Source organism: Medicago sativa, chromosome 1, assembly GCF_051527215.1.
Source record: "Medicago sativa cultivar Bolivia chromosome 1, Bolivia_mono, whole genome shotgun sequence".
In the NCBI taxonomy this organism is placed as follows: domain Eukaryota; kingdom Viridiplantae; phylum Streptophyta; class Magnoliopsida; order Fabales; family Fabaceae; genus Medicago; species Medicago sativa.
In genome coordinates this window covers 59,368,543-59,493,085 of record NC_140749.1, presented here as the reverse complement: position 1 = coordinate 59,493,085, position 124,543 = coordinate 59,368,543, and the positions used below count along the sequence as shown (strand labels likewise).

General features: G+C 34.8%; 8 protein-coding genes, 2 long non-coding RNA genes, 1 other non-coding gene and 3 pseudogenes across 15 annotated transcripts; 10 read left to right on the top strand and 4 right to left on the bottom strand.

Annotated features, from left to right (window-relative positions):
• Nucleotides 1-27,724: 27,724 nt before the first annotated feature.
• On the top strand, nucleotides 27,725-29,002 carry LOC146955901 (thaumatin-like protein 1b). The gene is made up of 2 exons (XM_085724720.1): nucleotides 27,725-27,883; nucleotides 28,163-29,002. Exons 1-2 carry the CDS (start codon nucleotides 27,832-27,834, stop codon nucleotides 28,894-28,896), a joined length of 786 nt encoding a protein of 261 aa, XP_085580846.1. The 5' UTR covers nucleotides 27,725-27,831; the 3' UTR covers nucleotides 28,897-29,002.
• A 788-nt stretch (nucleotides 29,003-29,790) lies between these two features.
• Nucleotides 29,791-37,938, bottom strand: LOC146955900 (protein fluG-like). Of its 3 annotated transcripts, none has more exons than XM_085724704.1 (18): nucleotides 37,759-37,938; nucleotides 35,640-35,967; nucleotides 35,471-35,537; nucleotides 35,245-35,361; nucleotides 35,062-35,167; nucleotides 34,726-34,882; nucleotides 34,535-34,630; nucleotides 34,280-34,328; nucleotides 33,860-34,122; nucleotides 33,582-33,754; nucleotides 33,299-33,419; nucleotides 33,017-33,069; nucleotides 32,801-32,930; nucleotides 32,040-32,185; nucleotides 31,319-31,507; nucleotides 30,862-31,094; nucleotides 30,545-30,681; nucleotides 29,791-30,015 (listed from the first exon to the last, which is right to left on the bottom strand). In XM_085724704.1, exons 1-18 carry the CDS (start codon nucleotides 37,818-37,820, stop codon nucleotides 29,953-29,955), a joined length of 2,490 nt encoding a protein of 829 aa, XP_085580830.1. In that variant the 5' UTR covers nucleotides 37,821-37,938; the 3' UTR covers nucleotides 29,791-29,952. The 3 variants fall into 3 exon arrangements, with proteins under 3 accessions (XP_085580830.1, XP_085580835.1, XP_085580823.1); XM_085724709.1 differs by having other exon boundaries at nucleotides 35,245-35,372; nucleotides 35,457-35,537; nucleotides 35,640-35,891; XM_085724697.1 differs by having other exon boundaries at nucleotides 35,640-35,891.
• A 757-nt stretch (nucleotides 37,939-38,695) lies between these two features.
• LOC146955899 (uncharacterized) lies at nucleotides 38,696-39,794 on the top strand (annotated as a pseudogene).
• A 619-nt stretch (nucleotides 39,795-40,413) lies between these two features.
• LOC146955898 (uncharacterized) lies at nucleotides 40,414-40,728 on the top strand. The gene has a single exon (XM_085748981.1). The coding sequence runs from the start codon at nucleotides 40,414-40,416 to the stop codon at nucleotides 40,726-40,728; it is 315 nt and encodes a 104-aa protein (XP_085605107.1).
• A 10,941-nt stretch (nucleotides 40,729-51,669) lies between these two features.
• LOC146955897 (uncharacterized) lies at nucleotides 51,670-52,512 on the top strand. The gene has a single exon (XM_085748980.1). The coding sequence runs from the start codon at nucleotides 51,670-51,672 to the stop codon at nucleotides 52,510-52,512; it is 843 nt and encodes a 280-aa protein (XP_085605106.1).
• A 4,846-nt stretch (nucleotides 52,513-57,358) lies between these two features.
• On the top strand, nucleotides 57,359-57,465 carry LOC146955896 (small nucleolar RNA R71). The gene has a single exon (XR_015025254.1). It is a non-coding gene; the product is annotated as a small nucleolar RNA R71 (small nucleolar RNA).
• A 1,850-nt stretch (nucleotides 57,466-59,315) lies between these two features.
• On the top strand, nucleotides 59,316-61,826 carry LOC146955895 (uncharacterized; annotated as a pseudogene).
• Nucleotides 61,827-62,709: 883 nt separating this feature from the next.
• LOC146955894 (thaumatin-like protein 1b) lies at nucleotides 62,710-64,695 on the top strand. The gene is made up of 2 exons (XM_085724673.1): nucleotides 62,710-62,808; nucleotides 63,802-64,695. The coding sequence occupies exons 1-2, from the start codon at nucleotides 62,757-62,759 to the stop codon at nucleotides 64,476-64,478; spliced, it is 729 nt and encodes a 242-aa protein (XP_085580799.1). The 5' UTR covers nucleotides 62,710-62,756; the 3' UTR covers nucleotides 64,479-64,695.
• Nucleotides 64,696-70,992: 6,297 nt separating this feature from the next.
• On the bottom strand, nucleotides 70,993-80,255 carry LOC146955893 (uncharacterized). 2 transcript variants are annotated; one of them, XM_085724615.1, is made up of 7 exons: nucleotides 80,132-80,255; nucleotides 79,825-80,022; nucleotides 78,596-78,919; nucleotides 75,467-75,628; nucleotides 74,740-74,823; nucleotides 74,517-74,658; nucleotides 70,993-71,282 (listed from the first exon to the last, which is right to left on the bottom strand). In XM_085724615.1, exons 1-6 carry the CDS (start codon nucleotides 80,159-80,161, stop codon nucleotides 74,551-74,553), a joined length of 906 nt encoding a protein of 301 aa, XP_085580741.1. In that variant the 5' UTR covers nucleotides 80,162-80,255; the 3' UTR covers nucleotides 70,993-71,282; nucleotides 74,517-74,550. The 2 variants fall into 2 exon arrangements, with proteins under 2 accessions (XP_085580741.1, XP_085580734.1); XM_085724608.1 differs by lacking the exon at nucleotides 70,993-71,282 and having other exon boundaries at nucleotides 74,130-74,658.
• Nucleotides 80,256-92,625: 12,370 nt separating this feature from the next.
• Nucleotides 92,626-105,210, bottom strand: LOC146955892 (uncharacterized). The gene is made up of 3 exons (XR_015012404.1): nucleotides 104,556-105,210; nucleotides 97,422-97,789; nucleotides 92,626-92,834 (listed from the first exon to the last, which is right to left on the bottom strand). It is a non-coding gene; the product is annotated as an uncharacterized LOC146955892 (long non-coding RNA).
• Nucleotides 105,211-106,320: 1,110 nt separating this feature from the next.
• LOC146955891 (uncharacterized) lies at nucleotides 106,321-111,756 on the top strand (annotated as a pseudogene). The gene is made up of 10 exons (XR_015018146.1): nucleotides 106,321-106,542; nucleotides 106,656-106,828; nucleotides 106,932-107,054; nucleotides 108,633-108,676; nucleotides 108,760-108,889; nucleotides 108,990-109,141; nucleotides 110,111-110,299; nucleotides 110,645-110,874; nucleotides 111,110-111,246; nucleotides 111,372-111,756. The product of XR_015018146.1 is annotated as an uncharacterized LOC146955891 (transcript).
• Nucleotides 111,757-112,587: 831 nt separating this feature from the next.
• LOC146955890 (uncharacterized) lies at nucleotides 112,588-113,989 on the bottom strand. The gene is made up of 2 exons (XR_015018145.1): nucleotides 113,152-113,989; nucleotides 112,588-113,065 (listed from the first exon to the last, which is right to left on the bottom strand). It is a non-coding gene; the product is annotated as an uncharacterized LOC146955890 (long non-coding RNA).
• Nucleotides 113,990-118,331: 4,342 nt separating this feature from the next.
• Nucleotides 118,332-120,017, top strand: LOC146955889 (thaumatin-like protein 1b). The gene is made up of 2 exons (XM_085715183.1): nucleotides 118,332-118,489; nucleotides 119,241-120,017. The coding sequence occupies exons 1-2, from the start codon at nucleotides 118,435-118,437 to the stop codon at nucleotides 119,918-119,920; spliced, it is 735 nt and encodes a 244-aa protein (XP_085571309.1). The 5' UTR covers nucleotides 118,332-118,434; the 3' UTR covers nucleotides 119,921-120,017.
• Nucleotides 120,018-121,941: 1,924 nt separating this feature from the next.
• On the top strand, nucleotides 121,942-122,346 carry LOC146955888 (uncharacterized). The gene has a single exon (XM_085748979.1). It carries the CDS (start codon nucleotides 121,942-121,944, stop codon nucleotides 122,344-122,346), a length of 405 nt encoding a protein of 134 aa, XP_085605105.1.
• Nucleotides 122,347-124,543: the final 2,197 nt, after the last annotated feature.

The following is a 124,543-nucleotide window of genomic DNA, read 5'->3' as shown; positions in this document are numbered from 1 at the left end:
CCATCTATCCCGTTGTCTACTGTGGCTACCGATGCTCGGTTTGTTATGCCCAACGGCCGTCCTTATGGACTCTCAGCTTACTATTCTCCTAATACTGCTGCTGGTGTCTCTGGTTTTGCTGGTCAAGGACAGATTCCCGTATCCACCGCTATGCCCCAGGTGACTACTGTCGTCACCGATCCTATTGTCCACACTGTGCAACAAGTGATTGATGTTGATACTCCGCGTGGACAAGATCCCGCAATGGAAGCTATGAAAAGGCAGTTAAAGGAGTTGGCTGGAGAACTCCGTGAGGTCAAGGCTAGCCGGGGAAGCAATGGTGCTCCTGCTAAAGCTCGTGATCTATGCTTGGTGTCCCGATTCGAGGTTCCTAAGAAATTCAAAGAGCCAGAATTTGACAAATACAACGGAACTTCTTGTCCACACAACCATGTCATCCGGTACGTCCGAAAGATGGCTAATTACGCCGATAATGATGCACTGATTATCCACTGCTTTCAGAGTAGCTTGCCAGATGATGCAGCAGATTGGTACACTAGTTTGAGCAAAGATAACATCCATACTTTTGAGGAACTCGCTACTGCTTTTGAAAGCCATTATGAATTTAATACCCGTCTGAAGCCGAATAGGGACTCTCTTAAGGCTCTGTCTCAGAAGTCAGATGAAACCTTCCGTGAATATGCCCAGAGGTGGAGAGGGGCAGCTGCCCGTGTCTCTCCCCGACTTGATGAGGAAGAATTAACACAGACATTCCTGAAGACTCTGAAGAAGGAATATAAGGAGAGAATGATAGTCTCTGCTCCAAATAATTTCTCCGACATGGTTACTATGGGAACTCGTCTAGAGGAGGCTGTCAGAGAGGGTATTATTGTCCTTGAGAAGGGTGAATCTTCAGCCAGTGCACCGAAGAAGTATGGTAATGGTCACCATAAGAGGAAAGAATCCGAAGTAGGGATGGTATCTGGTAACCCATCTGCAGCTGCTACACAATTACCTCTGCCTTATCAATACATGCAGTACTCTCAACATCCTTTCTTCCCGCCATTCTATCAGCAATATCCTCTGCCACCGGGTCAACCACCAGTGCCCGTCAATGCTATTGCACAACAAGTACAACAACAGCCTCCTGCTCAACAGCAAGGGCAACAACAATAGGGTCCCCGACCCAAGCCTTCCTTTCCACCAATACCAATGCGGTATGGTGAGCTGCTCCCAACTCTACTGGCTAAGGGACACTGCGTCACCAGACCAGGCAAACCTCCGCCTAATCCATTGCCTCCCAGGTTCCGTCAGGACCTAACATGTGAATTCCACCAGGGTGCTCAAGGTCATGATGTTGAAGGTTGCTTTGCTCTGAAATATATTGTGAAAGACCTGATAGAAAAGGGACGGTTGACTTTTGAGAATAGTGTTCCTCATGTTTTAGACAACCCGCTTCCAAACCATGCTGCTGTTAACATGATCGAGGCCTTCGAAGGAGTCCCTGTTCCTCAGGAAGAGCCCATATTGGATGTCCGCAATGTTGTCACTCCTTTGGTGCCATTACATGTCAAACTCTGCCAGGCTTCTCTTTTCAAACATGATCATACTTCTTGTTCAGAATGTCTTCGAAATCCTATGGGCTGTTGTGTTGTGCAAGATGATATCCAGAGGCTGATGGATGACAAACACTTGATCGCCAGTGATGTATGTGTGATTGTGCCAGTGTTCCATGACTCTCCTGTTAAAAGTGTATCTCAGACTAGGGATGTTGAGCCTTTGGTGATCAGGTTACCTGGTCCGGTATCATATACCTCTACCAAAGCAATTCCTTACAAATACAATGCAACCATGCTCGAGAATGGAGTGGAAGTGCCTCTGGTATCCCCAGCTACAGTTGATAATGTTGCTAGTGAAATTACAGCTCTGAGAAGTGGGAAAGTCCGTCCACCCTTGTTTCAAAAGCAGGTGGTCACACCTATTACCACGGTAACTCCACCAGTTGCTCCTCCTATTGACAAAAGCCCCGGCCCAACAGGCCAATCTATTGAAGAGTCCAATCTGGATGAGATTCTGAGACTTATTAAGAAGAGTGACTACAAGATCGTTGACTAGCTGCTGCAGACCCCGTCAAAGATATCCATCCTGTCTCTGCTCATGAGCTCAGAGGCTCACAGGAAGGTGTTAATGAAGATACTGGAGCAAGCTTATGTTGACCACGAAGTCTCTGTGGATCAGTTTGATGGGATAGTGAGTAGTATTACTGCCTGCAACAACTTGGGGTTTGGTGACGATGAACTCCCCGAAGCAGGGAAACACCACAACTTGGCTCTGCATATCTCAGTACATTGTAAATCTGACATGATATCCAATGTGTTGGTGGACACTGGATCGTCTCTGAATGTAATGCCTGAGTCCACACTAAGGCAATTGAGTCATCATGGAATTTCTCTGAGGGGTAGCAGCTATCTGGTTAAAGCTTTTGATGGATCCCGCAAGGATGTTCTCGGGGAGGTAGACTTGCCAATTACTATTGGTCCCGAGACATTTCAGATTACTTTCCAAGTCATGGACATCAACGCTTCTTACAGCTGTCTCCTCGGAAGACCATGGATTCATGACGCTGGAGCAGTCACTTCTACTTTGCATCAGAAGCTCAAGTTCATGAGGAACGGTAAGATTGTCACTGTACATGGTGAAGAGGCATATCTGGTTAGCCAAGTGTCATCTTTCTCTTGTGTTGAAGCAGGGTCCGTTGAAGGGACGTCGTTTCAAGGCTTGACCGTTGAGGGTGCAGAACCCCGGAGGGCTGGTACTAGCATGGCTTCACTAAAGGACGCCCAGAAGGCTGTTCAAGCAGGGCAAGCTACCGGCTGGGGCAAAGTGATTCAAATTTTGGAAAACAAGCGTAAAGAGGGCCTTGGATTCTCCCCGACCTCCGGTGTTTCAAAGGGAACTTTCTACAGTGCTGGGTTTATCAATGCTATTGCTGAAGATGCTGCTGAAAGTAGTTACGTGCCTACATTTGTTGTACCAGGAGGCACTGTGAGAAATTGGGAGGCCATTGATGTTCCTTTAGTCATGCATGCTTCCATGTAATGTGTCTTGTTGCTCATGTTTTTCTTTGTTTTCAAAATAACAATCATTTCGCTCTGCCCAAGGCGAAAGTGATATCATTGTAAGGGCATGTTTGTTTCGGCATTGCCGTTATCAATAAAAGTTGTCGTCTTTTTCCGCGACTCTTTGTTTTTTTACTTTTTAATGCCTTTTTCTTGGAAATAATGGTAATGCCAGAAAAAACCAAAACATTTGTTATTTTCTTATTAATTTCAAAAATCTGCATAGAAAACATTTTTCTAAAATCATCCCAATCATATTATGCAGATTGAACCATAATAAACCCGTTGAACACAGTGACCCTGTGGTTCCTCCAAATTTTGAATTCCCTGTATATGAAGCTGAAGATGAGGAGGATAATGAAGAGATACCGTATGAGATCACTCGACTGCTTGAGCAAGAAAGAAGGGCCATTCAGCCTCACCAGGAAGAGATTGAGCTTATCAACCTGGGTACCGAAGAGAACAAGCGTGAGATTAAGATTGGTGCTGCACTTGAGCCAGAAGTGAAAAAGAAGATTATTCAGCTCCTCCATGATTATCCAGATGTCTTTGCATGGTCTTATGAAGATATGCCGGGTCTAGATCCCAAGATTGTGGAACATCGGATACCGACAAGGCCTGAATGTCCGCCTGTCAAACAGAAATTGAGAAGGTCTCGTCCAGACATGGCTCTTAAGATCAAGGCTGAGGTGCAAAAGCAAATTGATGCGGGTTTCCTCATGACAGCTGAATATCCTGAGTGGATTGCCAACATTGTACCAGTACCAAAGAAAGATGGCAAAGTTTGAATGTGTGTTGATTACAGAGATCTGAATAAAGCCAGTCCAAAAGATAACTTCCCATTGCCTCATATTGATGTGCTTGTTGACAGTACTGCTCAATCCAAAGTGTTCTCCTTTATGGATGGTTTCTCTGGTTATAATCAGATACGAATGTCACCTGAAGATAGAGAAAAGACGTCCTTCATCACTCCGTGGGGGACGTTCTGTTATAAAGTGATGCCGTTTGGCTTGATAAATGCCGGTGCTACCTATCAAAGGGGTATGACCACTCTGTTTCATGATATGATTCACAAAGAGATTGAAGTATATGTTGATGATATGATTGTGAACTCAAGTGATGAAGAGCAGCATGTTGTGTATTTGAAAAAGATGTTTGAAAGACTGAGAAAGTACAAGCTGCGGTTGAATCCTAACAAGTACACATTTGGTGTAAGATCTGGAAAGTTGCTAGGCTTCATTGTCAGTCAAAGAGGCATTGAAGTTGATCCTGACAAATTCCGAGCCATCAGAGAGATGCCGGCCCCTCAAACTGAAAAGCAAGTCAGAGGTTTCCTCGGACGTCTGAATTATATTTCAAGGTTTATATCTCACATGACTACTACCTGTGGACCAATTTTCAAATTGCTCAGAAAAAATCAGCCTGTTGTATGGAATGATGAATGTCAGGAAGCTTTTGATAGCATTAAAGAATACCTGTTGGAACCACCTATCCTTGTCCCACCAGTGGAAGGAAGGCCTTTGATTATGTATTTGTCAGTGTTGTATGATTCTGTGGGTTGTGTTCTCGGTCAACAAGATGAGACTGGTAAGAAAGAGCATGTTATCTACTATCTGAGCAAGAAGTTCACCGACTGTGAGACTCGGTACACAATGCTTGAAAAGACTTGTTGTGCTTTAGCGTGGGCTGCCAAACGCCTGCGTCATTATATGGTGAATCACACAACTTGGTTGATATCCCGAATGGATCCAATCAAGTACATCTTTGAAAAGCCTGCTGTTACTGGAAAGATTGCACGCTGGCAAATGTTGTTGTCTGAATATGATATCGTGTACAAAGCTCAGAAAGCAATCAAAGGGAGTGTCGTTGCTGAGCATCTTGCTTGTCAACCTCTTGATGATTACCAGCCGATTAAGTTTGATTTCCCTGATGAAGAGATCATGTATTTGAAAGCGAAAGACTGTGAAGAACCACTGATCAATGAAGGGCCGGACCCCAATAGCAAGTGGGGATTGGTGTTTGATGGTGCCGTTAATGCTTATGGTAAAGGAATTGGGGCCATCATTGTAACTCCGCAGGGGCACCACATTCCTTTCACCGCTAGAATAACTTTTGAATGCACAAACAACATAGCTGAATATGAAGCATGCATCTTGGGCATTGAAGAAGCCCTTGACCTGAGAATCAAACACCTTGACATCTATGGAGATTCTGCACTTGTTATTAACCAGATAAAGGGTGAATGGGAGACTCATCATGAGAAGCTGATCCCATACCGTGACTATGCAAGACGTCTGTTGACATACTTTACCAAGGTTGAGCTGCACCACATCCCTCGGGATGAAAATCAGATGGCTGACGCTCTTGCTACTCTGTCTTCCATGTTTCGTGTGAATCACTGGAATGATGTGCCTGTGATCAAGGTGCAGCGTCTTGATAGACCCGCTCATGTGTTTACTATTGAAAATATGCCAGATCAAGCTGATAGAGATGTGAATGATAAAAAGCCTTGGTATTACAACATCAAACAATTCTTGCAGAATCGTGAATATCCACCTGGTGCTTCCAACAGGGATAAAAATACTTTGAGAAGATGGGCTAGCAGATTCTTTCTGGACGGAGAAATCCTATACAAGAGGAACTATGACATGGTCTTGTTGAGATGTGTTGACAAACAAGAAGCTGAGAAATTGATGCATGAGGTACATGATGGCACTTTCGGGACCGATGCTTCGGGCCACACTATGTCGAGGAAACTGTTAAGAGCCGGCTATTACTGGATAACTATGGAGCGTGACTGCCACAAACATGCCAAGAGATGCCACAAATGTCAAATTTATGCTGACAAGATTCATGTGCCTCCACATGCCCTCAATGTTATATCTTCCCCATGGCCCTTCTCTATGTGGGGCATCGACATGATCGGGAGAATTGAACCAAAGGCTTCCAATGGACACCGTTTCATCCTAGTGGCAATTGACTATTTCACCAAATGGGTTGAAGCTGCTTCCTATGCAAATGTGACCAAGCAAGTGGTAGTAAAGTTTATCAAGAATAACATCATCTGTCGATATGGTGTTCCCAACAAGATCATCACTGACAATGGTTCCAATCTGAACAATAGCATGATGCAAGCTTTATGTGAAGAATTCAAAATTGAACATCACAACTCTTCTCCTTATAGACCCCAGATGAATGGTGCAGTTGAGGCCGCTAACAAGAACATCAAGAAGATTGTTCAGAAGATGGTCACTACTTACAAAGACTGGCATGAAATGCTACCTTTCGCCTTGCATGGTTACCGTACTACAGTGCGCAGTTCAACCGGGGCAACTCCTTTCTCTCTGGTGTATGGTATGGAAGCAGTTCTCCCTCTGGAAGTGGAGATTCCATCTCTTCGAGTAATCATGGAAGCAAAATTAACTGAGGTTGAATGGTGTCAAAGTCGGTATGATCAATTGAATCTGATTGAAGAGAAACGTATGGATGCTATGACTTATGGACAGTTGTATCAAGTGCGAATGAAGAATGCTTTTGACAAGAAAGTCCGACCTAGAGAATTCAAAGAAGGCGAACTTGTATTGAAAAGGAGGATAAGTCAGCAACCCGACCCAAGGGGCAAGTGGACACCTAACTATGAAGGTCCTTATGTTGTCAAGAAGGCTTTCTCTGGTGGTGCTTTGATCCTTACACACATGGATGGTGTCGAACTCCCAAATCCTGTCAATGCCGATATAGTCAAGAAATACTTTGTCTAAAAAGAAAAGAACAGCGTGGTAGGTCAAAAACCCGAAAGGGCGGCCTAGGCAAAAATGCGCTTCCCGGTGGATCGAAAACCCGAAAGGGCGATCCAGGCAAAAGTTAGGGACAAAAAAAATGAATATGAAAAAGCTCGCTGAGATTGTACGCAACTCAGGCAAGAATGAGCGCCTCGATGAGCCGAAAACCCGAAAGGGCGGTTCATGCAAAAATGAGGTTGACAATAAAAGACAAGTAACTATATCTGGCAAATCACCATCACCCCTTGGGGCATCTACAACTGTCAATGGTCTTCTCCATCAGAAGCTTCTGTACTTGTGAATTCAAAATTTCTATGAAATATAGCGGTCATCGTGTTCAATGTATCACCAACCAATAAAATTACCATTTTCCAAGCTTTGTAAATCCGTGGAGTCACGCCTTTGGCTGACTCTCACTCTTCTACATCAATTTGAGCCTGTGCTATTGTTTGAAACTCTATTTTTCTTTCTACTTTCAATGCTATATACAAAATATTTCCTTTCTATTTGATGATGTCAATGTCTGAAACAAACATTTTTGAAAATTGAAAAATCTTTTTCTGTCTATTTTGAAAGCAAACCTGAGCAATAGGGTACATTTCAATGAAACATGCATGAATGAATGAATGTCAATGTCCATTTCAATACATATTACAAGCAGGTTACTCCCCAGGGTGATCTGTGGTCAATGGCAAGAATGGAAAAAACAGAATGAAAATGAAAAAAAAATTGAAAAAATATACAAATGAAAAGCTCGCTAAGTCGAAAACTCGAAAGGGCGGCTTAGGCAAAAATGAGCACCCCGCTGATTGATAACCTATGAAGGCAATTCAGGCAAAAATGGGGCAATGAAAAAGAACTTTATTCCCCGGTGAACCGAAAACCTGAAAGGGTGGTTCAGGCAAAAATGAGATTGAAAAATGGAAAATTGAAAAGTGAAAATGAAATAAAAGCATTGACCACAGATGCGAACATCCAATGTTTACCCAGCACTGACACGCCTAGCAACGGCGACCTGTATTCAAAAACTTTCCAAGGACCCCTCCTTTACAAGTTTTATTGTCCTCAGCCATGGTTTTGATACGTCTCTCAACGACGGTCTCTCCAAAGAGGTTTTCCCCTGTGAATATGTTGCAGCACGAGCCACTACGTGCCCAATCTTCCAATGCTTTGTTTGCCTTTGTGAAATTTCTCTGTCAAGTTACAAACCAATCATGCGTTTTAAGCATTCATACATGCATAATCATGCATTTTATGTGCTCACGCAATTCAATAATCTTGTTATGCCATACATACGTGCTGCATTTCCAATTTCAACTTTCAATCCAACTCAGTTCCCAATTCCAACTCAATCCAAATTGCAACTGTCAAACTCAATTTCAATTTCAATTTCAATTCCAACTGTCAAATTCAATTTCAATTGTCAAATTCGATGCAATCTCAACTCTCCAATCTCAATTTCAATTTCAATTTCAATTGTCAAATTCGAAGCAATCTCAATTTCAATTTCAATTTCAATTGTCAAATTCGAAGCAATCTCAATTTCAATTTCAATTTCAATTGTCAAATTCGAAGCAATCTCAATTCAAATTCAATGTCAAATTCGAAGCAATCTCAATTTCAATTTCAATGTCAATCTCCAATTTCAATCCAATCTCAATGTCAATGTCAATATCCAATCTCAATGTCAATGTCAACGTCAATATCCAATGTCAATGTCAATTTCAACTTTCAATTCAATTCCAATCCAATCTCAATGTCAATTGCAACTCTCCAATCCAATGTCTATGTCTCTGCTCAATCTCAACTTTCAATCCCTCTGCCAATGTCAACTTTCAATTCAATTCAAATCAATGTCAATTCACTCTCAATTTGCTTTTGGGCCAACAAAAATGGTCATGTCTATCGTCAAATCAAGTCAATGACAATTTACCCTCAATTGGTATCTTGTTAAACCAGACTTTCAATTTGTATCTTGTTACTGGTCAAGTGCCAGGTTCGATCCAAAAAGAACCACTTGTACCTGCTTATATGCCTATGCTTCCGGACAAACGACAAGTTCGATCTGAAGAACAGTTTGTACCCAGCTTATGTTTTGTTATCGATCAAACGGCAAGTTCGATCTAAAAGAACAGTTTGCACCTACCCACATGACGTGGTGATAATCCAACAAGCAAGTTCGATCCAAAGAACAGTTTGTATCTACCCCTTTGTCCATATTTCCAGCCAAACGGCCAGTTCGATTCCAAAAGAACAGTTTGTGTCTGCCTATCTGTTTGTATCTTCAATCAAGTGTTAAGTTCGATCCAAAGAACAGCTCGTATCTGCCTATATGTCTATGTTTCCGGTCAAGTACCAAGTTCGATCCCAAGAACAACTTATACCTATCTCTTGTTTTGTATTCCTTGGTCAAGTGGCCAGTTCGACCCAAAGAACAACTTGCACCTTATTTTCTACTCCCTGGTTTGTCTACCCTGTCAATATCCACCTGAATCCCCAGTGACATGACAGGTTCCATGAACTCCAGTTGTTTGTCTCGCATTCATAATCAAAGTATTGCATGGCATTCATATTTTTGAAAATCTGAAAGCGTATTTTTATGTCCAAAAGCAGTGCAAATGTTAATATTTAAGTATCTTCGTCCCGTCAACTCTAAGACTTCGTCTCTTGACTCTCCGGACAAAGAAACTTAAATAGGGGCAGCTGTTATACCCTAATTTTGGACCTAAAAATACTTGGTCAATTCTTCTTTTCTTGCATTATAAGCCATTTGAACTGTCTCTGATCAATTGCATCTTTCCCTGCATTTTATTTCAATATTATTTGCAAAATTCACATGCAAGGGTATTTTAGTCATTTCCTATGTCAAAATTTCTTCCGGTCTTTTAAAATTTTGTTTGAGTCCTTTCAAGTAGTTTGAATAGGTCCTTATTTCAATTCTATGTCAAAATCCATTTCTAAAAATTGCATAAGAAGTCATTTTGAGTCAGTTTTGCCCCTAGGGGCATTTTAGTCTTTTCAAGTGTCAAAGCTCTGTTCAAATCTTAAAAATTGCCTCTGAGTCTTTCAAGTTGGTTTAAATAAACTTTGTTTCAATTTCTTGTTAAAAATCCATTTTAAAATTTGTATCTGAGTCATTTTCAGTCGTTTTAGCCCCAGGGGCATTTTGGTCATTTCACACGAAATTTCGGCAGAGAGAGGTTACTTTAAAGTACCTCATTTAAGCCATTGGTTCGTTTTAGTCCGTTTTGTCAATTTTAATTGTCTCACTTTACGTTATTTTCCATTTTACCAATTTTAATCCAATTTTATTTTAAATTTCATTCTAAGTCCTAAAAATTCTAAAATTTGCATTTTTGGCCCTTTTGTCATTTTATTTTAAGTCTTTGATTAATTTTAGGTCAATTTTCGTTTAAAGTTCTCTTTTTTAGTCAATTACATTTTGGTCCCCAAAGTTCCAAATATTGCAAAATGGTCTTTTTTTGTCCAGGTCATCTTTTTGTTAGTTCTCTTATTTTGCAGATCAGTCCCTTAAGTTCTCAAAATTGCAAAGAGGTCCAAATGTCCAAAATAGGTCAAGGTCGAATCAGTTAGAGTCCAATCCAGGTGTCACAGGTCCATTGGTCAAGGCAATACACATGTCAGCTATAAATACAACACATCATCATCACAGAGCCATACACTCATTGCCAACTCACCAAAATACAGTCACAACCCTTTTCACGCGCCCTACGCGCCACCCTAACAGAATCTTTCAGCCATTGAAACCACTGTAACAAACACCAAATTACACCAATTCGCCACAAATTCGAATCAAAACGATCACAAATTCACCAATTCATTGCCAAATCCACGAAAATCAACACAAGTTTTCAAGAATCGAAATCAAAAGCTTGCAATTCATCAAAATATTCTCGGATTCAACAAACTCTCAGGGATTACATTGCATAATCATCATCATCGAGCTTGTTCCCTGCAATTCGAGCATGAATTTGTCACTGGAGTGACAAATCATACGATCACAGGGATTTGGGGAAGAGAAGAAGAGGATCGAAGCAAGATCAAATCAGTTCGAAGAAGAAGAAGATCAAAACACCGATTTATTTTCGGTCTCAAAGCATACCAGAAGAAGCCGAAGCTTGCTCAAGGATCTTTCGTTCTAAACCTCCAAACAAATCCAGGTATATTCAAGAAAAACCTTCTCGTTTTTGCTCATAATCATCATCGAAGGCTTGAAATCAAGAATAAACGGTGAATCGAAGAATGATTTTGAAAAAGATTCGAAGAAATTCGAACGAAACCCTAGAAATGTGAATCGTCCAAGAATTCACCGTTTATTTCATAAATTGAGGTTCAAATCCATAATCAGTGAAGAAAGTAGTTCGAATTAGGGTTTTGCTTCAGAAAAATTCGAAAAGAAAGTTGAAACCCTAAAAAACCGTAAAGATCCAAAATCAAACCTGTGTAAAACACGTAGATCGAAACGTTTTGAGCATCCTTCTTCAAAGAACACATAGATCGAAACGTTTCGAACTCTTTCTCTTCAAAAATGTCAAGATCGAACGGTTTGAACGACTTTCTTCAGAAAATAGCAAAGATCGAAGTGTTTCATGTTCATTCTATGTTTGATTTGAGTGTTGATTCATAGTTTATAGTCCAAAAATCATGTTTGATGTGTGAAAATCATGAAAGAGGCCATGAGAGAACGAGAGAGAACGAGAGAGTCTGAAGAGAAGAAAGAGAAACCTAGGTTTGGAACGAAGGTGGACCGGTCTCCACGTTTTTATAAGAGAGTGAACCAGACCGGTTCACCTGAACCAGTCTGGTTCACTTCTAGACCGGTCTCCCTTTCGTTTTACAACGTTAGATGCATGCAGTGATGACGTGGACGGTCTGGATGTTTTGTTATAGTGGTCTTGTTTGTCTTGTTGTGTGCCATACGTTTCCAGCCCTTAGATCTAGGTTTGTGATGGACTTGGATCAATCCAACGCCTCTGAGGCATCTGGATAGTCCAAGATCCATCAAGAACCTTGGGCCTGGGTCACTTTTTACTGGATCCCTCGTTTTTGCTCATTTCTTGCTATGCGCACCCCTGGACTTTACTTCCTGCACCTCCTGTGTATCAAAATCTTTTGCAAAAATTCCCAAGCTTTTTTCCATGTTTTCTTGATGTTTTTTGGTGTTTTGCTAATACTTTTACACTGGAAAATTTGATAAAAGATATATAGACAATTTTAGTGTTATTTCTTGAATTTTATGTTAAAAAATTGGTAAAAAATTGGTTCAACTTTGCTTCTTATCTTTGATGCACACTTGTGATACATGATATGTGTTTCTATAACTTTTTAGCCACTGTTTGAACATGATTTTGATACTTGTGTGTGAAGTTTAGTTAGTTGCTTGGCTTGCAAGTCACATTTGTGAATAATTTGTGTAAATATGTCTAAATTCACTTAAGAATGTAAGGCTCATCATGTGGTTTCAATTCTCACTCTTTGAAATAGAATGTATACTTTTAAAAATGTACGAGACTATGAGAGTTGTGAGCTCTATGATGCTTGCATCTTATGAGTGAATTCTTAGTCATATTTTGCACTTGGTTTGGTTTATTTTGTGTTAGATTCCATGCTTTTATTATAGTACCTTTCTTGCCTTATTTTTTTCTCCATATTATTATGTGCTACTAACCATTTTCTTGTGTTTCATGCCTCATACATCATAAGCATACTCCCTATCACACTTTTTCATCCCATTTCTTTACATTTCTTTTGCCTTTAATTCATTTGTGTGGGATTAAGTTCTCACAAGGAAGTAGTGTGTAGCTAGGCCAAATGATGTAATAAGGACAATGGACTCTAATGATGTACACCGACACAAGCACCGACACATGCACACACCCCACTATAGCTAGAATATTCATGTTTAGATGTATGTTTAGGATTGTATGTTTAGATGAATGTTTAGGCTTTATACTTAGAAAAAATCAATTTTCCAAACAAATGTGAACAACATCACTCAAACCATTTTCAAAATAAACCTTGGGATCAAAATCCCATTGTATTCTCCCTTTTGTTTTCTTAATCAAATTTCAATGAACTTTAATCATACTTTGACTTTCTTTTGCAAATAACTAATTCCACCTCACAATTTCTAAATCTCATGCCCTTGAGGCCTCTTTCTATTCTTCAAAATCCCATTTTTCAAACTTAAAATCAACCAACAAAAACAAAAACATTTTTGAAAGAGAACTACGGTGGATTTGATCCCTTAAACGGGTACGTAGGCAAGGAACAAAATTCCTTCAATTCAAATAAAATAAAAATCCAAAAACATTCTTCTCCCTCCAATTCTTCACTTAGAACATTCTTAGGTTTAATAAACACTTTCAAAATAGCATTTAAAAATAAAGCGCGCGCGTAGAAATTAAAGACGGTTCCTATAGGATACTATAGTCGTTATGGGTGCCTAACACCTTCCCGTAGCGAAAACAACTCCCGGACCTCGATTCTCAAGGGTTTTGCTTACTTTTTTTCCCTTCCCAAGAAAAAATAAGATATCACCGGTTTAAAAGGTTCAAACGTAATCAATGTTTGACACCCGAAAAACCAAGATAAAACACTTAGGAATTGAATGACTACTAGCCCTAGCTTTTAATCCTGAAATAATAATTCTGTTTAACTCAACACTAGGAACCTAGAGATAGGAAATTGAGAGTTATGACATATAAATTGACGTTCTGATGTTGCTTCCACAGTTATTCAATCTAGTTAAGAGATTAATAGGGTTATAACTTAGGAAAGGGTTTTGAGTCAAGAGATTGATCTAAACCACTTAGTTAATTTGTCGTAAAGAATGAATAGTAATTGAGAGTAAAGAGAGGTAAACTAATCATATAGAGCAATAGCAGATTCATCGGCTTAATCATTCATCTTCCATATAATCTCCAACCATTTTTATTTACTTGCAATTTATTATTTTTAGCATTTAATCCAACTGCCTAGGGCAACCATTATAATCTTTACACATCCTTAATTTTAACATCTTTGCCAAGTAGAAATTGAAACAGTCCCTGTGGATACGAACTTATAAATTTTATTACTTCGTTATATTTTTGGTACACTTGCCAGATTTTTATCAAGTTTTTGGCGCCGTTGCCGGGGACTGTTGAATCATTTCAACTTGGTAATTTAGTTATTATTTAGGATTTCTGTCATTTATATTTTTGTTTATATTGAAAAAAAAAATGAAAAAAAAATATTATTTATGCTCTTCACTTCTATTTCTTTGTGCTTTGCTACTGAAGAGTTTATCCTAGTTTTGCAGCTATGATGGACAGGGTACTCCTCTATGACACCGAAGAGATTGCTAAGTTGCAGTATGAAAAATATATGTTATATTTTAAGATCAAAATTTTGGACAACAAAATCTCGAGTTGTGGTCATTATGAGGCGAATCAACCAGGTAGTGATGGTGAAGGGAAGAAAGAGGTGATCAACATCGATTACAATACTCAACTGCAAAATATTTTAGATGAATTCTTGGTGTCAAATCAAGTTTCATTTGTGAAGTTTGATGTTCAGTGTGGTGATCTTGTTGAGAAAGCACATGAGTCGCAAAGGAAGTTGGTTAAGATGGAGACTGAGTGTCACGAGGTTGTGTTGGAAGAAAATCCAAAAGTAAGGAGTGTGGATATTTTCTCAAAGTCTGAACCAACAGGGGTTAATGAAATCACTTGTGTGCAATTGGATACATGTCTTTCTCTACGGTGGGAGAGCTTAAATTCCAAAGGTTTAACTGTGAGCGCATGGGAGCATCTACTTCTTTGTTACAAATTCATGGAATTCCTACCAAAGAAGAGGAAGAAGAAGGATGATGTGTTCTTGCTGACATATTTGCCACCCTAACAGTGGTTGAAGCGTCAAGCTCAATGACGTAAAAGAAAACGCTTGGTGGGAGGCAACCCATCCTTTTCATTATGTCTTTATTTTCAGTATTTTATTTCTATTCTTGAGTCAAACAATTTGTCTTTAATTTTCATTCTGGTTTAACTCGGTTATACCCCCCGTTGATGTAATTGTTCTTGAATTTGTTTATTATTGATGAATTTGCTTGTTTGTTGATTTTTTACAGTTTAGTAACAAATATTTGTTCAAGTGGTATTCCAAGAGTTCAAAAGGAGGAGTGACTTGTGATTTCAAAGGCGAAGTGTACGGCAGTTAAAGATAGGTAGTCACAACTCCCAGATATCATAACTGCAAGGTTCATGGCCAAATTTTCTTTTTCAATTTACTTATATAGAGTGTTCCATGCTTTTACATTTCTAGAACTTGCATTGTTTCTCTACTGTCGATTGATCTTTGTCATTAGCACACTGAGGCAAAAGTGTTTGGTCCTGTGAGCCTTTTTGAAGCCTACCCTGTTTATATTTGAATAATTATCCTTTCTTTAGCCAAATTGAGCCGGTAGGTTTAGATCTTTTTGTTCGGTGACAAACTGCATTACAAGCTTAGAGACTTTTAGGACTTGTCCCATATTGTTTTTCTGAGTTAGGCATTGTAGAATGTTGCTAAATATTAAGTTTGGGGTTGCTTATGGAATTAGCAACCAACTAAGTTGGGGGTGGGGGGTACTAGAGAACAAAGAAAGAACATATCATGAAAAATACACTGGAAAATGGTGTATATACACTCAAAAATGGTGTATCAAAAAAAAAAAAGAATGAAAAAGGGACAAAACATTGAAAATCTGAGTAACTTTAAACTCGATTGTCCCAACAAGTTACAAATGTTCTCTAGTACCTTTACAAATTGTTGTTTCAAAGGGTGAATGAGGGATTGAATCTATGCTTTAATATCCGTAGGAGTGCCTAACTCAAATTTTGTGTAGCCTACTTATCCAAATATTATCCCACCTTCACCTAAGCCTCGTTATAACCCTTAAAGACCTCAAAGTGTGCATTGACATTGATTTTGATTGACGTTTAGAAACTTTTCAAGCTTATGGTAATATGTAGATTGCATGTCGACTGTGTGTGAACCCTTTTCATATTGTTGCGTGGAGTTGTGAATTGGTGGTTGCTAACAAGTCAAACTAGCTCATCTTTAGCTAGTAAGATGTTGAACTTTTGGGTACTATCGCTTGATCAGGTAATTGTTATTTTACTGTCGATCGTCAATATTGCAAGTAGATTCCTTGAGGACAAGGAATGGTTCAAGTTGGGGGTTGTGATGACAGTACGTCATTACTAGTTTTTTAGTCATATTTGTGTCCTTTTTGTAATGTTTAGAGAGTCAACTGCTTGTAATTCATGGTGAAATCAGATTAAAACAGGAAAAAGAGCCCAAAGGAAGAAGTTGAGAAAAAGAGGAAAAAATGTGAAGAATCGTGCCACGTTTGCTCTAATCGTGGCACGTTGCAAGAATGTGGAATTCACTGATGCGTTCTGGAAATTTCGTGGCACGATGAACCACGAAACGTGCCACGATGATTAAATATAGTTGCTGTCACGTATGAATTAATTTGGGTGGTGTGAATAATAGAAAGATTAGGAAAGGAATTGGGCTTTGACCTAATGGTGGGTGTTGACCCGAAAAGAAAAACAAGAAGAAAAGTCACTTGGAAAGAAAGAAAGGAAAACGGCACATGACATGGTATATAAAGGAAGCATCACACTTTGGCCATTGATTCACGTTTCTTGGTAGCCATTCAGGTTTCGGCGAATCACGTTTTTGGAAGGAGAGAAGCCGCAAGCAACACGAGACAAAAGGAGGAGGAGAAAAGCTCATGGAATTTGGAATATGCAACAGTACTGATTAAATAGAGCAAAGCCGGTAGCACCATAATTCGATCGGTTTATTTCTTTTAATATGTTGTTTATTTCTTTGATCATGTGTAGCTAATTTCCTTTGATTAAGCCATGATGAACCTATTGTAATATATGAATCAGTAGTTGAACTCTCTTTATTACCAATGTTATTCAGTCTTTATTCAGAATTGTTTGTGTTCATTGCTTTTTATATGATTGTTTGTATGACTATTAACCCTAGCTTCTTGCAATCAAATAAATTGATCTTAGGAATTGAATGACTACTAGCCCTAGCTTTTAATCCTGAAATAATAATTCTGTTTAACTCAACACTAGGAACCTAGAGATAGGAAATTGAGAGTTATGACATATAAATTGACGTTCTGATGTTGCTTCCACAGTTATTCAATCTAGTTAAGAGATTAATAGGGTTATAACTTAGGAAAGGGTTTTGAGTCAAGAGATTGATCTAAACCACTTAGTTAATTTGTCGTAAAGAATGAATAGTAATTGAGAGTAAAGAGAGGTAAACTAATCATATAGAGCAATAGCAGATTCATCGGCTTAATCATTCATCTTCCATATAATCTCCAACCATTTTTATTTACTTGCAATTTATTATTTTTAGCATTTAATCCAACTGCCTAGGGCAACCATTATAATCTTTACACATCCTTAATTTTAACATCTTTGCCAAGTAGAAATTGAAACAGTCCCTGTGGATACGAACTTATAAATTTTATTACTTCGATATATTTTTGGTACACTTGCCAGATTTTTATCAGTAGTAACAACAAAGAATTGAATTCGCACAATAACTTTATTTTTCTTTCATCATGATATAGGGATGCCCTTTTATAGAACTACCGAGAGGAAGAGTTTGTCGATGAATTTCTAAGAATGATAGACGAGGAAACCTTTAGGACCATTAAGAATTTAGGAACCCTCGTTTAATAGTCTTTGTTTCGATTACCTCTCAGAGAACAAGGACCCCTCGCACATCTATGTGCAAAGGTGCATCCCCATATAGAACTGATGACCCTAAGCATTGACTCACATAGAAACTCCGGTAAGGTTGCAACTCGACAACTGGAGGGGAATAAACCCAGACCTCTGAGTGAGTAAGGCCCCACACATATAAACCCAGTAAGATCAGTGGGTGCAACTCCACAACTGATAGGAAATAAAATCCCATGAACTCATCACTTAAAAGAAGACATAAACTCAATATCTGAATAATGCTTGCACTATTAATTAATTCCAACAGATGAATTGAGAAACCGCCATTAACCTTATGCAATCAAACCAGGTTATTTCTAAACTCTCGCTCTGAGCAAACAGATCAAATTGCAAAAGCTCCCCCTTTATCTTTGATTTTGTTGTTTTAATTTATTGTATTCTTTTCTCAAATGAGTAACATGAATTGACTAGTTGGAACGACAATCACTACTAGAAAAAGCAAAATTAGAGAGGGAAATTAGTGACGGAAAAAATAAAATTCCTCACAAATTCTTTGGTCGCAAAATTTAGTGACGGAATTAGAGAGGGATTTCATGTTTTCCCTCTCAAAATTTCCCTCACTAATTTTTGCTTTTTTAGTAGTGAATCCATGTGGATACGATACTCTACTAACACTTTATTACATGGTAAACGATTTGGTACACTAGCGTAAATCCGACCATCAATCTCCTAGATGAAAAATTTATTTCTAAGGCCAAGAAATCTAATGGGAAATGGCGTATGTCTGTTGATTATACTGATATTAATAGGCTCTTCCCTAAAGGCACATACCCTCTCCTTAAACTACTAGAAAACTCCTGTAGTGTTAAACTACTATCGTTTATGGATGAATACTCTGAATATAATCAAATACCGATGGCTAATATCAACAAAGAAAAAGAAGCTTTCATGGCCGAATTAGGGAGCTATTACTACAACGTAATGTCCTTTATTCTTTAAAACACAGGTGCAAACTACCAAAGAATGATGAACAAAGTTTTAAAAGACTATATAAGAAGTATGCTCAAAGTTTATATGGATTATATGATCGTTAATTTCGAAGAAGAGGTTGATCATACCATTTACCTTAAAAAAAGGTATTTGAGCAAGCACAAAAATACAACATGTGATTAAACCCAAAAAACATATACTTTTTGGGTTTGAGTAGGAAAATTCATAAGTTTTTACTTGACGGAGCAAGGATTTGAAGCAAACCCAGACAATGTCAAGCATTTAATTTGAAGTGTGTCAGACTCCAACCTCGACGAAAATGATGGATCACAGAGCATTATATGACATTTTTGGCTATGTTTTTAATACTTTTCTTTGAATTTGAAAGCAAATAAGATGAGAGATAGAGGAGTTGTCAATGATTTGAGGAACATATTGTATTGTTTTCACTCAAATCGTTGTAATTCACTTTTATCTTATATCATGCAACTCCATAGGCGTTTTGAGTGTTTTCTACTGAGAAATCATGTAAATCGACAAATCAAGCAATCACGTGAAGGATCAAGGATATGGAGATTGAGATCAATGGTTGTTATAAGGTTTTTGAAGACAATACAAAGTGAAGAAAATTCATTTCAAGTTCCTAGGAGTTTCCAGACTGAAGAACGATCGTAAACATGATGAAAACGCAAGATTTTGCACCTCAAAGGCTGCCTTAGGTGCTATTTGCGCATGAGAAAGTGTTGCTACTTACCTAGGCACCATTTGCGCCCTATAGGCGCCATTTGCGCACGACTACGGGGAGAAATTTCCTACAGCTTGTTTTCCAAGCTGGATCGGTGCAAAAAAACCCATTTTTATTCTTTTAACCTCTAAGTAATCATTTGCTATAAATAGAGACCTTTGCACTCATTATTTTTCATTCAGAAAGGTGACGGTTCAAGGCAAGGGTCAAGCATCAGAGTTTCAAGGCAGGGTTTCTTCCTCTTATTGTTCTCTCTAAGGTATGTTTTTCTATTGTTATGTTATGATGTCTGTTGTCATGAGAAACTAAACCTCTTGGTTAGGGTTCCAAGATTAATCCTTCTTATTTGTTGGATTTTACTAATAAATTTTTCATTCAGTTATGCTTTTCATGTGGCCGATTTAAATTAGTCCTTGCATGTTCTTAATACTTTTTCAAAAGAGATCTACGCATCGTAATCTTGAAAATTGATTCGTAGATTAAAAGTAGGATTGACATCCCGAAATTATTATTCATTCATGGTTGTTCAAATTACTTATTTCATAATTAAGTTAATGAAATTCAAGTTTGAAACCTAACCATTTCTACTCTCTTCTTTGAACAACGCTGCAACATATCATAGATTAGTGTGACGTATAAGTTGTTCTGAGAAGCTTTGTATGAATTTTTAACCGTTAATTCAATAAATCATAAGTTGGCACCACATAGTTGTTTGTTTCCTAAGTTAATTCCAACAAAGACGGATGGGAGATTCAAGGATTCCCTAATCATCATTAATAATCTGAATCACAAACTTAATCTCGCATTGGGCATGACAATTAAACCATGCAACTTTTCATTATTCTTTTAAATTTCACCCTTTAAAATAAGTTTTACCAATTGCTAAGTTAAACGGATTCGATGGTGTATTGGTAAGTATTGATTATTATTTTTTATTATTTTTAGATTTTATTTTCAGTTTCGGTGGTGCACTTATAGTATATTTTTATTTTTTAAGAAATTGTTTACAATTTTATGATATATTTTTTATATTAGTGTGATATAATTTGGTTAGTTTTTTTTGTTTTGTTTATAGAATTTGATTAGAATTTTCTGAATTTGAAAGGTCGCACTGACACCAACACTTAATAAACTGAAAGTGATTGAATGTAATGATATGTGTCGATTTACGCTGACAATTGTCGGACACTAGTACTTGTGCATTTGAGCTGAAGTAAGGAGACGTGTGTCGTAGAATATGGTTCAACTGCTATTCTGTCATGTTTTTCCTCTCTTCATATGTGATCTTTGGATACCTCCAATGGTGGGATACGTACGGTGGGGAATAATTCAGTAAAATAAATACGAATTATTCAATTACGTAAAATTGGTGGTGGATCACTCGGTAAAATATCTCCAGTATAAAAATGGTACCATATGCATGTAGAGTCGTGTCTAGAGCATTACATGCTCTGAAGCTCAAATATTTCAAAATGGATGACGTATTGTATCCCCTGCGTATCCTGCACCGATATCTGCCTGATACTTCCCGATACGTATCAGGAGAGTATCCAAAGATTAAATTTTATTTTTTCAAAAATAATTATCCAATACTTCCCGATACGTATTAGGAGAGTGTCTGAAGATTAAATTTTAATTTTATTTTTTGGATATAGTGCTTCTTTTTTGGATCGATATAGTATAGCACTAACAATGTTCCTTTTGGATATAGTATAACACTGATGGTGCTCTTTTAGGGATATATTGTGTATGTAATTGACTAATCATCACTCTCTTAATCGTCAATATTATTTATATTTATGTTGATGTGTTATGAGCCTATGACTGGTTTCTTGTGTTTGTTAATATATTTGCATATTAAAAAAATGGTTATAATTATATTGTACATTTAATTATATAATTTTTTTATTAACGTATCCCAGCCGTATCGTATCTTAATTTTTGAAATTTTTCCGTATCGGTGTAGTATCGTATCCGTATTGTATCTTGTATCCAAACTTCATAGATTACATGCATATGAATTATGTGAAATGTCTCATACTTGATTATGTGACTTTAGTAAATTATGCGAATATTTGTGAAGATGTGTACATAATTATGTTTGTTTTGGTGATACTTGTACATTTGTGGTAATGGTGAGAATGATGTAAGAACATCTTGGTGATTTAATTTGATGATGACTATTTTGGTGATGGTGATAATGTGTAAATCATATGTATTTAACTTGGTGATTCCTTTGATGATGATGACTTTTTTGTCTATACTCTTGAGATAATGACTGCATTTATTTAAAATATTTAGACGAGAATATATGTGAACATTGTATGTTCTGATGAATACGTGTAATTGAATATAACAGAATTTGATTTGTGATGGAAAATTGTCATGTTTTTTCACTGTGACAGTTTCTGTTATATATACAAAGGCATGACCAAATACAAGGTCAAACTTTCCAAACATAAATGCCTATGATTATGCCTATACAATGACAGCATATCTTTACATTAAGTTACAATATGTCAACATATCTTTACATTAATTCACAGTATATCAGACAAGACATTAGCCTAAGACCCCTCCTCAAGTTGGAGCATGCAGATTGTGGATGCCCAACTTGTTTAAAAAATAGTCAAACTGTTGTTTGCCCAAGGCTTTTGTGAAAATGTCAGCTAGCTGGATTTTTGTAGACACATGATGAGTTGAAATGTTGCCTTTGAGGAGTTCGTCACGTAAGAAATGACAGTCAACTTCAATGTGTTTTGTGCGCTCATGGAAAACAGGATTGGCAGCTATATGCAATGCCGACTGGCTGTCACAATAAATTTGCATGGGTTGAGTGTGAGAGACACCAAGTGAGTGAAGAAGTGCTTTCATCCATTTGAGCTCACATGTGGTAGTGGCCATGGATCGATATTCTGCCTCAGCAGAGGAGCGAGACACAACATGTTGCTTCTTAGTTTTCCAAGATATAGGGGAGTTGCCAAGAAAAACAATCCATCCAGTAAGAGAGCGCCTAGTCAAAGGACACCCGGCCCAATCCGAATCACACCAAGCATAAAGTTGAAGATCACAAGAAGATTGGAGAAAAATACCTTGACCAGGATTTCCTTTGAGATAACGAACGACACGAATAGCAGCGTTCCAGTGTTCTTCTAAAGGCTTCTGCATGAATTGAGCCAACATATGGACAGAATAAGAAAGTTCGGGTCTAGTGACAGTTAAATAGACCAGACGGCCGACTAGTCTGCGATAGCGATCTGGATTAACAAGAGAAGTTCCATCAGCCAAGGGGAGATGATGATTCTGGTCTAGTGGAAAGCCAACTGGCTTAGATCCTAACAATCCAACTTCGGTAATAATGTCAAGAGTATATTTCCGTTGACACAAGAAGATACCATCAGAATTGCGAGCCACCTCAATGCCTAGAAAGTATTTTAAAGAACCAAGATCTTTCATGTGAAAACATGTGCTCAAGTAGGTTTTGAATGACTCAATGGACTTTTGATTATTTCCAGAGATGATGAGGTCATCCACATAGACTAGCACATACAATTCAAAAGAATCTCGACGTAGAGTGAAAAGTGAGTAATCAGAGTGGGACTGTGTAAAACCATACTGTAAAAGAGCACTTTTGAGTTTGGCAAACCAACATCTAGGTGCTTGTTTTAAGCCGTATAGAGACTTGCGCAGATGACATGCTTGATTTGGTACTGAAGAACTGAAACCGGGAGGTAATTTCATATACACTTCTTCATCAAGGTCGCCGTGTAAAAAAGCGTTGTGAACATCCATTTGATGAAGTTCCCAATGCTTGGCAGCAGCAACTGCAAGAAATGTACGCACAGTCACCATTTTCACAACTGGAGCAAAAGTTTCATGATAATCAACCCCCTCGACTTGATTGTTCCCCAAAATAACGAGTCTTGCCTTGTAACGTTCAATGGTTCCATCTGAATGATATTTAATTCGATACACCCATTTGCTCCCAATAGCCTTTTTATTTGGAGGAAGTGTTTCCACTGTCCAGGTTCCATTATTTTCAAGGGCCTCAATTTCAAGTTGCATAGCATTTCGCCATCTGACATCTTTGACAGCTTCAGCAAAAGTCTGAGGTTCTGCTGATGCAGTAATTGCAGCCAAAAATTGCCTGTGTCATGTGGAAAAATTAGCAGAACTCACATAATGTGATATGGGGTAGGGCGTACCTGGAGGATGCGTTGAAGCAGTAGAACAATGAGAGGGGCATATCTTAGAGATGGTGTTGGTCACGTAATCCCGCAACTTGACAGATGGAATTTTATTGCGATGACCGCGTCCCAAATCATCAATATTGTGATTGAGATGTGGTTCTTCTATTGCTTCAGTTGCTGGCAGATTATTATGTAATATATCAGGTTGCAATATATCGGTGTGAGGTTCATCATGAGATTCAGCCGAAGGGTGACCTTCCAACTCATTATGATTATCAGTCGCCATGTGGTTTTGAGCAGGTTCGTGTATATTAGGCACATCTTGAAAAGAATCATCTTCAACAACATTATGAAAAAGAGATGAAGTTTGTGCATCAGAGACTTGATTAGAGGGTAGCCTTGATGGTGTAATGGGTGCAGCAAAAGGAAATTCATGTTCACAGAAAACAACATCTCTAGAATTGAAGAAAGTGCCCAGCTCTAAGTCATACATGCGCCATCCTTTGGTACCGTATGGGTAGCCAACAAAGACACACTTGCGACTTCGAGATGCAAATTTGTCACCCTTATGTTGTTGGTTGTGAGCATAAGCCAAACAACCGATAACACGAAGATGCTCAAGAGAGGGAGGCTGCCCATACAAGAGTTCATATGGAGTTTTGGCATCCAAAATCTTTGAAGGAGTTCGATTGATCAGGTAACATGCAGCGAGAGCGCACTCTCCCCAAAACTGAATTGGAAAGTGGGCTTGAAACCGCAAAGCACGGGCAACGTTAAGGATGTGGCGATGCTTCCGCTCCACTCTTCCATTCTGTTGTGGTGTCCCAACACATGATGATTCATGAATTATACCATGATCACGAAAGTATGCTTTCATGCAAGTAAATTTGGTTCCATTGTCACTCCGAATTATCCGTACTTGTGTGTTAAATTGCCTCTCAACCATTGCTAAAAATTGACGAAGATGTTTAGAGACTTCAGTTTTATCGACGAGAAGATAAATCCACACTGCTCTCGAATAATCATCAACAATGGTCAAAAAATATTTAGCGCCACAAAAAGTAGTGTTGCGATAAGGCCCTCATAAATCACAATGAATTAAATGAAACGCAACAGTTGCTTTATTTTCACTAATGGGAAAATTGTCTCGTGATTGTTTTGCTCTAAGGCATATGTCACAAGTCTGAGTACATAGATTATTGCTTCTGCTAGACCTAACATTTGGAAGCATTTGCAGAGCTTTCAAAGATGCATGTCCTAGTCTTTGATGCAACATACTAAAAGAAACTTCTTTATTAGTCTTCACTGCAGCTGTCGTGACCATTCCTCTAAGATAGTATAGCCCCTCTCTTTGTTCACCCACTCCAATCGGCATCCTCGAAGTGGGGTCCTGTAAGAGACAAAGTTTGTCAGTAAAATGGACCATGTAATTAGTATTTTCAAGCAATTGAGACACTGAAATCAGATTGCACTGTAAACTTGGCACATATAGAACATTTGTTAGATGCAGCCTTTTATTGAGCACCACATTCCCTTCTTTGGTGGCCACTGTTTCTTCACCATTTGGAAGACCAACAGGGCACTCCAATATCTTTTGTACATTGGTGAGACACTCTAGTTGACCTGTCATATGATGTGAGGCGCCTGTATCGATAATCCATGGTAAAAAGGAACACTTACCATTGAGCTTCTCAGTCGCACCTAGCTTCACGTTGTTCAAAAGATTGACCAGTGTTTGCAATTGATCATTGGTAAAGTTGATATGCCTATACAATGACAGGTACTGATAGTTTCTGCAGATCCCTTTGCTTGTGCCACGTGAGCCTTAGCAGTGTTTCCACGCATTTTGTTATTTCCCACTTCTGGCTTTCCACGTTGGGATCCCTTCGTCGGTCCGCGTTGTCGATCTCCCCACCAATCAGGGTATCCTATAACCTTAAAACAGGTCTCTGAATCATGCCCTGCTCGATTACAGTGACTGCACAGTCCTCCTTTTTCTTTACGTTTGTGTTGCACTGCAAATGCCATCACTTCACTACGTTCTTCTGCCGCACGAGTCACCGTGCGCAATCTTTCTTCTTGGACCAGTGTCGCGTAAGCTTTGTTCAATGTAGGAAGAGGATCCTGAGCAAGAAGATTGGATCGGACTGTTCCATAGAGAGAATCATCCAATCCCATGAGAAATTGATGGAGTTTCTCCTCCTCACGTTTCTTCGTCAATGTGGAACTGAGATTACAAGTACAAAGGCCACACTTGCACGTGGGGATCTTGTCGTAATTTGTTAACTCTTCCCACAACTTCTTTAGTTTTCCATAGTATGTCACCATGGTCAAACCTTTCTGCTTGCATTCAACAAGTTCAGCTTTGAGTTGTTGAACACGAGGTCCATTCACAATGGAGAACCGCTCCTCGATGTCGTTCCACAGATCCTTTGCCACCTCCATGTGCGACATGGTTGATCGCAATGAAGGTTCAATGGTGTTCATGATCCAAGAAACTAACAAAGAGTTGTTTGTCCACCAATCCTCGAGATCTGAAGATCCCTCATCAGGCATGTTGATTGTGCCGTCAACAAAACCGAATTTCTTTCTTGCTCGAAGGGCCGTTCTAAGTGAACGAGACCATTCATCATAGTTATCTCCCTTTAGCTGCACCTGAGTTATCAAGCTTCCGGGGTTGTCATTGGAAGTGATATCGTACAGGGAGATGGTTTTCCTGATGACAGATCCAGCACCATGATTGACTGAGGACCCTTCCTTTTTTTCCTTCTTAGGAGGTGTAGAAGGAGGCGTCTTGTCAGACATGTTTCAAACTTTGTATGTTGTTTCTGTTATATATTTCCAGCTCTTGATACCATAACAGAATTTGATTTGTGATGGAAAATTGTCATGTTTTTTCACTGTGACAGTTTCTGATATATATACAAAGACATGACCAAATACAAGGTCAAACTTTCCAAACATAAATGCCTATGATTATGCCTATACAATGACAGCATATCTTTACATTAAGTTACAATATGTCAACAGTATATCAGACAAGACATTAGCCTAAGAGAATATGTAAAAAGGCGATGATATGTTATTTGATGAGAAAAGATGTGATGGTGTATTTATGTGGAATATGTGCTTTATGTGAATATAAGTGGAGATGAGTATATGGTTATATTTGAATTATATGCATTATGAGGAATATGTGTTTTATGTGAATATGTGAATTGATGTGACGTTGTGAACTCGATCATTCTCAGCCCTATACTCATTTTGATCCATGTTTTTAATCAAGGTTTGTCCCTCCTGGTCAGTTTTAACTCTCATACTACCTCCGGCCGTGGCATCTAACAACATCTTAATATTTGCTTTCAGCCCTTCAGTAAAAATATGTTTGTGTTACCTCATCTCTACCATGTGTTGGGCACCTTTTCATCATTAATTTAAACCTCTCTCATGCATCGTAGAGAGATTCAAGTTCATCCTTTAAAAATTAGTAATTGGATGCTTGTTTTCCCAAACTTTGACGTATGAAAAAAATCTTTGAAGAAAATTCTGCTCTAACTCATCCCATGTCTGAATGGTCCCACTAGGTAATGCTAACAACTAGACCTTAGCTCGCCAGGTTAAAGTGAAAGCGAAAATAGCTATGATAAATCTCTTTCGACTCACAACCCTCTTTTAAGGTTAAAAATGGTCCAAAAATTATATGAGGGACCGAAATTATTAAAATAAAAGTTAAATAGGGAGAACAAATTCGGTTTTCAAAATGAGGGACCAAAACTTAAATTTCTTAAAATATGAACACCAAAAATGTATTTAAACATTTTTTGCAACATATCAGTTAAACCGTTCAAACTAGTATTTTATCTTGTGTTAACCATAGTGTTGTCAAGAAAAGAGGACTCTAAATATCCTCAAAAAGCAAGTAAAGTATGAACAAGAAATTTCTATCAAACAATTTTTTTTTAAGGACCCTCAAACAATTTTCATCAATAGTAAAATGCACTCAAATTATCAATTATGATTTGAGACTTTTTCAACACCATGCTGACTATTTTTGTTTTGGAAACACATGAAGTCAACATATAAACTTCCTAGAATTGTTCCATACGTTCCAAAGAAATAATGATCTTACGTACTTCATTGACTGAATCAAAATATTGCTCGTTGAAGACTCAACCCTTAAAGCTAATAAATTGGCAAGAAGCATAAAGCAATTTTCATCAGCTACAAAACTGCAGTCCAAAAAGATAAACCAATAACAAGAATATGGAGATTACTCGTGTTGCTCTCTGCCTTAGCTTTGCATTCCTCTTCTATGGTATATTTCATTTCCACTACATTTTCAATAAGCTTATATATATGAATTCATTTAGCTCAGTTTTACTTCCTTTTCATATGGTTAAAAACAATATTTTGCTTATAACATTGGTGAGGTAGGACACAAACAACAGTTGTTTTGGAGAAACACCACCCAATCAGGTGTTTTTGTGATTTCTGATAAGATATATCTAGCAAGCACAACATTTGCCATTTTGTGTTAAATCAAAATAACCTTAGTGTTTGAATACGTGCGTGAATATTTCAATTTTGTATGCAGTGGTTGGAGGAGCCAAGGTGACATTCACGAATAGATGTGGATATACTGTATGGCCAGGAACTGTAATCACAGATCCAGAGCCTCAACTATCAACAACAGGTTTTGAGTTGGGACAAGGAGCAACGTACTCAGTGAACCTTCCTTCTTCATGGTCTGGTCGATTTTGGGCAAGAACCGGATGCTCAATCAACAACGAAAAGTTTAGTTGTGCCACAGCCGATTGTGGGTCTGGTCAAGTTGCATGCAATGGTGCTCGTCCAATTCCACCAGCAACTTTGGTTGAAATTACCATGGCATCAAATGGAGGACGAGATTTCTACGATGTGAGCAACGTTGATGGGTTCAACCTGCCAATGTCTGTAACTCCGCAAGGTGGGAATGGCGATTGCAAAGCCGCTAGTTGTCCAGCAAATATCAACACTGTGTGTCCCGCAGAACTTCAAGTAAAAGGTTCTGATGGGAGTGTCGTTGCTTGTAAGAGTGCTTGCGTGGCTTTTGATACCGATCAATATTGTTGTCATGGAACTTACAATACCGAGGCGACATGTCCACCTACAAATTACTCCGAGATATTTGAGAACCAATGTCCTGATGCCTATAGCTATGCTTTTGATAATACGAGCAGCACTTTCTCTTGCTCTGGTGGTCCTGACTATGCAATCATCTTTTGTCCATCGCAACATCTTGTATACCCGTCGATAACAATTGATGGTTCACACTTTTTTAAATGTTAGTAATGTTGCTAGCGTATTAGTTTTTTAATTTTACTTGTTTAATATTACCTCACTCGTGATTAAAATATAATACCTTGTCCTTAATTATAAGGTGTTATGGTGATTTTACACACGGTTTAAGAAATATAATTAATTTTATATAGGAAAGAAAAACTATGATTTATTTTATCAAATTATATTCTTTAAAGCATGGTAGCAACGAAAACTTCTTGGAATATAAACAAGTGCTTCATCACGAACAAAAAGATAAAACCACTGCAACGTAGCACCAATTCTAATGCCATCAATTCCAAAATTTAGTATATTAATATTAGCATAAACAAGCAAGGAAATAGAACCACCTTCCAACCAAAAAGTTTCAGTTTTTTTTTTTGCCAAACATCAAAGGACCTTCCAACATCTCAATGCCCCTACTTTTCAGTTTTAGCACACAAATTGCGGATAACTTCAGAATTCCCTATTGACATTTCAACAAAACAGTACAACGAAATATAGAAAATTACAAGTTAGCAGTTAAGAAAATGCAATCCATTTCTTAGATCGTAAGCAGCAATAGTAAGATAGAATCCAAGTACAATTACTGGATGTAGAAAAGTAGAGAATAAACAGATTTCTAAGAGGGAGAGAGAGTACAAATAATGCAAATTCTTCACAGTTCATTGCCAATCATTGCTTCCTTTTATAGAGGTTCAAATAATATTTTTTAGTTTAGCTTTATTTATGAATATTGGATCATGTGACACATATTCCTTTTCTCTAACCAATTTGTTGACTCTATTTTGATGACTTTGCATTTTCTCTGTTAGTACTAAGAACTTTTTATTGATAATCGATGACAATAAGTTGTCCGTAAAGAGAGAATGTCGTCAGTAATAAGATATAACTCCAGCCAAATGAGATACAATTATTCTTAATTTAATTAGAACTATTAAACTCAGAAGTGTAAATGCAAGCTATGAAAATGTTTAATGTGAAGAATTCTCCATAATCTAAATCATGCGCTGACCAGTCATTACTCGTTACACACGGAAAAAAAGAAAAAAAAAGACAGCTAGCCTAATAACGGTGTATGAGTTGCTTGTATGCATCCTTGTTCTCCGAGTAATGATCAATTTCAGCCTGGCATCACAAGTCACATTAAGAATCAAAATCAGTAGCTTGGTTGAGAATCACATATTTACTAGATACGCTCTAGATGTTTTCTACTTTTTTTCTGAATTACTTATTTACTAGATATTTTTCAAGAATAAGTAAGCTGAAGCTTTGTACTAAAAGCTATTTATAAATATTATTAAGAAACATAAAGGCTCTATTTGGATAAACAACATAATTAAGCATTTATCATATTCATGTCACTGCATATGTATCAGCTATTTTGTTAGGTAGGAAACACATATTTTATGCAGCCAACCAAGAAATCAGATTCCCTACAGGCAGTAGAAACACTCGATCTTAATCGTTGGATGAGCATCAGATGACTCGTGTTCTGACTTAACTATGTAGTCTTAAATACAACTTAAAATGAGTTGTCTGATCTTTCATCCTACGACCAAGATTCGCTACAGCATGAAAGTACCCAAAAAGCTACCAAGTGTTGAAAATCTTTTTAGGAATTGTAAATTTGAAAGCATCTAAGTCAAACACATACCTTCCGAATTGCTTTTATGGCAGTGAGCAACTTATCACCAATAAATTCCTCAAGGAAGTCTGCCTTGTGCAGAGCTTCCAAAGATTTGGAAAGTGATTTTGGCAATCTCTGAAGGTTTTCTGGATTTGGATCTGTATCTGTTTCATATAGATGACATAAGAAGTTTATTATCCAACGAAGAATTTTTTGCAATTGCTGAAAATTATATAAACCGAAACAATAGTATATAACCATCATGCACAACAGAAAAAGGAGCATCAAACAAGTACTATTCGTGATGCATGCTGTTATACACGGTATAATTTGTATTCTCTTACCAATTGGTTCAGGAAGAGAAAGATGCCGACGAAGCCCATCAATGCCAGCAGAAACTATAGCAGCTAAGCCCAAGTATGGATTTGCAGAACCATCAAATGATTTAACCTCAAAGTTACTCGTTAGACCACCGGGAGTTCCGGGCGGCGATGTAGCGCGCAAAGGAGCCTCCTTATTTTCATTTCCCCAGAACAAGTATGCACCACTCCATGTGTTGGGCTGTAACCGATCGTAACTGCAATGAAATTGACTAATGATGTAAGAAAACATAGAAGGGCCACATTTCTAAGGTAGTCCGCTTTAGGCTTTGTGTAAGCCCTCATCGTTACATAACTCAAGATTAAGATATATATATAAAGTATATATAACATCACAGATATGTTTACTATATTGCTTTTTAGACATAAAAATATAAAATCCAAGATCTTAGGAGAATGAGTCATTATAGATAACAGACACCTTGAAGGAAGTGGTGCAACAAATGGCAAAATGGAAGGAAGATGATAAAGAACTCCAGCCATAAATTCTTTCCCCAAAGTCGATATTCCATACTTTGATGATCCATCAGATGCCATAAATACATTTTTACCATTCTGCCACAAACTTAGATGAACATGGCTTCCAGAACCCAAATCATCTAATGCGTACCTTCAATATCACAAGAAAACACTGTTATACACTTTAAAATGTTTATTTTTTCCTATATAAGCTAGACTCCATACAGCTAAATCTGATTTGTATTTTGTGCCTCAAGTAAGAAACAACATCAGCATTTTTTTCCATAGATGGATATGTTTTTATACTTTGTGATATGTTCATAATGCGTTTTCAACTGATTTTTATAAACCCTCCAAAAAATTATACAAAACCTATATAGAGTTTACCTACGTAAACACTAATTGTGTTAAAGCACCATATCCATAAGCACTTATACACTAAGAATTTAGTTACGTTGTTTATCCAAACACCCTCGAGTCTTTAAATACTATTAAAATAACAGCTCCAAATCATTAGGGTATTTCAGTCTACTTGCACAACCATGTTTTTTCACTTAGTTTGGGAATAAAAAAGAATGCATTTACCACGTCATAGACACTTATTCAAGATCTTATATTCAAAATCTAAACCACGCGGATATATAATATGTCATACTTACAAGGAACATATTATTCCCACTTACTTTGGAATAAAAGTAGCCAGCAAGCCATGTTTTCTAGCAATTGCCCTAACAGTTTCACGTGTATAAACTAAGTTGTCTGCGGATTTAGTACAAATGGTATGTCCCAAAACCAGCTCAAATTGACCTTTTCCAGCTTCTGCGTGTACCTGCAATATTTTATCACAAACAAAAAAAAAAATACATGTTCCAGAGACAATGGGATACGTGTGTTAGAAATCAGACGGTTCCACAGCTCCAAATCATATTAACAAGAGAGATAGACTATTGATACTCATGAGATTGCACAATGAACAACATATTGAATTGATTGAAAAAGATAAGTATGTCATAAAAACCAGTAACTACCTAAGGGTTATGTAACTAACTCTTAAGAGAGTTGTAATTAACTCACTAATTTATATATCTGTTAATATGTGACTTGTGGAAAGGAAGCTTCTGAATACCTTGTAAAAGGCCAGAAAAGTTCTATTTAAGCATGCTCCTTTTAGGGACTTAGTTTATGCATAAAAACCTAAAATGATTCATGTTTGTGGCGGCATTCAATGCTTACTTTAAGTTCTACGAATATTATGTTTCTGAAGTGTCCCGGTAATGATCATAAATTCTGGTTCAAAGATTGTAATTAGTTTGCCATGAAAGTAAATTTGCTTACTTTTTGTGAAAACAGTTTTGTTTGGAGAAATTAAATCCAATGAAAATCAAACAAAACCATAATCATATCTTTCATATATAATTGATCAAGTTAAAAAACTCATTTTTACCTGTTCTACAGGAATGCCAATGGAATGTAAAGCAGAAGCAACTTCACGAAGTATTGGGGAAGCAGCATCAAATGCTGATGAGGAACAGTAAGGACTCGAGTCAAATGCTATCCATTCTTCATTCCCTTCCCTGAATGGTTTTTTTCTTCATGTTTATAACTAATTTGCATAGAAAATGACACTAATCAAATCACAAAATAATATTGTATGCCATACCTTGTTATGCTCTTCAAGAGAAAAAACTCATTCTCAAAACCTGCATTCATTACCTATAAGCGGACTATAAGTTACGAGACTATTGTCATTTGAATATGATAAATTTGACACCGTACACAAATACACCCAACGTCACTGTTTAGCGAAAAAAATAAAAATAAAAAATAAAACACAAAACCAAGTCATTATACAGTATTAGACAACTTTTTTGTTTTCAAAATATCATTTCTTATGAATTAAACAACATAGGGCATAAAAAATGAGACTAGCTATGCAACATACCAAGTCAAATTCATCTTTGAGAATTTTGGAAACTCTTCTTAAGGCCTCTCTTGGGCAATACTCCCATGCTTGGCCGGGTTTAACATTCAGATCACCTAAAACCATTTCATCTTCCTTGCTCCTATAATGGATGGATCAAAATTGCATCAGGTGAATAAAATAGTGATACTCACATTTAACAAAAAAAAAAGAAAAAAAAACAGAACTAAAATTATTTGAAGTTAGAACTTAAGGAAAAAGATAAACAAGCTCAGAACATCCTCGTAAGAAAGAACTTTTGTACCAAGGAATCCTCCTTTTAGTAGACAAATCAGGCGTTAATCTTGTTTCTCCAACAGCACCTAAACCAGACCCAGCTGCAGGTCCATCCAAAAAAGATGTCATTCCCATAGTCGCAAAAGCTAAACCAACGCCGTTCTTCGAAACAACATCATTGAAACGCTTTCTAGGAACAGCCTGAAACAAAATTTGACAGCACCTCATAACATATATAAATATAAAAAAAATCTCTAAATGAATGAATGACTAATGAAGTGACAGAAACAGGATAGAGGAACTCACACGACATCTGTGCTGTCCCGAATTATCAACCCATATTATACGAACAAATGAAACATCAGTCTCTAAATCATCATCAATCACATTTAGTTGTAAATTATTATCTGAACTAATAACACTGTTAGCAAAATTAATCTTATAGAAATGAATTGAATTTCTTGCAAGGATGTCTTTTGCAGCTTCCACAGCCTCGGGAACAGTGAGATCACCATCAAGGCATGAATCACGCAGAACGGAGAAAACAACTTCGCGAGACTTCTTTGCACCTGCGAAAGCGGAACCAATTATGGTTAACAAGTGAATATTCACACTTACATGACAACAAAGATGGAAATTTTTAAAGACATGTGGAAATCAACAAAAACTGATTGTGGCACTCAAGTATAATCTTCACTTTCAGTGTCATGGTAGATGTTAACCAACCTAAGTAGAAGGTTTCTGGAAATATACATCCATCGGTACTAAACATCACCTGCAATGCAATGTGACACTCAACAGTATCAATTTGTATGGAAATTGGAGAACTCAGATCTTATACATGACTAAACTTACATTAAAATTTCAATCTCAGTAATAATTATACATATAATTTTCTACAAGGCTTCAATATTTGGATTAAATTAAAAATATGTATATATATTCTTTTGGTTATTATGCAAGTTACACTTATAATGTCACCTTATTTATTGGAGCCAGCTCTAAAAGCTCTTTCAATGATGAAATCATTCCATGTACACTCAGCTTTGGAATTGCCAAACCAAAATCAAGGTAAACCTGAATGAGAAGATTGTGTTATCACCTACCAGTGAACATGTAATCCATATTCAAATCTACTAATGCAACAAGTCACGGAGTTATGAAATGTTTGCCTGAGGGTACACAGATGCTAGATATGATGCTTCCCTTGAGAATGGATAGGATGCATGTAAAAGAACAATCCGCGATTTTGAGTATCTCTTGTCCTCGAAAACTGAACGGAGATGAAGAGGATTTGCGAGTCGCATATCCAAATCTTTATCCCCAAACCTAATTACCGAAAGGGAAATTTAGTATTTAGGTAAAAGTAGAGTTACAAGTAAAAGGAAAATCATGGTATCTATCTCAGACATCAAACACACACTACTAACACTGGTAATAATTTTAGAAAATAGAAATGGTCGTATGTAACAACATGTGTATCAGACAATTTAAAACCATTTCATTACCCTGTGTGTATCTGCATTGGCAAGTCATAGGATTGAGCAACATCCAGAGTTTGCAAGAAGATGTAGTCGATAAGATTCTTGTTTGCAATACGGACAGGCTTCCGAGCTGAAATTGTAGAACAATGAGTATGAAAAGTACCTTCAAACAGAACATTTTAAAACCAATATGCATATTCTACTCACCAAGTAACACCTGTCCGAGACCTTCCTCGGCATCTTGTCTAGTGACATTCGTATTGATTTCTAGGCCACTGCGGTATGCAGCTATACTTTTCAATCCATAGATCTCACCAGCAACTGTTAACCTGATGCTAAGGAACATGGCTATGTGGTTGAATATTTTTGTAAAGATAAGAGCTTTTGTTGTGTGTGTAAAGAGAGAGATATAGTAATACATGTGAAGGATATGATTTCAACTTAGAGACGAATGCTTTAGTGAATGAATCCAAAGTCCAGCAAGATGCATCAGGCAAATCCTTCAGGGGGTTCACATATTATGAATACAATTGCAAGTAGAAGGATGGGATAAAGCATAGTCAGAAAATAAAAAATGAATGTCTAAAAAGAGCATATCTCACTTGATCGAGGATTTTTTCAGCCACTCTTTCAATTCTTAAGATTCTACCAACAAGAGGTACAAAACTTTTATGCCATTCTATATCATACATTTTGTCCAATTCAAACCCATCATCGATGAGTATAGCAGATATTCTTGCAGCTTTGAAACATGTTGAACATGACAATTCCAATCCAGAGACTTTTCGGTGTTCTTCAACACCTTGCAAAGATAACTCACATCCATATAGCTCAGCCAAATCCCTTAGATTTCTCTGAACATTGCATATATAATACACTATCATAATAAGATTCCATATTTTAAAGTTCCACCAAAAAAATAAGGTTGAACTGTAAACTAAAACACACATAAGTATGGTTATCAAGATCTTACAATACAGATACAAAACTGAACTGAATCAATATGAATTTCTAGTGTGTATCTGGTATGAACATGAATCTTATCTTGAAACTTGATTCATTACGATGAACCCTGATTTACTATGATGAACCTTGACTCATTCTATTGAACCACTGCCTAAACATAGTATAGTCAGCCATGTTTGTTTTCAACTTTGTCTAGCAAGCCTCTTTCTTATGTCAATTAATTTATGACATCCAAAGTAGTTTATGAACGACTACCAGAATTTTGCTCCAACTGCTATACTATTGGGCATTCTGTGGCCCACTGTAATAAATTGCATCCAAAGTCTATGGACGACAAGCCCAAAGCGGAAAAACACAAAAAGAAGGGGGGTTCTTCTAAGCAGCCCATCACCATTCATGATGATTAGCCTCCCCGTGATCCTCCCAAGATACAGAGATGCTATCAGCAAATGTACTTAAGGATGTTACTACAGAGCATAACACAAACAAACAATCAGAGGAAGTGCCTATGCAGTTACCAAATTCTGCTCCTGCTATTGATGATGATGCGCAGGACAGCAGGAAAGTTATGGAAGATGATTCTCATACCAGTAATGATACTGAGGTCCCTGAAGCTAATGATGATTTTGAACATCACCAAGAGGATCATGCTTCTCCTGATAGCACAAATTCGGAAACGGTATCATCAACACAAGTTCCTCAAGTGCATTCCTCGGGCCCTATTTTGAAGAAGGTTGTAACGGATGATATTGAGAAAATTAAAAAGGCTTGGGAAGAAGGTGACGGCTCAACTTCTAATGATAAAGAGGATGGGTTTACTCCTATGGTAACAAAGAAAGGTAAGAAAACATAGGTAAAATTAGCTCGTGCGGCAGGTACACATACCACCCGTTCTAGGGGTCCAATTCCATCAAAGTTCCCATTGAAGTTCGTTTTCTGGAATCTTCGGTGATAACAAGTTGCTGCCTTGGGTCTTGACTGTCATGATTTTTCGTGGTGGGATACCATCCCACAGGTTCTTGATGGGAGCTTTTATAGGGATTATTGTAATCTCTCGAATTTATGTTTTGGTTGATTTTTTTTTCCTATCCTTTTTATTTTTGGGGTAACGGCCTAGTCCCTCCTTTTTTCATAATATATATGAGTGTTTGGCATAGGATTAGAGGTTTTGAGGAATGTCAACCTAATTGGGATGTCTCACAACCTCGCTCATGTTTTTAAGCTCTTGATTCAGCAAAAAAAAAAAAATAACTATTCAGAAAATATTTTTGACTATACATGATTTGAATCTCAAATTGATAACCAAGCACATGAGCAATATTTTGGAATTCCCAGTCCTAGAGCCAAAACATCAACAGAGTGTGATGCTACCATAAACTGAGTGAACAGTAAAGTTTCAAAGATGACACTGACACTGCCAAAATCAGAATTATTATTTGAAGCAAAATAACAGTAAAGTTTCCAAGCGTTGACTTGTAGTCTTTATACCATATGAGTAATATATCAGATATCAGAAATGTTTTTAGTACAGATACTATAATTTGACACCAGAAATGTTTTTCTAGATACTAGAATTTCACAACAACAACATATTCTGACCACATTCTATTTTAGTTTATGATTTTATACATATTAATATCCGACCAAACAAAATTGTGTCCAAATATCAGTGTCCTTAACATGCATGTGTCCATATATTTATGTTCAAATAGCATAAAACAATAAAAATGAAGCAAATAGTGCAAGAGAAAGAACCTTGAAGGATAGAGAGTGTTGTGAAGAAGCAATAGCATCACCTTGAGCTTCAGAAAAGGCATGGATAAAAGGCAAGTTGGATTGAAGAGAGACTATGTTGTGGGCATGACCATCCACAAGTTCAACTTTTTCCACCGCTTTTCTTAACTCACTCAAATCCATTCTATCACACCTTTGACTGAAGTGCTTAGAGACAAAATCCTTTTTTTTCTATCTTTGTGCTTGGTTGTTGGCAGAATATTTTAACAGTTTTTCTTTTAAGGAAATTTTCTATACATATATATATATATATATATATATATATCTATATATATATATATATATACACACATATATATATATATATATACACACACATACATATATATATATATATATATATATATATATATTAGATTTTATATTTTCAAGTAATTATAATTGTCAATATAACTTAAATATAAGACTATGTGCAATGGTTGTGTTGAATCTGACATTCAACAAGTAAAAGCAGTCCAATGGTGTGTTGAAGCAGTGTTGAATGGTGTGCTGGACGAGAGAGATGATGAACCGGTTCAACACAATTTAATCTGCCATCTGATGCCACATGGTGGCGTTCCATTGGACCGAACTGGCGCGTGCAGCACACGCGCAGACAGAGGCGTGTGAGCTGCAGAACGATGAGAGAGGAATTGCTTTTTTGGATGAGGTTGCAGACGTGTCGCGTTCTGATTGGTCACGCAGATTCTTATCATTTTAATTATTTAAATCAAGTATTTCGTTGAAAAATAATTTAAAAAAAAAATACCAAAATTCATGATTTTTTTTCCTCTACAAATAGAGACTTGGTTCATTTGATTTGGACACAGAAAAAAAAACCAAGTTTTTCACTATCTTCATCTTATTACTATCTTTCTATTAGCAAACTAAGTGAAGTTTTAATCTTCTTTTTAGTGAAATGGATCCCAATAACAAGCCTTTCAACAGCCAAAATTATTCTAATTTCCCATTTAACTACGAAAATCCCAACAATTATCCAAATCCAAATCAATTTTTCAACCAACGTCCTCAAAACATACCTCAAAACGTACCTAATTTTGGTTTTACACCAAATTTCAACCAGTCATCATCTGTTCCAAACTTTCATCCATATTATGGATCTATGATGAGATATCCATCTCAAACACCCCCGTTTAATGGTTATATGCCAATGGAGAATGAAAATTTTCTCAGTGGTGGTGCATCTCAATATCCTGAATTTTCAACACAAATAACTCCTGGTGGCATGGCAGTTGCTAATGAAGACACTCCAGAAGATTCAACTCCTAAGAGCAGGAAAAGTAAGGAACCAGCATGGAACACTCAACAAAATTTGGTGCTAATTAGTGCATGGATTAAATATGGAACAAGCAGTGTTGCCGGAAGAAACCAGAGAGGAGTATTGGGGTAATATTGCTGAGTATTGTAATGAGTATTGCTCGTTCGATTCTCCCCGCGATCTAGTTGCATGCCGAAACCGTTTTAATTATATGAGCAAAGTAATAAATAAATGGATTGGTGCTTATGAAAGCGCTAAGCGTCAGCAAGGAAGCGGTTGGTCGGAAAATGATGTCTTGGCAAGAGCGCAAGAATTATTTGCATGTGGGAAGAATGTTCAATTTACTTTAATGAAAGAATGGCACGCTCTCCGTGATCAACCACGTTATAGTAGTCAAATGGGAGGAAACGTTAGCTCAGGAAGTAGTGGATCTAAGAGATCTCACGAGGACTCTGTAGGATCCAGTGCTCGTCCAATGGGTAGGGAGGCAGCTAAAAAAAAAGGAAAAAAGAAAAGCAAGGACACTGATGTCGTGGAGGAGGTGGAAAAGGAGTGGGTTCAATTCAAAGAACTCAAGGTGCAAGAGATTGAACGAATGAAAGAGTACACCGCAGTGCAACAGGAGAAAAACAAATTGAAGAAAATGAAAATGTACATAAAGTTAAGTTCCGAAGAGCATCTCGATGACCGGAAAAAAGATCTGTTGGAAAACTTGGTGCGTGAGCTGTTTGGAAATTAATTTCACTGTAATATTTGTTTGTATTTGGTCAAAATTGTCAGTGATTACTTTAATAATTGTCAGTGTTGTCTAGTCCCCAATGTTTACTTTAATAATTGTCAGTGTTGTCTAGTCCTCAGTGATAGTCCCTAGTGTTGTCTAGTCCCCCGTGACTTATTTCACCAACTATTTGCTTTAATAATTATGCCCACTGTGTGCCACTTATTTCACCTACTATTTGTGAAATGATACTATCACAATGCCCACTTGCTTTAATAAAATGATACTATCCGTGACTTTAATAATTGTTCCAAACTGTGTGCCACTTATTTCACCTACTATTCGTGAAATGATACTATCACAATGCCCACTTGCTTTAATAATTATCCCCACTGTTTGCTTTAATACAATACAATAACTTATTTCGAATCCGTCAATGTCCACCACACAATGTACTTATATATAGGGACTCATATCTACTTCTAATATCACAAATCTCATTCATATCTACTTCTATTATCACAAATTTCAATCATATCTACTTCCAATATCACAAATCTCATTCATATCTACTTCCAATATCACAAATCTCATTCATATCTACTTCTATTATCACAAATTTCATTCATATCTACTTCCAATGGATCCTTTTGATATGGAAGCCTACTTCAAAAGACGTGATGTTGAAGACACTTATTTGGTCAACCAATTTATCCAGCGTCGAAAACAAGCAGAGGAAGGTAGTGGATCTCGTAGTAGAAAATATTTAAATAGAGATCATGCAGCGGCAAACCAAAAACTCATTGATGACTACTTTGCCAATGAGCCTACATATGACGATGCAATGTTTCGTCGTCGGTACCGAATGCAAAAACATGTTTTCCTTCGAATCGTTGGAGACCTTTCAAGTACTGATAACTACTTCACCCAGCGAGTTGATGCCTCCAACAAATAAGGTATACCACCCTTAGCAAAATGTACCACAACAATGCGAATGTTAGCATATGGTGTGGCAGCAGATGCGGTCGATGAATACATCAAAATAGGAGGTAGTATAGCATTGGAGTGCTTACATAGATTCTGTAAAGGAATCATACGATTATATGAGCAAGTGTACCTGAGAGCACCAACCCAAGATGACCTTCAAAGAATACTACATGTTAGTGAAATGTGGGGGTTCCCAGGGATGATCGGGAGTATTGACTGCATGCATTGGGAGTGGAAAAATTGTCCTAAAGCATGGGAAGGTCAATTTACCAGGGAGATAAGGGAACCACCACAGTTATTCTTGAAGCAGTTGCATCTCATGATCTATGGATCTGGCATGCCTTTTTTGGATGTCCAGGAACGTTGAACGATATAAACGTTCTAGACCGGTCACCGGTGTTTGATGATGTGGAACAGGGAAAGACTCCAAGGGTGAATTACTTTGTGAATCAACGTCCCTATAATATGACATACTATCTAGCTAATGGTATCTACCCTTCTTATCCAACTTTCGTCAAATCAATTAGACTTCCTCAAAGTGAACCCGATAAGTTATTTGCAAAACATCAGGAGGGATGTCGGAAGGACATCGAACGTGCTTTTGGAGTGCTTCAAACTCGATTTAAAATCATCCGTGAACCAGCTCGCTTGTGGGACATAGCCGATTTGGGTATCATCATGAGGTCATGCATCATATTACATAATATGATTGTTGAGGATGAACGAGATACATATGCTCAACGTTGGACCGATTTTGAGCAATCTGAGAGAAGTGGATCTAGTACACCGCAACCATACTCAACCGAGGTGTTACCCACTTTTGCAAATCATGTGCGTGCTAGATCCGAGTTGCGTGATCCAAATGTTCATCACGAATTGCAAGCAGATCTAGTGAAACACATATGGACAAAGTTTGGAATGTTTCATGATTGAAGATGATTTGTATCGTACTAAATAAATTACTTGTGTGTTGTGTGCTTTTTTTTTTTCTTGCATTTTAAGCTATTTGTGTGTTGCGTGCTTAGTTTGTTGTATTGCATTTTAAGTTAAGAAAATAAAAATAAATTATTTAAATAAATTTTGTTTTTACAAACAAAAAAAAATTGTTAAGTGTTTCTTTATTTTAATTTAATTATAATTGATAATTGTAATTTTATGTAATTATAAAAACAAAAATATAAAATTAAATAAGAATAAGAAATAAAAGGTGGTGGGGTAGAGTGTTGAATGAAAAAAACCATTGGAGAGGTAAAAGTTGAATGAGTGTTGAATTAAGAGAGAGAAAATGATGTGGAGTGTTGGGAATTGAAAAAGTGGGTGTTTAAGGGTGTTGAATGTGGTTAACCATTGCAAATGGTCTAAGATGAAACACTTATTTCAACCACTTCACTCTTTCATATCTTGTGTTTGGGTTACGGATATCAATATGAATATTCAGATTCTACGATCTAAAATGAGTTTTACCATGTTTTAGGATCTAAAATGAGTTTTACCATGTTTTAGGATCAAAAATGAGTTGTTAACCAATTTGGATTTTATATTCCGAATACCCAAAAAATAAGACACATTCCTTGTTTTATAATGATTATAAAATTCAAACACCTTTAAACACACTTATTCAAGAGAAATGATATTTTGACAACCATTTTTTGACAACTTTTGGACAACTTTGTCTCTCATACTCACATGATGTTGTTATCCTCTCTCTTCGTTTTTCTCTCTCCATTGTTTTCTCCTTATTCAAGGGTAGGGATGGCAATTGGACCTAGACCTTGTGGGTACCCGCAAAAAATACCCACAATGGGTAGGACAAAACCCCTCGTTCATGGGTTTGGGCCCGGGTCCGGGTAATACCCACAAATTTTAATGGGTATGGGCACGTGTAAGGGTACTATACTGCCCAGTCCCGCAACCCCGCATATACATATTTATATAATATCACAAATAATTTATTTATTTTTTGTGTATAATTAATTAATTTATTTAGCTATTTAAATTAAACCTAAACATAAACCAATAAACTACTTAATACAATAACAACTACATCCTGCCGATGTACAATTTTTTAGAGATATTTAGGATGTTTTTTATTTGACCAAATACTACGATTCGTACTATTTTATGAGTTAATTTTAAAAAATTTGGATCATAGTTTTATTTCAACTATGATGTTTTTATTGTCTTTTCATATTTGAAGTGCGGGTAATTGGTGCGGGTATGGACACTTAGGTACCCATAAGGTATGGGGAAGGACACTAAAGTTGTTGCCTACGAGGGTACGGGCACGGGTACGGGTATTTTTTACAAATGCGGGTATGGAGAAAGGCACTGTAGTACCCTACCCATAGGGTACCCATTGCCATCCCTACTCAAGGGACAAAAAGTTCGGATTATATAATCTGAATTGTATCTTCATAAATTATGAGTATGTTTATTATGTGGATAGCTAGTTTAAGGAACATATTAATCTTCCTAACTCCTATAAATTATTTTTATGAGCCTGTTAATTGTTCCCGGTCGAAAATCCAGTTTTCGGGCTACTTAATCATATTGGTCTGAAACTTTCCCAGAAAATCATAAGAAATCAAGACTCATCTAGAAGTAACTTCTTACGGGACTCCGGCTCTCAAAATCTAAAATTTCATCGTTTAAACCCATTTTTCATTTTTGCATTTTTCATATGATTAGATTGGTGGTATTTTTATATTTTTTTTAATTTTATTTGACATGTTTTATCAGTTTTACTTTGTTTTTTGTTGTTGTTTTCAAAAGTGAAATTCGCAACTGTTGAAATGAGAGAAATTCTGATTGCTGCTCATATATAATCTGAAACCTCATGGACATTTTTGCAAAATAGATAGGGTGGGAAAAGTAATCCAAACTTCCTACGCATTTTAAGGCCCATATATGGCCCATCTTTTGGGCATGGTCCTTGGATGAATGGGGGGGTGCTCGTGGTCAAGATTTAGGCGTCTGTTTGATTTATGTGTTAACAATAGCTTTACAGTTGCCAAGATGAGGAGGCAAGGGTGGTGGGTAGATTGACATGGGTGGCGGTGGAGAAGGTATTTGTTGCTTGAGAGGAAAAGCAGTTGAGTTGAATAAGTGTGTTTTCTTTTAGATGATATTTTTTGTAGGGTAATAGCATAGATAAATGGATTTGGTTTCATAACTCTTTTAAGGGCTATACGATTAAAGATTATCATCAAATCTTCATCCAAACTTAGAAACCTCATGATAACGCTCATTCCATATTAATCTAGAACAAAACTATGAATGTGAAAGTGTCATTATTCACTTAGAGAATGTTTTAAAAAAGGATTCCGACAATAATTTTTTGTCATGGTGTATTCTCTGGAGTTTTGTTATTATGTTCTGGAGGTTGTGGGATGAAAGAATCGATTAATCATCTTTTTCTTGGATGTGATTTCTACAGCGGTATTTGGAATTTTCTTCTCAGCTATTTCGGAATTTCAATGGTACGTACCCATATAAAATTTGGGTCCATGCTTTACAATTTGGGTCCATGCTTTACAATTTGGTGCCTTGGATTTGTTCAGGAAGGATATCGAGTTTTTTCTTCGGGTAATATGGCTGGCGTGTGTTTGGAGTAGTTGGAAAGAGCGCAACACACGTATTTTTAACGATAAGGAATTACCGGTCATCCGATTACTAGATCACATTAAGTTTCATTCGTGGTTGTGGTTGAAGGTGCACATAAAAAAAAAAATCTTCGACTTTAATTCATAGTGATCTAGTTTATTGGTTTGTATGAGTAATATTACTCTGTAATTTTCTTTTTGTTTTTCGGTTGCTCACTTTAGCTTGTTTGTAGTAATGTGTACTGAATTTATTCCCTTCTAAGCACACTTTGGGCTTCAAATCAGTGTTTTTAAATCTATTTTGTCTTTGACCTCGTAAAAAAAAAATTAACAATAATTTGCGTAAAATAAAGAGTTGTATTTCGACTTTTATATTCTAAGGAGTATCATTTCATAAGATAAAACTTCGGTCCATTGTTTATAAGAATCTTTTTTGTTAACCCTCTGATTCTCATCATGAATTGTTTCAAGAATCGTTAAGAATCAATTGAGTCTTGTAAAGTAAATAAAGTCTGACAAAGAATTGTTCCACTCAAACATTGAAATCAAGATTTAACTAATGAATCTATTTTTGACGGGAGGATATATTGCATTGCTTTACAAATTAATTACATACATGCATGAAAAAACTGGCGGCGATAATTAAATTGCCCTTAACACCTGAATGGATGGATTACGGTGTCGGTGCACAAAATTATTTATTCTCTTTCTTTGAATTCCACATCATTGAGGTGTATGAATTGATGATATAGTGGAGAAAAGTTTGTACATGTGCGTGTACGTGGTACCAAAGGCAGTGAGGCCCCAAATGCTCTGAATTTATTAAGTACATATACTAAATTTGTGGTGGGAAAAGAGTCTTCTTCAATCTATGTTCTGAGTCCATGGTAAACTATAGAAATTAATTTGTATTGAGACGTGCCGTGAGGGTTGGATATGTTTGATGTACCCTAGTACCAGTCAGATTTGTCCTCTTAGGACTCAAGTCCTTTAATTACTCCTTAATTTGCATATTTGAATATAAAAGTAAGAGGTTACTATTCTCTTGCGTGTAACTCATGTAATAATAACCTTCAATTTGAATCCGTCAAAAAAGAAAAATAGGAACCTTTAATTTAGAACATTTTCAAAAAGTTAGGCATAGAAGGAGAATTTGTGTTTGGATGGTTTCATAGTTGGTTTTTACTGACCTTAATCTTTGAAATACGGAAGAAATGGAAGGTAACATAACATGTAGTAGTAGATTTCACATATGTGTTGTGTGTTTGTATGTACTTTTTTTTTTTTAAGAAACAAACAAAATAAATTAAAAAGTCATTCGAGCGCAATTAAGGAGTGTCTAGAATGATAAAATACTAAAATACAAGTAGAACCAAAGCAAAGGTAAACAAATTAACCAAAAATGCCGATAGAATATATCATCAAAGACTTGACTCAATAAATATCTCCTATTGGAATATTGTATTATTCAATTATAGGATTGGATATGATTTTGGTCCCTACAAAAGTGGTTCCTTTTAAGTTTAATCCTCGCTTAATTTTAATATTTTTTTAGTCCCTATAAAAAATTCTGCACTCAATAGTAATCCTTACACAATCTAAATTTGTTTAATTTATACTTAAACTCTTAATTTTTTCAATAATTTTTTGTAGACGTGTTAAGAACATTATTTTTGTTACTTTTATCCTGAATTTTTTTCGTTTAAAAAAAATTAATAGTTAATTTATTTCAAGTTAAAAAATTCTGGATTTTTGTAAATGAACCTTTCATATTATTCTAAACTAGTCTAAAAAAATCGTTAAATTTCTTTTAGAGTTTAAAGATAAATAAACAAACTTTGTTTTAGCAGGGACTAAAATTATAAGTTTTTTTTTTTGTAAGGATTAAAAAAGCTATTAAAATTAAGTAAGGAGTAAACTTAAAAGTTCTCAATTTTATAGGGACAAAAACATATTTAACCCTTAATTATATTTCAATGTCATTACGTGGATAAATACTTTTATAATAATTATATTAGTTATTTATTAATTTGAAGTCTTAATCGGTTAATGATCAATTTAAGTAATAAGACTTATTAGATTTCTATTTAGATAATTAATTAATAGAAATTTTTAACGGGTGCCCCTGGAAATTTGTTTTATAAGGACCAAGAAAATAAGCTCTAAGAAATGCATTTATCAACCAATTCGCTCCTTCATTCCTTCCTTTATTATCACTTGAAGATAGAATGTCATTAAAGTCGCCTAAAATGCACCATGAAAAGTTAGAGACATGTGACATTTGTCTTAAAAATTGTCAAGCATCTTTTCTTCTACTATGTTCCGAAAAACCATAATAACCAATTAAGCACCATTTTCCTTTGTTAATATATGTCACTTCACCATTAATGTGATTATTATAATAATTTGTGTTTAAACAAATAACTAGATTTCTGAGACAAAGCAAGACCACTACTACGACTTTGTTAATTAACGGTAAAGAAAAAATCAAAGCCTAAAATATATCACAATTCCTCATAGGACAAAGACACCAAAAAAAAAAAACAAAGACACTCGAACAAATCTTTTAGCAGTATGAATGGAATTGCACATAGCACAACAAAAGCTTATTGAAAAACTTATTTACTGTCACTGAAACAAAATCAATTAGATTGAAAACTATCAATCGAGACAACCTGACTCCCACTGTAGGACAAAATTAAGAAGGGACCTTAGGAGAGAACTCAATATTATGGATATCAATAGACAAATAGAAATTGAAAATGAAGAAATTTCATCGAACAATTTGGAGACAAATATGAAAAACAGACAAACCGAAAAAAGATTCACGACATTATTAGGAAATTGTATATTTTAATCATTATTTATAATTAAAAAAAGAAAAATATTAAAATTATTTATTGATTGACAGTGGATATTTTTGGGATAAAAAATAATAACAACTACTTTGCATGCATTCATTAGTGCGTAACGATTTAACAATTTATTTCTTTTTCTCTCAAAAAAAAACAATTTATTTCTTTTAAAAAGAACATGAGAAAGTACTAATAAAAAATGAATAATAATTCAATAAACTTTTCTCCAACCCAGTTGGGTTATCTTGTTGATATTGTCTCAGGACTTTGGTTGCATCTCACATTATTGTTGCAACCTCAATCGAAACCAATGGTTTCTTCTTTCTCAAAATCTGATTCTTTTTCCATTTGCTTAATGAAAATGCTCAAAAATATTCATTTCACTCCGTTGCCGGTGGACCGATGTGAGACCGCGAAAGGGGAAAGCGCAGGTACAGGACGACAGACAACAGGACAGGCTTCAGGAGGATCAACAGCGCGGAAGAGCAAGGGATCGATGACAAAGACAGTCTAGGGTTAGAGGTGGATTTGGGTCTGCAAATCGGTATTACTCAGAGGAAGATTTTGGATATGGTTCTCAGGAGCTAGGGCACGACGGAAGGGTGATTGTTCAATATGACAAACTTGTTAGGGTTAAGGAACGTGATGCACTGTCTTATGAGGTTCCTTATGTGCTGGATCGTCGCCAGTCTCCTTCGTTAATCTGTGACAAGGATGCGGGCACAAACACTGCTGCAGGTCGCGTTAATCAACAACAGCCGCAGCTTAGGTCAGCTTCAAGGCACTCCGCACATGTTCAACGTAATCATCCAATCCCGGTGAATTCGAATTTTGTTTCATTTTACTTTACAAATGTGCCATATGATATTTCCTATATTTCATTGAGACAAGGTTTTGAGGTTTGCGGTGTTATGGAGGATGTATATTTAGCCCGTAAACGCAATGTTAATGGTGGGGCTTTTGGGTTTGTTTGGTATAGTAATGTTAAAGATGTTGACAAATTATTGAAGGCGGTGAATAATGTGTGTTTTGGTGATTGGAGGGTGGTTGCGAAGGTGGCCACTTTTGATAGGTTTTGTAACAAAAAGGAGGTGGGTAGAGTGCGTGGAGAGGGAAATAAAAATAGGGAGGAAGTAATAAGAAAGGCTGGTGGGAGGAAAGGTTATGAGGGAGAAAAAATTCATGTTAAAGAGGGAGAAAAAAGGAAGGATGTGGAGTACGCTCAAGTGGTTCGGGGTGGTGGTAGTGATAATGAGGTGAATGAGGTGGAGAATGCAGGCAACATGCTTGTTCCCAAGTATTTTTCAAAGGCACAGGACGTGTTTTGGGCTCGTCAGGGTTTGATGGTTACTGTTTTAAATGGTGAGGCTATACCGGTGCTTCAACGTAGAATATTTGATGCTGGTTTCGAAAAGTTGGATATTATACCATTGGGGGCAGAGAAGGTGTTGTTGCGTATGGAAGATAATAGTGATGTCTGTTGTGTCTTAAAGGAAGCAGCAGAATTTTTTAATAAATTCTTTGTTAACCCTGTCAGTTGGAAGAATGATTTGGTGGTTCGCGAAAGATGTGCGTGGGTTAGAATCTACGGGGTTCCGTTGCATGCGTGGAACCAAGAATTTTTTAAATTATGTGTCTATGATTGTGGTCGTCTTTTGAAAGTGGATGATTTTACGGTGGACAAAGTTCGGTTTGATTACGCACATGTTCTTATTTCAACTTCGTCTTCGGAAATAGTAAACACGGATGCAAAAATTCTGGTGGATGGTGAGATTTTTGACTTTAAAATTATCGAGGACTGGGGGATTGCTTTAGGGGAGGATGCATGTTTAGATGAAAATACAGTACAACAAGGGGAGAATGGACCGATGTGAGATCGCGAAAGGGGAAAGCGCAGGTACAGGACGACAGACAACGGGACAGGATTCAGGAGGATCAACAGCGCGGAAGAGCAAGGGATCGATGGCAACGACAGTCTAGGGTTAGAGGTGGATTTGGGTCTGCAAATCGGTATTACTCAGAGGAAGATTTTGGATATGGTTCTCAGGAGCTAGGGCACGACGGAAGGGTGATTGTTCAATATGACAAACTTGTTAGGGTTAAGGAACGTGATGCACTGTCTTATGAGGTTCCTTATGTGCTGGATCGTCGCCAATCTCCTTCGTTAATCTGTGACAAGGATGCAGGCACAAACACTGCTGCAGGTCGCGTTAATCAACAACAACCGCAGCTTAGGTCAGCTTCAAGGCACTCCGCACATGTTCAACGTAATCATCCAATCCCGGTGAATTCGAATTTTGTTTCATTTTACTTTACAAATGTGCCATATGATATTTCCTATATTTCATTGAGACAAGGTTTTGAGGTTTGCGGTGTTATGGAGGATGTATATTTAGCCCGTAAACGCAATGTTAATGGTGGGGCTTTTGGGTTTGTTCGGTATAGTAATGTTAAAGATGTTGACAAATTATTGAAGGCGGTGAATAATGTGTGGTTTGGTGATTGGAGGGTGGTTGCGAAGGTGGCCACTTTTGATAGGTTTTGTAACAAAAAGGAGGTGGGTAGAGTGCGTGGAGAGGGAGATAAAAATAGGGAGGAAGTAATAAGAAAGGCTGGTGGGAGGAAAGGTTATGAGGGAGAAAAAATTCATGTTAAAGAGGGAGAAAAAAGGAAGGATGTGGAGTACGCTCAAGTGGTTCGGGGTGGTGGTAGTGATAATGAGGTGAATGAGGTGGAGAATGCAGGCAACATGCTTGTTCCCAAGTATTTTTCAAAGGCACAGGACGTGTTATGGGCTCGTCAGGGTTTGATGGTTACTGTTTTAAATGGTGAGGCTATACCGGTGCTTCAACGTAGAATATTTGATGCTGGTTTCGAAAAGTTGGATATTATACCATTGGGGGCAGACAAGGTGTTGTTGTGTATGGAAGATAATAGTGATGTCTGTTGTGTCTTAAAGGAAGCAGCAGAATTTTTTAATAAATTCTTTGTTAACCCTATCAGTTGGAAGAAGGATTTGGTGGTTCGCGAAAGAGGTGCGTGGGTTAGAATCTACGGGGTTCCGTTGCATGCGTGGAACCAAGAATTTTTTAAATTATGTGTCTATGATTGTGGTCGTCTTTTGAAAGTGGATGATTTTACGGTGGACAAGGTTCGGTTTGATTACGCACGTGTTCTTATTTCAACTTCGTCTTCGGAAATAGTAAACACGGATGCAAAAATTCTGGTGGATGGTGAGATTTTTGACTTTAAAATTATCGAGGACTGGGGGTTTGCTTTAGGGGAGGATGCATGTTTAGATTAAAATACAGTACAACAAGTAGATGATGAATTGCATTCTGAAGGTATTCCTGAAGACATGGTTGCTAGTGGGGATGTGGATGCTTTGTTGCATCATCTCTCGGAGGAATGGCAGAAGGAAGGTTCTGCAGGCAGCACTTGCAAGTCTACTCGTTCTCATGCAAGGGATGCGGATGCAGCACCACCAGTTGTGAAACAGGCTGCAACATCGGTGGACAATCATGCTCAGAATTCTATTGATATACATGGTTCTGGTCCAGCAAAACAGCAAGCAATTGTGACATCAGCATGTCACGTGAACCCATCTGTAGGCCAGCATTTCGAATCCAGCAAAATGAACATGAACCCAGCAACCAATCAGCCGGTTAGAAGTGAAAATGCTCTACAGTCACGTCATGCATCTAGTGAAAAACAAGGGCCAGCAAAACGCACATCTTCTTGTCCTCCGGGGCGACCACATTCAGTAACAGCTGGTCCGTGGAGTTTGGAATGGGTTAATAGGTGCAAGAGTTTTTTTGATGCTGAGAACAGAACTCAAAAAATAAATGGTAACAGATGAAACTCGACTGGTGTGCCTCGAGTTTCTAAAAAGAAAGGCAGTGGGTATCTACGTCATTGTGCACATAATTTGAAACGAATTGCGAGACTCTCAGATAAAGATCGAAAGGAAGTGCTTCGCGCTCTACAAAAGACTCGCAGACGACGTAAAGGTATTTCTGCTGTTACTAAAGATAAGGTATCTGTTTATGTAAGTTATTCACTTAGTGGGTCACAAGCTTCAGTTAGTAATGATTGGAAGCATTGGTTGGTTTTGCATGGTAGTGATAAGCATAAGTCAGATGATGTTAGGGGGATCAGGAAGAAGGTGGGTTTGAATTTTAAGGGAGATCCAAATAATAAGTTTGATGTGTTGTCCGGGGTGGGTAGAAAAAATTCAGAGGGCAATGGGAAGGCAGGGTAGGCGTTGTGGTTGGTGTGTGGTGGTGGGGGTGTGTGTTTTTTGTGATGAAGATTATTTCTTGGAACGTTAGGGGGTTAGGAGGGTTTGAAAAAAGAAGGGAGGTGAGTCAATTGGTGCGGGAGAAAAAGCCGTTTATTCTATGTATACAAGAAACAAAGTTATCTGTTTTTGATGGGTTTGTTTGTAAATCTATGTGGGGTGATACTTGTGTTGAATTTTCTTTCCAATCTTCGAGGGGTGCCTCTGGTGGTTTGGTAACGCTTTGGGATGTTCGAGAAGTTGAGGTTTGGTCATCTTTTCAGCTTGAGCACGTGTTAGGGATCCAGGGTCGGTTTGTGAAATCTGGTGAAGAATTTGTTTTGTTCAATGTTTATGCTCCTTGTGATATTTCTCGTCAAAAAACACTTTGGCATAATATTTCTCTGCGGCTTGCAACTTTTTCTGACCGTAATGTCTGTGTATGTGGAGATTTTAATTCTATTCGTGGTATTGAAGAACGAAGAAGTGTGGGTAACTCAAAGATGCATGTAGGGAGCGCATATTTCAAACAGTTTATTGGTGGGAATTGTTTGATTGACTTACCTCTCCGGGGCCGAAGTTTTACGTGTTTTCGAGGCGATGGGAAGCCTATGAGTCGGATTGATCATTTTTTATTATCGGAAAAATGGTGCTTGACGTGGCCTAATTGTTTTCAGTTGGCATCAGCGCGTGGTCTTTCAGACCATTGTCCAATTCAGTTGAGTATAGATGAAGAGAATTGGGGCCCTAAACCTTTGCGTATGTTAAAATGTTGGGAGACTTTTTCAGGCTACAAGGATTTTGTTCGTGAAAAGTGGAGTAGCTTTCATATATATGGGTGGGGCGGCTTTGTTTTGAAAGAAAAATTAAAGCTAATTAAATTTTCTTTGAAAGAATGGCATCAACGTCACTCAAAAAATTTACCGGCTAAGATATCAGATTTGAAGGCTCGTATTACAGACATTGAAATGAAGGCCGAATCAGTTGCCTTGTCAGATGAGGAAATTGATGAGTAAAACAGCAAGTGCACGGTTTACCGAAGTAGTAATAAAAGATATTGTTCCGACAGGGAGTTATGAATTCAATTAACTTTCAATAAGGATTAGAGAAGAGTTTAAAAGGTAGAAAGTTTGGATTTTTAATGAAAAGAAAATAATAAAAATAAAAGAGCCTTGGGATTATTGGTTCATCATAACAACGAATCCTTCACAAACAAACCCTAAACTTCTAATTTTATATTTGATCTATTTTCTAAAGACAAGTTTCTCTTTAGCATATCAAAGCTTCTCTCGAAGTCAGTGAGTGTATTCCTCCAACAACCACACCTATTCTCATGGGTGATTGCCTTTGGAACCCTTGAAGATCGAAACTTTATGTGTCTCAAGGTTTGCTAGACTATTCTCATGTTTCGAATATCAAAGCTCCGTGTTCGCTTTATGAATTGATATTTGAGATAATGAATTAACAATTATCAAACCCTCCGCGTTCGCTTCCACAGTTTGATAATGGTTAATTCATGTTAAAGCGGTGAATTTAGATCAGAAAGTAGATTTATATAAAATTAGGATTTATGGTTCGGTTTGATTAGGATTGCGTCATTAGACTTATCCAACAATCCCAAGACAAGAAGAGTCTACTCACTAACGTTCATTGTAGACATAGAAGAGAGAAAGAAGAAGAAGAATATAAAAGTAAATAAAATAAAGTGAACTTTTATTCCAAGAACAAAAGATGAATATTTGTGATGGAGAGCTACTCTATTTATAGCTTTACAATTGACTTAAAATCTAAGCAACTACAAGGGCATTCCGGTAAAACTAAAACAGAGTAACTTGGGCTTCAAGCAAAAGCAGCAAAAGTTGTCCTGAGAGGTGGCACGGCCGTGCCAATGTTGGCACTGCCCGTGCCAAGCTTCTGGCTTGGGGGAGACTTATTTTGTCTCCGAATCTTCGTATTTTCGCTCCAAATCAGCTCCAGACTCCTTTCTTTTGCTCCAAGACACCTTCGATCCAATATTTGTTCATGAAATATAAAATATGCAATTGAAGTAAAATAGTTCAAAAAGGAAATAATATTTAAATAAAATAAAACTAAATCTAATTAAAACGAAACTAAATAATGCATAAAAATAGACTAAATATTGACTCGTCAAACTCTCCCACGCTTGAATCTTTGCTTGTCCTCAAGCAAATAGCAATAGACATAGCAGCAACAAGAAAGATTAAACTTGGCAACATAAGGTTTTGTTTCAAGTACACTAATCATGACTTCAAGTATTCCTTGTGAACCTATTCAACCCAACAACAAGTCTCAAGTGAGTGTGTGTGTGTGCAGTCCAACCCTTTTCTTGCTCCTGTATAAGACAGATATTATGAGGAACATGTTCTATCTCTAATACTAAAGTAACCGAGAAAAGTCCTTTCTTCATTTCATATAAGAGTGATGGGAATTTAGTTAAGATTAAATTAGATTAACAATTTAAGCACAAGGGGCTGCAGATTGCTTAGGGGCTATCTATCTTCATAGGAAGTCTTTATGGATGAGTTGTCCTTTCCCCCTAGATTCAAAATCACCCTAAGTAGTGCTGTAAAATTTTTATTCATCTCCGCGTAGGAAGTCTTTTTGGATGAGTTGTCCTTTCCCCCTAGCTTTGATGAATTTATTTCCTCATTTGAGGGATTTGGAACTTAAGTTCAATTAGGGAGTCACCACCACAATTAGGAAGTTAGGGATTGTCCTTTCCCCCACATGTTGGTGTCATTCTCCCGCCCCATTTAACTTTAACAATTTATAAAAGATAAAACAATTAAGCACATTGATTATTTCCCACACAAACTTATGCTACTTTTACTCTAAAGACTTTTAAGGGTCTAAGTTACCATTAAAGATAGAACGTGCTCCTTAAAATACCTACTCATACACTTACTCAAAGATTGCAATTGGGTGCTTTTCTCATTGGAGAATTTTTCACAATAAAACATGATGTGGGTATAGCAAGAACACTTAAAAACACAAGAAATTACTTTCATGCATAAGAAACAACTTTTTTTTTATGAGAAGACAACAAAAAATTTTATGCCATGATTTCCATTAAAAACAAGCTACTTAATCATGCCTTTCGCTATAAAAACAATACAAAAGAATAAAGTTCAAGGGAGTTTGGAAACACTGCGACTCTAGACATTTTATTAGGCTCCCCCCACACTTAGGAGAAACATTGTCCTCAAAAAAAGAAGAAGAAGAAGAAGAAGAAGAAGAAGAAGAAGAAGAAGAAGAAGAAGAAGAAGAAGAAGAAGAAGAAGAAGAAGAAGAGGAAAGCTCACAATTTTATTGAGGTTCATAAAGTAGACCTTGGAGGTGAAGGTGTTGTATCATGTTCAGTACCATTTTCTTCATTTATTCGATTGCCCCTTTGGACATTGTTTCTTAGACCGACCATTTCAACACCTTGTTTTTGTTGCTTGGTGCTTATTCTTTGAACCTTGGTTTGCATCCATGCCCAACGTTCATCATTGTAGCTTCCACCGGCTTCTTGTTCATGGCGCAAGTTTGCACATACCTCCTCTTCATCACCACCATCATCACCATCATTATGTACCTGTGGGTTAGTACCAACATAAAGCAAATTTTCCACCACCTCCGGATTAGTTATGTCCGGATTAGATAGAATAATCAAACAAATTCTCCATTCATATTGGTAATTGTGAGTAAGGTCATGGGTTCTAAGGAAGGACAAAGTAGTGAGAGTATAAGTCTAGATAATAGTTCCCCTCTATCCTCTTGATCCCTTGATTCATACTCACCCCAAACCTCCTAGCATTAAAAGTGATGATTCCACCTACCACTATATCACCTGTATCATCCAGCTTCTTTTTATCAATTGAAACAAGATAATCAAGCAAATAATAGCAAATGTTAACATGGTGGTTATAAAGCATAGCCCATAACATAAACAACTCAACAATCCTCATCATTCCCTACCTTTTTACTACCCTATATGGTGCAAGCCATAACCCCTTTGAAGGTACCTAAGCACAGGGTTGTGTTATTCAACAACCTAATCACATGTTCATCTATTTCTAGTCTATCCATAACATTAACATAAGGGTACCTCAAGGAGAGATAGTTCTAGAGATTAGAGAATTGTACCTATTTCTTTGCTCGGAATCCATGAGTTGGATCCCATGACTGCGGTCTGTTGATTGCTTCTTGCTTGCACCGCTTCCGAAGGCTTCAATCTCTTATCTTTCCTCTTTGATTCCATTTGACCTTAGTTTTGGTTTTTGGTTGTTTTGGGTGAAAGTTAGGTTTTGGTATGGTTTTGTGTGGGAAGTGTTTGGTTTAGTGATGGGGTTTGGGTTTAAGTGAGGTTTATGAGTTGAATGGTGGAAATTGGTGAAGAAGTTTTGATTTTTGGGTTATGGTGTATGAATTTGGTGTTTGGATGGATGAAGGAGATTATTTTGAATAAGGAAAAAAAATAATTTTTTTTTTTGAACTGAAGGGTTGGCACTGCCCGTGCCAAGCTTCTGGTCATGGCTTAAATTTTTTTTTTTTTTGGTTTGGTTTCTGGTCAACGACTTCAACTTTCTCTCACTTTTTTGCATCATATTTGGACAAATACCTACAAAACAAATTAAAATACAAAACAAACAAAATAAAAGCAATAAAATTCATGGGTTGCCTCCCACGAAGAGCTCATTTAGAGTCATTAGCTTGACAGTACCCAATCTTTCAGAAAGGGACAATGGCATCAAACAAACATTCTCTCCCAAATCACACATGGTTTTCTCAAAGGTTTTAGATCCTATGACACAAGGTATGGAAAAGCTTTCTAGATTCTTAAGTTTAGGTGGTAATTTGGTTGGAAGTATTTCAATAAAATTCCTAAACTGGTCCTTTAACTTGGATTTAACAAAACCTTGTGTTAATGGAATTTTAGGCTCATGAGATGGTGAAATAAATGACTTATCATTCTCTCCTATGGCTTTCTCACCTTGAGGCTCATCACTCCCTATCTCTCCTTTATTGTTCCTAACTTTCACAACAGTGTCCTCTAAATGTTTACCATCCCTAAGAGTAATAGCACTTATATGGTCTTTGGGGTTGGTTTCGGTATGGCCTAGAAGGACTTCGGAGGTTTGAGAGGAAGTAGCCGCTTGTTGGGCTACTTGAGAGATTTGAGTCTCTAGAAAATTTTGGTGAGTAGAAATGGAGTCCACTTTAGATGTAAGCTTGACAACAGAGTCGTTTAAAAATCCAATTTGATTTTTAAGTTCTTGAAATTGCTTGGATTGATCCATAACACATTTTTCTAGTAAAATTTCCAAGCTGGATTTTTGAGGGACTCCTTGGTTGTTTGCATAATCGGGTGGTGCTGTTTGTTGTCCAAAGGGATTTTGAGGTGTTTTGTTGTAAAAAATTTGATTTGGCCTCATCCCTTGATTATATTTATAATAGTTTAATTGCTCGGGACTTTCAACAGTACTACCTAGTTTGCATTCAACACTAGTATGACCAAGTATTCCACAAAATTCACATGGTGGTGAAACAGGAGTAGGTGTGACAACACTTACACTTAATTTATCAAATTTTTGAAAAAGTGTGTCCACCTTAGCAGATAGATGATCAAGGGTAGAAATTTTATACATACCTACCTCCGTTTTAGAGGGTGAAGGAGCAACATTAGTGATGTCCCTTCCGTAGGTCCACTGATAGTGGTTTTGTGCCATGTCCTCGATCAAAGCATAAGCTCCTGTGTATGTTTTGTTCATCAAAGCTCCACCTGCAGCTGCATCAACATAAATTTTTGTGGTACACAAAAGGCAATTATAAAAAGTGTGAATAATAAGCCAATTCTCCAAACCATGATGGGGAAAAGCCTAAGCATTTCTTTGAAACGCTCCCACGCATTGTAAAGAGATTCTCCGTCTTTTTGAGTGAATTGTATGATTTGTTTCCTTAAGTGAACAATTTTAGAATGAGGAAAGAATCGGGCAAGAAAAGCTTGCTTCATTTGATGCCATGAAGTGATAGAACCAAGTTCCAATGAATGAAACCAAGCACTAGCTCTTCCCCTAAGGAAAAAGGAAAGTAGTGCAGCCTTACTACCTCTTGGTTTGCATTCACGGTTCCACTGAGTCTTAAAAAGGTTGAAACATGAAAATTCGGATCCTCAGTGGGTGATCCGAAAAATTGATTTTGCTGCACTACGTGAACAAGTGCAGGTTCTATTTCAAAATTGTCCTCAACCGTTGGGTACACAATAGCATCGTATGACTCATTTGAAGATTGGATTGCATACTCTTTGAGAGAGCGTTCCTTAGCCATATCGTTATTATCTTCCCAAGAAGTTAAAGGCAAAAGAAGAAATAGAAAAAGAAAGAGAAAATAAAATAAAATAAAATAAAATAAAAAAAATAAAATAAAGGAAAAGATTTTTTTTTTCAGTCTAATCCTAAAAAAAAAATTAATCAAATTGCAATAACTCCCCGGCAACGGCGCCAAAAACTTGATGAGTAAAACCGCAAGTGCACGGTTTACCGAAGTAGTAATAAAAGATATCGTTCCGACAGGGAGTTATGAATTCAATTAACTTTCAATAAGGATTAGAGAAGAGTTTAAAAGGTAGAAAGTTTGGATTTTTAATGAAAAGAAAATAATAAAAATAAAAGAGCCTTGGGATTATTGGTTCATCATAACAACGAATCCTTCACAAACAAACCCTAAACTTCTAATTTTATATTTGATCTATTTTCTAAAGACAAGTTTCTCTTTAGCATATCAAAGCTTCTCTCGAAGTCAGTGAGTGTATTCCTCCAACAACCACACCTATTCTCATGGGTGATTGCCTTTGGAACCCTTGAAGATCGAAACTTTATGTGTCTTAAGGTTTGCTAGACTATTCTCAGTTTCGCAATCCTTGTCTAAATTCCCTTGTTCGAATATCAAAGCTCCGCGTTCGCTTTATGAATTGATATTTGAGATAATGAATTAACAATTATCAAACCCTCTGCGTTCGCTTCCACAGTTTGATAATGGTTAATTCATGTTAAAGCGGTGAATTTAGATTAGAAAGTAGATTTATATAAAATTAGGATTTATGGTTTGGTTTGATTAGGATTGCGTCATTAGACTTATCCAACAATCCCAAGACAAGAAGAGTCTACTCACTAACGTTCATTGTAGACATAGAAGAGAGGAAGAAGAAGAAGAATATAAAAGTAAATAAAATAAAGTGAACTTTTATTCCAAGAACAAAAGATGAATATTTGTGATGGAGAGCTACTCTATTTATAGCTTTACAATTGACTTAAAATCTAAGCAACTACAAGGGCATTCCGGTAAAACTAAAACAGAGTAACTTGGGCTTCAAGCAAAAGCAGCAAAAGTTGTCCTGAGAGGTGGCACGGCCGTGCCAATGTTGGCACTGCCCGTGCCAAGCTTCTGGCTTGGGGGAGACTTATTTTTGTCTCTGAATCTTCGTATTTTCACTCCAAATCAGCTCCAGACTCCTTTCTTTTGCTCCAAGACACCTTCCATCCAATATTTGTTCCTGAAATATAAAATATGCAATTGAAGTAAAATAGTTCAAAAAGGAAATAATATTTAAATAAAATAAAACTAAATCTAATTAAAATGAAACTAAATAATGCATAAAAATAGACTAAATATTGACTCATCAGAAATACAAGATCTTCATGTGAACGTTGAAGAGTTATTCTCATTATCGAGGGTTAATTCTACCATTTGTTGGCAGCAAGCACGGATGCACTGGCTTTGCGAAGGGGATGCAAATACTAAATTCTTTCATAGTATCATGTCGAGTAGGAGTCGCAGGAACCCCATTCATTTTATTATGGTGGATGGTGTGTTGGTTGAAGGGGTGGACAACGTCCGAGCGGCTGTGTTCTCTCATTTTTCAAGTCAGTTTCAAGCCCGTAGTTCTAGCCGCCCAAGTTTGGAGGCCTTGAAATTTAGGTCTTTATCTTGCGGTGAAGCGACTGGTCTTATTAAGCCTTTTTCGTTGGATGAGGTAAAGGAGGCGGTGTGGGACTGTGATAGTTATAAATGACCAGGTCCTGATGGTATTTCTTTTGGTTTTGTGAAGGATTTTTGGGATGTGTTAAAGGACGATGTGATGCGTTTTTTGTTGGAATTTCATAGGAATGGAAAATTGACTAAAGGAATTAATAGCACGTTCATTGCGCTTATTCCTAAGGTTGATAGTCTGCAGCGTCTTAATGATTTTCGCCCAATTTCTTTGATGAGTAGTATGTACAAAATTTTGGCAAAGATTTTAACAAACAGGCTCAGAGAGGTGCTTCATTCGGTAATTTTTGATACTCAGTCGGCTTTTATTAAAGGTCGACAAATTCTTGATGGGATTTTGGTGGCCAATGAGATTGTTGATGATGCAAGAAAGAGCAACAAGGAGTTGATTCTTTTTAAGGTAGATTTTGAGAAAACATACGACTCTATTGATTGGAGTTATTTGGATGAGGTGATGTTGAAAATGGGTTTCCCGACTCTCTGGCGTAAATGGATAAAAGAGTGTATTGGGACAGCCACAACTTCGGTATTGGTGAACGGGTCTCCAACATACGAATTTTCTCTGGGTTTCCATGTTGTGATGAATGCTTTGTCTGTCAACAATTTATTTACTGGTTACAAAGTGGGTAGCGGTGATCCGGTTACGGTGTCTCATCTTCAATTTGCGGATGATACGTTAATTTTGGGTGAAAAATCGTGGGCCAATATCCGTGCTTTGCGAGCTATTCTTATTCTTTTTCAAGATATGTCTGATCTTAAGGTGAATTTTTTGAAGAGTCTTTTAGTCGGTGTGAATGTCCCTAGTTCTTGGTTAACTGAAGCAGCTATGGTTTTAAATTGTAAGGTTGGCTCGATTCCGTTTATGTATCTTGGGCTGTCTATTGGTGGTAATGCGTGTCGGTTGGCTTTTTGTGATCCTTTTATTCATCGCATAAACTCTAGACTGTCGGGGTGGAGTTCGAGATACTTGTATTTGGGTGGTCAGCTGATTTTGTTGAAGTATGTCCTGTCGTCGTTGCCTGTTTATGCTCTTTCTTTTTTCAAAGCTCCATCAGGTATCATTTCCTCTATCGAATCTATTTTTAATAATTTTTTTGGGGGGGGGGGGGGGGGGGAGTGTAGATCATAGGAAAATTACTTGGATAGATTGGCAAACTATTTGTCGGAGTCAGAGGTTGGTGGTTTGGGGGTAAGGAGACTTTGGGATTTCAATAGGGCATTGTTAGGAAAGTGGTGTTGAAGGTTGTTGGTAGAAAGGGATAGTTTGTGGTATAGGGTGTTGGCAGCTCGGTACGGTGTGGAGGATGGTCGTATTTGTGTGGGTAGTCGCGCGGCATCTAGTTGGTGGAGGGATATTGTCGCATTTCGGTCAGAGGACTGGTTCCTTAGTAATGTCAGTCGGTTTGTGGGAGATGGTAGAAATTCTTTATTTTGGACAGATGTGTGGTTGGGAGGTATGCCTTTTAGAGATAGATTTCCTAGACTTTTTGAGTTGTCATTACTCAAAGGGGAGTCTATTTTTGGCATGCATGAGTTAGGGTGGGGGGTGGAGGGAGAGGCTTGGCGGTGGAGACGGAGGTTATTTGCGTGGGAAGAGGAGTTAGCGGGGGAACTTAGGATTTTACTTTATAATGTCTCTTTGCAGGTTGACAGAAGTGATAAAATGTTGTGGAGATTGGAAACATCTTCCGTGTACACAGTGCGAAGTGCTTATAATTTTCAGAATGCAAATTCTTCTGTTGATATTTCGGTGCCCGCGTCCTCTTTGTGGCACAAGGACGTTCCTTTGAAGGTGGTGTTATTTGCTTGGCGTTTGTTTCGTGATAGGCTTCCTACGAAGGATAACCTTCTCCGTCGATAGGTTATAGACATCGATGCTCAAGCTTGCGTTGGTGAATGTGGGGAAATGGAAACATCTTCTCACTTGTTTTTACATTGTGATATTTTTGGGTCTGTTTGGTTCTTTATTCTCAGGTGGCTTGGTATTTATTCTGTTATGCCCTCTGATGTATCAAGTCACTTTAATCAATTCAGTTTTATTGGTGGTGCTTGCAGGTCCAAGAGATCTATTTTACATGTTATTTGGTATGCAACGGTGTGGGAAATTTGGAAAGAAAGAAATAACAGAGTCTTCAATGATAAAAAATGCTCTATTCAGCATGTGGTTGACAAGATTAAGTCCTTAACTTTCAGGTGGTTGAAGGGGAAATATGTTAACCTTCCTCTCAATTATCATGGGTGGTGGCTTAATCCGTTCACCATTCTAGGCATTGGTTAATTGTTATTTTTTTCTATTTTTGTCCGCGGTTGCGGTTTGGATTTGCTTTGTACATATTGTCAGAATTCTGTTTGGACTCAGGTGTTTCTTCCTTTGCACATATTGTGCTAGGAAGACCTTTTTAATGTGTTAATACAATTTCATTTTAGCCTCTTCAAAAAAAAATTAGAGATAGTATATCATATTTAAGGATCTATAGTATCCTCATCCCCCGTATATATTTTCTCATTTCTTTTATTAATATATTTAATAAGTGACTGACATAGAATGGATATTTTTTCGAAATGTCAACCTAACTGAGATGTTTAAAATTTTCAGTTATATATTTTTCTTTTTTTAAAATATTCTGTGATGTTTTCCTCGTTCGTAGTTCACCCAAAAAAAATATATCATTTTGTTAAACTCCTTTAAAGAAAAACATTTTATTACTATTAGTTTCTAAATAAACTATATCTTAACAAATATGTATGAAATGTCACTAGATATATGCATACAATTTTTTTGCACCCTCAATCAAAATAAAGTAAATCTGTATTATTTTTCCCACCAAATATATCAGTTGAACCGATCTTCAATAAATTCTTTCAACTACTTGATCTAGAACAAAAATAAATAAATAAATAAATTATTTCAATCTATTAAGTTTCTTCAACAATAAATGTACGAGGAAAATATCTGTTAAGATTTGAGACTTTTCAATCTATATGGTGGCTGAATATTTTTCATTTTGTAACACATGGAGGTTAAATATAAACTCCCGTAAATTTGTTCCATATGTACCAAACAAATTCTGCCGCTTTTTTTATTGACTGGATCAAATATTGATCGTTGAAGATTCAACCCTCAAAACTTATAAATTGGCAAGAAGCAGAGAGCAATTTTCATCACTTACAAAACTGCAATCCAAAAAGATAAACCAATAACGAGAATATGGCGATTACCAGTGTTGCTCTCTGCCTTAGCTTTGCATTCCTCTTCTATGGTATATTTCATTTCATTTCCACTACATTTTCCATAAGCTTAATGAATTCATTTAGATCAGTTTTATTTCCTCTTTGAATAATGATTGTTGGCACGACACACACATGCACGACAACCCCACAAATGAATTGTGGACATTGGATGCAGCATATGTAGCACAAGATTTATTAGCACTCTCCCATATTTATTGTATGTAAACCACTTTTTACATGTCGATGTGTCGTGCTATTTAGCATTTCTCTTCCTCTTCATATGGTTAAAAATAATATTTTTGCTTATAAAATCTACGTAGTCCCTTTCTAAAAACAAAAAAAAAAAAAAAAAAAATCTACATAGTCTCTAGAATATACTCGTTATCTTTTATGTTTTGCTTTCTAAATTTCGTTTCTTTCCTTGTTTTCTTTATCACATTTTTTTCTTGTAGGTATCTAAATTTTCGTTTCTTTCCTTGTTTTCTTTATCACATTTTTTTCTTGTAGGTATCTAAATACTATCGGCTATTATATTCATCACTATATATGTAAAAGTATATTCATAGAATCTTGCAAAATAAATTTGATATAATATTTTTTAATATATATATATATATATATATATATATATATATATATATATATATTTATGTGTGTGATTTCTCTAGCCTACCTTTGAAGAAATTTGCAAAAAAAAAAAAATGAAAGTTAGTTTGTGTGCCCGTTGTTAATTTACACATGTGGCTAATCGTGATAGGTTTTTTTGTAACTTACCTAAAATTCTTTAAAGATAGCGTACATCTCACCTAAATTTAATTTTTTTTTTGTGAATGCTCGGGATTCGAACGCCATCAACTGAGCTAAGTTCATGGGAATCTAAATTTAAATTATTTAATACACCATTGAGGTGTTTGAAGATTAAAGTCCTAAATGTTTTAATCATATATATATATGATATATATAGACACACACATTAATGAAAATTTATAATACTTGTGTGAAAATTTAATTTTTGTATGCAGCTGTTGGAGGAGCCCAAGTGACATTCACGAATAGATGTGGATACACTGTATGGCCAGGAACCTTAACCGGAGATCAAAAGCCTCAACTATCAACAACAGGTTTTGAATTGGGACAAGGAGCAACAAGATCAGTGGACCTTCCTTCCCCATGGTCAGGTCGATTTTGGGCCCGAACCGGATGCTCAAACAACAACGGAAGATTTAGTTGTGCCACAGCCGATTGCGCGTCTGGTCAAGTTGAGTGCAATGGTGCTGGCGCAATCCCACCAGCAACTTTGGTTGAAATTACCGTGGCATCAAATGGAGGACAAGATTTCTACGATGTGAGCAACGTGGACGGATTCAACGTGCCAATGTCCGTGACTCCACAAGGCGGGAGTGGCGATTGCAAAGCCTCTAGTTGTCCAGCGAATATCAACTCTGTGTGTCCTGCGGAGCTTCAATTAAAAGGTTCTGATGGCAGTGTCGTTGCTTGTAAGAGTGCTTGTTTGGCTTTTAACACCGATCAATATTGTTGTCGTGGAAGTTACAATACCGAAGCGACATGCCCACCCACAAATTACTCCGAGATATTTGAGAACCAATGTCCAGATGCTTATAGCTATGCCTACGATGATAAGAGCAGCACTTTCACTTGCAATGGTGGACCTAGCTATGCCATCACATTCTGTCCTTAATTGAACTATGCCTTCTAAATACAGTTATGTCTCTGTGTTTAAAATAAATTAAACAGGTGGTTAGAAACACAGAAACATAAACATATGTAATATAAATACGAACCACAAATAAGTATGAAATATCATGTGTATGTTTTCGATTACTACATGGATAATATTTTTCATAAATTATTGTATTGTTTTTATTTTAAAGAATAAATTATTGTATTAGTGAATATATTATCTGGTCCCCGTTCCTAATTAAGCTATGTGTCGCAAATGTTTATGGACAAAGATCTTATAACCTTTCTTAATCAATTGGCCCCTTTCTCATAAGTATTAAGTCATATCACCAATTCTGTTCTTTTTTAAATTTAAAAATTCATTTTCAATATCTCTCATCTCACCTTAATTAAATTTGTTTTGGGTTAAAGGATATCACATAATCAAGTTGAACAACACGTATTACCGGGGGTGTCTAATTGACATGTTTAAAATCAGACCTTACTATTTGAATAAATCTTCTATAACATAACAAGATATAAATAGATACACCATTTTGGGTTGGATTTTTTTCTTACATTTTTACCCTTCATTTAAAACTATTTTATCTTTTTATAATATTATTTAAATTATCAATAAAAAATAGTTATATTCCATTAAAATAGAAACAATCCACACAATAGGAGGAACAATTCATAACAATAGAAATAATATTACACATTATAGAAAAATATTATTTTGACTTTATATTCTATATATTATATTTTGCTCAAATATTTTATCTTTTATTTTTACCTTTTATTTAATTAATTTTTATCATTTGGTCGTTCCTTGGCATAAAAGCAAAAAAACAGGCATATAGTACCGTTGACGTTAGTTTTAATAAAATATTAAATATATTCTCTATTTTTTTATTAGGAGAAAATTCACTTTTACTTAAAATGATAAGAGTTCGCCTTTAAACTATTTTCAAAAGGTCACAATATTAAATACATCTGTATTAGTACCAAATAACGACTAAAACATTGAACGTTGACGTTTTTTTAAGGGATGTTGATGTTATTTCTTCCAATATCAAATATTTTAGGCAGTATGACAACAAACCACATAATTAGCCAAGCACAAACTCTCCATTCATTTCTATATATGCCTAATTTCATGCTGGCTACACGAGTTATTATACGCAAAAGAATAGTTGCCCCTTTCAATTGACTTTTATATGAAAGGATAAGGGACGAGATAGAAATAATTAGTTATGTTTTGTTTGATTGAAATAAAGCTATTATAGGGCTGGGCATGATATCTGAACTCGTCCACATCTGGAATAACCGAGTCATCACGGGTCCATCAGGGCGGGTTAAAATGGGTTTCGGGTGAAGAAATAAGAAAAATTGAGTCTATGTGGGCTTAAACGATCGAGCCCGGTTTTACCAAATTCAAAACTTTGTTGTTGATCATTATGGACTTAATTAACAAATTAGAAATTTGTTGTTCACGCCATTAATAAGGCTGAAACACACCAGTAAAAGACCAAAATACTCCCTCGGCAGTTAACTGTTGCCAGTTACGTATTCCTCGGCAGTTAACTGCCGCCGGATCCATTGGCAGTTAACTGCGGAGGAAATCAATTATGCAGACAGCATGTTCTGCATAATGGATTCAAGCCATTTTTCAACCTATTTTTACCTGTAATTCAACCAGAGCATTTCCAGAGGCAATCATACACCATTTATACTCAGTCACAAACAAGAAAAATATATTATCTTTTACAGTTTTCCATAATTAAATCAATCCGACATTTCGTTAAAATTACACGACTGTTTGAAATTCATCAAAACATTAAAGAGTGTCCATAATTAAACAACACATTATATATCATTGCATAAAATATCTATCGACATTCTACGCATGTGCAAATGGAACGAACACACATATAATATATTATCTTCAACCATATGCCTAAACATAAATGAAACGTCGCTATCGTCACGAATAAGACAAGGCTCATAAATCGCCGTTTTCCACATGTCTTCATCTTTATCTTCTCCTAGGTCCATGCAAGGCATCTGAGAAAATAAGTGACGTGTATATTGATTTTCACCAAGATACTCAAAATATGTGTTAAGTTGTGCCTTCAAATCATCAAGAGTGTGAGTCGGCGTTATCATAACTTTAATTGTCTTTTTAAAAACGAAGTACCGAACACGGCCTTCAATTTTTGCAACCTCAAACATGTTTGACTTGACAAAAGCTTTATGAAAAAAAATCATACATTAGAATGAAATTAAATGAAATGTAATAACCGATAAAAAAAATATATCAAATGCGTAAAGGTTAATAACGAATAAAAAAGTATTGCACTAGTTCCAACGATAAAAGTCATATTTTCATATATTTATATAAAGGCTAAAATATGGTTTTAGTCCCTACAAATATGTCTCGTTTTGATTTTAGTCCCTGTAATTTTTTTTGTTGTTTTTGGTCCCTGCAAAATATTTTGTTTTTGAAAATAGTCCCTGACCATACTTTTGTGATGATTTGCATACGTGGCATATGATGGCTGAACCTATTTTGTAGTTTTTGGTCCCTGCAAAATATTTTGTTTTTTAAAAAGGTCCCTGCAAAATATTTTGATTTTGAAAATAGTCCCTTCAGGGACTATTTTAAAAAACAAAAAATTTTGCAGGGACCAAAAACTACAAAAAAAATTTACAGGGACTAAAACCATATTTTAGCCTTATATAAATTAGGGTTAAATTTGTTTTTGGTCCCTATAAAATTGCGACCTTCTAAGTTTAGTCCTTACTTAATTTTAATAGCTTTTTTAATCCCTACAAAAAAAAATTTACTTATAATTTTAGTCCCTGCTAAAACAAATTTTGTTTAATTATCCTTAAACTCTTAAATTTTTTAACGATTCTTTTTATACAAGTTTAGAACACTATGACAGATTCATTTACTAAAATCTATAATTTTTTAACATGAAATAAATTAAATATGAGTTTTTTAAAACGACAAAAGAATAAGATATAAGTAACAAAAATATGGACGTAGAAATCATATTTTTGCGATATTTTTTTCGGAGGACCTTTTAATAACGTTCTTAACACGCCTGTAAAAAATTGTTGAAAAACTTAAGAGTTTAAGCATAAATTAAACAAATTTGGATTGAGTAAGGACTAATATTGAGTGCAGAAATTTTTTTGTAGGGATTAAAAATGCTATTAAAATTAAGTAAGGACTAAACTTACAAGGTCGCAATTTTGTAGGGACCAAAAACATAATTAACCCTATAAATTACATAATGTTAGTTATATATTGGCCACAAAAAATTGGCGTTACAATATCGACCCCAAAAAATATGTCGGTGTAATTTCTATAAAAAAAAAAGGGATTAACACCGACAAAAAATCACTCATATCGCATCAAGTGAAATTGAATCTTCTTCATCTTCCCCAATAACTTCAAATTCTTGCTCTGCTTTTTCGGGAATGTCGCACAAAATAGGTTTAGCTTTGTTTGACTCCTTTTTTGGTTGGGGCGGTTTCTCTCCCTTTTCAATAATCATGAGATCTCAGAACCGGTCTTGTTGATCCAAATACTCATCTTTCCAAATCAATGCCTCTTCATTCTTGTGATTGTTCCACTCCGTAGATGATGGAGGTAGTGGACAACCATCCTTCCAAAAAATAAGCACAAAATCATTGGGAATTAAGCCAAGGCACATGTTGAGAGTTTTTTGCTTAGCTGGTGGTAGCCCTCTTAGTGGGAAAAAAGATTCTGAAGTTCCAATTTCATGATTTGTCAGCAACACCACACACCTATTGTAATAATTAGCAACAATGTGTCTCATGTCCGGAAACGTCAACCACTTATCAACAAGTGCAATACCTCCACTAGAATAAGTGTGTGAACAGCAAATTTCAACAAGTTACTCCCCTAAAAAAATTAAATTGAGTTTGTATCCAACTAGAATAAAGAAGAAACCATTGTTGACCGAAAGTTCATTTTACCTTTTTTGGCTTGGATACATGGAAAAGTCCTACTATAGTTCATTATATTGGTGTATTACTCAATGTATGATCATTATGGACCTAATTAACAAGTTGATTCCCTAAAATAAAGTTTTAAATTGAGTTTCTATCCAAATATAATAAAGGAGGAACATTTGTTGACCAAAAGTTTATCTTACATTTTTTCGCTTGAATACTTGGCAAAGTCCTACTATAATTCATTATATTGATGCAATACTCAATGTATGATCATTATGGACCTAATTAACAAGCTACTTCCCTAAAATAAGGTTTTAAATTGAGTTTGTATCCAACTGGAATAAAGGAGGAACTTTGGTAGACCAATAGTTTATCTTACCTTTTTTTGCTTGCATACTTGACAAAGTCCTACTATTGTTTATTCTATTGATGTAATACTCAATGTATGATGATTAAGAACCTAATTAACAAGTTATTTTTCTAAAATAAAGTTCTAAACTGAGTTCGTATCCAACTAGAATAAACAAGGAACCTTTGTTGACCAAAATTTATCTTACATTTTTTGGCTTTGATACTTGGAAAAGTCCTACTATAGTTCATTCTATTGATGTAACACTCAATGTATGATCATTATGGACCTAATTTTCAAAGTTACTTCCCTAAAAGAAAGTTTTAAATTGAGTTCGTTCCCAACTAAAATAAAGAAGGAACCTTTGTTGACCAAAAGTTTATCTTACCTTTTTTTTGCTTAGATACTTGGAAAAGTCCTACTATAGTTCATTATATTGGTGTAATACTCAATGTATGATCATTATGGACCTAATTAACAAATTATTTTCCTAAAATAAAGTTTAAAATTGAGTTTGTATTCAATTATAATAAAGGAGGAACCTTTGTTGACCAAAAGTTTATCTTACCTTTTTTCACTTGAATACTTGGCAAAGTCCTACTATAATTCATTATATTGATGCAATACTCAATGTATGATCATTATGGACCTAATTAACAAGCGCTACTTCCCTAAAATAAGGTTTTAAATTGAGTTTGTATCCAACTAGAATAAAGGAGGAACCATGGTAAACCAAAAACTTATCTAACCTTTTTTTGTTTGGGTACTTGACAAAGTCCAACAATAGGTCATTCTATTGATATAATATTCAATGTATGATGATTATGGACCTAGTTAACAAGTTACTTTTCTAAAATAAAGTTTTAAACAGAGTTCGTATCCAACTAAAATAAACAAGAACATTTGTTGACCAAAATTTATCTTACCTTTTTTTGGCTTGGATACTTGGAAAAGTCCTACTATAGTTCATTCTATTTGATGTAACACTCAATGTATGATCATTATGGACCTAATTATTAAAGTTACTTCCCTAAAATAAAGTTTTAAATTGAGTGAGGAGAAACCTTTGTTGACCAAAAGTTCATCTTACTTTTTTTGGCTTGGATACTTGGCAATGTGCTACTATAGTTCATTCTATTGGTGTAATACTCAATGTATGATCATTATGAACTTCATTAACAAGTTACTTCAGTAAAATAAAGTTTTAAATTGAGATCGTACCCAATTAGAATAAAGGAGGAACCTTTGTTGAGCAAAAGTTTATCTTACATTTTTTGGCTTGGATACATGGCAAAGTCCTATTATAGTTCATTATATTGATGTTATACTCAGTGTATGATGATTATGGACTTAATTAACAAGTTACTTACCTAAAATAAAATTTTAAATTGAGTTCGTACGAATAATAATAATAATAATAATAATAATAATAATAATAATAATGATAATGATGATAATAATAATGATAATAATAATAATAATAGAGATGCAAAGAGGGCGGAGAGAGAGAATCCAAAGAGAGAAAGGGATCTGATAGAGAGAGATGCCGAGATCAAGTCAAAGTTAGAGATTCACCCATCTCCCTTTTGGGGAAAATTTAAGGTAACATAGTTTTATCCCAAACTTGAAACCTCTGATCTAGGGTGTATTTAAGATTCTTTGCTAATTAATAAGTGCATGTGTTTGATTTATGATTAAGGAAAAGATGAATTAGAGATTTTATAATTTAAATTTGGAAATTTAATTTACATCGTTGTGGCATGCATAGCAAAACTCTAATTTTGTGTTTGTGGTAATGTTATTAAAAGTAGAAATCATATTATTTGTTGTACCAAAAAAAAAAATCATATTATTTGTTATTATTTTTGTTGTTTCCGTATCGATATATTGAGTCCAACGCTGGAGTTTTTGCCTTTGTCATTGTGTTGAGCAAGCCTTTCGATTTTAAGTGTGGTTTTCTTCTTGTTTTCATTCTTAAACGAGTTGGGTTAATTAAACATATAACATATCTATATCTATAAGTCTAACTTATAACCAATACTAGTAACATCTAGTGGTATTCCAATATGGCTGATATTACATCAAATGCAAATCCTAAATTATTAATAGAATGTCAATGAAAAATGGATCCAACTACCTCTTCATCTTTGTAATGTTGTTGAGATGTTGAAATATTTATGGAATATAATACTGTTGAAAGCTTATTTTTAAACTCTTAGAAGAATTATGATTCCAGATTATTGGATAATAAGGATACAGAGGACATTACTTGCATTCCAAGCAACTGGACTAAGTGTGATTAGATGCAATATAGTACATATTCACCTACTATAGCTTATTGTATTCTAGCTTATACATATAAATACTGATTGTAAGCACACATTCATTAATGATAAATTGTAATCTTCATTCACTTTTGCATATTCTTGCTTCTTGTTCTTCACTCTGCTTCTTGCTTCTTCATCAACATGCCTCCTCGTGCTGCTCCACAATAGAATACAAATTAAAACACCTATGAAAATGTCTGGTTTAAGAAAGAAACATAATTACATGACTCAAATGAAAAAATATAAAATACCCTTAAACCTGAACAACTTCTCTAAAACACCTCTATAATGACTCAATTGTCTACAAAACTGACTCAAAAACATACTGAAAATAATGTAAGATTACTAGTCATCACTTCCTCTACACTACCACACTCCATAACGCCTTTGTAATTAATGCCTCGTTTTACTAATTCCTCCTTCTCGGTATCGCCATAGATCACATGGTCCCTCAAAAGCCATCGTGAAGGAACTCAAATCTTCGTAAAATTCTTGCTGAAATAATGGAAGGATCTTCAATGGATTTAACAGGGCCCCTGACATCAACAAAGTAATAAACAAACCATACCAAACCAAAATTATGAATGGCATCATATGTATCGGATGTCCTCTTCCATCGACACAACCCTTCCTTCCAAACTGTTGTGACGACATAAATTTGGGTGGGCCAGAGGGGTGTGTGGCCTTATTACCACATAAGAATGTTTCAAATTCCTTAGGGACCCCATAAAGGAGTCAAAAAACTATGAAGGTTGGTAAAATATAAGGAGCCCCACCAGACTGAACCCTCCTCGACATCTAATCTAGAGAGGAAAATATTAAAGAATGTATTAAGATGGACATCCACCTCGAAAACTCACAAACCCAGGAAAAGGCTCGCATATATTCCCAACATTGGGGATGAAGTTGTGATGAGACAACTTGATGACAATTAAGGACCCTTCCTTCAAATTGGGAAACAGAAGCACAAACCTTCAAGTGGCATAGTCATACATAGAGAATGCATATCCAAATGAGCTACATACACGGTCCTCGTACAAAGGTGCTTCAACAACCCATCCGTCAGGCGAGTCCGACGGAAGATCTAGAAGGTATTGAAGGTATCCACTCAGGTTTGAATATATGGAAGGTTTGTCGAGACACACCTTACTCATATAGATTGTTTCACTCAGGTACCCTCTAACACTAGGGCCCCTCCTTCCGGGTAGATAAACTTCCTAACCATTGCAACTCAACCTACCTATGGATTAAAGAACAAGTTAGACAAAAGAAAGCAAGAAATAAACCCACTCAGGATCCCTGTCACTAATAACAAAGACATTAAAATCAATAGGTAATCCTTGGAGTAGCCTCGACTTCTAGTGCACTCTAAGTTCACCAGTCATAACATCTACCCTAAAGTTAGGAACAATCCTTCATGAAACCCAAAAATATACCCTGAAAATTACCCAAGATTTACACATAATGCCTACCCTATAATTGTCATATAAACGAGCATGGAGTGAATAAATGTAATATGAGAAAAATGTACCATTTAGAATAAGTGAATGGAAAGATCCTCGGAAGAACAAAGACTTTGATGCAAAAGTTGTAGTGAAAGAAAGCGAATCCATGAAAAAAATTGACTATAGAACTCAAAGACTAGGGTTGTGTGGAAGAAAAATGAACAAGGGGAAACCGAGAGAGAGAGAGAGAGAGAGAGAGAGAGAGAGAGAGAGAGAGAGAGAGAGAGAGAGAGAGGAGGGGGGAGGGGGGCGGGGCCAAAGGGCACGATCTGATGATGCATAACAAAGAAAAATCAACCATCACTATCCAATGATCCAAAAATTTCCCCTGAACTTTAACCTTGAAATTAAAATCCAATCGTCATCATTACGTAAACTACAACACTTCAATAAGAGGTGACCAAGGGTCCGATTCCAGGTGACATTGTACAACAAGTAAATGAAACATCGCCTCCAGACCATCCGAATGCCAACAATGAATCTCATCTGCCCACCGGTATGCATAGTTGTCCATCTTGACCCACATTTGACGTACTTGAAGCAAAATGCACTAGTAACACAACATCATCGCACACGTAAAATCCCCACATCTAGGGGCAAATGCCTAATGGTCACGCGAGAACCTTGTATACACCATCTGCCTCCCACAAGGTACTTAAAAACAATTAAGCACAAAATGGCTGGGTTGAGCCTTTTGTCACAGATTCTCGACCCATGAACCAGCGAACCAAAGCTCACAATATCGGATTTGAAGGCTTGAGAACTGGGATGACATAAAGACACACGATCATACCAGACCTCATACTCAGCTCTAAGAGCAAGCTATCACTTGAGTTCCTCAATTGATAGCTTGGAGGCAACTGTTCCGGTATGGAGCAGGACATCCTTCGTAAGGGGTCAATAAATACGATGACGTAGATCTCTCCCAAGACCACAATGGAACAGGGACCCTTGAAGACAATTTGGACCATCCAGTCCGGATCTTAGGCTATCTCCTCACAATCTTCTCACAGCCGTCCTTAGAGGACTACAACTTTCCAAGTAAAGGTTCAAGGACCAATACCCTAAGCCTACCCTATAAATACTAGTGTGAAACATTTTCAGCAGACAACTTAATAGTCACTCAAACTAATCAATTATAAAATCTAGGCTTAATTAATGATTTGGTCCCTTAAGTTATTTGTTGGTTACATTTTGGTCCCATAAGTTATTAACGTTACAATTTGGTCCCTTAAGTTACTTTTTGGTTTCGTTTTGGTCCCTTAACTATTAAAAGTTTCGTTTTGGTCCCTTAACTTATTTTTTGGTTTCGTTTTGGTCCCTTAACTCTTCCTCCGTCAACCACTTTGGTCCTTTACGTTAGGATGAATGTATTAGAGTTAAGGGACCAAAACGAAACCAAAAAATAAGTTAACGGACCAAATCGAAACAAAAAATAAGTTAAGGGACCAAAACGAAACTTTTAATAGATAAGGGACCATAACGAAACCAAAAAGTAAGTTAAGGGACCAAATTGTAACGTTAATAACTTAAGGGACCAAAACGAAACCAAAAAATAAGTTAAGGTACCAAAAGAGTAATTAAGCCTAAAATCTATTAATAATTAAAAAAAATAATCAAACACTACACACAACAAAAGACTTTGAAGCTCTTCCACTAAACAACATAGTACAACAGAAGTTGTTTAGTCTAATCCATTATTTTTCTGCAAATCAAATGCACCCCTAAATACTTCAAGTTATTCCACTAAAAAACACAGTACAACTTTTGTGCTGTGTAATCCCTTATTTTTCTAAAAATCAAACGCACCCCAAGTGCTTTAGTTAGAAAAAATTTCATCCCATATATTTATTACATATACTTTTGCATGTGAAGGGAGATACCCGTTTTAACTTCACTGCAATGGTAGGAACAAGCCTAGACCATAATACACCCTTCCATCACTATAATAGCCTTTCCACGCAAAAACACTCGATGTTTTTGCTCATCAAGATGGATATCGATAGCTCCTCCTCTAGTTGATGTCTAGACAAATGTAAATCGAGCTACAAATTAGTACAACATTAAAAAAAAAATCCGAATGAGGGAAGGATAGTATAGCAGCACCTGATAAGCCTTTAAATAACATTTTCCAAGCTTCTTACTCCAGTAGGATGCCAAACCACAATGGACACTTCCACAAACAAGATCCTGGAATTCAAAATGAGTTATTATCAACATTTTTTGCATTGAAACTATAGAGTGGACCTGTAGCGTTCTATAATATCCTCCACATTCTTTCACATAATATAACAATGTACCAATGTTTTTAAGTTGCAGTCGTATGTGTGGTTGCTGCAACGTGCATTGCGACTACTGTGGTCTGAAATAATTTTAAATTTTCACAAATTATATAAAATAGCATCAATGTGCCACTATATTATTTACCCACCGTAGTCTTAGTTTGATTCATAAATATAATTGAGAGGTTCTTGAAATACACATTTGAGAGACCGTAAAGTTACACTTTTCCATTATATTTAAAGAGTATTGGGATTTTGGATTCTAAAAATTTTACTTTTGGTGAAAAGATTTGATCAAACATGGCCGGAATTATCTAATGCGAGTATGATGCGGTTGTACACATGATTGAAAATCACACTGCAATTTTGGTATGATGTCTTTGCGGATGTTAGCACAACAGCAATATTGCGGTTGCAATTCTGTATGCAGGCCGCAATTTGAAATCATGAATGAACCTTGTAAAAAAATAGGTTGTAATAAACTAATAATAATATCACTCGACTCAAATAACTTGTAATAGTGACCGAATGATGTAGTTTTCAACAATTACCTCATTAACTCCAATTTTTGGGGCAAAGAATCGACTGTAGAAATCAAATCCTGACTCAGTAGGAGCAATCCCTGATACACTTAGCCCCCTTCCAGGTTTTTTACAAGTTGCATCAAATTGTGGATGTATTGCTTTGACATTCTTTCCAGATGTGACCACAACCTAAGAGAAATAATACACATCATAATATTGGATATGCACCAATTGCGGAAAATGTACAAGTGTTATTTTCCGGTTAAGAGTAAATTAGCATTGGATAGATATATACAGCTCCTTTCACCAATAACTAAGCAAGTGAACAAATTTGAACCAAGCTAGTTTCATGGTGCACAAAGTGAGATCACAAGTTAATTTTCACAATTGGATCAATAAATTTCACTACTTGATAAAATGAGAATGATGAGATTTATTGATCAAATGCTAAAAAAATATACTTATTAATGATGAAAGATTATTTTAATTTTGTGTTAGACAAAGTCATTAGAGATTAGTTAATATGTGGTCTTTAGAAGACTCATAGTGATATCTTTCTTTCCCTTCGAAAATGAAAAAAGAAAGAGCAGTGATATTTTAACAACCATTTCATACAACTTTTGATGGCAACTTTTTTTTCTCTCTTTTCATTGGTTAAAAACAATGGAGAGAGAAAAAGGAAGAGAGAGGATAACGTCAGTATGAGAGAGAAAGTTGTCAAAAAGTTGTCACAAAGTGGTTGTACAAATATCATTTCTCAAAAAGAAATATGGTAAGATTAGTTATGATCGAAAATGAAAAAAGTAGGGAAGATCACTACAAAAAAAAAGTAGGGAAGACGTTATATAAATTTTTGAAAATATGCGTTTGGAATTTTTTTAAGGGGAAATAGTCACTTTGGTCCCTGAATGAGTGACGAGTAGTCACAATAGTCCCTCAATGTGTCAAAATTGCAAAATAGTCCCTGATTGTGCACTTTGTTAGTCAAAATAGTCCTTGATATTCAAATATTTCGTTAATATTGTCATATTAGTCCTTCAATAGACTTACTTATTGTCATATTAGTCCTTATACATACTTATTGTCATTTTAGTCCCTATATCAAAATAGTTATTGTGAGTATTAAGGGATTATTTAAGCTTTAGGGACTATTTTGACTAACAAAGTGGACAATCAAAGACTATTATGAAATTTTGATACATTGAAGGACTATTATGACTACTTGCTACACATTCAGGGACCAAAGTGACTATTATCCCTTTTTTTAACTTGATGTTATCTGTGCGTAATTACATAGATTAATTTATTGGTCAGTGCAGCTAGGATAAAAAAACCTCCTTGGATCATTAAAATAAATTATAATATATAAATTAAATTAAACACACAATGTATAAATATATAGAAAGCACAAAAATACCAAAAGCAACCTGCCATTTTTATAAAATTTATTAAGTATAAATTTTCTTGTGTGTCAAACCTTCGTTTATTCAAAATTGTCAATTATCGATTTTGACCGAGTCACTCTGATTCATGTCGTTTGAATGCATGACCAATTTGATAGGAAAATCAAATTGGTCACCCTACCAGTTCCCGATTGGACCGGCACGTCTGATTTTTAAACCACTACTAAATAGCACTACTGCTTCACCAAACGTTGTTTTTATTTTTTTAAAAAAAATATTATCAAAGAAAATATTTTATTATATAAGATCGTGTACAAGATGTGCGACTACCTCTAAAAAAAAGTGTGCCTTAATACATCATACAGTTGCAAGTTGCAACGACTAAGGCTATATTTGAATTGGTGGTATGTGATGGAATGGAATGGAATGGTAATATTATATTACATTGTTTGGATTAGCAAAAAATGAAAGGAGTGGAATGGAATATAATGGAACTCATTCCATTCCATACCATCCAATCCTTCAATTTTGCATTCCCCCCAATTTGGGGTGTATGCAATGGAGCATCATAATTTGAATATTACCATTTTACCCCTATTTTATTTTATCATTATTGTTTCCTCTTCCTCTCAAATAAACCCCTCTTCCTCTTAAATAATTTCTTTTTCCCATCGACGTGTTTCTTTCTTCTTATACATATGGTGCTTGCTATTTTTTTCTTTGCTTTCATTATGTTATTTCTCTGTATATGCAGTACTGGACCTTTTTTCTTTGTAAACCCTGTGTGTTTGCGTCATTTTTCTTGCTTTGTATATGTGTATCCGTCCTCTTTCCAAACAATGGAATGGAAACATTATTCTGTTACATCATAAAATATCCAAACGATGGAATGGAATATCTGTTTCATTCCGCTCCATTTCATTTCATTCCATCATGTTCCATTCCGTTCCGTTCCGTTCGGCTCCATCAATCCAAACATAGCCTAAGGCTTTTGTTTGAAAGTTTGAAGGGGATGGAAAGGAATGACTTTGGAGGGTGAGAAATAAAGAGGAAAATTGAGAAATCTTTCACAATTATTAAAAGAGTATTTTTTTAGATAGTGATAAATTAATGTTTATGATTAATATATTTTTAATTTTAAGAATATTATAAGAATATAGATTAAATTTGAAGAATTTATATAAAGCTTCTCAAAACTCTCAAAACACTCATCCAATAAAATTTTTGAGTTCCCAAAATGAAAAGTGTTTTGTATTTTGAAGAAAAATAAACCCTAAAGCCCTCTCCTCCCACTGTTCTCTATTTTTTCACTTACTTCATCCTTTTTTCCCAAATCCTTCATTCCATTCCTCTCCAAACTCGCAAACAAAGCCCAAAGAAACCATCTCCGAAGCAACAAATAACAAGAAAGAGAGAAACAACTCATAAACAAACCAAAGAAAGATTTTGGTTGGTTTCTAGAAATCAGGAAGCATTTACCGAGACTGCTCGTGGCAATATATATCAGTTCTTTCATGAAAAACTATTTTTGTTTTAGCATGCATAATTTTCAATTTGAATAATTTTTCAGTTATAGTGTAACATATAATCATATTTTAGCATGAAGTCTCTAAACAATAATCTTCAAATTATGAAGAAACATATTTCAAAACTTTGTGCTTTTTCAATTTGAAAGCTTTTATAAAATATAAAACATGGAAACATATAAAACTGAGGGAGTAATAAATAAGGAGGAAAAAGGATTAGGAATTACAAGTATGTTATCTTGAATATGTGTCCTCTTTATATCAATTATAGAAGCACCACCCAATGCTTCAGAAATGAGTGAACTATCATCAAAGTTGAGTTCAGTAATAGGGTCCACAGGAAAATCCAATTCTATATAGAATGTATCCTTAGCTTCACCGTTTTGCAAACTGTTCAAGTCAGTAATAGTGCCGTTGGTGACTGAGATCTTTTTGGCAGTTAAACTTCCAGAGTACTGTGTCACATATTCAATTGTAACATTCTTGGCCACCAAACCAAATGAAAAGAGTGCATGTGAAGCTGCTATTGTGGCATGGCCACAAAGATCAACCTGTATTATAACTTAAACATAGGGTTCAGTTATTTACTGCCAAGACCCATGACCGTCGCCAATAATTCGGAGGCCCGTTCTAATTTTAACAATTTTTTATTTAAAAAGACTTGATAAAAAATCTAACACCACTTTTAGTGACAAACAACTAAGGTGTAGTTAAACATATAAGTTATGGTTCAAACATGACTTTTATCCGTAGACAGTATTCATTTATATGGAGAATGCATAATTGACGAAAAATTGTTGTCTTTCAAACTTTTACTAAAAAAAAAAATGATATTTAGTGACGAATTTCGTTTGTAGGTACAAAGTTTTCCCTTTTTAAAATTTTAAGACCCCAATAAATTTGATGTCATGTCACAAAGGTGATCTTGTTGCACTTGCACATGTCCGGCCCTGCTAAGACCCCCTTACTCAAATTTTATGAATTACAAATGTGGGCAGTGGTATAAAATTGATTGCTAATTGATATTGTTTTTATACATTTATTCTTTAAGAGAGATAATTAGTTTACGAGCCATTCATAGTATTTACAATGGAGAAATATTTTGTTCTATAAGTTTGGTTGAATAGAAGTAATAGACAAAATTAATTTAAAGTTTAAATTATTTTTACAATAATTAATATAAAAGTGGCATGACACTAAATGATTGAATCATGAATATGCACCTAAGTAGTTTTTAGGATTGGTAAATAAACAAGGCTATGTTTATAAAATAAAATAAAAAATTAATAGTTGATGTATATGAAAATTCAATTGGGTCTTGTGAAAAAGTTATTCATTTTTTTTTTTTTGAAGGACATTTTTTTTTTTTTATTATTGAGGTTCTTATATTTAAGGACATAGCAATAATAAACAATTTAATATATTAAAAGCAAGTGTTTGGTGATGATAATTATACCTCAACATTAGAAGTAAACCATCTGATACCAAAACGGGGATTAGATTTAGAGGTTCCATGGATAGGAATTAAATAACAAGTCATAGGCATATTGAACTCAGCAGCTAATGATTGCAACCATTCATTATCCTTATCTTCTTCTAATACACACACTGCTGCTGGATTCCCTTTGAATGCTGTCTCGGTGAAAGCATCCACCTGCATAATAACATTGTTAACACCACATAGTACTACTAAATATATCAAATTCAACAACAATGCAATCTATGCAATATAACAAAGTTCATTCTTAAACAAATAAGCATACCACATAGAATTTTGTAGGTTTCTTTGACATTGTCAAGTTTATGTCCACGAACAAGGGTGTTTTTGTTTAAAAGGAAAAAGAAACATATATACAAATGTGTGTTAATACTGAAACCTGTAAAAGCCCATCTTATATAAATACAGCCGCTTCAACGTTACTATTTACATTTACATATATAATATAATGCATGTGTTTCGAGGGAGGTGTCTTATTTGAATAAATATTTGTGTGACAATTTTTGATACAACCATAAGTTTATAAAGAAAAATGTATATTAAAACAGAAACCAAAACAATAAAGAGATAAAGAAAAAATATAATATGAATATAAAAAAATAAAGTTGTCACAAAAATTGTCATAAAATGGTTGTAAAAATATTATTTGTCATATGTTTGTCTTTTGTTTAATAATTCAATCATTGATCTAATATCATAATATAATAAAATATAATGCATGACATGTGGGGATGCAATATGCATGTTATGTATTTTCACATTGGGGGAACAACGACACTACAGTACGAGATAAAAAAAAAAGCTGAATTTTTTCACAATGGGGAAAGTCGGTATTATCAAACTAAATGATTCCAAGGATTTCTTTGAAAAATTCTCTAGGTTAACCATTCAAATCCAGCACGTGAATGTTTTAAATTGGCTTTTAATCTGAACCGTAATTTCAGATCCTCCGGTCAATATTAACTCTTCTCATCTCTCATTAGAAGTAGTGCTTACATTTGACGAAGAATGCTAAGGACACTTTCTTTTAAACACTCTCTAACACTTACTATTTTATTGAAGTGGAACCTATTTACAAAGTGTGAGACTCACCTTCATTTAAACCAATAAAGTAGTGAGTGTTTGGAAGATTGTTGAAAAGAGAGTGTTGTTAGCACTACTACTAGCAAAAAGATGGGCACTCATGTGCCCGTCTTTCAGCTCTTTTTACAGCGCTAAAATTTTAAAATTATGAACTATGTTTTTTTTATGAAATTTTGATTTTGATTAAAACTAAAAATATAAATGTTTGTTGCTTTCTAGTTAAAACAAATCAAATTAAACATGATTATCTATTTCAATAACACCAACAACAATCTTGATTATAGAAAAAGTTGTTTAAGGGTATAATTGGGATAATAAAAAATTAAGTATAGATATACTCATTTAGTTTGTTACACTTTAAATGATAAAGAAAAAACATACATACATACATATATATATATATATATATATATATATATATATATATTAGTATTGTGTTTAAGAGTTTTTTGAGAATCAAGCTTTCTTCAAAATGTGTTTTAAAGGTCTCTTATTCGATTCAAGTTGATGTCTAGCATCTTTGAACCGTATCATTCATTGTCTTGGGTATTCCTAGATTTCTGATGGTGTGATTCAATTCAAAACTTTCAGTGGAAATCTTGAATCGATTTGTTTAATCATTCGGTCATATGACCATTGCCTATTTGATTCGTATCAATGTTTTTTGAATCAATTCAATCTTCATCAGGAAAGTTCTTGAATCGACTAAAAGTAATTCTTTTGATACGTATCAATCTTCATAGCCTTCAAATCTTCTATTTTTACACTATTTGAATTGATTCATGCGTATTATGATTCGATTCAAATTCCTTATTGTTGTTTTCATATTTGGGTGGTGTTAGTTTGGATTGTTTTCGAGTTGGACCCTTTTTCGACCTGGTTTTGCTTGCACAACAACTCCACCTAGTGACTACCTTTGGGTTTTATCTTCATATTTCAGGTGGGCCGGTCGTTTTTGCTTCAATATTGGGAATTAATGTCTAATTTCAAGATTTTGGGTTGGTTATCGTGTCTTCCCTGGTGGCTTGGGAGTTAAGGGGTGCCTTAGTGATTTGTTTTTGGAGTATGATGGACCGATCGCTTTTGGTTCGAGATCAAGAATTGGTGTCTAGTTTCAAGATTTTGGGTTGGTTATGATGTCTTCTCCAATGGATCGAGAGTTGAAGGGTGCCTTTGTGATTTGTTTTTGGAGTCTGATGACCAATCACGTTTCCTTCGAGATTGGGAGTCAATTTTCTTAACTCAAGTGTTTAGGCCTATTTTGGTGTCTTCTCCGACGGACCGGGGTATCGATTGGTGGTGGAATCATAATGATTGTTGAAATAAATATTTTTCAAGCGTTTATTTGAGCTCAATTGTGGAAGAGAAAGTGAGGTGATGTTATAGGGGCTTTGGACGGTTTGATGGTTCTTCATAAGGGTTTTGGTGCGAGTAGTGGACAATAGATGTTTGAAACTTGATTTCTAAGATCATTCCCGATCGAGAGGAGTTTACTCAAGTCTAGTTTCTGTTGTTGTGTGGGAGTTTGACTTTGATTTTGGTGATGCCTTTGGGTTCGGTGGTTAGTTTTTATTGGTTTTGGTGTTTGTCCTTAGTTGGATGATGTCTTTATTGGGGTTTTTGATGTACGAGATATATGCGCTTTCTCTTAAGAACATCCACATCCATACGACCCATTTAGGTGGTATAAATGGGTCCCACATAATACATTATATTACTTCACACTTCCCAATTATTTAAACCACTCATCTACATTTTTTAAATATTCATACCACTCCTCTAAAACTCTAAAATGGATCCCATTAAAACCACAATAACCAATCATAATGTGATAAATATGTGTTATTTGTACTTTATATATTTTTTTATTCTTAAACCACCGTAGTATTGCAGTGGAACGGTGGCAAATTTTTGGTTCACTTTCACACCCAAATAACCCCATCTTTCTGACACACTGTTTTTTGCCTCAGTAAAGACAACGGTATTTCTAAACCGATATTTATGCTCTAAGTGTTTAGCCTATATATGGTTGCTTTGTTTTTTTTTTTTTATCGATCAATGTTCATCTTGTACAGGAACTTTGTGATAAATAAAAAAAAATCGATAAAAAAGAGCAAGAAGAGACTCCGATAGTGCAATCCGTTTTTTTCCTTTTCTTTCATTGAAGATGTAATATATATTTTTTTCGATTTCAATATTTATATTACTATTATGAAAAAGCTTTTTTGGTAAGACATATTTCTCTATTTGAAGTCATTTAAATATGTTTGCAACGAGTTAACAAAACACAAACTATAGTTATCAATTAAGTTAATACCTGAGGAAAAAAAAAAGTTAATATGATCGTCCACAAGTCCTAGTTCAACCGACAAAAAATTTGAAATTGTTAAACCGAACGTAATGATATAAGTTCGAACTCCGAATTCTTCATTTGTCTCTTGACCAAAAAATAAAATAATTAAATATGAACAACTCCTCCCGCAAGTGATGTCTTCTTAAAAATAACGATCAACCATTATGTTCACACCAACGTTTGTGTACATCGAATACACAATCATTTTCATGTGTTATAATGTATCATAATGTAGTGCTCAAATAAAAAAAATTAGCATCTCATTCTCGTATGTATATTTATTACATATATTGTTGCATGTGAAGTGAGCTATCACCTTTACTGTAATGCCCTCCTTTTATTTAGTTATTTTTATTAAGTTAGAATCTATTTATGTGATTTATTTATATATATGAGGTGTTAGTATTTTATTATGTGGCATTATTCTATTATTTATTAGAATATGAGAATTATTAGTGTAAGTAGAATTGGAGGTTAGAATAGAAAGAAGAATAATTTATTGGGTCTAAATAGATTTATGAAGAGTGATTAGTATTATAAATAAGGAAGCTTAGGTTAGAAAGAGTTTTTACGTTAAACCGCTTTTTGGAGAAAGAGGGGAAAGTGGAGAGCTCAGAGAGAGAGAACCCTAGGAACGAAGAACGCTGCTTTTGATTTCAGAAAAACAATCTAAGGTAAGGGTGGGACTATCTTTCACTAATATTAAGTCTGTGAATCATTAGATTGCATCTAACATGTTTTATGATGAGTTTTGTAAGATTATGAGAATTAGGGTTTGAGTGAGAATTTGTGATTAATATTTTGTTATAACATGATTATCCTATTTGAGTTTATCGTTATTAAACTTTCTATAATAATATTTTTAATCTTTTGAGACTTATTTGTTTAAAGGCTTATTTGATCCAATAGTCCCTTAATTAATTTCAAGTTTTCATTTTGGTCCCACAATTAATAAAACGTACCTTTAAGTCCCTCACTTTTTCCTTCGTTTGCCAAATAAATCCTTGCTGTTAAGTTTAACCCCCAAATGTCTATGGTGAACCAATCATAAGAGTAGTCCACCATAGACCTTATCAAATTTTTTAATTTAAATCGTTGATATGTTTTTAAAAAAAGATGATCATTAGATTATACAGGTGTATTTTATCTTACGGTGGGTGAAAAACACCTAATTATTTCTCCTTTTCTTCACCTTCTTTTCTTCACCAGAATTTCCAGAATTGTGACATCACATGAATTTCCAGAAATCAAAAATCAAAATAAAAAATCAACATCACATGAATTTCCATAATTGTAACATTACTCATTCCTTCATCTCAATATTCTTCTTCCACGAAACATTGCTTTTTCCATGGAATCCATAACTTTGAAAAGAATCCACGAAGAGATGAATGAGATATGGAGAGAGGAGGTTGGTGGTTGTTGTACTGGGTGGCGCACCAGTTAAGAGAGAAAGAAGTGGAATTTGCAAAAGCCCATTAACAGGAAGAAGAAATACAAAGTATGGTGGCCGGAAAAGCCCCTTCCCGCGGCGGAGGAAGAAAAGGGTCGACGAAAAAGTTGTTCCTTTCGTGAAATTAGTTGGACCAATGGAAAGCCCTCATCGAGAGAATAAAGAAAATGGTCTTACTTTTTCCGATCGGTGCACATGGTGGACAGTACGACGCCGAGAAGGGGCGGTGACGGTGGTGGTTTTAAGGGAGAAGAAGAAGAAGGAGCGGACCTTTGTATTTTTATTTTATTTTTTTATATAAAACCATGATCCATTTATTTAATCCTAATCCAATGGTAACCTTTTTTTAATCCAATGGTAGTTGTTGTTGGCTCATTGTAAGATAATCATGGTACATTCAATCTAATGGTAGCTTTTTGTTTTAAAGATCAAACAGTTAAAATTTTAAAAATTAATGAAGTCTATGGTAGACCACTCTTAAGGTTGGTCCACCATAGGCATTTGTGGTTAAACTTAACAGCGAAGGATTTATTTGGCAAACGGAGGAAAATCTAAGGGACCAAAAGGTACTTTTTATTAATTGTGGGACCAAAATGAAAAATGGAAATTAATTGAGGGACCAATGAATCTTTTTTTTTTTTTGAGAAAAGAGGGACCAATGGATCTATTAAGCCTTGTTTAAATATATGCGATTGAAATACATAGATCAATCATCCATGTTTCGGTTAAATATTTTTGGTGTAGCGTGATACATATTTGAGATGGATTTAATTTTACCTATTGTTTACAAAGCCTATTTGATATATGATACTGATGCCTATATGCCTATCCATGCCTACATGAATTGTTTTTGTTATCGATGCCTAATTGTGAATCGGTCTTAGAATAAATAAATAAATAAATAGACAAATAATGTACTTTTCCTTGATTTATTATCGGTGCCAATTTCCTTGTTCTGTTGATATTATTGATTCACTTTTCCGTTCATATATGAATATTTGAAAGAATGGTTGATCTCTAGTTTTACTTTCCTTTGTAAGACATTTAGGATCCTTTGCTATCTCTTAATTTCATTAACTTTTGAATTGATAGTGAATTGGAAACATGACTTTAGGGGAATTTCTTGTACTCCATAATGTTGCAACTTCACAAGAATTGTGGTGTCTTATTTTATTGATTAGTTAAGCCTTTGAGCTAAAGATATTATCTTCTGTTGTCTTATTTTCTTGTACTCCATAGTCAAGCCTGGTTAGTCTAATTTTAATTACTCCCTTCGTTATGTTTTTGGTTCTTTCGCTAGTGGCTTAATCTAATTTTTGTACTCACTTTCACCATGATATCCGTCAATGCTATAACTACTTCAATTTAATAGCGTAGGGTATCCTGAAGCCTAAAGTTCATGCTCATGTCTTCTTTGTGACAGTTTTCAATTTTTTTCTTAAGTTGAAGCCAATCTTATGTTATTTAAATTCTAAGTCACAAGATGCTGCCTACTTTTATATAATTGGTTATATTTATTTAATGAATTCCGAGGGATAGCAGATTAGGGTGTGCAGAGCATCATTGTAATTGGACCCTGAAATCTCTCAAATGTCTTGATCTATTATTTTAATTTATTTGACTATTTGGGATTAAAATCGATGCAATGAAAAAGTAGATATAAATTGATTAGTACTTCACTTGATGTTTTAAATGATGAATTATTTGATGATGTGTGTTGAATGGATTATTTAATGAAGTGTAATCTGTGAATTATCTGATGACGTGCTATTGAAATTGTGTTATATAAAGATGTGATATTGTTATTTATGCACTATATGTGTTAATTATGATGCTTATGTTGATGCGATGTTTAAGATGTTGTTGATTATCATTTGATGTTGTTGTATTATGAAGCGGATATGAGATGAATTATTTATATGCTGCATATACTGCTGAGTCTTATTTAAGATGTAAGTGTCGGTCTAAGTTGTTATCTGATGAATTATTTATATGCTGCATATACTGCTGAGTCTTATTCAAGTTGAGGGCTTGATGCCCTGGAGCTTTGCTCAATTATGTTGAGGGCTTGATGCCCTGGAGCTTTTGCTCAACCACGACGATGAGGGCTTATGCCCTAGAATGGTACCACATGCATTTGCATTTCATGATGATTCGAGATGGTTTAAGACGTTAAGAGTTGCATGGTCGAGTCGAAGTTGTTAAGATGTTAAGATGTCAAGTTTTCGAGTTGTTAAGATGTTAAGATGTCAAGTTGTCGAGTTGTTAAGATGTTAAGATGTCAAGTTGATGAGCTATTAATGAAGTGATTTATGAATGATTATGATGCTTAAGATGATGAATGATTATGATGTTATGATGATTGATTATGAAGTTGCTTATGATGATTGATTATGAAGTTGTTTATGATAAGATGCTATGTGATTTATGATATAATGCTATGTGATGTATGATAAGATGCTACATGTTTACTAATGATGATATGTGATGATGTTTGTGATTTTTATGAAGATATATATGATGTTATGATTAAGGTGATATATGATGTTATGATTAAGATGATATATGATGTTTATTATGATAATATAAGATGAAGTTTATGACTAATGTAGGAAGATTAATGATACTAGTTAATAAAGTTTAAGTTGTTAAATGTGATTTATGATTTATGAGCTTAATATTATTATTTGAGAAATCTCACCTCTTTGCTTGAAAATGTTGCTCTTCGTATGGGTAACTTGCAGGTAACCAAGATTAGTTGCGGTCGAGAGTGGACTCCTCACAAGTGTGTGTCTTTAGGTACTCTGATACGTAACGGGATGGGAGTTTTGACTTTGTTTTCTATTCCTTACGTATTGTTTTATGAGATTTTATAATAAAGATGTTGGACTGAACCAGTTATTATGTTTTAGACTTTTATGATGATGAGGCCTTAGTGCCAAAGACTATTTATGATGTTGAAATATTTCCGCTGCAAGATTTTAAAGATTATGTTGTTATATTGTTGAAGGATAAATTATCATTTATTCCATTTACGATTTTTAAGAAATGTGACATTTCGTTTAAGTTGAATTACTCTGATTTTTATTATGAAATTTTTATGTTGGGAAAACGGGGTGTTACATTTACTGCAATGCTTAGAACAAAGACTAGACCAGAACACACCCTTCCATAACAGTAATAGTCTTTCCACGAATAAGCACTCTTTGATTTTGTTCATCAATATGAATATTGATAGCTTCTCCTCTAGTTGATGCCTAGACAAATGTAATCTACAAATTTGTATAACATTGATAAAGTTAATTCTAATGAGAAAATGATATATGGTTTAGTACCTGATAAGCCTTTAAATCACATTTTCCCAGCTTCTTGCTCCAATAGGATGCCAAGCTACAATGGATACTTCCACATACACGATCCTGAAATGAAAAATGAGTTATTAATCAACAACATCTTTTTTAATTGAACCTGAAGAGTAAATTTGTGTTTACTATAACGTCAATTGGTGAGACTCCTTTTCAGACTCGGCGTATGTCGGAGCTTTAATGCATCAGACTGTTTTATTTTTTCATAATATCCTTTATATATTTGCCATATAACCTTACATGGACCTTTTTAAGGGGCGCTATATTTTCTCATTTTTGTAGGTTTTGATTATGAGGTTTTGATCTGTTGTTGCATGTTTTTGTTTTGGCCTGGTGTTTTGTTTTTGTTTGTGCCTCATGTTACTCGGATTTTGTTTGTGGTCGTTTATCATCTATAAAGTGGTATGTACCTTAAAATCAATTCCTAATGAATTGGGCATGATTGAATTTTGCTTCTTTATCAGGTTCTCCTGAATTGGGGCTGTTCAATTTTGCAAAAAAAAAAAAAATGTAGCTTTCTGATGATCGATCAAACCTGATATGAATTTTGGGTCTTTTTCAGATTCTTGAAAAAAAATGGAACTTTGTTGTCTTGGTTAAGGTCTTTCGATAATAATGTGATTGTTTCCCAAATGCCAATTTTGGATTATTCAGTTTGTTTTCTGAATTAGGGCCTGTTTCGATTTTTAATTCTTTTTTTAGATTCTGTAATTTTATTGGATTTAGAATGACATTTGTGGCTATCCTCACCTGTTGAGCAAAACCAAAAATGTAGCTTTCTGATGATTGATCAAACTTGATATGATGTTTTGATCAATTGTGAATTTATTTATTTTTTTGCTATATGCAGGTTAGCACATTGATTGAGCATATTGTTGAAGATGAAAGTGAAATGGAGGGCCTAATGAACGACTGCTCGAGAGTTATGGTTTGGAATATTTCCATCAGATATGAAAATATTAGTTAATTTTATTTTCTAAGCATGTGACATTGTGACTGCTTGCCCTCCCCCTACTTTATGATTCTCTCTATTACCATTTTTCAGAGATATCTTAATTGTAGATATATAATATTTTATCATTCTTGCATGTGTTGGGAAGTCTTCTTTAGTTCACCTTATTGTGAAAGGTTCTCGCATTGCTCGTCCTTCCGAGACAATTGGTTGTACAGTGGATGTGAAGGTAAGTATTTCACATTTTAAGGTTACACGAGAGAACATTCTCTGTTTCATTTCAACTACTTATGGAAATTCCTGCAGCTCTTCAAGTAGCCTCAAAGGTGATTCTGAGAGAGATTTCTTTGTTGAACTGTGGGATGTATCAGGACATGATCGTTATAAAGATTGTCGATCTCTCTTTTATTCATAGATTAATGGTGAGTAACAAAGTTCCTATTGTTTCAGTTTTATAAATTGTACGTCTGTTTAGATTTATATCGCATTCTTATTTGTTTTATTAAAATAAATTACTGGTTCATTTTATATTTCAAGTTTTACTTTGTAGATGTTTGAAACAATGCCAGATTTCCAGTAGCAAAATTGATTTTTTGTTAGATTAACAAATGTCCTGCTGAAGTTAATTTAGGAAAGAAAATAGGAAGATATGCTTTCCCTACAAATATCAAACAACCAGTCTCATAAAACCACCCATCTCTTAATTTTGTTACTTCCCTATATCCGTTTGGTTATGTAATTTTTATAATCCATTCTCTCATCTGATCCTTTTTGTGAAAGGATGAATTTCATGAAGGATTGGTTCTTATAGCTAGATTGTAGAGCGTATGGTCTTTGGATGGTTTTTCAAAGAATTTCATTTTTGCAATTTTTATAAGTTGTACATTATTAGTTCTATTTATTAGTTGTACATTATAACTTTATAAGTTTTGCATCATATTTCTGAAATTACGGCATTTTAGAGATCATCTAATTATAGTAGCTGCATGTTGGGAAGCAATATGTCATTTTATGAAACAAATATCTATCGAATTTGTTGTTTTGTTCCGTTTATTAGTTGTGCATTATTACTTTATAAGTTGTGCATTATATTTATGAAATCACGGCATTTTAGAGATCGTCTAATAGTTGTAACTTTTTGTCCAAAATTAAGATTTTTTATGCTATAGTGTATGAAACTATCGAATGGCAGGTTGGAAAGTAACATGTCAGTTTCTTAGTTCTGACATTATTACTTTATAAACATGTCTTAGCTTTTTTAGCGTGTTCATGTCCAAAAATCATATGATTGTTTACTATTTCAGCTTATTCTCATCCGTTGTAGTATAATTACCTCTCCTTTTTGGACATGTGAAACCTCTCCTGATATTATTATTATCTGTGCTTGAAGTGTGCAGCAAAAATCGATTGGTTAGCAATGATTGGAGATGACAATAACAGTCTTGAACTTGCTCGACTCAAGTTGCGCACATTTACGACGTTTCAGTGCCGCGTAACTCAGACAACACCGATGAAGCATTCGTGTCGCCACTCAACTTCTCTATGGTTGACAACAGTATTTTCAGGTCCGGTTTTCCCGATTCTGCCAACTTCGGATTCATGACTTCGCTTCATCTTCGTTCCGTAATGTGAGAATTCAATTTCAACATTCTATATTGTATTTAGTTTGGTGGAAGATATGTGTTTATGTTCGTTTTTACGTAGATGTTTGTGCCCTGAACCCTATCTTAAAGCTACTGCGAAGTTTTTGAATGTGGAATTAGGCTTTATCAATTGGGTATCAATGGCTGCAAGGTTTGCATCACAATTTCATGTTGTCTACCAGTATAATAAGGTATAAATGATTATCATTTAAGTGATTATGTATGTGCTACTTCTATATCAAAAGATAAAATAAATTCAAACTGTTTTCAACTTTTCATGTGAGTTATAAACTATTTTCAAAAACTATACTGAAAAGTTTTTGGAAATAAGCAGAAAACAACTTGAAAAATGATTTATAATAAGGGATGTGTTTTATGATTTTGTTGGTTTTGTCTATCTACTTTGAGCTAGATATTATGTGACTCTCATTTTGACAACCACTACTATTAGGCTTGTATTGTCATACGTCTCAACGGTGATGACGAGTGGTTCAGTGGTGTCCGTGAACAATTATCACCGGTGAGGATATGAATTCCAAGAGGACAGTGTGAAGACGATTAGAAGCTTTGAAGAGATATAGTTAAAGACTATTTACTTTGTTGAATACACCATACAACTTTTAGAATCTGTCGGCGATTCGACAACATATCATCGCTCAAATTCAAGTTGGAACTTGCAGGACCTCCATGATTCCACCAACAGTTTTCCAAGTTGTTGATGCATGTAAGTCCCTTTCATCTGTTTTTTTTTGTCTTTCTGTTATGTTATTTCGTTTGGGTTAAGGAATTAAGAGAGTCTTTGTTTATTGAAATTATTTATAGAGTCTTTGTCTGGTGAAGAATAGAGAAGCTCAAGTTATTGAGCATGATCATAATCACATTATGTAAGTATCTAAATATCTTTAAAATCTGTTTTTGCTAAATTTTGGTAAGCTGGCACTCATCCAAATTAAGGACTTATTGAATGACCAAATTGCCTCTTCTAAGGGCAAAAATGGAATTTTCATGAGGCATTATTTTTATATTTAGTTATAGTATATATGAAAGCATTGTTTAAGTTTAATAGCATCTGTTTGTGCTTGATTTGCAATCATAAGAGAAAATAGGGGAAAAAGAAAATAAGTACTATATATGAATTCATTTTAATCAAAAGGACTATCTTTTCGATTGTCTTTTGATTTCATGTCATTTGATCTAACAACTTGAACATTTGAACTAAAATAGGATTAATTAAACTTGAGATGGGTTTTGGGTTTTGAGTTGAACTAATTTTATTTGGATCAAGTCAGGTTGAGCAAAAGTTTGTCTATTTGTGGTTGTTTGTCATTCAAGCTTAACAAGTTAATTTAAGTTGTCCATAAACTTAAATTGAATCAAATTCAGACAAAAAATGACCATATTAAAAGTTTTGAAGTTAAACTATTTTTGCTGATACATGTCAAATTAACATAGGCGTAGAATAGAATAGGCGAGAAGGGTTTCCAAGTCTGATTTTCTATTACATGTCATCAACTTGATTTTAAAAGCCTAAAACATCATTTTTAAGAGTCGAACAAGCCTCAAATATGTTAGACAACACGGTATACATGTTAGAATAACGATTGAGAAATCATGATAAATCGCCATGATTGATAGTACGACAACCCAATACAAATTATAGATTTTTTTTCAAACAGTCTACGCTATTTTAACAATACACTAACTTTACTCGGGAGAATCTACTAAAATGGCAACCTACAAAGGGAGAACTGAACTACAACAATGCGCGCTACCCATTATTTTTACTCAATTCTAGAAACATAAGCTGAACTCTTATCATAGTTGAAAACCAATGCCTTGTTTTTGTACAAGTCAAACCAACATGTAACCAATGTCAAAACACATACTAAACATAAGAATAACAGGACAAAACAAGGTATCTAAAGCATAAGGTCAAAACTAGGTATTCCAAGTCAAAACTAGGTATTCAATGTTGCTTTACAATAACAGGGCAACGTATAAGAATTCATGCATGTGGCATATTTATTGTAAAGCAAATTTGAAGTATGCAATTGTAAAATGGATCTTGAGATGCGTGTCTGCTGAATCCAGATCTTCGTCAATTTAAGTCTGCAGCAGCCTGAAAGAGCAATTCAAATTTCAATCACCACAATTTTAATAAAAATAGACTAAATACATTTACAGATGTTATATTTCAAAATGTGATCTATCCTAAACAATGTTACTAGAACATCTATAACAGTATTGCATACTGAGTGGAATTTGCAACTAAATTCAGACTCACTATTTTGTTTAGGTTGCATATTTCTCAGTTGCTACAAATATCGTTTCTTTACAAACTGAATTAAAGTTGTTGATATAGTTATTCACAGAAATTTTGTGATAGCTTGCGTATCCTAAAAGAATGCATTTTTAAAGGGGAGGAACAACCGAGCATGACAAAGACTCCACATTTATCACATACAATGTCATCCCTTCCACCCTTTTCATACTTCCTCAAAACTCAATAAAAATACTTTCTCCAAGTTTTTCTTAGTTCCATTGTAAGGAACTGGGAACTTATATTCATAGTTCTTATTTTATACCTAAAAATGAACATGCAGCTACAATATTAATTGTAACAGCCCGATTTTCGTTAGATTTATTTTATTATTTATTTATGAGTGATATATGTGCTCTTATGTGATTAATTGCCTCTTTGTGTATTTTTTTTGGCTGGGAATTGTAGAATTCGGTGTTAGAGGGGTATTTTAGTCATTTTGGGCTCAGGGGTATTTTGGTCATTTTACAATTGGGGTAATTTTGTAATTTTGTTGAGAATTATTTTTAATGCTTAGTGAGAGTGGGTATTTTACTAAGTACTAGAGAGAGTGTAGTAATTATTTTAATTACCGGTAAGTGACCGTTAATGTTATATTTTACCGTTAAGTGAGTAGTAACATTTTAGGTTAGAATAGAAATGGGTTAGACCCATTAAGGTGTGGTGGGTTAAGCCCAATTAAGTAAAGCCTATTTAAACACTAGTGTTAGTAGTGAAATAGGGTTTTTGGCAACAATTGTCAATTGGGAGAAGAGGAAGAAAGAGATAGAGATAGAGAGAAGATAAGGGCTTGGAGAGGAGAACTCAAGGAGGCTAGAGGGAGCTAGAGAACCAAGCTTTGGGAGCTAAAGTGAAGCTTTAGTTGGTGTTGAGGATAATTAAGGTAAGGGGGTCAGAATTCAAGCATAATTAATAGTCATTACTCTTCCCTAATTCTTTGGTTAAGTGGTAAATTTGATTATTATAAGTAGAAATTCGTGCTTAATTTTGAGGGTAGGATTCTATGCATGAATTGAATGATAATTGTATTGTTTTTGTTAAATTTGTATGACAAAATGGGTTTATATACATATAACATGTTCTTGAGTGAAATAGTTGATGAATTATGTTGTAGTTGTTGAATTGATGGTAAATTCATGATTGGTTGCTGTTGTTGATGTTGTGAGATGTTGTTGTTGATGAATTGAACCTTGGGTACTCATAATTTTGAACTTGTGTTGACTTGTGTTGATTATTTGAAGTTTTCATGAAAATGGGTCAAATGATGATTTTGGTTAAGAGAATGTTTTGGGGCAAGTTGTATATGGTTTTGAGTGTCTTTTCATGTTTAGAAATGTTTAAACAAGCTTTGGAATCAAATTTGGGCATTGGGGAGTCAAAATTGAGGTTTTGGGGGTGAAAATGGCTCTTTTTCCCGAAACTACTGTCACAACTCGCACTGCACTCGCAGTGGCGAGTTGGATGCGAGCAGGAGTGGCTTCTTGGGAGCTACTCGCAGTTGCGAGTAAAGTTACTCGCAGTTGCGAGTTGCACAGGACAGCACCCCCTGTTTCGCATTCTTGCATCTTTTTCCCTCGTCTCTGTTTTGATTTAGTCTTTGATGTAAACATGGAAGTTGTAGATAATCTTGTTATCTTTCCAATGGTTTTGGTTTGACTTAAAAATGATTCTTGAATTTTAAGTTATGAGGAAAATGCTCTAAGGATGTCTTATAGAAATTTTTGCGAAAATTCCGCATAACCACTTGTAAGTCGACCCAAACCTTATGGATTGTTTCCTATTTTCAAACTTTGGTTCTAGGAGTTCAATTATGGTTTTTAAACTGTGATGTGTTGAGTCTAACTTGTTTTACTTAGAAAATGGGGAATTATTTGAAAAATGATGATTGAGACGAACTTTGTGATTTTCGTGATTTGGTTATGTTTAGCCGGTGAAACGCCAAGGTATCCTCTACTGCACCTATATGTGGCCTAGAGGTATGCTTCGTTGAGGCATTGCATCTTGTTTACTTGGTTTGGTTAATTTCGATTATTTTGAAAATGAGATAAGCTAGACGAATGTTGTTAAAAATGGTCCCTTTGGACCAATTGCCTTGTTAATCTCTTGTGAGTAATTTTATATGATCAATTGAGAATGTATGACTGGTTGTTGAAGGTTGTATATGATAATTATCATAAAAGATGTATTTATCTACTTTGCTTGTTTATGAGAAGTATGTGGAATTGTTGTGAGATATAGTGTAGTTGATGATGACTTATGTGATGATGCCTCATATGTGAATGGTGAAATGTGAATGTGTGTGGACATGAATACTTGATAATGCTAATGTTGTTGAATTGGTCAATGTAATTGGAGGTGTACTTTTACATTGTCGTTGGTGGTTGTATGTTAAAGTGGTGCATTATCGGGTCGTTGTTGTATGTCCATGCATCATAACATATGGGTTAGTTGTGAAATGTAAAAGGAGGTGTACTTTTACATAGTAAGAGGAGGTGTACTCTTACTTAGATGTGCGGTTGGCATCTATTGTTGTTGTATGGTACCACATGCATGTATGTGTCGAGTATAGGCGCATTGCATATCAAAATGAAATATTGATGTGATACTTGAATGTTGTATGTCGGTGGCAAATATATGTTGCTTGTAATAATTGGATTGGTTGAATGAATATGTGAAAATTATTGAGATTAATTGACTTCTTTGTATCCAATTATTATTCCTTAATTATGATTGATGTAATACTAACCTCCAGTGGTTTTGACCGCCTACCTGTCTGTATGGATGGGTAGACGCTGTGCAGGAGTAGTCCGTTTGCGGTGAGTGCTTGGATAGCTGGAGTTAGCCTCTGCTATCATTTTGGAGTTTAGTTTAGGGCTCTGATTAGGTCGAGTCGGTGTCCCTTTCTTTTGTTGGATTTTATTTATGTTGAAGTGTACTCATTGTTGAGACTTTGGAGGATTTTATGTTGATGTCGATGTATGACCATGGCATATGTATTGTTTTGATTTTGGAGATGTATGATATTATCCGCTGTGACTGATGAGATGTTATTTATATATGCATGACTGTTGTTATTTTGGTTTAGACGTAACGTCTAATTCTTGAATATTTGCTATATTCGCATGTTTTATTGCTTTAATAGAATTCGGACATTACATTAATCACTAAGTTTCTCCCCAATGACAAGTCATGCAATTATAATTACTGCATTTTGTGGAGCAGTAGTAGATTTTGTTAGCTTATCTGCCTATGCTATGCCTACTATCCACTGATCATTCCTTGTACAACTAATTAATAAACTATGTCAATATTCCTCATAAGGAAAAATCAATTAAGGATAATATTTCTTAATTTGTGCAGAGACAAAGTTTAGGACGACCTTCATAGCAGCACATATTTCATCAAACCACCAAATCTAACAGTTTCATGGTAGAAGATAATGAAACAAAAGAGAAAATAGGAAAAACACTACTTACATAATCATATATGTTATCAATAAATTGAAAGTTGACATGGTATTGCATGAAGAAATAGATATCGGGATAATTGCCTTTCTATTTCAGATCGTTTATTGTAGCACCAGATTGTCATGACAAAGACTCCACATTTATCACATACAATTTCATCCCTTTTACCCATTTCATACTTCCTCAAAACTCAATAAAAATACTTTCTCCAAGTTTTTCTTAGTTCCATTGTAAGGAACTGGGAACTTATATTCATAGTTCTTATTTTATACCTAAAAATGAACATGCAGCTACAATATTAATCACTAAGTTTCTCCCCAATGACAAGTCATGCAATTATAATTACTGCATTTTGTGGAGCAAGAGTAGATTTTGTTAGCTTATCTGCCTATGATATGCCTACTATCCACTACCCTTTAAAATAAACTGATCATTCCTTGTGCAACTAATTAATAACCTATGTCAATATACCACAGAAGGAAAAATCAATTAAGGATAATATTTCTTAATTTGTGCACAGAGACAAAGTTTAAGTCCACTTTCATAGCAGCACATATTTCATCAAACCATCAAATCTAACAATTTCATGGTAGAAGATAATGAAACAAAATAGAAAATAGGAAAAAACTACTAACATAATCATATATGTTATCAATAAATTGAAAGTTGACATGGTATTGCATGAAGAAATAGATATAGGAATAGTAATTGACTTTCTATTTCAGATCGTTTATTGTAGCACCAGATTGTCATATCCCCTATTTGCAATTCAATTCATTATTGGCCACAAATAGATCTCAAGCAATTCAAATACTTATGAAACATAATCGTTTATGAAAAATGAAATATATAACAGGAGTTGGTATGTTTACACATAAAAAGGTATATTTACACATAAAAAGATAGGTGGTTACTTTACCTCATGAATAACGCCCACCAACAATCCACTACATCAATGTCCAGCAACTTCATCCTAAAAATAATATTAAAAAATTAGAATGTAAAAAAAAGGTTATTATACCATGTACCAACTAATAATGTGAGAAAATAAATACCGGAGCAGCTCCAGCAGCTGGAATCACCACAACCGGAGCCACGAGTTGTTGTAGCTCGAGGCCATTCCATGTTGCGACAGCTAGTAAACTACGCACTTTTGATGTTATGGAACCGGGGGTCCGCCTTCCCAATATATGCGGGTAGAAATCCTGAATATGTCTACCCTGGTTCATCATATGGTTACGGTGATATCCGTGAATCACAGCTAAAGTCTCTACATCTGCAAAGAACCTGAAATAAATCCACTGTCAGATTGTCCAAGAATATCAGAATAAGCAATAGGACCTTTAAATATAACTCAATGCATACTTTAATTTATCAAACAAATATCAGAATAACAACACAAGAACTACACAAACATATTATCAACCAAATCAACACAGTTAACATTCAATCTAATGCCGCAAAATTTAATCACTCAAGCATACATAGTGACTATAATACTATAAGCATAACCATTAAAATCCATTGACAAAATTATATCAAAACATTAAACTCAACCAATAAAATTTGACAAAATTATCTAAATTATCCAAAACAGTAAATCAACAACAAAATCCTGAACTTTATATTTAAAAACACAAACAATTATAGATTTCTACCCTCCTAGTCGGGCTTCATAAATCAGCGGTGGATACAGAACAGCATCATCGACATTCTCATAGAGAATCTCAAAAGTGTTCTCCTCATTAAGTATAACACCAGCATTCTCCTGGTTCTCCTGATCATTATTAAACTCAATAGCGGCGTTATCAACAGGGGCGGAGCCACTCACATGGTTGTGGGGACTCCTGCTTGCACAAATTTTTCTATTTTTTTATACATATACTGCTAATAACACCCCACCCACAATTGTTTTAGTAATTTCAAACATATCAAACACTTCCAACCCACTGCCCAAGCCCAAGGCCCAATTGGCTAACAAAATTCTGCTTCACCAACAACACAACACAGCCGCCAACCATCAGTTCACCAATTCACAACACGCTTCTTTCTTTCATTCTATCTCACAAGGAACAAACAAACTCCCTCTCTGTTTCAACAACATCAAAAAATCAACCACATCCACATCCTTCTTACAAAATAAAACTTCCTCTTCCTTGTTTCTTGTGTCTCTAATCTTCTTATTCTTTATTTTTTCTCTCTTCCTCCATTGATGGTGATCTTAGAGGTACACTCTCTTCCTTATTTTTATGATTTTAAACTTATTTGTTTTATTTGTTTATTATTGTAATGAGAGTTAACATTTATTATTACCTTGTTGATATTGAATTTAAGTTGTTTGTGTAAACTTTATTGTTAGGGTTTGATAAGTGATTATTTGGAATTATTCAACAATCTTAAACTTTACTGTTATTTTATTGCTTTAAGTGTTTGTGTTGATGATTTTATGTTCTTTTTATGATTGATTTCCTATGATTTTTATGTACTCATGAGGAGTGTTTATAGGGTAGTTATAACTTATAAAAAAAAAAGTAGTGTTTTTAGAATTATAAATTGATTATACTCAGCAGTAAACATTCAATGAAGAGATTTTACAAACCAATTTCAGAATCAGAACAATCATCAACTCCAAATCCTAATCCTCAAACACTTGATAAATGTGAAAGTATACAATTGGGTCCACCTTTGATGAATGTGAAAGTATACAATATAGTGCCTCCACTAGTTGAAATTCCTGGCTCCGCCCCTGGTTATCAACATTCCCATCAAGAATCACAAGGTTCTGGTTCTCCTCATTAAGTATAACACCAGCATTCTCCTACTCATTATTAAATTCAACACCAGCGTTCCTGCTCATTATTAAATTCAACACCAGCGTTATCAACATTCCCATATGTCAATTAACTAATCCTGATGTTAACTTTTATTGATAGTAACGGATTTTAATGAAGATGGTGAATTGTACAAGCTGTTTGAGGAAGCCAGTGATGTTCCAAACCTTGAATTTTTGGATCCTATTCGTTTTGATCAGAAGGGTGACGAAGGCCCCGAGCCACAACACTGACATCCTGACCCGCTGCCTCTACCACCATTGATGGTGCATCTTCCAGGCTTCATGCCTGTAGTAGAACTATATCAAGAACACCATCTGCTTGCCGAAAATCCTGTTCTTCCTGCTTTTCAAGCTGAGAACCTTGTGATTCTTGATGGGAATGTTGATAATGCTGGTGTTGAATTTAACAATGAGCAGGAGAACCAGGATAATGGTGGTGTTATACTTAATGAGGAGAACCAGAACCTTGTGATTCTTGATGGGAATGTTGATAACGCCGCTGTTGATTTAATAATGAGCAGGAGAACCAGGAGAATGCTGGTGTTATTCTTAATGAGGAGAACCAGAACCTTGTGATTCTTGATGGGAATGTTGATAACGCTGTTGTTGAGTTTAATAATGAGCAGGAGAATGTTGGTGTTATACTTAATGAGGAGATCTGAGGAGAACCAGAACCTTGTGATTCTTGATGGGAATGTTGATAACGCCGCTGTTGAGATTAATAATGAGCAGGAGAACCAGGAGAGTGTTGGTGTTATACTTAATGAGGAGAACCAAAACCTTGTGATTCTTGATGGGAATGTTGATAACGCCGCTGTTGAGTTTAATAATGAGCAGGAGAACCAGGAGAGTGCCGGTGTTATACTTAATGAGAAGAACCAGAACCTTCTGATTTTGATAGGAATGTTGATAACGCCGCTGTTGAGTTTAAGAATGAGCAGGAGAACCAGGAGAATGCTGGTGTTATACTTAATGAGGAGATCAAGAATCACAAGGTTCTGGTTCTACTCATTAAGTATAACATCAGCATTCTCCTAGTTCTCCTGCTCATTATTAAACTCAACAGCGGCGTTATCAACATTCCCATCAAGAATCACAAGGTTCTGGTTCTCCTAATTAAGTATAACACCAGCATTCTCCTGGTTCTCCTACTCATTATTAATCTCAACAGGGGCGTTATCAACATTCCCATCAAGAATCACAAGGTTCTGGTTCTCCTCAGTAAGTATAACACCAGCATTCTCCTGGTTCTCCTGCTCATTATTAAATTCAACACATGCGTTATCAACATTCCCATCAAGAATCACAAGGTTCTCAGCTTGAAAAGTAGGAAGAACAGGATTTTGGGCAAGCAGATGGTGTTCTTGATATAGTTCTACTACAGGCATGAAGCTTGGAAGATGCACCAACAATGGTGGTTGAGGCAGCGGATCAGGATGTCGGTGTTATGGCTCGGGGCCTTCGTCACCCTTCTGATCAAAACGAATAGGATTCAAAAATTCAAGGTTTGGAACATCACTGGCTTCCTCAAACAGCTTGTACAATTCACCATCTTCATTTAAATCCATTACTATCAATAAAAGTTAACATCAGGATTAGTTAATTGACATATGGGAATGTTGATAACGCTGGTGTTGAATTTAATAATGAGCAAGAACGCTGGTGTTGAATTTAATAATGAGCAGGAGAATGCTGGTGTTATACTTAATGAGGAGAACCAGAACCTTGTGATTCTTGATGGGAATGTTGATAACGCCGTTGTTGAGTTTAATAATAAGCACGAGAACTAGGAGAATGCTGGTGTTATACTTAACGAGGAGAACCAAAACCTTGTGATTCTTGATGGGAATGTTGATAACGCCGCTGTTGAGTTTAATAATGAGCAGGAGAACTAGGAGAAAGCTGGTGTTATACTTAATGAGGAGAACCAGAACCTTGTGATTCTTGATGGGAATGTTGATAACGCCGCTGTTGAGTTTAATAATGAGCAGGATAACCAGGAGAATGCTGGTGTTATACTTAATGAGGAGAACCAGAACCTTCTGATTCTTGATGGGAATGTTGATAACGCCGCTGTTGAGTTTAATAATGTGCAGGATAACCAGGGGAATATTGGTGTTATACTTAATGAGGAGATCAAGAATCACAAGGTTCTGGTTCTCCTCATTAAGTATAACACCAGCATTTTCCTGGTTCTCCTGCTCATTATTAAATTCAACACCAGCGTTATCAACATTCCCATCAAGAATCACAAGGTTCTCAGCTTGAAAAGTAGGAAGAACAGGATTTTGGGCAAGCAGATGGTGTTCTTGATATAGTTATACTACAGGCATGAAGCTTGGAAGATGCACCAACAATGGTGGTTGAGGCAGCGGATCAGGATATTGGTGTTATGGCTCGGGGCCTTCGTCACCCTTCTGATCAAAACGAATAGGATTCAAAAATTCAAGGTTTGGAACATCACTGGCTTCCTCAAACAGCTTGTACAATTCACCATCTTCATTTAAATCCATTACTATCAATAAAAGTTAACATCAGGATTAGTTAATTGACATATGGGAATGTTGATAACGCTGGTGTTGAATTTAATAATGAGCAAGAACGCTGGTGTTGAATTTAATAATGAGCAGGAGAATGCTGGTGTTATACTTAATGAGGAGAACCAGAACCTTGTGATTCTTGATGGGAATGTTGATAACGCCGTTGTTGAGTTTAATAATGAGCACGAGAACTAGGAGAATGCTGGTGTTATACTTAATGAGGAGAACCAAAACCTTGTGATTCTTGATGGGAATGTTGATAACGCCGCTGTTGAGTTTAATAATGAGCAGGAGAACTAGGAGAAAGCTGGTGTTATACTTAATGAGGAGAACCAGAACCTTGTGATTCTTGATGGGAATGTTGATAACGCCGCTGTTGAGTTTAATAATGAGCAGGATAACCAGGAGAATGCTGGTGTTATACTTAATGAGGAGAACCAGAACCTTCTGATTCTTGATGGGAATGTTGATAACGCCGCTGTTGAGTTTAATAATGTGCAGGATAACCAGGGGAATATTGGTGTTATACTTAATGAGGAGATCAAGAATCACAAGGTTCTGGTTCTCCTCATTAAGTATAACACCAGCATTTTCCTGGTTCTCCTGCTCATTATTAAATTCAACACCAGCGTTATCAACATTCCCATCAAGAATCACAAGGTTCTCAGCTTGAAAAGCAAGAAGAACATGATTTTGGGTAAGTGTTCTTGATATAGTTCTACTACAGGCATGAGGCCTGGAAGATGCACCATCAATGGTGGTTGAGGCAGCGGGTCAGGATGTCGGTGTTGTGGCTCGGGGCCTTCGTCACCCTTCTGATTCCAAAAATTCAAGGTTTGGAACATCACTGGGTTACTAAAACAGCTTGTACAATTCACCATCTTCATTAAAATCCATTACTATCTATAAAGTTAACATCATGATTAGTTAATTGACATAAAATAAAATCGAAACAATCAATAATAAAAACATCAATTTTAGCAAATTAAACAATGAACAACAAATTAAGTTTTCCATAAATCTAACAAATTAGGGTTTTCTATTAATAAAACTTCTTCTAATTATGAACAGAAAATTAAATTCGAAAGCAACAATGGTGGAGTAGAGAAGATAATTAACCAACCTTTGAAGAAACGCAAGTGGGGTAAATTCAGAGGGAGCAAAGAACGTAGATAGCGATTACGAGACAAAACGAAGACGAGATTACGAGAAAAGACGAAATTGAAAACTACCACGTTAATTTCGAACTTGGGAAATATGAACTGGGCCCCTTCAGTTTACACAATACGGCCCATAGTAGGGGTGTGCAAATAAACTGGATATACTGAACTGATTTATAAAATTTGGTGGACCTGTCTAAAAAGCCCAATCCATTTTGCATAAAAACTGATCCAACCCAATTTTATTAAATCCAGAAAAAATTGTATCCATTTAAAACAGATAAAGTTAACTGTTTATGGTCTGTATCGTTTTAATAATCAGCACTCAGTTGCTTAGACAGTGAACAATATCACTTTGCATTCTCCATAATAGGATGTTGTCACTTTTACAGCAAACCTGAAGTAGATGATAACTATGGACTCATCTTATTGTGTTTGTCTTATAGTTTGAATCAACGGCTAACTAAAAGTAAAATCGCGTAACTCTACAACACCTTTGAGATTTCTCCCCTTCTCATATCTATTCTCTTCCATTAATTGGCTATTTCAACCCTTTTATAAATTCTGCCTCCACTATGATTCCAAGCTAACATGTCCTCTTTTGGGTCACAAAGTCAATGTTATTTTCCTTTTAGAAATGAGAAATTCCGCAGGTAAAAAAAACGGTTCGGGTAATAAAACCGGTTCAGGTGAAAATTCGGTTCAGGTAAAAAATTGGTTCAGGTAAAAAAATCCAGTTCAGTAAAAAACCAGTTCAGAACAAAATCCGGTTCAGATAGCATGAACCAGTTTTGAACTGGACTGAACTTTATCGAACCGGTTTTAAAAAAATCCATTTATTTTGTGAAAGTAGTTTTTTGATCCAAATTGTATCCATAAATCTAGTTTGGTTCAGTTTGGATAAACCATTTGCACACCCCTAGCCCATAGTGTGTATGTTTTAACTTTTATTTCACCGCGAGCTTTATTTATATGATTGTATTAAATCCTAATTAATATTCTCAAAATAGAAACTATTACTTCCCCCGTTTCAAAATAAGTGTCGTTTTAGCCAAAAAAATTTGTTTCAAAATGAATGTCACTTTCAGTTTTCAATGCAATAATAACTTTTTCTTTTCAATTGTACCCTCTCATTAATACTCTGCACATTACTTCCAAAGCATTACTTTTAAAACTAACCAATAGTTAATAAGGATAATTTGGTAAAATAACCATTATCTTTCTTTTAATCATTGCATATCTTAATATGTGTGTAAACACCTAAAACGACACTCATTTTGAAACGGAGGGAGTAATTTTTAGAAAAAGAAATTTGATATTAAACTAAAAAATAAACTATTCAAAAAGAAAAAATAAGTAATATATTTATGTTTTGTCACAAAAAAAAAAAAAAAAAATCAAGGCAACCCTTTAACATTATTAATTATTAGATAAGCATGACACATTAAAATTTCAAGGCAGCCGTAGATATGATATAGTTAAATATTATCAAAAGGATGAAAAAGAACTTGTAATAGAACCTGCGAAATATAATCCACCCCTGCAGCTAGAAGCAGCACAAAACATGTCAATGTCGACGCACTCGGTTACTATAGCCGTAGATATGGCCAGGCAAACTGAAGAGGTAAAATCTTATGCACTCGGTTACCATTTGGCTGGCCATGATAGGCATAAACGTGAGCTGCTGATGAGCCCAAGCCATCTCTTAATATGACCTCACAATAGCATGTCTTTTGATAAGGCTAGGCACACATTCATGGGACACAGCTGCCAAGGCAATAACAAGAGGAGGATCCACATGTTTGTCCAAAACATCAACATTTCCGGATAATTCAGAATAGTCTCAACAAGTTCTGCACTGCCTTCACCAGTCAGATTTAGATAGCTCCCACGGCAAACTTGGCTTCAACATAAACAGACTGATGCATCATATTCCTCCAATCAGATATTCATTATGATGCGGATATGTTTTCATTTGAGAATGAAAAAGATTGGCAAGCAACGAGAATTGTAATCAAAACTGTCACGTGTTGCCTCTTCATCTCTTCACGTTCATACTTCCCCCTTTGGCAAAAAAAAATCTATTTTTTATCTCGTGTTGTACTGGTTATTGTTTTTCCTCCATGGAGGAAAGATCAATTTTCCTTCAATGTACCTCACTATATTGACCATTATCATAGGGACCATGTTCATATGGCATTTTTTTACATTTCCCTGCCTTCATTCATGTAAAGACCAATTTCCCTTTCAGAGTTACTCCACTTAATAATTTATCACAAACAATAAATTTAATAATCCAACCGTCAAATCAAAAGTTTTTATTGAGTATTTCATCTTAAAAAAATTATTAAAATTTTAAACTATTTGATAGTACATCATTGATAATTTCAAATTAACATATACTAAGTTTTTAAAGAACAAGTAAATACCGGTGGTTAGATTACATAGTCACGATTTTCAAATTTATATAAAGTCTTGCGTGTTTGATAGATCTTTACGATATTATTATAATACTATACTAGATCAGTGGTTGGATTAAAAAAAAATTAATATCATTATAATACGTGACATGCATCCTCACATGTCATGCATTATATTATATTAATTTTAGATCAATGATTGAATTATTAAACAAGAGACAAACACATGATAAATGATATATGTACATTTATTTTGTGATAATTTTGATAACAACTTTCTTTCTTATATTCAAATCATGTTTTTTCTTTATCTCTTAGTTGTCTTAATTTTTATGTCAATACCTATTTTTTCCCCACAAATTTATGGTTGTCTCAAAAACTATCACACAAATGTTTATTCAAATAACACACCACCCTCCAATTTGTGTTAACACCACATAGCACGACTAACTTACACCCACCTAAAAACACTAAGGTGTAAGTTAGCAAGCTGCACCCACTTATAATTTATTAAAACACAATTTTGTTTATATTCTAATTAATTTTAAATAGAAGGGCAATTTTGTAACTAACTTAAAAAAAACCTTAAAAAAAGAAACAAAAAAGACAATGACATGCTTAAGGTACAAAACATGTAATAAAGACAAACTTTTAAAGAAACAATATTTGTAATGATGAAAGTGGATGTAAATTAGTTAAGGTTGTTAACTTGCACCTTAATAATACTTATAAAAATAAGTGTAATTAATCAAGTGGGTGTAGGTTCTTAATTTGCACCTTAATAATTTTAGGTGGGTGTAGCTTGCTAACTTGCACATTAGTATAACCAAACTTATTAACCCATGTGACATGTTCCTTAAAAAAAATAAACACATGTTCCATGCAAGTAGGTGAAAGAGATTATAATTAAAGAGAACAAAATCAATATCCCGTACTAACCAAACCCATAAGGAATTAATAGTTTGAGGAAATGGATTTGAGTGAGTTGAGAAAAGCTGTTGAGGAGGTTGAAGATGTCGATGACTTAGAGAATGCTTCATTTGTTCGTATACTTTGGGTTAATTTTTTAGGACAACATAGATGTCGTGTGAGTTTCCTCTACCCTGTTTCTGTCACTTCATTATTTATTCATTTTGTAGTTTAGAGATTTTAATATTTATGTTCTTATGTTATGAGGTTATGTCAAATTCTGTAATTCAGGCTATTCCTAGAAAGCGTTTCTATGATGTTGTTATGAAGAATGAGATTGCTTTACCATTTGGGAGCATGGCATTGACTTCTATTTTGGGTAAACTTGCACCTGATTGTGGTTTAGGTTATGTTGGTGAAGCAAGATTAACACCTGATTTATCTACTAAAAGGACAATTCCTTGGTACACATGCTCCTTCTTTACTGATATCATTTTATAAGATGTAGACTTTCTTAGAGAAGATAGAGTGAATTATTTAAACTGATTCAACTTTGTTCCATTATAGGAGCAAACAAGATGAAATGGTTTTAGGGGGGATCTGAATGTTAAACCTGGTCAACCATGGGAACAATGCCCGAGGGAGGCCTTAAGACGAGTTTCCAAAATTCTCAAACATGAATTTGACTTGGTATGTTCAACCATGTTGCATCTGTTGCATATATAGCTTTTTCTTGTTTAGGATGTACTATATGGTGTTTTATTCATCAGAAAATATATTTTTATGACCAACTTTAGACCATTTTTAAGACAATTTTTTAAATCCTTAACACATTTCAAAAAGATGGTTAAAATAGCTTGCAATAGATAATTTAGATCTCAAAATTCTTTAACGACTGATATTACAAAACTACATAACTATGGGTGCATTTAGTTTGCAGCAAAACTGTTTAACATATATGATGCAAACTAAATGCAGCCTGAATTATCTAAGTTTAGTTAGCATCACATAACTAGGGGTGTTCGTAGGTGGGTTTGGGTTTGGTGTAACTAAATCCAAAACCAAATTAAATAGGGTACTCCGGTTTGGGTGAGGTAAAATAACCACCCATTATACTACTGGGTGGGTTTGGGCAAACCCACTAATTTTTGGGTTGGGTTGGATTGGATAATGGGTTAACCAACTTATTTTTCTATTTTTTTAATATTAAATGACTAAATGACAAGTCCTCGTAATTTTGTTTTAAAATAGTACTCTACTTTTTAATTTTCTTAAAAAAATGTTTAACTTATTTGACTATAATTTTATGCATATAGAATATCAAATAATAAACTTCATCATAAAATACTTACAACAAATTAAAGTTGCATGACATAAAATTGCATTAGTATCAAAATAACCAAAGAGTACAACATATTAATTTGTAACTCTAGTATGTTTTGATTTTCAATATATAAGGTACAATGTGCATGTTTTGGAAATATAACTTTCTTCTACCCTATGAAAATAAAGATAAAAAATATTAACATTATTGAGTAAGTGGGTTTTTTGGGTTTGGGTCTGGTTTCACCCGAAACCCGTTTATTTTTATGTGTTTTCTATTTTTAGAAAGCATATCCACCCAATTACCCAACCTAACCCATTTTTTTGGGTTTTTGAGTGGGTTTGACCGGATTTTTTGGGTTGACCCAACCCATGAACACCCTTACACATAACTATGGGTGCATTTAGTTTGCATCACCAATTATATGGGTCCAAATTGGACCATTTTTTTCTACCATTAAGATTATAATTTTCAAGTGTGCAACTACGTGTAGGTGGATCTAAAAATTTGTAGTTAATGATTTTTAACGTTGGATATATCTAATAACAATATATTAAATATCATTAATCAGATATTTTAACTACGTTAACAACCTACATAGATGTCACAAAAGTTGTCTAACTTTTTTTTTATTTCAAAAACATACTCCCTCCGTTTCAAAATGAATGTCGCTTTAGCCAATTGCACACATATTAAGGAATGGAATAAAGTAGTCAAATATAATAGCAATTTTACCAAATTATCCTAATCAACTATTGGTTTGTTTTTCATTAAAGAAAAAATAATAATTTGGAAGTAGTGTAACATAGTATTAATTGAAGGGTACAATTGAAAAGAAAAAGTTATTATTACATTGGAAACTGAAAGCGACATTCATTTTAAAACAAATTTTTTTGGCTAAAACGACACTCATTTTGAAACTAATTTATATTCTGCTTCTATAGGTGGTAAATGCAGGATTTGAGAATGAGTTTTTTCTCTTGAAGAGGTATGCCATTCAATATTATCTTGTGATTTGATTAATGCAATTTACCATGCCATTTATTTATAAACATGAAGAAAAACAAACAGGGAAACGAAAGAAGAATGGATAAAATTTGACTCGAGTCCTTACTGCTGCTCGTCATCATTTGATGATGCTTCTCCAATACTTCGTGAAGTTACTTCTGCTTTGCATTCCATGGGTATCACAGTAGAACAGGTAAAAAACTTACGGAGTTTATAACATGGTTAATTGTTAATAAAATATATGACAAAATGGATTTATCTGATTTTCATTAGATTTACTTAAAATTTTGCAGGTACATGCAGAAAATGGAAAAGGTCAATTTGAGATTGTTTTGGGACATACCATTTGTACCGAAGCTGCAGACAACTTTGTTTACTCACGTGAAACTGTTAGGGCAATTGCTAGAAAAAATGGCTTGCTTGCAACATTTGTTCCAAAATAAGTGTCGTTGTAACATATATAATATGGGCAATGATACATAGACATACTTATATGGATACACCCTTTTACCTCCACATAGAAATGCAACATGTGGCATTTTCTCTTTCTCTCTCTCTAGTGTGTATTAGGTGTCATGTTTTGGTTGGTTGTGAAAAGGGTGGTACAATGTGTGTATGAGAAAAAGGTGTCTATGTATCTTTTTCCTTATAATATATAACTGGTGGAGTAAAGATTTGAAAGACAGTTCCCGTGAGCTTAGCTCAGTTGGTAGGGACATTGCATAATTTATGCAGTGGTCGGGGTTCGAACCTCGAACACCCCACTTCTTCACATTTAATTGTGTAAACTCTAGCCACTATGTTACTAGAAAAAAAAAAAAAAAAGATCTGAAAGACAAATTCTAGCTTGGTTAAAAAATTCAAGGTTTAAACCTACCTAGCTTTATTACCTGTCATAAACATATTTTTTAGGGTGCGTTTGTTTTGGATTTTTTCCAAAATATATCTATTTTTTCTTTTAAAAAAATCACTTTTTTCATTTTTAAGTGTTTGTTTAGGATTTTTAGAAAAATCATTTTATCAAAAAAATCTATTTTGATCCTAAAATGAAAAGCTATTAGGATTAGCTTTTTTCAAAATCTATTTTTTTCAACAACAATGAAGTAACACATGTACAAGTTAAAACTTTTTTTTTTTAAATGGATTTTTATGGGTAGTAGGCAAACAAAAATAACTTCAAATTTTTTTAAAAATCTCTAAAAAAAATCTCTAGATTCTTTTAACATAAAATTTAATTTTTTTTAAAGCTGAAACAAACGCACCTTTAGCCTCGGTGTGACCTTTTTAAAAGTTGTATGTTAGTCCACTTAAAAGCCTATTTTCTATTAATGTATTTAAATAAGTATGTTAATCATTTAAATAAGGTACAACTTAGAAAGTGTATATTAATCAGTGTTTTCTTTTGATATTGAAGGTACACATTAGATGATGCGGGTTCTGGATGCCATGTTCATCTAAGCTTGTGGCAGAATGACCAAAATGTATTTATAGCATCTGATGAATCATCAAAGTATGGAATATCAACGTTGGGAAAAGAATTTATGGCTGGAGTTCTATTTCATCTTTCTTCTATTTTGCCATTTTTAGCTCCACTTGCTATCAGGTTTTGTTATTTTTTTTCTTTTTGTCAAGTAACCAAGTGGCTAGAATCCACCCTGCATATAATAATGCATGTCTCTGCCAACTGAGTTATGCTCACGGGGACAGGTTTTGTCATCTATCACCACTCATTCTCCTAATTTTCATTTTTATAACTAAAAAGTGCTACCACCTTTTAAAATTCTTCAATTTACTGATAACTTCTGAAATTGTTCCTATACATGAAAAAGTTCACATTGTTTGACAACCAAGACTAAAGATAGTTTATAAACGCTAAGGCACCCTAAGGGAGGAACACAAATTATTATGCTTCTATGTTTTCTTACATGACTACTCAATTTGATTGCAGTTATGATAGGTTGCAACCAGTTACATGGGGTTCATACTTATTATAGGGAAATGAAAATAGGGAGGCTCCACTACGAGCTTCGTCTCCTCCCGGAACTCCCAATGGTTTAGTGAGTAATTTTGAGTTGAAATCATTAGATGGTACTGCAAATCCATACTTAGCCTTAGCTGCTACAATTGCTGCTGGCATTGATGGCCTTGGTCGGCATCTTCCTCTTCCTGAACCTGTTGGTAAGATAATATAAACCATACTTTTTTTCTTCATAATTTGCTACAATTATCTTCCTAACTGCTCTTTTATGTTTCTTTTTGCTGATTTGCAAGATGGTTTCATATTTCATAATTTTTTTGTTTCTTATAATCTTTAGCTTTTTTAAAAACATACAAATTTCTTAGAGTGCCATTAGTTAGGAATGGATCAAGTAAATAATATTATAATAACCTTCATATTTTAGGTATTCTGCAGATACAAATCCAAATCTAGAAAATCTTGAGAGATTGCCAAAATCACTTTCGGATTCATTGGAAGCACTCCATAAGGCTGACTTCCTTAAGGAATTTATTGGTGATAAGTTGCTGAAGGCCATAAAAGGAATTGGAATGGTAAATATGTTAATGTACATGATCTTCAATTTACAAGTCCTTAAGATATGAAAACATTAATTAATGTGATTTTTCCAGCCAAACTACAAATTTTGATGCTTAATTAATGTGACTTGTGATGCAAGGCTGAAGTTGATCAATACTCGAAGAACAAGGATGCATACAAGCAACTCATACACCGTTATTGATTTTGAAGAATCAATGTGACTTGAATGAAATACTAGTCAATTATTGGTTGTGGTGTGGGTGATCTAGAAGCCACGTAAAAAAAAAAAACTATTTTCTTGAATATGTTCGTTGAAACCCTATGTTCTTGAGATGGTTTTTTATGTTGGTTCGTTGATTTTGATTTGGGTCAGGTTTTATGTGTGGCTTGTATATATTTTTCATTTTCCCTTTTTCATCGTTATGCTTATCCCTCTGCAATGGGTAGTAGAGTAACCATGTACTCTATTTCCTTTATATTTATCGCTTGCCATTAAAATTAAAATTAAAAAAGACATTTTCATAGCTTGTGTTTATGCTTCTCAGTTTATAGTTCGAACCCGGTCATAACATTTGAAGTAACAATTTCGACATTCAAAATTTATTCATTTCAATTGAGAGTTAATTTTTTTTTTCCTTATAAAATATTTAGTTTTTGTTTTTTGTCGCCGTAGAAAAATTTATAATTTTTCGTCCATAAAATAAATGCACGCAATTAGAATCTCCACTATTTAAGTCAACATATATTTTTTCCTCAAAAAAAAAGTCAACATATATTTGAATGCATGTTTAGAAAATTATAAAATAAATCCTCAAAAAATAAATTTAAAAATTTGATTTATAAATCCCACTTTTCGTTATTTTTGTCTTGGGTTTTTTACATTTAAAAAAAACTAGAACGCCGACCCGTGCAACGCACGGGTCTCACGGGCCGGAATAATTTGATACATAATAAAACGAATAATTAATAAAGTTTTTAGTCCCTATAAATATATCAAATTTAGTTTTTAGTCCTCGTAAATTTTTTTGATAGATTTTGGTTTCTATAAAAAATTTCAGCACGTAGTTTAGTCCCTATTAAATTAAAATTTATTTAATTATGCTTAAAATTTTAAATTTTTTAATGATCTGTTACATACTTGTTCAAAACATTATAAAATGTTCCTTCGCTTAAACACATACTAAGCAAAGGCAAGCATACTAACTTGGTTTTATCAATCTGTACTTTTAATTTAACATGTGGATGCGTGGGATCTAGTTACTCAAGCCAAATCAGTATTGGGTTTTCTTCATCAAGCATACCAACTTGGTGAATGACTATCTAACATTCAGAAAAATATTAACACCTTCCGGAGGTAAATCTAAAAATAAATTTCGTACATTTAGAGGTCGAAGCGCTAATAAAAGACAATGATAATAAATTGTTGAATTAATACTTATGGCAATGAATAAATTTATTTAGGTGGACTGGAAAAAGTTTCCTTAGCTAAGTAAATATAGCCGACACAGCAACTTGAAGAAAATTAAAAACCAAACTGTAAAAAACAAAAGGAAAAAACACAGATTATTTAATGTCTGATTTATGCAGATTGAAGGAATTCGATAACAAAGCAAACGGCTCTAGCATTCGAGCAAGCTAAACATCTTTGTCGTCCTTGTGCTCAATTTTGACACGAACAACTCTGGCAGGTTTTGTGGCCGACGTCTGGCCAGCTTCATCATCATCAACAGCCACATAGTCAATGCTATTAGAGGACCTCTTAGCACCTGTTTTGGTGGTTGGTGTGTCAATCACACATGTATTGCTGCATGAGTCCTCAGCCTCTGGTACATCCTGCAGACATTGGCGGCAAACAATTTGATCAATTGTGTTACGGATTAATCCTTTACGGACTCATGAAAGATTAATGTAATAATTACCATCTGAACATTTGAATTGTTTAGCGCAGCACAATCCACACTAAGCTCAACAACAGATCCATCGTCGGAGTTATTAATTGTATTTGTTTCTCTACTGACTTTAGTCTCGTAGAGCTAACGTGCCTGCATGCACCTTCCATTCCACCGTAAAGACTCATCGCCACTGTATCAGAACACTTTTCACCACTGTTGCCTCCATCGATTCCTCACCGAACAGATCAGTTACCATACATTGATTGATTAGTAACTAATTTAGTAAGGGAACCATAGTTTCAATTATAAAATTAAAAAAGTATACCAAAAATTATATTAGGAGAATACCAGCACACAGATTTGTTAGCAAACAAATGAATAGTCACGCAACCGTTTAAAATTCCAGAGTAAACTTAAAAATGTCGTGATTTTATAGGAACTAAACATATTTATTTATAAACATAAAATTTCATTAGATATAGATAAAGAAACTATAAATTGTAATAAGTTAAATATAAAGTATGTAAATAAATTAAAAATTAAAAATATAATTATGTCTATATATACTATATTTTATTACCGTGTTTTTTAAATTCGTTTAAATATTATTTTAATTAATGGTTAAGAAAAGGGAAAATTTCTTATACGATATTTAGTGTGACAATAACAATAGTTAAATATCATAGTAATATGAAATCATGAATATAAATATGAAAAAGGGCGACAACGGATTATACCCATGTTGGAGAATCGACTTAAACTAAACAATTTTAGAAGCTACTATGCATGTGTTTGATTATGCGATGACCAAAATTGAGTTTGATTGAATTGATTTTATATATTTTTTTTTAAAAATAAAAGAAGGATTATATTAATTGGAAATGGATCCCAAATTTCTTTTGGATTTTCTTCTACCCAAATCTTATTTAAAAGACTTAAACGCACTTTTGGCCCCTAACTTTATCATAGTTGCAATTTTGGTCCCCTATTAAAAAAACCACTTTTTAACCCCCTAAGTTTACCCATTTTTTTCAACTTTAAGGTCCCCTTAATCTTGACTCTATCAACGCCCACGTGGCTCATCACTTAAGTGAGTTGGACGCCACATGCATTATTTTTCAATTAAATTTAAAAGAAAAAGCCACATGTGTATATTATAATTAAAGAAACAAAAAAGAAAAAGGTAATGGGAAGGGGCGCACGTGACAATCTTCATCTAAAACACAAACAACGATGTCAGCAGTTCAACATCTTACAACATGAACAACAACAAACCACTTATTATCAAAAGAAAAAAAAACTATGGTCCTCTTTAGAAAGAATTTATCAGGCCACACTCATGCTTTCTCACCTACCATTTCTTCTTCTTTTTCATGGATAAGAAAATTCAAGGATGAAGGTGACATTCACAGCCATGGTCATGTGTATTTATAGTTATACCGTATGAAAGAAAGAAGTAACAAACAACACCTTTGTGTTCTTAGTAAAGTGGATGAAAAAATGGGGGGAAAAAATTAGGTTTAGGGTTAGCTTTACGGATTAAGCATTTACCACGGTTTAGGGTTTATTTTTATCGAGAGAAACAGGTTTAGGGCTTCGTATATATAACCAAAATATTTGCTTCATAAAAAAAAAGGCGAGGATACGAATAAAATTTGTGCGATGCATTTTTTTAGATGGAATTTGTTATGTTAAATTGCAATCGTAAAAGTGTAGAAAATATTTGTTTCAAAAAAAAAAAAGGAGGATACGAATGAAATTTGTTAGGTTAATTTTTTTTTTTTTGAAAGGGAAATTTGTTAGGTTAATTAATAAATAAGGATTCGGATGGCCAAAACTATAGGAAAACAAATTTCGGATTTAAGTGAATTGATAACAAATTTCGGATATGAACAAAATTATAATTAGAGATAAATTTGAAATAGTTGTTTCGGAAAATAGAAGAGATAAATACGAAATAGTTGTTTTGGAAAATAGAAGAGATAAATATAATATGATCAATGGCTAAAATTGAATGGCGCCTAAATGCGCAAGATCCAATGGCTTAGAAAAGTGGATGAAAAAATGGGGGGAAAAATTAGGTTTAGGGTTAGCTTTACGGATTAAGCATTTACCACGGTTTAGGGTTTATTTTTATCGAGAGAAACAGGTTTAGGGCTTCGTATATATAACCAAAATATTTGCTTCATAAAAAAAAGGCGAGGATAAGAATAGAATTTGTGCGATGCATTTTTTTAGATGGAATTTGTTATGTTAAATTGCAATCGTAAAAGTGTAGAAAATATTTGTTTAAAAAAAAAAAGGAGGATACGAATGAAATTTGTTAGGTTAATTTTTTTTTTTTTGAAAGGGAAATTTGTTAGGTTAATTAATAAATAAGGATTCGGATGGCCAAAACTATAGGAAAACAAATTTCGGATTTAAGTGAATTGATAACAAATTTCGGATATGACCAAAATTTTAATTAGAGATAAATATGAAATATTTGTTTCGGAAAATAGAAGAGATAAATACGAAATAGTTGTTTCGGAAAATAGAAGAGATAAATATAATATGATCAATGGCTAAAATTGAATGGCGCCTAAATAGGCAAGATCCAATGGTTTAGAAAAGTGGATGAAAAAATGGGGGGAAAAATTAGGTTTAGGGTTAGCTTTACGGGTTAAGCTTTAGTAAATAAGATAGAGCGAACATCAATAAAAATATATAGAAATTGAAGCAATATTATCCTGTTGTAGAGACCATTTGTGTTTGCGGAGTTATTTCAGAGTATCAAAAAAGTGTAACTTTTTTATGGATACGAAAAACAAAATTTAAAAATTTTTTAAAGAAAAAAAAACTTAAAGTAAATTTTCATTTGAATCCCGAAGAAAATTTTAAAATCAAATTTAGATTTTGAGAAAAATAAAAGCATTGTTTTAGAGGAATAAAAAAAACAAATCAGAATAAATTAGTACATACCTTTTTTCCACATTATTTGTTTGATGAAAGGATAGGTAAAAGAAAGAAAATAAAAAGAAGAAATATTTTTTTCAAGGACATTTCATAGACAATCCGGATTCGTCCACCTATGAGTCTAAACATGTCAATTTCATAGCCATATGCCCATATTAAAATGGACGAGAGAAATTCTTTACGTTCTCTCCAAATCTTCACGCATTGTCCAAAATTGGATCAAACGTATAAATATAAGTGAATGATATTACCAAAAAGAACAATATATTGCAAAAACCAACCAATAGAATTTTGACTCTGAGCACTTCCATTGAGAGAATGGATTTGGTTGAGTTAATAAAAACGGTGCAAGAGGTTGATCAACTTGTGGATGACTTAGAGACTGATCTTTCATTTGTTCGTATGTATATCATGGGTTATATAGGATAATTTAAAATATCAAACTTTCTTTTTTTAAAGAGAGAGAAAAAAAACAAATTTACTTAATTAACTCATTAAGTTTTGTAATTCTCTTTCTTTTTTGGTGTCATTTCGTGAATACCATCCACATCCAAAAAAATATAGGGTAGTGTTAACTTATACCCTTAGGGCACATGTTAAAAAACTCAAAAGAAGAAATATTCTCTTAAATTGTGTGCATTCAATTCATTAAAAAGTTAAAGATTAAATGTAATGCACACTTTTCAATAAATTATTTATATACACCCTCCGGTCACTATTATAAGCAAAAGTTTGCATTTTAGGTTCATTCAATTAATGATGTATATGGTCTTTATTGTAGACCACATACATCATTTAATGAATGAATCTAAATGCAAACTTTTGCTTATAATAGTGACCGGAGGGTGTATTTGATTCATTAACTTATATCTTAAGGGCACAAGTTAACATTTCTCAAAAATATATTATAATTTGTTTCAGAATAGATTGCCTGACAAATTTGTTTCGTCGAGACATTATTCATTCTGAGGCTCAGCCGTGTCTTAGTGGTTGCAGTCAACCAGAATCAGAGACTCATTTTTTTATCATGTCGTCTTTTCGGTCAGATTTAGCAGCTTATGTGGAATTGACTTTGTGTTTATTCAGCGGATCCATTTAACATTGTGAACCATTTTTTTTCTGTTTGGTACCTCTTGAGGTTTTGTAAAATCAAGATGTTCTCTTATGCATTTGATTTGGTTTGCAAATTTGTGGGAGTTATGGAAGGAAAGGAATGAGTTATTCCGTGGTCAAGAGCGCTCTTGTGCTCAGCTTTTGGAGAATGTCAAACTTCTATCTTTTTGCTGGTTTAAAGCTAAATTTGTTGTATTTCCTAATAGCTTTCATAATTGGCGCCAAAACCCTTTCTTATGTGCGGGCATTGGCTAATTTTTTTTTACTTTAATAACTGAACGTTTGTTGTATTTTTCAGGTGTCTTTTGTGGTACACCTTGTACCGGGAAGATAGGTCGTCGTTCGTTATATATAGCATTTTGATTTCTTAAAAAAAAATTATACTTTGTTTGTATTAATATTTTTCAATTTTAAATATGCGTATTTTCAAAAAATTTATACATGCTTTTTTAATTTATTACTTCTTCATATAACTATATATTTTATTAGTTTTTTGACAAAATTTTACAGAATATTTTATTAGTTATTAAGTTGAAGCCAAAGAGAAAATTGATAGCCTCTAGGGATAAAATTGATAAATATCCCACATAATTTTTTTTAGCCGAACAAACTCATAAGATTTCATTAGATATCAAAATGGTAATACATGATGGTACATCAATGAAGGTGTTGAAGTTAGTTAGAGATGTTGCTACCTTTATTAGAGCATATGCGTAACACCATTTTGTTTTTTTCTTTAGGTATCAAAACGGTAATATATGATGGTACATCAATAGAGGTGTGAAGGTTAGCTAGAGAGGCGGTTACCTTTGCTAGAATATGAGTGATCTCATTTGGTTTTTTCATTATATAAAAAATTAGCAGAAAGACCGGCACTACGTGCCCTTCTATCTGATTTTTTTCTATTACGTTTCGTCGTAATTATATTTCATGTAATTTTTAACTTAAATTTGAAAAAAAAAATATTAGGTTAATATCGAAAAGTTTTTAGCAAATAAGTGTTCAACTAAAATATAATTAGTTTTTGATTTTTTTATAATTTAAGTATATATTTAAATTTAAGTTTGGAAAAGAATTGAATTGAAAATTTGAAATGGGTAATTTTGTCCAAAAAAATGTCTGAATGAAAAGATTTAATTGATAGTTAACTTTAAAACCTTTATATAATGGTATATGACCAAACAACGTGCTTCTCAAGACTTTGTGTATCATATTCAAATTTAAACTTGAAGAGAGTTTTTCATGGCCAACAACGTGCTTCTCAAGCTTTTTGTTCCCATGCTGCTGCTATTTACAGGTGACGTAAATTCCCCTTCCAATACTTTTGTTCCCATGCTTGCATATATTTTTGAAACATTGATATTTATCATTGTAATGTTCCTTTTTGTTAAGAGAAAAGTCATTGCAATAGCTCACTCTCTCGTTAGGATAGCAAACTATTTCGCTTCCTCTCAAGTTATTACTTATTTTTTTTTAGAGACTCTCAAAATTTTACTATTGTTTCTGGATGTATTGTGAATATTATTGAATTTGGATGTAATAGTAAGTCTTTTCTCCATCTCATGGAATAATAACATTTAGTTTTTCTTCAAAGCTTTTTTTTGCCAATGAAAATGAATATTGAGCGAGTGTATTTTCTTTCTTTTATTCTAATATTTAAGTCAATATGTTCTCAAAATCTTGTTTCCTCTCCTATAGTATAAACTATGAAGGAAGAAATCATTAGCTTTCACAAAATTGTATTTTAAAAGGTTAAGGAGATGAATCCACAATGGGGATCATATAGTCTATTCAATCCCATCAAATTGATGAATTTGATCTTATTTATTTAGTTAGATATTTTTTACTCCTTATAAATAAATTAGAGAAATTTTGTTTTGAATAGTATTTTATATAATTTGGATCTATCTCTAAAAAAATTGATTTCATTCCACTAAAATTTTAAATCACTATTTGATATTTTTTTCAAAACTTTATTATTTTAGAGAAAAATATATTTAACCTTATATAATCTAATGCCATGGTCCTTTATACATTATGATATTCAGGAGTATTTTCAGATGTGACATTTCATTTTGAAAACATATGTTCACACTCGATATGGCGTGCATCAAACCCAAGCATAGGGGATTTAGAACCAGAGCTAGGTCCAGAAATCTACGAAATATTCAACATGGATGATCATTACAGTGGAACAATTTGGGTTAGAACAGAATGCACAACAAATGCAGATGATTATTTTTCATGTGAAACTGGTGATTGCCGATTAGGAACTCGCGAGTGTGCAGACACAACACCTAATTATCCAGTAACACTCCTCAATTTCAACGTTAACGAATCAATTGTTTCCTATGAAATAAGTTTGATTCATGGACAAAATATTTTTGTTAATATCAAACCTGTTGGTGGAACATTGTTGGATGGATCTGGTCCATGTCCTGTTGTGAGTTGTAATATGGATTTTGGAAATGTTTGTCCACCATCTTTAATAGCTTATAATGCTAATGGATTTTATGTAGGGTGTAATAGTGCTTGTGATGTGTTTAAGGATGCTGAACATTGTTGTAATGGGAATAATTGTCAACTTGATGAGTATACACTCAAGTTTAAGCAACAATGCCCTAATGCTCATATCTATCCTGGTGATAATAAGCCTCCTATGTATCAATGTAAAGGGGCTGAAAGTTATGATATAACTTTTTGTCCTGCTATTGGAAGTGCAACTTAAGTTTTTTAAATAGATTATTATCATTATATTTTGTAATGGATTGTCTCTTTTGACTTAGGTCATGAATTATGAGAAATGAAAGTATAATTTCAGTCAATAGTTATGCAAAAAGGTTATTTATCTGTTGCTCGAAATAAAATAAAATTGCATTAACAATTTGTGATTGTGTATTGTGAACCTTGACTCAATTATTAATAAGGTATCCATAATAAAGAGAAAAATGGAACGATTTATCAACAAAAAACAAATAAATCGAACGAGATGACTCTTACTTTTATTATTAGTATGATCTCTTTTTTCTTTTTCTTTTTTTTTTTTTTTTTTTTTTTGTGATCTTGTTGCCCTAAAGTTAATTTATATCATTTATTTTTCTTAGAGGATCATTTATCTTTCTTAACTACGTGAATATTTTGAAGATTTGAATCTGATGAATTTATTTCTTAGGACAAGGCTTCAATGGATGAACTTTTTTTTTTGTTGCATGGTTTGATATGAAGAAATCGAATTTATGTATGCCTTGAAAGTATATGTGATCTAACAATAGTTCAATTGGTAGAGCTTGGTTTGGGATTAGAAGCTTCAAATAGACCTTTTATTTAGGTTATTAGGGAAAGAAATCAATTACATGAATTGGAGAAGTGAATCAAGGAAGAGGGTTTTGAGTAAATGACTAAAGGTAGAAGCTTGGGATTAGAGGTAGTCCCTAAATATATTGATATACTATCACACCCTTCAATTTGAGGTTTCTTAACACATTGTTGTTGGAATGCTCAGCAGCAATATGTGTTGATGTGCCTATGATTACATGGCCAATATTTGGAGATAAATTTTTTAATGAGGCTTGGTAAAAAAAAAAAATTACTAATGCTCGTATTGTGCACAAAAAAAAAATAACATGAGAGCGTGTAGAGAGAAACATTGAGAGAAATCAAATGGCCCATAGAAAACAAAGTGAGATGAAACAACGGTATCCATGGGTCTCCAAAGGGGTAAAAAGGTGGCGCATGGTGGTCTAGGGGAAAACAAATGCGGTGTTTATTTCTATAATATCGACAACACAACCATACCATTTTTATACGAATTTTTTGGATGGGGTCAATGTCTCGGACCTCTACAAATTGTTTGCCAGGTTTGGTCGTGCGGGTGTGGTACTTCTTCCGAAGAAGGTGGACAAATGGGTCGGTGTTTTGGTAACGTTGAAGATATGGGTGCACAATTAGAGGATGTGTTGTTGGGGAACACCCGTTTGAAGGTGAACAAAGCAAGAATTAGGAGGAAGGAGGAGAAGAGCAGGGTGCAGCAGAGGGAGGAGAAAGTTGGAGGTATTGGAATCCTTAACTATTCCGAGAAACCCTTCAAAACTGCAATATCCAAAGAACATATAAAGGGTACAGTCATGAGGGATGAGAGGTCGTGCTTAGAGGTGGTGTCAAGTGAGGAAATGCTAGAGACTTTGATAAAGGTTGTGTTGGGGTGCAAAATCAAAGATGATGATATAAAGAGTATACAACAAAGGTTGGTCATGGAACGTATAGGCGTGGTTCATGTGACAAATTCTATTTCTAAGAACAACGAGAATGTGGATCAGAGGGTGGACAAAGAGTAAACAAACACACAAAATTTGCAATGGAAGATTCACAACTCTTAAAATTTGGTGATTCAATTGACAACGACGTCGACGTTTAAGAAAGGTTGTTGAAGATTAAACAAAGTAGAGTAAGAGCAGGAAATTAGCAAGGAGTGATCCTAACTAATTAAGTAGGCTAAAGTTAATGCAGATGGTGGATTTGTCGAAAGAGCCTAAAGTGGGAGATAGACAAAAAGGCCAACACAAACTCAATAAAGGCGCAAAGGGTGAGTGATGGGTGGGTAACTTTGCCCCATGATATTTATAAAGCGGTGGTTGACTGTTTTTCAGACCAGGTTTCGATCATAAGGTAGGATCAGCAAAATTTTGATGGGTCACGTTTGATAGGTTGTACGAAGAGGAGAATGAAGTGTTGGTAGCTATGTATTTTATAATGGAAATTGAATCAGAGATTAAAGATAGAGACGAGAATAAAATTTGGGTGCCTGATGGTTATAATTTTGCATTTGTGAAGAAATTTAAATATTTACTAAAAGACAAGGTTAGGATTATGTTTGATCAATCTCATGTTGACGAGGTGTTGGCGAAGGGTATGTTGGCGTATTTTGTGGCTTTGATACAAAAAGTGTCAGCTCTGATGGTTTTGAAGGATTATCGTCCAATTTATACGTTAGGGAGTCTCTATAAGTTGCTTGCTATGGTGTTAGCTAGGATATTGTTCATTCCTATGAATTCAATAATTTCCTCTACTCAATCGGTTTTCCTTAAATGGAAGAATTTGGTGGATGGGGTGTTAGTAGTGAATGAATTGGTGGATTATGCTATGCCAAGAAAATGAACCGGCAATGTTTGATCTTAAAGATGAATTTTCAAAAGATGTATGATTCCATTGATTGGGATTTTTTAGAGTATGTGATGGGTAGAGTAGGGTTATGTACCAAGTCGGTAGAGTGAATGAAAGCATGTGTGTTTGGGGGAAGCATGTGTATTCTAGTGAATGGAAGTCCAGCGAAGGAAATTTGTATTCAAAAAGGACTCAAACGAGATATTTCAGCCTCGTTTTTGTTTTTATTGGTGAAGGTTTGAGTGGTTTCATGAGGAATGTGTCTTCTCTTATTTTGTTTTAGGGTTTTCATTTTAGTAGTGAAAATATGGTGGTTTCTCATCTTCAATATATCGATGGGCTGGTTTTTATGTGAATGCCAACGATTGATGATCTTTGAATGTTAAGGACATTATTTATAAGTTTTGAGATGTCGTCTGTGTAACACCCTTAAACCCAACATACAGTATATCAGCACCTTTTCATATGGACCAAAAAACCCAACTTTTGCTTTTTGAAAAAATACAAACTCAGGGATAAAATTGTAATTTATGTTTAATTATTAATGCTTTTTTATTTTCTATGCAATTGAGTGACTACTTTTATGCGTCATTAATGCTATCTCTTTCATTGATTCCTTTTTTCAGCTTGCTTCTCTCTCTCCCCGTTTCACATTTTCCTTTCTTCCTGCCGTTTCTTGAAATCAAGCTGCACTTGATTTCTTTTTTCTTTTTTTTTTACAAGTTTAAGAGGGACAACAATCAAATAAGTTTTGAAGTTTTGGTTTATTAATTGAATTCTTAATTCTTGAGTGATCTTATTTTGAAGCTTTGATTTTGAATCTTTTCCTAAACTTTTATCATGTTCTTAAAATCAAATAATTCCTTGGGTGATATTATTTTCTCCGTGGGTGATATTATTTTCTCATTAATTGTATTCCTAATACTTGGGTGATCTTTGGCAGGCCATGATTAAAAGGTACAAATCTGATTTGTACATGATCACTTGCCACTAAGCTTAAAAAAAATGAAATAAGAAACTGGGAATTTTGTAATCACACACACAAGCTGCACTGATTTGATGAAAACGGAAGAAGACAAGAAAGTGGGAGAAGAAAAGAGAAACAAAATCAGTAATGACGCAGAAAGAAAAGCCAATCATACAAAAAGGAAATAAAAAAGCATTAATAATTAAACATAAATTAAAATTTTATCCCTGAGTTTGTAATTTTTCAAAACACAAAAGTTGGGTTTTTTGGTCCATATGAAAAGGTGTTGGTTGCTAAAATAGACCTTCATGAAAATGAGTGGGTCTATTGTAGCAAACCCCTATATATATATATATATATATATATATATATATATATATATATATATATATATATATATATATATATATATATATATATATATATATATATATATATATATATATATATCATATGAGAATGGTATATTTATATGAGAATGATGAGAATGAATATGAGCCTTCAGATTAAAAGGTATGGCTGAGATTAGATTATCACTTAATAGAGTCATGTGACATTGTCATGTGCCATTCTCATTCCAATTCAATCTTCTCTCTCTTAAAACTGATGTGCCGTTTCTTCTTCTTTCAAAAGCTGCAACTGTCTCTTCCTCCCCCTCACAATCAATGATCTTTTCCGGCGACCCAACCATTCCTGCCCTGAAGCCCGTCGTCATCATCTTCCACCACCGGTACTCAGTCATAAACTCACCGTCGCCACTTTCCTTCACACGTTGGCGGTTGGAAACCCCATAAAAGAAATCGTTCCAAATCTAATTTCAAAACAATGTCTTTGTTCTTCGCACTCTTTCTTTCGATTGATCTAAAACGATTTGAGAAATAAAAACATTCCATTTCCAAATCTAATTTCACCTCCAGATCTGTATTTTAATTTGGTCAAATTAAAAAATTGCTTTAGCTTTTCTTTCACTAAATTAAAATTGTCATTTTTGTATAGAAAAAGGAATGAACAATCAATTAAATGTCATTTGGATTCTGCTGTCTATGTTAATGGTGATGAATTGTCAACATAAATTGCCGTCGGTGGACATAAGAAAGTGTTTTGCTGAATGGTATTGGGGAAGATTAACAAATTAATGAGTAGTTGAGAATTGATAGAATAGGTTAAGACACATGTGAGCATTTTTTAATCTGGACCATTTATTTTTGATCTAAAGGTTGATAA

Coding starts and splice junctions, on each gene's coding strand:
- LOC146955889 (XM_085715183.1), top strand. CDS start 118,435: ATGGCCAACAACGTGCTTCTCAAGCTTTTTGTTCCCATGCTGCTGCTA. Junction 118,490..119,240: donor CATGCTGCTGCTATTTACAG/GTGACGTAAATT, acceptor TATGATATTCAG/GAGTATTTTCAGATGTGACA.
- LOC146955900 (XM_085724697.1), bottom strand. CDS start 37,920: ATGGATTTGAGTGAGTTAAGAAAAGCGGTGGAAAAAGTTGAACTTGTG. Junction 33,755..33,859: donor CGGGACAGCACAGATGTCGT/GTGAGTTCCTCT, acceptor ATTTTGTTTCAG/GCTGTTCCTAGAAAGCGTTT. Junction 31,095..31,318: donor GTTGCACCACTTCCTTCAAG/GTGTCTGTTATC, acceptor ATTTCATTGCAG/TTACGATCGGTTACAGCCCA.
- LOC146955894 (XM_085724673.1), top strand. CDS start 62,757: ATGGCGATTACCAGTGTTGCTCTCTGCCTTAGCTTTGCATTCCTCTTC. Junction 62,809..63,801: donor CTTTGCATTCCTCTTCTATG/GTATATTTCATT, acceptor TTTTGTATGCAG/CTGTTGGAGGAGCCCAAGTG.
- LOC146955897 (XM_085748980.1), top strand. CDS start 51,670: ATGTGGGGTGATACTTGTGTTGAATTTTCTTTCCAATCTTCGAGGGGT.
- LOC146955898 (XM_085748981.1), top strand. CDS start 40,414: ATGGATCCTTTTGATATGGAAGCCTACTTCAAAAGACGTGATGTTGAA.
- LOC146955888 (XM_085748979.1), top strand. CDS start 121,942: ATGGAAATTGAATCAGAGATTAAAGATAGAGACGAGAATAAAATTTGG.
- LOC146955893 (XM_085724615.1), bottom strand. CDS start 80,161: ATGTCAAAGAAACCTACAAAATTCTATGTG. Junction 80,023..80,131: donor AACCTACAAAATTCTATGTG/GTATGCTTATTT, acceptor GTTATTATGCAG/GTGGATGCTTTCACCGAGAC. Junction 75,629..78,595: donor ATATTCAAGATAACATACTT/GTAATTCCTAAT, acceptor TATTTCTCTTAG/GTTGTGGTCACATCTGGAAA.
- LOC146955901 (XM_085724720.1), top strand. CDS start 27,832: ATGGAGATTACTCGTGTTGCTCTCTGCCTTAGCTTTGCATTCCTCTTC. Junction 27,884..28,162: donor CTTTGCATTCCTCTTCTATG/GTATATTTCATT, acceptor TTTTGTATGCAG/TGGTTGGAGGAGCCAAGGTG.